Source organism: Pinus tabuliformis, chromosome 8 (genome assembly GCF_031772625.1).
Source record: "Pinus tabuliformis cultivar Carrire ecotype Pingquan chromosome 8, CPIR1, whole genome shotgun sequence".
Lineage (NCBI taxonomy): Eukaryota > Viridiplantae > Streptophyta > Pinopsida > Pinales > Pinaceae > Pinus > Pinus tabuliformis.
The window spans coordinates 431631443-431775621 of record NC_142294.1 but is presented as its reverse complement, the minus strand read 5'-3'; the positions used below and the strand labels follow the sequence as shown (position 1 = coordinate 431775621).

Genomic DNA, 144179 nt, shown 5'->3' with positions numbered 1-144179 from the left:
GGCAGAGGAATAGACTATACACTTGCAAGTTGTGCTCAAACTTGAGCAAGCATATGTATTCATCTCTATTCTTTGATTAATGCAATATAGATAGGAAGGGGTTTTGAGCAGTTGCTTTCCCCTAGATAAATCTTTGTGTATGTGTGTTATTTCTTGATGCATGTTTATGATATGTGTTATAGATTGTGAATTGAATTCCGCATAGTAGTAGAGTAGATTTGAGTCTTGTGATTTAGTAAATTTCATGAGCAGTTTCAGATCTACACATAATTTCTACATGGTATTAGAGAAGGATTCACAATAGAGCTAAAATTTCCAAGTTGGTTCTCATAAGTTTCGAACTTGAAGGATCAGTGTAGCAGGATCTCTTCAGAGCTAAGAAGATGACCTTCAACGGGCCGAGGCTAGAGTATGCCTTGGAAGGCAGCTCTAATTTCATTACATGGAAGGATCGTCTGGAGGCATTATTGGATGACAATAGCTTACTAGAATACATCAAGACAGATGTTTCAAAACCACAAGCATATGATACCCAGAACCTAGCTCCGTGGAAGAAAGATGTAGCCAAGGTGAGGAGAATAATCTTGGAGGGAGTATGGGATCACGTTGTCTCAAATCTCCATGGAAAAGAAACTTCGCTTGCAATGTGGAAAGCACTAATAGAATTGTTCGAGAATAGTAGTGACCATAGGAAGCTGGCACTCAAGGACAAACTTCGAAATATCAAGATGCAGAAGAATAACTCCGCACGTCAGTATCTAATCAGGTTCACACAATGTCGTGATGAACTTGGAGGGGTTGGTGTTAATGTAGCAAAGGATGGTTTGGTAATCCTAAACCTTCTAGGCCTTCCCAAGCACTGGCAAAACTACTAAGATTCAGTGAACGGGAGGGAGAAACTTCCAAACTGTGAACGCTTATGCTCTGATTTGGTACAAGAGGAAATAAGGTGGAATACCAAAGATGGGACTTCATCCAAGTGTGAGGATGTAGAAAATTGTGCATTGGTTGGAAAGGCAAAGAAGGGAAAATGGAAGAAATCCCAATCCAAACCAGAATCCATTCAAGGGGGCAAGAAGAAAGACTTGTCCAAAATTAAATGCTTCAATTGTCATGAATTTGGGCACTATGCCACAAAGTGTCCACACAAAAATTCAAGCAATAAGACCTCAGGAAGAGTGGCAGGTGAAGCTTTGGCTTCACAATTCGAGCTTGAATTCACCCTTATCGCATGCATGGCAAGCATAATGATGGGGAGCATGTACTTAGACAGTGGTGCCTCGTTCCACATGTTGGGGAATACAAATTTTTTTCAATGACCTAGAGGAGAAAGATCTCCATATACACATTGAGATGGGAGATGATGGAAGGTACAACACGGCCAGGATTGGTACAGTCACCTTTCAGAGGGAGTCAGGCCTAAATAAAAATCTCATCTCAGTTGTAATGTTGGAATACATGGTTACGATTGATCTTCAGCAAAGGGAAAGCATTCATGAAACACATAGCCACGGGACAGGTGAAGTGGATTGGGGTTCATGTGAAGAACCTATATAAGCTAGATGTGGAATATTGTGTTGCATTAAGCACGAAGGCAGAGAAGGTGCAGAACCGCGATGTCGATGAACTTTGGCATAAAAGACTTGGCCATTTGCATCATGGCACTCTGAAGATTATGCAACAAATAACCACAAGCCACTGAAGGAGCACTTGAACAACAAGATACATGCATAGGGTGTACCTTGGGGACGTACACAAAAGACACATTCCATGATCAAGACAACAAAGCACATGCAGTCCTTGAAAGGATCCACTTTGATGTCTTTGGACCTTTCTCGACAACCTCCACTGCCAGACACAAATATTATGTTATCTTTGTAGATGACTTCTCATGAAGTGTTGGATATTCTTCATGCAGAAGAAGGATGAGACATTCTCCAAGTTCGTAGAATTCAAGGCACTGGTTGAGAAAGAAATCAGCAAGAAGGTGAAGGCTCTCAAGAGCAATAATGGAGGTGAGTACGTGTCGAATGAGTTTAAATTTTTTGTGCAAAAGAAGGCATTTGACGGAAGTTAACAACACCCCACAACCCATAGCAGAATGGGGTGGCTGAGAGATAGAATTGTAGTATTGTGTTAGCAACGAGGGAAATGTTTCTTAACCAAGGCCTACCACTGCATTTGTGGGCAAAGGCATGCAACACAACAATATACTTGCAAAACCAGAGTCCTCATCGGATTCTAGGAATGATTACACCAAAGGAGGCTTTCTCGGGGAGAAAGTTGGATGTGTCTCACTTTAGGATTTTTGGAGCATATGTTTACTTCCATGTCTCCAAAGATTCTAGGAAGAAGCTTGAGCCAACAATTGAGTTGGGGGTATTTTTGGGTTAAAACTCTGCACAACTATTGTGTGTACTTATCATCCTTAAGAATGATATTTGTGAAAATGGATGTAAAGTTTGATGAGGAGAAAGTGATGCAGTGCACTCTTGAGAGGGAGCTTCAGATTCCACCGAGGGAGGAGATTTTAACTCCAAAGGAGGAACCTCAAGAAGTTGTGGAGCAACCACAAGTTGAGGAACAGAGAGTGGAGGCAACCACTCAAGCAGAAACATCCAAAGAGGGAAGAAAAAAAACCAGAGAAACTGACAGGCTACTACATGATGTTAAAGAGAATGTGGGAGCACCCACTTCACAATGAAGGCAGAGAAGGTCACCAGAACAATACACTGGCTACATGAATCTAATGACCAAGCTAATATAGACCGAGCCATCCTCTTTCTAGGAATTAGTAGAGAAAACAATATGGGTTGATGCAACGGTGGAGGAATATGATTCCATTGTAAAGAACAATGTTTGGGAAGTGGTCCCAAGACCAACAGATAAATCATTTGTGGGTTTGAGATGGCTCTTCAAGGTAAAGCATGTGGTAGATGGAAGCATAGAGAAGTATAAGGCCAAATTTTTGGCCAAGGGATTCTCTCAAGTTGAGGGAATTGACTATGAGGAAACCTTTGCTCTTGTCGCAAGGTATTCATCCATTAGATCAATTCTTGCACTATCTGCACAGATGGGGTGGAAGATCCACCAGATGGGGTGGAAGATCCACCAGATGGATGTAAAAACAACATTCCTCAATGGAGTTATTGAGGAGGAGATGTACATTGAGCAACTAGAAGGTTTTGAGACCTTGGATCGTGAGTCTCATGTGTGTAGACTCAAGCAAGCATTGTATGGTTTCAAGGAGGCACCCTGTGCTTGGTACCCCAGGATCGACAACTATCTCACCGATTTGGGCTTCACCAAAAGTGAAGCGGATGCAAACCTTTATAATATCTTGGTAGAAGGTAAATTGCTAATTATTGTCTTATATGTTTATGATTTTATTTTAATGGGTGATGATAAGTTTATTAGATCTTGCAAGGAGGACCTTGCAAGAGAATTTGAAATGAAGGACATGGGACTCATGCACTACTTCCTCGGATTGGAAGTATGGAAAGGAGATGGGGAACTGTTTGTCTCTCAAGGCAAGTATGCAAATGAGATACTAAAGAAGTTCCACATGGAGAGTAGCAAACCCATGGAGACACCTCTAGCAACCAATTGGAGGAAAGAGGATGTTACTTCAGGTGAATTAGTGGAGGCTATTGTTTGTCGGAAACTAGTGGGTTCACTAATGTATCTTGTGAACACCCGACCATATATGTGCTATGCAATCAACCAACTTAGTCAAGCTATGGTTAGGCCAACCAAATTATTTTGGAGGGCAACTAAGCATGTTCTAAGATACCTCAGAGGCACCACCCAGTTTGGACTATGGTACAGACAAACAGAGGGAGTGAAGTTGTGTGGCTTAGATGCAGATTGGGCAGGGAGTCCATCAGATCGGAAGAGTACATCAAGAGGAATTTTCAGTGTTCAGTCCACAACGGTTTCCTGGTACATCATGAAGTAAAGATCAGTGACACTCAACTCAACAGAAGCAGAATACATGGTTGCAAGTCAAGCATCATGTGATTTGATTTGGATTAGAAAGATTCTTATGGGACTATTTGGTCAGATGATGGATCCTACTGTGATCTATTGTGATAATCATAGTTGCATCACGATCTCTAAAAATCCAGTCTTTCACGATTGATCCAATCATATAGATACAGGTATCACCATCTACAATATTATGTGCAGAGGCAGATAATGTTGTTGGATTGTATTCCAACAGAGGAATATCATGCAAACATTTTGACAAAGGCTTTGTCAAAGGGAAAATTTGAGTTCCATAGAGGCATGATCGAGGTAGTTGATAATCCCTTTCTTGCTGAGAGGGAGTGTTGAAAATGTAGCAAGAAAAATATTAGTTTCAGTTGCCTTGGTCAAACTAGAAGAAAGTTGAATTTCCATTTCAGCGGGAAACTTGGATGAGTTAAATTGAGTGACATGGCTTGTGTCACCCTGTTAGCTTAGTTAATTCAAGTTGGAAGAATTGAGTTTAGTTAAGCATGAGTGATTACTAAATGTGTAGTAATCTAATTCAATTAAATTGATTTATTGCTAGTTAAACTAGTTCTAACTGTTAGAGGAACTAGTGGAAGGTCAAGTTGTGTAGTGTGACTTCAGTCACACTCAATGATCATCCAATTAACTGATCAATTAGCCCATGAAGTCATGCTCAATGATCATCCAATTAACTGATCAATCATCCCAAACTAATTATTTCATGCAGAGAATTCAAGTTACCCAATTGAGGTGGAGATTCCAAGGTAGTGTACTATCAGTTGTAGATTATTCTAGTGTGTACATGTGGTGCATGCAATCAAAGTCAACCTAAAGGAATTACACAATCCAATTGAGGGAATTTCTTAATTAATAGGGGCCTGATTCCTCAAGGAACAAGGCAAGGAAATGAGAGCTTGGAGGGCTTAAAAATTGGCTAAGTGTTGGCCAGAGTCAGTTAGTCAAGCAGAGGGATATACTATACACTTGCAGGTTGTGCTCAAGCTTGAGCAAACATATGTATTCATCTCTATTCTTTGATTAATGCAATACATATAGGAACTGGTTTTGAGCAGTTACTTTCTCCTAGTTAAATCTTTGTGTATGTGCGTTATTTCTTGATGCATGTTTATGATATGTGTTCTAGACTATGAAATGAATTTCGCAGAGTAGTAGGGTAGATTCGAGTCTTGTGATTTAGTAAATTTCATGAGCAGTTTCACTTCTACACATAATTTCTACAGTCGTTACCTACATATACTTATTATCTTGTATTATTTAACTAGGCATGTGTAATCACTTATCTAACAAACACAAAAGCGAGAAGCATCACTATTGTCAATTATTGATACACACTTAAACATACAATAAAGTTAAACAACCTTTTGAGAGTATACTTTCTATTACCAACGAGTGTAACATGCAATGTTGTTGCTTAGTACCTACTCTTATACAAAAAGTAATAAAATAAAATTTAACTTATAATTAAAATAAAATATTTATAAATGGAAAAGTTATCTATAATTATTTATTAAGTATAATACTAAAATATTATTATTGTTAAAAATAAAAATAGTGTAAAATAGTTTTAGTAGGGGTAGTCTAACTCATAGATGAAATGATTTTTTCACGGGGAGATACAATTTCAAGTAAAATTGTGATTTTTTGTCATTAAAGAACTTAAACTAAAGTTTTTAAAAATCTATGCTGGATTTTGATTAATATTAGGGAAAAATACCTTTAAACATGTTATTTTATCTATAAATTTAACTACTTAATTTTAGTACATTTATTTTAATAATAATAATAATAATAAATAAATAAAATTTATTTACTTCATATAATAATTTAATTGTTATGGTAATAGTTTAATGATGTTATTGAGATAAAATCATTTCTATGTAACCTCAATAAGTTATTTTATTCACAAAATTAAATGATATGTTAATTAAAATTTTAAATTTATATATATTTTTGGTTGGTTTTTATTAATAATTAAGAAGGAGGTATGACAAATTCTCCATTAGTCCATTTTAAAATTTTCGATATAATTTTATCTCCTCATAACTTCATAATAAGATAAATAAAAAATAAACACTCCAACCCATAATTATAAAATAAAATATTGATAAAATGTTTAAATTCTTAAATGAGTTATGGTATTTTAAGATGTGTTGATAATTCATTGTATTAGCTCATAATATTATAACAAGGCTTATTAACAAGTTAAGAGTCTCCATGGTAAAGTTGCGCTAAATCTCCATGGTTAAGAATCTTGTTACATGTTTTTGAACATGTGTATATGTTCGATTCGTATGTTAATTTTTTTACAATTCATAACAATATCCAATATTTAAAATAAAATTAAAATTTAATTGATTTTTATGATTTTTTTTTAAGAAACGGGTAGCTTGTATTAATCAATTTGGTAAAAGGGCGAGTACCCTTATATTCATGTATGTAACAACCCTCGTTAAAAACTCATGGAAAAATATATAAGACCACGGATGATGTGACACGTATTCCAAGCTAAATGGTGGGGGAAACATCCTTGTGGGTGTTGATTCAATTTATTATGGCTAAGAAAATTGGCAAAGGCAATGGCTAAGGCTTTGGAAAGGCATGAGGCATTAATTGGCATTTTATTTATGAAAATAATGGAAATAAGGAGAAAGGGAAGTTGAAAGGTCATAGGTTGCATGTGAGGAGGAAATTGAAGGAAAATAATGGAAAATGAAGAAAATAGAGGCCTCATTAATAAAAAGGCTTCTGAGGATCAGTTGGCAAGCTCTTAGTCAGTGTAAGCTCCTGGCTCAGACTTGGTCAGTTCAGTGTTGGAACTCTCTCTCATACTCTTGGAGACTTAGATTTTTCTTGGAGCACTCTTGGTGGGTGTGGCATACTTGGATTCTTGGAGCAAGAATGCAAAGGAAGAGTAAGAAATCACAAGAGGGCATCAGGATCAACAACTACAAAAGTTTTGCTTGCAGGTACCAGGTCGCATGTTTGTTTTCCTCACTAGTTTTGGCATGCATAGCACATGCATGTGGTTTCTTGGTTATGATTTGTCATTAGCATGGAGTATTTCCTGGATTGACAATGGATTTGCGTAGCCTTGTCATTTCCTGGATAGCCATGGTGATTGTGGGTTTGCTTTCATTATTTGTTTTTGGTTGTTCTCATGTTTGCTTAACTTGGGTTGAGTTACTAGTCCTGGAAGCCCTGGTTGGACAAACGCTCTGGAAGCCCTATAACGGCTTGGGTTGAGTTACTAGTCCTGGAAGCCCTGGTTGGACAAACGCTCTGGAAGCCCTGTAACGGCTTGGGTTGAGTTACTAGTCCTGGAAGCCTTGGTTGGAAAAACGCTCTAGAAGCTCTTGGTGGGTTGAGTTACTAGTCCTCGAAGCCCTAGTTGGACAAATGCTCTTGAAGCCCTGTATAAGTTGTGGGTTGAGTTACTAGTCCTGGAAGCCTTGATTGGACAAATGCTCTGGAAGCCCTGCAAGGCTTGGATGAAGACCAATCTGATGATGGTTATGTGATGTCCGACCGTGAGGTGGAATCACTATTTGATGGGTTAAGGTGGATGGCCTCTGGAAGCCCTGGCTGATTTTTGATGATGTGTTCATGCTTGAATATGGCACGGGGTGGACTAATTGAAGAGATATTTGGCTTAACCATTCTACGATTGGGTGGAACGTGGTTGTCCCATCCTCAGTTGGATTTTGCATCATCAATTAGATGTTATTTCTCCTTGTATTTCTATGAGTATTATACTGGATTATATGTGGTTTATAAGGTTGTGATTTCATTGGTATTTTTGTCCCTATTACGCTGGTTATGTATATGTTTTATGACAACAACTATGTATGGCTCTCATTGTGTTTTTACTTGTAGATGAATGATCAATGTATCTATGACCTAATGGATGGAATGGCAATTAATGTGTTGAGGCGTGAATGCTTCATGGCGAATCTCAGATAAGTATGGGAACCCTATGCTCAGATTTGTTAATTACACCTCTAGTTTACATATTCATGATATGTTTAACAAAATGCGTGCCATGGCTAGCGAGGGTCCAGTTAAGGTCTTACACAAGTACTTTCTTTAGTACTGTCATTTCCATGTTATTTTACTATTCCGAAGAGATGGTTCAATTCTAGGCATTGACCTAGGCTTTGGACCTAAAAAAGTGGCTAAAATCCTAGGGACACTGGCACAACACTAACAAAAGGATTCTTTGGACGCTGGCAGGCAAGCATGTGAGAGTGACTCTGGGTTTCTAGACGTTGTCGTGCCTATAGCATGAGAGCGACTGAAGCTTAAGTTATCTAAAAGCTCGGTGGGACCCAAGGGCAAGATTTTTGAAGTGTTATATTGGTTCATAAGGGTCCTGAAGTTGATGTTGAATGTTTGTATGGTGTGTTTCCATTGGATCCACTTCCTTAACGTGACTTAGGAGGTCGAATCATATCGTAGTGGCCTCTCGTCGCATGTTTACCCTGGTTGGTCAGTTGCTTAGGTAGATGTGGGAGGAGGGTGTTACAGACTAATATTAAAGCATGGTTCACCCCTCGGACTGGATGGGTTGTGTGTTGGTCATGCATTCATGTTGGTTTCATATGTGTTGCTTATGCTTGTAGTTCATGTGCTTGTTGCATTTGCATGGTGTTGATCATGGTTATAGTGATGTCACCATGTGAAGGTTGATGGTTTCATCGTCATGAGTGTATGGTTGTATATGCATTTGTTATACACATCAATGTTCACATGTTTTCAAGTGCACGTGATGTGGTTAGTGTTGTCATGCATGAGGTCATGGTTTGTGTAGTTGATATGGTCATGCATTGATGACTGGATTCTAGCTAGAATGATGTGTATATGGTTTCGTACTCATGTCTTATATGTCTATATGTAGTTGTTATGCATGTATGGTCTTGGTTATAGTTATGCATGAATAGTAGGTCAAACATGTCTTGTGAAGTCATTGTATGCAATTTAGGTCATCATGATGCTATTGGTTGTTATGATGCTAATGTGTTGGCTAAGATAGAGCAGGAGATGCAAATCATCATAATGAGGTTGCAACATTAGACTTTGGGGTAAGAACAGATTGTCATATAGGTTTGCATGTTGGGCATGCAAGTAAGTAAGTTAAGGATTGTTATATGCATTAGGTTTATATACATTAGGTTTATGTACATGTCTTTTGATGTTATGGTTACGTACATGATAGATGATAGTTGATTAGTGTAGTCATATGCACATGTGTCGGATAGTCATGAATGATAGTAACCTATGTGCGTTTGCATTGTTATTATTGCTTTATTTAGATAACTTGATGATCATATTATATGTTGTTGATGAGCATGATATATAGCTTATTGTTGTAATATGCTAGTAACTTGGTGATTAGGGTTATTACATTGAGATCTTGATGTTATATGTATCATACTAAGTTGGATTGACCTATGCAGATGGTTATGGTTACGATATTCAGGTATGAACTAACACAATTGTAATATGGTGTTGTACTGATCTAGATTGACTTGCATATGTGTGAATGATAATTGTGTATGAGTTAAGATGTAAACATGTTAGTTAGTTACTATTATGGATATCATGATCTCATTTGTGCTTGAGCTACTGTGTTGTGAAGTTATATCGTGCTAACTAGATTGATTGTGTAGACAAGATAGCCTCCACTGAGATACATTAAGGTATGAGTTCGCTTATGTCATATATATGGTGCTTGATTGTTTGATTGTGTCATTTATTTGATGTTTGAGTGTTTGGTGTCTATTACGTCGTCTAGTTGATTTATTTAACATGGCATGTTTGCAAGTTGGTTGAATTTTTTATGAATTGCATAATATGAGTATGTGTTCAAATGATCTCGTTTCAAGATGATTGTACTAACACATATGTGTTGACACAGTTGATATGTACTTGAATGTAGTTGACAGTTGTAGCATTATGTCTAATGACTATGAGTTGACTATGGATTATGACATGATTGTTATTAAAATTTTATTTCAAATTGATAGATATGATTGTCTTAATATTTGGGACATGTGGTTGACATGTGTAGCAGTTGCAGGAAACATGCTTGGTATTAGCGTGACAAGGTAACACTTGATGTGTTTTAAAACTAACAGTTAGGTGATGTGACAATACATAGTAAGCCTCAATTGCAACGAGGTAACAAGTAGAAAGAAAGGAATTGGACAAGAATTCCTTTGGCTATGTTTGGAAACCCTAATTCCAAACGAATGAATGCTTTGCATATAGGAAGCCTTCATAACCTTGATTTTGTCTGAAATTATGTGGATATGTTCTAGATTCATGAACATGTACTTGACATGTATATTAGCCAATCTCTAGTTATAGGTGGATTTGCCAAGGGAATTGGAGTCCCTTAAGAGATGGTGTGGATGTGTTCAGTTGCAAGAAAAGTGCGTGGCATAGCAAGGTAAGGTAACTGATGTATTGTTATATTTATTTATGCACTGACACTTATGCGTTTTTGGCAATATGATGCAGAAGATTGCATGGCAAAGAGACTGCCATGAAATCTTGAAGAAGGTTCGGGTTGAGCATTCCTTAGAAGCAATGGGAACCATGGGGATTGAGTCATGGTGTCTGTTAAGAGTCTTGTGCTTTTGGTCTTTTGTGATTTTCTTGTGCTTGATTTGTAGTTTGTTATGTCTAGTGCATGATCATGCCCTTTGTTTTTGGTGTCATATTGTTGTTGGTTTTCATGGTTTTCTTCTTGTTTGTTTCTTGTCTTTCCTTTTATGTTTTGAGTCTTGGGAATTGGTTGAGAAAGAGGAAAGTTAATGGAGCTCGGGGAGAGTTGTGTGGTACCCGAAAGGTAATGTAAGATTCAGATGAAGCTCTGTGCATAAGTAAGCACAGCGGAAGGTAAGACTATGACAGTTGGTTGGACTGGTTTGGTCCATTGGTGTAAATGGACAGTGGCAGGATAGTCATGAGAAAGATAACATGAAAGGTGAAGTAAATGGATCTGAGGCATCAGATGCCTTGACTATGTTGGGAATGATTTCTCTCAAAGTTGTGCATGGTGTGCACAGATAAAGGGCGTTCTCTTAACCTTAACCTTATGATATTTGGTAATTATGTTGTAATCATGATTGTGTTGATGTTTATATATGTATACATGTATGTATGTATGTATGTCTTTGTCTGATAGGACCATGATTGTTTTATGCTAATGTTTATGTATATGTATGTATGTGTCCATGTATCTATGCCACTATCTGACAGGGTCATCAGGAATCGTTCTTGTGGAGGAATGATTGCTTACGTAGGCGAATGGCATAAAGAGATTCCTGGTTCATGAGGAGTCAAATGGGAAGATTATCCTGACACATCTACAAGGTCAGTATCAAGTGGTTATGAGTTGATATTATGTGATTATATTATGTCTATGTTATGGACAAGTTATACCAAGGGATGCATCAGCAGAATGAAAGCCGTGTGGTCCGTGGAATGCTAGGATAAGCATGGATGGCAGAGAGACACTAGAAGCAAGGTTACTTGGTAGAGATAGTGTGGTTTGGATGTGTGGTACTATTGTTGTGCATATGTTGTATATGTTGTACATGTTGCATATGTGTTGTTGTGTGCATGCGGTGTTATGCATATATAATGTGTGTATATGTTGTTTATGCAATGTTATGTACAGGGTTGTATAGATAGTGTTGTGTGAATGTTGCACATGTAATGTTGGGTATAGATGGTGCTATGTACAGGTTGTATATGCAGTGTTGTGTACATATTGTACAATGTGCATGATGTATATGCGGTGTTGTGTGCATATGGTGCTTTGTGCATGTTGGATATACAATGTTGTGTACAAATGATGTTACGTACATGTTGGATATGCAGTGTTATGTACAGGTGGTGTTGCGTGCATGTGTGTACATGTGGTGATGTGTACACGTTATACAAGTGGCGTTATGTGCAGGTGGTGTTGTGTACATGTCGTGCATGTGGCGCTGTGTACAGGTGGTGTCATGTACATGTCGTGTAGGTGGTACTATGTACATGTGGTATTGTGTACACATTGTATAGGTGGTGTAGTATACATGTGGAATTATGTACACATTGTGCAAGTGGTGCGGCGTACATGTGGTATTGTGTACGTGTTGTACATATGGTACTGGTGTACATGTGGTATTGTGTGTGTGTCGTACATGTTGTGTTGTGTGCATGCGGTACTATGTATGTGTATTGTGTAGTCATGGTATCGTGACATGCGTATTCCTTGTGTTGTACTTTGTGTAGTACATGTATTTTGTTGTGTTGTATGCTAGGTGTAGGTACATGTATTGTGTGGCATTGTACATTGGGTATAGATGTATGAGTTGTGTTGTATATCGGGTGTATGTGTATGCATTTGTGGTGTCGCACGTTGTGTGCGGATGCATGTCTTGTGATGTACATTGTGTACGTATACGTGTTGTGTTGTGTCATACACCAAGTGCAGGCGTATGTATTGTGTTGTGTTGTACACTAGGTGTAGGTGTATGTGTTGTATGTCAAGTGTAGATGCATGTATTGCATGGTGTGGTATGTCGTGTGTGGTTGTATCTGTGGGATGTACACTATGTGTATGTGCACATGGTTTAGGAGAAGGCACTGGATGTTTGTCTGGTGTGGAAACTGATCCAGAGTGTGTACAGAATAAAGACAAAGGTAGAAGCTAAGGGTTGATGAAAGGATAAATATCAACATTTTATTTTAGTTTTATCATGCATGTGATTTATGATTATGGTATATGATGATTATATGTGATCTATGATTCTGGTTTATAATGGTTACATGTGATTTATGATGTTGATATACGATGGTTAACCTGATGTGATATGTTTATACATGATGATTTGATCAAAGATGCTAGTTTGACTTTTTGTGACACAAAGTAAATAGAATTTCAAGTGTACCTTGTTGACGAGCCACCAATGAGGTATGATTTGAAGTTATTCCAATTATTTTGAATTTAATGGAAATTATGCTCTTGGAATAGGAATGGAAAAACATGCTCAGTTGAGTGGTCAAAATCGACTGTAATAAATTAGCAACAACAAAAGGAATTGGAACAGGCAGCAATATACTGGTAAAGAACTTCAGGAGCAAGCCCATTGTGGGACATTGGCACCCAATAGTGTCCATCGATTTCCATGAGCATGCTATGACCGATATGATGGTTTGAGGCAGGCATATGCCTTGGTTTTGTATCTTCCGATGCGAGGAAGCCTTGTCAAGGGATGGACTGCCCAAGAAGGGGGTGCTAGTGGAACTTGGAAGGTGAGTGACTACATGGAAGGGGATGACTGGATTTCCCGAGGGACATTATAACAGAGAAGGGAAGATCATATATGGATATGTTTGGGTCATTAGCATTACTAGATGGAATTAGATGCACATTATGAATGCGCCTTGGAACAATGAGCCGGTAGTTGTTCACTGAGAGGAAAAGTGGCGCGGGATTGTAGCGCTGGACATTGGATGCAGATTTGACTTTGTAGTGGATTTTGAACTTCCTAGGAAGGAGGTGAATCCTGGTATTACTTTGAGGGTGGAGGTGTGAGCCTTTGGATTCCCTTGTTGTGGATGCAGGCATCATATCATTTTATTTGTTGGTTGAGAAAATGTGCATATGTGTATATGTGTGTATTAGTGTAAATATTGTATCAAGCTGGTTTATAAAGCTCCACATACAATATGGTTATTTACTAGTTGAACCAAATGCATATGTGTATATGTGGTTATTGTAAACATTGTAATGAGTTGTGCTATAAAGCTCTAGTAAACAGTATGTTTGTTATGCAACCAACTCACAAAATAGAAGAATGAGATACATCAACGACTTCAAAAGTAGCCTCTTCGAGGGGGCAACCTCCTTTAAATTACACAAATGAATAATTCTTGGATGATACAAATGACAAGACCTCCTTTCTATATATAGGAGTCTAAGGGGTCACAATATAATCAGAGCCGACATAACAATAATAATGTAAGGGCACAACCATAACAATAATGGGCTTCTATAGGGCACAATAATAATAATAATATCAGGACAACATGGGCACAACAATAACAATACAATGACAATACCCCACAGAGAAATTGTGTGAAGAAGAATTAACCAAATTTACCTGATGTAGAGGCAATTAAAAAAGCCAGAAGGGGTAAGGTTCAGTAGTCACTAAGGGGTCTGTAAGCCTGAAACCTTGCTGCGGCATTGTAAGGGTATGACAATCCAAAGGATGACCAGCAGAAGTTTGTCATCGGCGGGAAGAGAGGGTACAAAATTCTCATCCTCCCATGTGGAATATTCAACGGTTAAGTTCTTCCACTTGATGAGATACTTTGAAATTAATCGATTTCGTAGCTGTCGAGTTCTTTTTTCAGTAACTGCTTCAGGTTCCAATATGATTTTTCATTCATCGTCAAGTTCTAACAATATTGTTTGAACTGGGAGCTTGTCACCTATAACCTTTTTTAAGCATGAAACATGGAAAACTGGGTGCACTCAGGAAGATGCAAGAAGTTCCAATTTGTATGCCATCGTAGTAATCTTTTGCAACACCTTGTACGAACCATAATACTTTGGTGATAATTTATTATCCTTCTTAGCTTTCTTGAGGGACATTTATTTGTATGGTTGTAGTCATAGAAATACTCAATCATCTACATCAAAACTTCTTTCGTTGCAATGTTGATTTGCCTATTGTTTCATTCTATTATGCGCCAAAGTGAAGTTATCCTTTAAGAGTTGGAGAACTTTTTGTTGATGCTCGATGTGATCTTTCACTGCTTAGACCTTAGAATTTTCTCTTAAATATGATGTGATGGATGGTTGATGATATCCATAAAGTGCCATAAATGGGGTCATTTTTGCTACAGTATGGAAGGAAGTGTTATACCACCATTCAGCTAGAGGCAACCATTTGACTCATTGTGTATGTTTATCAGATACAAAGCAACGAAGATATCCTTCCAAACATTTGTTCACTATCTCAGTTTTCCCATCAGATTGAGGATGATAAGATGAGCTATGAAGTAATTGAGTATCAAGACACAAAAATAATTATGTCCAAAAATTTCTAGTGAAAATAGGATCTTTGTCGCCTACAATAATCTTTGGGTTTCCATGTAGCTTTTAAATTGTTTCCATAAATGCGGTAGCAATTGTACTGGCTTTAAATGGATGAGATAATGCACAAAAGTGTGCATACTTGGTAAGTCTATCAACTAACACCATGATGACACTCCTTCCTTTGGACTTGGGTAAACCTGTGATAAAATCCATTGAAACCTTCTCCCAACGTTGACATGGAATGGATAAAGGTTGTAATAGACCTAGGGTCTTAATTGTCTCAACTTTATTTTTTTGGCAAACCAAACATTCTGCCACAAACTTTTGAATATCATATTTAAGGCCATCCCAAAAAAATTCCTTCTTAACCTCATGGTAAGTTTTTAAAAATCCTGAATGCCCTCCTAAGGGACATATGTGAAATTCCATAAGAATCTTTTGTTTGAGTTCGGAATTCTTATAGAGGTATAAGCGATATTTGTACCATAACGAATCATTTTTCCAGCTAAATATATCAGATGTACCAATTGTTATGCAACCAGCTCACAAAATAGAAGAATGAGATAGATCAACGACTTCAAAAGTAGCCTCTTCGAGGGGGCAACCTCCTTTAAATTACACAAATGAACAATTCTTGGATGATATAAATGACAAGGCCTCCTTTCTATATATAAGGGTCTAAGGGGTCACAATATAATCGGAGCTGACATAACAATAATAATGTAAGGGCACAACCATGGCAATAGTGGGCTTCTATGGGGCACAATAATAATAATATGGGGACAACATGGGCACAACAATAATAATAAGGGGCTACAATGACAATAATAACAAGGGAATACACTAGTATTATAGGGACCTAACAATATTTGTCATGTTTCATCAGTGATCATTGTAAATACTGCACGAGCTATGCTATAAAGCTCCATAAGCAATATGTTTTGTTTTTAATAGTCTTGTTGGTTATAAGTGTCATTGAAAACCGAGGACGGTGTTCCCAAAGGGGGAGGGTTTTGTAACAAGCCTAGTTAAAAACTCATGTAAAAATATATAAGACCACGAATAGTGAGACATGTATTCCAAGATGAATGGTGGGGGAAACATCCTATTGGGTGTTAATTCAATTTATTATGGCTAAGGAAATTGGCAAAGGTAATGGCTAAGGCTTTGGAAAGGCATGAGACATTAATTGCCATTTTATTTATGAAAATAATGGAAATTAGGATAAAAGGAAGGTGAAAGGTAACAGGTTGCATGTGAGGAGGAAATTGAAGGAAAATAATAGAAAATGAAGAAAATAGAGGCCTCATTAATAAAAACGCCTATGAGGATCAGTTGGCAAGATCTTAGTCAGTGTAAGCTCTTGGCTAATACTTGGTCAGTTTAGTGTTGGAGCTCTCTCTCATTATTTTCTCTCTCATACTCTTGGAGACTTAGATTTTTCTTGGAGCACTCTTGGTGGGTGTGGTATACTTGGATTCTTGGAGCAAGAAGGAAAAGGAAGAGCAGGAAAGCGCAAGAGGGCATCGGGATCAACAACTACAACAATTTTGCTTGCAGGTACCGAGTTGCATGTATGTTTTCCTCACTAGTTTTGGCATGCATGGCACATGCATGTGGTTTCTTGGTTATGATCTGTCACTGGCATGGAGGATTGCCTGGATTGACAATGGATTTGCCTAGCCTTGCCATTTCCTGGATAGCCATGGTGATTTTAGGTTTACTTTCATTGTTTGTTTTTGGTTGGTTCTCATGTTTCCTTAGCTTGGGTTGAGTTACTAGTCTTGGAAGCCCTGGTTGGACAAACGCTCTGGAAGCCCTGTAACAACTTGGGTTGAGTTACTAGTCCTAAAAGCCTTGGTTGGACAAACGCTTTGGAAGCCCTTGGTGGGTTGATTTACTAGTCCTTGAAGCCCTAGTTGGACAAACGCACTAGAAGCCCCGTATAAGTTGTGGGTTGAGTTACTAGTCCTGGAAGCCTTGGTTGGACAAACGCTATGGAAGCCCAGGAAGGCTTGGATGGAGACCAATCTGATGATGGTTATGTGATGTCTGATTGTGAGGTGGAATCACTGTTTGATGGGTTGAGGTGGATGGCCTTTGGAAGCCCTGGATGAGTTTTGATTAATGTGTTCTATGAGATTCCACATTCATGCTTGGAATATGGCACGGGGGTGAATGGCTAAAGAGCGATTTGACTTAGCCATTTTAAGGTTGGGTGGAACGTAGAATGTTGGCATTATGATACATATGTTGTACTTGATGGCAACCCACTCATCTCAGATAATAAATTATAATGTAGAGAAAAGTTCACGCACTTATATGCAGAGAAAAGTTCATGCACTTATATGCAGAGAAAAGTTTATTTTATGTAGAGAAAAGTTCACGCACTTATATGCAGAGAAAAGTTTATTTCATGTAGAGAAAAGTTCACGCACTTTTATGCAGAGAAAAGTTTATTTCATGTAGAGAAAAGTTCACGCACTTTTATGCAGAGAAAAGTTTATTTCATGTAGAGAAAAGTTCACGCACTTTTATGCAGAGAAAAGTTTATTTCATGTAGAGAAAAAGTTCACGCACTTTCATGCAAGGAAAAGCGCGTATATGTTGGAGAACTTACCTTTGGTCCATGGTAGTTAGTCCTTGGTATTTGAACCTATGGTTTTGGACCATGATACCTCGTCAGAAGTGTTGATCCCAAGTATTGGGTTCGTGGTATTGGTTTATTATGGTTTTGGTCTGTGGTATTGCATGTAGAGAAAAAGTTCACGCACTTTCATGCACGGAAAAGCGCGTATATGTTGGAGAACTTACCTTTGGTCCATGGTAGTTAGTCCTTGGTATTTGAACCTATGGTTTTGGATCATGGTACCTCGTCAGAAGTGTTGATCCCAAGTATTGGGTTCGTGGTATTGGTTTATTATGGTTTTGGTCCGTGGTATTGCATCCAAAAGTGATGATCTCACGCACTTTCATGGTTGGTTCATGGTATTAGTCCAGCAGTTTTTTGATCCTATGGTTTTGGACCGTGGTATTGTGGAAGGCCTAAGACTATAAAATAGGAAGGAGATCATTTGGCAAAGGATCATCGAATGAATTGAATATCTAATAAGTGCTAGATCTGAAACATTTGTGATTGGGTTATGGTGCAGATATGGATCTGAATGAAGGAGGAACCTTAGCGCATAAAGAAGGATAATTTCTATTGATGGGTCATAATCTTTATGCTTGAGTAATAGTATCTTTGTATGATTTTGATCTGTTATATGAGGCGCATGCTTGATCTATAAATCTGACAATCTGGGTAAATTAGTGTCTGAATATTTGAAAGAAGGAATTATCCTTTATAGATTTGCACGCAGGTTTCAGGTTGTTGAAGTAGCGTATATCTTTAAATTATGATCTAGCTGCCTCTGTCTATTGCTGCAGTATTCTGGGTTCAGAATTTGGTGTGTGGTTACTGTTACTGTGTTCTGGGTACAGCTGTCAGAGAAGTGTTTACTTGATTCAATGCTAATTGGGAAAAGGAGATTGTTTGATGCAGATATACTTGATGATTGATTGATGTTCATGGATCCAGTTTGAAAATTTATGAAAAGTGGTCCTTGAAAGAAAAGAAGTAGGGGGTTGTAACTCCCTTCCAGGAGAGAGAGTTGTGGCTCTCTGCAGGTTGCAGCCTGCGTACTGGTAAAGGACTGCACCAGTACAAAATCATTGTAAAAGGAATTTCTAATTGAAAGAAGATAGAGACATATTGCAGCAGGTGGTTTTCACCCACATTGGGTTTCCACCTTATATCTGGTGTTCTTTGATGTGACTATCTGTTTTTCTTGTTCATGCTCATTATTTTATGGTACTGACATATAATAATTCAAAGTATAAATATATTGAAAAAGAATTAGATAATACTGATTCACCCCCCCTCTCAGTATTATTTCCAACAATTGGCATCACAGCAGGTCCTTCTGAAGAAGCTTGATCGCTTGAAGGAAGATCTAACATCATGAGCAACTACGAGAGGGAAGCATCAATCAGGCCACCGATTTTTGATGGAACAAACTTCGTATATTGGAAGGTAAGAGTTACTGCCTATCTTCAATCTTTGGGCACAGAAGTATGGGACATTATAGAAACAGGGTATACTTTTCCATCAGCTACTCCTACAGATTCAGCTGAGAAGAAGAAATATGAAACAAATGCAAAGGCGGTTAATACTCTTCTAGGATGTCTATCTCAATCTCAATTCGTGAAGGTTATGCAATATAAATCCGCAAAAGAAATATGGGACAAGATTGTTTTGAGCTACAAAGGAGATGAACAGGTAAAACGTGCAAAACTTCAAACCCTCAGGATTTAGTATGAGAATCTAAGAATGTATAATGATGAAAGTGTGGCTAACTATTTCCTTCGGGTAGATGAGATTGTTAATTGTATGAAAAACTTGGGTGAAGAAATAAAAGAGGCTGTTGTGGTTGAAAAAGTCCTAAGATCATTGTCCCCCAAGTTTGAATCTAAAGTGTCTGCAATAGAAGAAAAGGAAAATCTACGAATTCTTACTATGTCTCAGCTACACGGAATTCTAACTGCTTACGAAATGAGAAAAGGAGGTCCATCAGATAGGAGAGAAGTTGCTTTTAAGGCTTCAGGCAAAGGAGACTACTATGAATCAAGTCACGTGCCAGAAGAAGAAGAAGAATCAAATTTTGTCAGAAATCTTCAACGGGGTACTGGAAGGTTCAGAGGTAAGCTACCGTTTAAATGTTTTGCTTGTGGAAGAGTAGGTCATTATGCTGCCAAATGTCCTCATAAGGATAAGATTGACAAAGGAAAGGAACCTGCCAGATGGAACAAGAAACAGAATGCAAATAAGAAAAGCTACTACACTCATGAAGACAGTGATGGTCTATCAAGTAGTGATGAAGATGAATGAAGTAATGACTATAAACTTTTAATGGCATTTGAAGTTGATGATTACATGGATGCTATAGATGTGGATAGTTTTTATGAAGAGATTTCTAGACTTAAGACATGTATAGAAGAAAAGAATATGATCATTGATACTCTACAATTTCAAATTGATGAAAAAGAAAAATATCTTGAAAAGTTAGAAGGTGAAATTGTTGGCCTTAGAAAAGAAATTGAGAAAACAAAGGCTATTAATCTTAAGTTTGTCAAAGGATCTGAAACTCTGGATGAGATCATCAATGTACAGCGTTCTCCGTTAAACAAGACAGGTCTGGGGTATAATGGAGAAACATCTCAAGCATCCACCTCAAAGAGTTATCTTGATGCAGCAAGAAGGAATGAGCAAAAGCACAATGGAGATCACCAGGTAAAGCAGGGACGAATTACATCAAGAACTAACAAAGACTACCAAGTAAACCAGGGGCAATCTGTCTTAAGGGTGAACAAAAGCTACAACCAGCCACAGGTAAAATCTTCTCAATTTGCTTCAAGAATGGATGACAATAAGAATTACAATCATTTGGGTGGTAGATTTGATAACCGCAGAAGTTTCTTCAATGGCCAATGTTTCTCTTGCCATAACTTTGGTCACAAAGCAGTTCAATGTGTTGCATATAAAACAATCATGACTAGAGAAGCTCAAAAACAAAGAAGTATGACTGGGATTACAAAAAGGACCTATAACAACTTTTCAGCTCTTGAAAATGAAATTGAATGTTCTATTTGTAATAACTTCGGTCATGAAGATTCTGAATGCAAGAGCAAATTTCAACAGACAAAGGAACAAGCCTCAAGCACCAGAACATGGAGAATAAAGGAACCACAATCAGAAAGATCTGGGATAGCCTTTTATGCAGAGGGACAGGAAAATCTATGGTACATCGACAGTGGATGTTCGAAGCATATGACAGGTGATAAAGAAAAAATTGAATCATATTCTGCTTTAGAAAAGGGAAAGAAAGTTTCTTTTGGAAATGATACTCTAGCAGCTATAAAAGGAAAAGGCACAGCTCAGTTAAAAGAAAAGGTCAAAGCTGGAAATGTTTTGTATGTTGATGGCTTGAAGCATAACCTTCTGAGTGTCAGTCAGATGTGCGATCAAGGAACCGAGGTAATATTTCGATCAAATGGATGTAGCGTTCGTGATCTTGATATAGGGAAAACAGTGATCAAAGGTAGAAGAACTCCAAATAATCTATACATATTTGAAGAAGGACAACAACAATGCTATTTGAGCAAGGATGATGAACATTGGTTATGGCACCGGAGGTTGGGGAATCTAAGCTTTTCACAAATAAGGAAGGCATGCAAATATCAGGCAGTTCGTGGTCTTCCAGATATCAAAATTCCAGAAAACACTATATGCAAATCATGTCAGTTTGGTAAGCAAACCAGAACCAACTTCCCGGAGAAGGAAGGATCAGCCAGCAAGCCTCTTGAACTAGTCCATACAGATGTATGTGGTCCTTTCAGGATGAGGTCACCTCGAGGAGAAGAATACTTGATATTATTCATTGACGATTTCTCCAGGTTTGTTTGGTTAGGACTTTTGAAGCACAAAGACGAAGCATTCGAAAAATTCAAATCCTTCAAAGCCTTGGTTGAAAATGAATCAGGTCCGACAGAGGTGGGGAGTTTACCTCAAATGAATTTTTCGATTTCTGTGAAGAACATGGGATAAGAAGGGAATTCTCTACAGCTAGAACTCCTCAACAAAATGGAGTGGTGGAAAGGATGAACAGAACAGTCCAACAAATGGCCCGTGCTATGCTTGATGAGTCCGGAACTCCCGCAACTTTATGGGGTGAAGCTGCATATGCTGCGGTTGTTATTCTCAATAAAACAAATGTCCGAGTGAACAACACTCAAACTCCTCATGAACTCTGGTATGGTGAGACTCCTTCGGTAAAACACTTCAAAATCTTTGGGAGCAAATGCTATATTAAGAATACTGATGAGCAACTTGGCAAACTTGAACCTAGAGCAGATGAAGGCATTCTTCTTGGTTATTCTCCACACAGCAAAGCATATAAGTGCTACAATAAAAGATTTGGAAGAATTGTTGATAGCATTGATGTAGTGGTTGATGAAAAAGGATACATTCCTAGGCAAGTAAATCATGAAAATATCGAAGAAGATGAAGACTACCCTCAAAGATAGAATGATGAAGAAGAAGAACCTCAAGAAGCACCAGAGGAATAGATAATGGTAGAAGAGAAGACTCCATCCAGGTACGTTCAGAAGAATCATCCAGAATCTCAGATTTTGGGGCAAAAAGAAGCAGGTGTACAAACAAGAAGAACAATTGCAGAAGCTTCAAGCTATTTGGCATTACTCTCATCCACTGAACCACAAAATGTAAAAGAGGCATGCAAAGATGAATGTTGGGTCAAAGCAATGGATGAAGAACTTGAGCAGATCGAAAAGAACAACACTTGGGAGTTGGTTCCTAGACAAAAGGATAAGAATGTTATAGGGACAAAATGGGTCTTCAAAAATAAGTTGAATGAAAATGGGGAAGTAATTAGAAACAAGGCCAGACTTGTTTGTAAAGGGTATGCGCAACAAGAAGGAATAGATTTTGAAGAAACTTTTGCTCCTGTTGCAAGACTTGAGGCCATCCGAATGTTCCTTGCTCTCTCAAGCTTTCAAAAGTTCAAAGTATTTCAAATGGACGTGAAATCAGCCTTTCTGAATGGAGACTTAGAAGAAGAAGTATACATTGAGCAGCCAGATGGTTTCATTCTTGGAAATGATCCAAATCTTGTATGCAGATTGAAAAAGTCTCTCTATGGTCTTAAACAAGCTCCAAGGGCTTGCTACTATCGTTTGGACAAATATCTTCATCAACAAGGTTTTTCAAAAGGATCAACAGATAGCAATCTTTATATAAAAATTGAAAATGTCAAATTGCTAATACTTCTTGTGTATGTAGATGACATTATATTTGGCAGCAATGAAGAATCTATGAGTCAAAGCTTTGCCTTGGTGATGCAGAAAGAATTCGAAATGTCCTTGCTTGGAGAATTGACATATTTTCTTGGTTTGCAAATCCAACAAAATGAAGGAGGGATCTTCTTGTCTCAAACCAAGTATCTCAAGCAGATTTTGAAGAAATATGGTATGGAAGAAGCAAAACCAGTATGTACACCCATGGTCACAGGATGTAACCTCAGTGCAAATGATGAATCAGCAGCAATGCATCAACCAACTTACAGATCTATGATTGGAAGTCTACTTTATTTGACAGGTACCTGACCAGACATCATGCATGCAGTGGGAATAGTTGGAAGATTTCAGGCAAATCCAAAGGAAACTCATCTTCAGGCAGTGAAGAGAATCTTCAAATATCTTCAAGGGACTCAAAACTATGGCTTATGGTATCCTAGAGATACAGATCTCACACTTCATGCTTATACAGATGCAGATTGGGCCGGAAGCGTGGATGACAGGAAGAGCACAAGTGGTGGTGCATTCTTTATGGGTTCCAGATTAGTATCTTGGTTCAACAAGAAACAAAGTTCGATTGCCTTGTCTACAGCTGAAGCAGAATATGTTGCTGCTGCATCTTGCTGCACTCAACTCCTTTGGATGATGCAGACCTTGCAGGATTTTCAAATCACTTGTACACCACCCATCTCCATCTTATGTGATAATACAAGTGCAATCAGCATTTCAAAGAACCCAGTCATGCATTCAAAAACCAAGCACATACCAATCAAGTATCACTTTCTCCGGGAACAAGTGCTTGAACAAAAGGTAAAGTTGGAGTATGTTCCTTCTAAGGAACAGGTTGCTGATATACTCACCAAACCATTGCCTAGGGAGACCTTTGAATACCTTAGGCAAAAGCTGGGGGTTGTTGATGCATCATCTTGTTGTTGAATCTCTTCTGATTGTTGGTTGTACGCAAGGTTCATCTGAAGTATATGCGTACATGTGCTGGGTTGCGGATTGGTCAAAGATCGAATGGCACAGGTTCAGGGGGAGCATATCATGCATTGTTGGCATTATGTAGGAAGTACAGAAGGAGATCATGGATGCTGGTCTGAATATTGTTGCAATACGTCTCTATCTCTTTCATGGTCATGGATTATGGTTCTTCTTTGCAGATCTGGTTTATAGTCAGGGGGAGCATGTTCTTAGGGGGAGCATAACCCTTTGCCCTTGATGTCAAAGGGGGAGAGTGATTGGTTGTTGTTGCCATCAAGTCCAAAGGGGGAGATTGTTGGCATTATGATACATATGTTGTACTTGATGGCAACCCACTCATCTCAGATAATAAATTATAATGTAGAGAAAAGTTCACGCACTTATATGCAGAGAAAAGTTTATTTCATGTAGAGAAAAGTTCACGCACTTTTATGCAGAGAAAAGTTTATTTCATGTAGAGAAAATTTCACACACTTTTATGCAGAGAAAAGTTTATTTCATGTAGAGAAAAAGTTCACGCACTTTCATGCAAGGAAAAGCGCGTATATGTTGGAGAAATTACCTTTGGTCCATGGTAGTTAGTCCTTGGTATTTGAACCTATGGTTTTGGACCATGGTACCTCGTCAGAAGTGTTGATCCCAAGTATTGGGTTCGTGGTATTGGTTTATTATGGTTTTGGTCCATGGTATTGCATGTAGAGAAAAAGTTCACGCACTTTCATGCAAGGAAAAGCGTGTATATGTTGGAGAACTTACCTTTGGTCCATGGTATTTGAACCTATGGTTTTGGACCATGGTACCTCGCCAGAAGCATTGATCCCAAGTATTGGGTTCGTGGTATTGGTTTATTATGGTTTTGGTCCGTGGTATTGCATCCAAAAGTGTTGATCTCACGCACTTTCATGGTTGGTTCATGGTATTAGTCCAACAGTTTTTTGATCCTATGGTTTTGGACCGTGGTATTGTGGAAGGCCTAAGACTATAAAAGAGGAAGGAGATCATTTGGCAAATGATCATCGAATGAATTGAATATCTAATAAGTGCTAGATCTGAAATATTTGTGATTGGGTTATGGTGCAGATCTGGATCTGAATGAAGGAGGAACCTTAGCGCATAAAGAAGGATAAGTTCTATTGATGGGTCATAATCTTTATGCTTGAATAATAGTATCTTTGTATGATTTTGATCTGTTATATGAGGCACATGCTTGATCTATAAATCTGACAATCTGGGTAAATTAGTGTCTGAATATTTGAAAGAAGGAATTATCCTTTATAGATTTGCACGCAGGTTTCAGGTTGTTGAAGTAGCGTATATCTTTAAATTATGATCTAGCTGCCTCTGTCTATTGCTGCAGTATTCTGGGTTCAGAATTTGGTGTGTGGTTACTGTTACTGTGTTCTGGGTACAACTGTCAGAGAAGTGTTTACTTGATTCAGTGCTAATTGGGAAAAGGAGATTGTTTGATGCAGATATACTTGATGATTGATTGATGTTCATGGATCCAGTTTGAAAATTTATGAAAAGTGGTCCTTGAAAGAAAAGAAGTAGGGGGTTGTAGCTCCCTTCCAGGAGAGAGAGTTGTAGCTCTCTGCAGGTTGCAGCCTGCGTACTGGTAAAGGATTGCACCAGCACAAAATCATTGTAAAAGGAATTTCTAATTGAAAGAAGATAGAGACATATTGCAGCAGGTGGTTTTCACCCACATTGGGTTTCCACCTTATATATGGTGTTCTTTGATGTGACTATCTGTTTTTCTTGTTCATGCTCATTATTTTATGGTACTGACATACAATAATTCAAAGTATAAATATATTGAAAAAGAATTAGATAATACTGATTCACCCCCCCTCTCAGTATTATTTCCAACATAGAAGTCCCATCCGGGGTTGGATTTTGCATCATCAATAAGAGGTTATTTCTCCTTGTATTTCTATGAGTATTATACTTGATTATATGTGGTTTATATGGCTATGATTTCATTGGTATTTCTGTCCCTATTATGCTAGTTATGTATATGTTTTATGACAACAGCTATGTATGGATCTCATCATGTTTTTACTTGTATATGAATGATCAATGTATATATGACCTAATGGATGGAATGACAATTAATGTGTTGAGGCATCAATGCCTCATGGCGAATCTCAGATAAGTATGAGACCCCCATGCTCAGATTTGTTAATTACACATGTAATTACATATTCGTGATATGTTTGAAGAAATGCCTGTCATGGCTACTGGGGGTCTAGTCGAGGTCTTAAATACGTATTTTCTTTAGTATTTTCATTTCCATGTTATTTTACTATTTCGAAGAGATGGTTCAATTTTGGGTAGTGCCCTGGGCTCTGGGCCTAAAAAAGTGGCTCAAATTCTGGGAACACTTGCATAACACTGACAAAATGAGTCTCTGAATGCTGGAAGGAAAGCCTGTGAGGGTGACTCTGGGTTTATGGATGTTGTCATGCCTATAGCATGAGAGTGACTAAGGCTTAATTTGTCCAAAAGCTCAGTAGGACCCGAGGGCAAGTTGTATGAAGTGTTGGATTGGTTCCTAAGGGTCCTGAAGCTGATGTTGAATGTCTGTATGGTGTGTTTATGTCAGTTCCACTTCCTTAACGTGACTTAGGAGGTTGAATCATATCATAGTGGCCTCTTGTCGCATGTTTACTCCAGCTGGGCGATTGCTTGTGTAGATGTGGGAAGAGGGTGTTACAATGTACTGATCATCATCTCTAATATTCCATAACTATTCAAAATGATATCTATTGCTACCCTGCCTATACCCAAGTATGCCTCTAACAAGATTTATCCCATACAATCTCCAAAATAGGCCATTATATAATATTGTTTTACATATCATTTATAAAAAAATTCACAAAAAAGACTACATTCCTGGATTCCCGTTGATCGTCAGCGCACTGCCATTCTCTTCCACTGCTTGCATTATGAGCTATGGATTTCACTACTCCTCAGGCTCACTTAATAGTTCTTCTACACTAGAGAGAGGGTCTTCAAGTCCAAAGACCTCCTTAAGAATTCCTACTGCCGCAGTCTCAACTGTCACCTCTATCCCTTCTATATGTGAACTGAGATTCCAGATTGAACACTGTTAATCTGAGTCTCTCCACATCCTCTTTGAGAGCTTCTATCTCTTGCATTAACAAGGAGAAGTGTGAACATGCCTCCACCACTATTTGCTCCCCAACTTTGTCTATTTTAGCTAGGTTATCCTCTAGCAAGTCGACAACTTGAACCGACCGAGAACTATCACCACCTACTTCGAATAGATAGGCCATACTTAACAAAGGACGAAAATTCACTGAGATTCTAAATGGCTTCAACTTCATCAGTCACCATTTATAGCCTTGGATGCTCCCAATTCCTTAACGAATTCCTACTGCCACAGTCTCAACTGTCACCTCTATCCCTTCTATCTTTGAACTGAGATTCCAGATTGAACACTGTTAATTTGAGTCTCTCCACATCCTCTCTCAGAGCTTCTATCTCTTGCATTAAGAAGGAGAAGTGCAAACATGCCTCCACCACAATTTGCTCCCCAACTCTGTCTATTTTAGCCAATTTATCCTCTAGCAAGTCCACAACTTGAACCGACCGAGAACTATCACCACCTACTTCGAATCGATAGGCCATATTTAACAAAGGACAAAATTTCACTGAGATTTTGAGTAGCTCCAACTTCATCAGTCACCATTTAATCTATGCTTAGCAAAATAGTCCAAGAAAGTATTTTCCAATTGGTGCTTGGAGCATTAGAGCACATAGTAGATTAGTTTTCCTTTACATGTTTTGTATTTAATTTTGTTACAAATTTCATTTTCAGTTTTAGAACAATGAAGCATTGAATCCCTCCAAATGCTATCACAAGGAGGTATTTCTCCCAAAATTGTATAGCAGAGTGATAAAACACTTCATTTAGCTGTTATAGTAAATTAGTTGCAATTTCACTTTCAGTCTTAGTCTTTCATTTAAATTTCATTTTCAGTTTTAGAACAATGAAGTGCAAAGTCCCCAAAATGCTATCACAAGGAGGTAGTTCTCCCAAAATTGTATAGCAAAGTGATAAAACATTTTATTTAGCTGTTATCATTTTTGCTTTCATTTCATAGACATTTTGCCGGCTTAGATTAATCTAACTATTCAAAGTTTTGATTTGTTTTGATCTAATGTTCATTTCCTTTTCTCCCTTCTTTAGAAATTAGATTTTAACATTAAAAGTCTAGTTGTCCATTAACATTTAGAGATTTTCATCTAGAAGCATAACTTTTCTTTCTTAGATTAATTTCCTTAAGCATAAGAAACAAAACCCCCAAAAACAACATAAACTATAAAACAATGAAGTAAGAAAAAGGTTAAGTAAGCACATATAGTGCACCACACTTCATCAATCTACGATACCTGGATTGATAATTCATGTAGAGCAATTTAGGACACTAAATTGACTAGACATTTTGGCACGGTTACCGGGGAAATGTAATTAGGAGACCTTATTTCTTACATCTAAAAAAATTAATAATTTCTCAAGTATGCTCTCCTCCTGTACTTTGTGTGATCTGGAGTATCAGAAAAAAGAATTTTTATGTTTAAAAAAAATAAAAAATAAAATAAAATATTTTCATCATTTCATTTAATTCAATGAAAAAACAATAAAAAAATCCAACTGCTTTGATAGGTTCAGCTGTCCAAATTGACTGGTTATGGTTTGTAGTGACCCTCAAAACGTTGTGTCCTATTTTATAAGATTTTGCAAATTAGCTACGGAACACAGCCCTGTTCCGCAACTAACTGTGTGTTCCATAGCTACTTCCAAGGTTTAGCAGGTTACAGGCGTCAAATGAAGAAATCAACCACATGGGCATCTCTGGAATCGTCTCGACATGGATTCTATCCTAGTCACCTAGCCCATATCGATAAAAAAACCAGCTTAAGGCCATAGTCAAAGTCCTGTTTTTAGGGTCTAGAACATTCACTTTGAAGCCTTACTTGCTTGAAATTGAGAACCATTAACCATTTCTATAAAAATTCAAAATTTCAAAAAAAGAAAGAAAAAAACAACCAATGGCTATCTCTAATCCCAGAAAACCTGCATTCCTGTTTACGCTTTGGCCTTGAAACAAACCTGCAAATAAAACATATATTGATGAGATTTCAGGCTTGGCTGACTGATATTTTCGATTTTCTGGTAAATATTGTGCCGAGGGATGAGTTGAAGGAGGATCGGGTTATCAATCTTGGAACCCCTACAGCTCCTCTCTCAGTTGGAAGTAGCAAATCTAATGCTGGTGGTGTTAATTCTTTCCCTTTTTATTATCTACCCAACCAACATTCTGCGCCCAATGGATTCATTGTGGGGAAACCTATGGATCCCACTATTTATATGCAATGACCACTGTCTCTTGTGGCCTATATGCACAATATGTTGCAGTGGGGATACATGCACACAGACGAATCAAAATCACCCAACTCTGGATAGCTAAGGCATGATGACCTGATCATGATTTGGTTGAGGGCTACATCTTCATTTTTATCTTCCTTTTGGGCTTTCTCTTCTCTGTCTGTTTTCAAGATTACCATGGATTTTAGAACACACCACTGGCTAGTTCATTTGCTATTTGTCTGTGCTGTAATTGCATCTGAAGAAAATTCTAAATTGATTTTACAGAAGACGCATTTTCCAGAAAATGCAGAACTGAAAAAATGTCAAACTTTAAACGCAAATTCCGGCCAAATGAAAACGAATTAGGAAAAACAAAAACATGGGTTTTTTCGGGGATGGGGTCAATTAGATAACCCAAAAATGGTTTGGATGATTTTACAACAGTTTGGGAGAATTTTTCGATTCTATGAAGCCCCATTTGGCATGTCGCGTGAGAAAAAACGAATTTTATTAAATGTACAGAACACTGTTTGAACACGACACGCTTGAGGAAGGGAAATTTGATTTGAAAACAAATTCATGATGTGGCATTCAATCCATATGGCGAATCTAAGAGTCCAATTCACCACGCCTTCCATCCTCAATGCCAAACGGTCTGACGCAATCTCCGTTTTCGACTCGTACTTCACTGTACTTCTCCAAGCACACCTGTTAAATGACTAGATACATGGCATAACCCAATTGAATACGGCTCTTCAAAACCCTATTGCTCATTTATCACACCGAGTTTCTCTCTTATGCTTTTGCAGCCTTCTCTGTGTATAGCAGTCACTCTGTTTTTTACACCATTTACGTGTGCAACCACTCCATTTCATATATCTTCTGCACACTCTATTTCTACATATTTCACGCATACAACTTCTTTGTTTCATATACCCTGTATGTTTTATCTCCTACTCATAGTCGTTTTCCTTCCACATACTCTGTCATTTCATCCCCATATCCATAACTATTTTTGCTTCCATATACCAGTTGTTCCACTATCGTATACACAGTCTTCTTCACGCAGTCACTTCATTTCTTAAACAGTGAAGGGAAATTTGAAGAATAGCAGAGAACAGAGGCTCATGAATGATTGGTCCTGTGCACCATTTGCGGTCTTGGACTTTCTTCTTGGTACTTGGCTTACATAAAATTTATTTTCCAATAACTTAAATCAGAAAACTGATGTCTTGGCTATCTTTTAGCTACGGAATGCAGCCACATTCCATAGTTACATCCACGCTTTTGCAGGTTCCGCGTGTCAAGAGAAGAAAAGGATTACATGGGTAGCTTGGAAAACATTAGGGCATGGATCGTATCCTATTCATCTGGCCTAGATTGACAAAGAAGACCCTGGTCAAAGGAAAGTCAAACAAAGAAACTTATGGCAAACAGGACTTTGTTCTGCACATGTTTCTCAGAGATAGGGATTCGAAGCGGTTTCGTGAGGCCACGGACTTCATCTGCCACCTGCACAAACAAAATCCAACAACCACTTGAAGAAGATTATGATCAGAATTTTATAGCCACCACACATACAACTCATCCATTTCCAAAGGGTAAGTTAAGGTACGTATTTTCTAACTTTTTACTATAGAATTCCATAAAAAACTAGAATGATAATTGTTGGAAAAACATTTATCTTCCTCATTTCATAAAATTGCCAATACCATCAGTTGGAGGGGAATACATTCATATTCATATCTTCCCATGTTCATATCATATTAAGAAGCCCACATACTTCCAAAATATATTAACTATTATATTATTATTATGAGCATACAATGGCTTTTCAAAAGTGTTTAAAGGATAATTGGATACAAACACAATCATGGTTGTCACATAAGAACCAACCATGATGCAATCCAATAAAGTATTTTGCAACAATAATCAAATTATCATTATGCAAAGTTCAAAGATCAAAATAGAATGCAACAACAAAATATGGTTGTAACACAAGAACCGACCATGTTGCAATTCAATGAAAACACTTTGCAGAAGTATGAAGTTATCAAATGATATCATGCAAAGTTAAGCCAAAGCTCAAGGATCAAAAAAATTAATGTAATATATATTGCATGAGGACATGCAATAGCTTCAGTTGGGGGGTATGTTTGGCCTTGAAATTGTCATTCACTTCCATTACACTTTTACTATCATGTCTATTATATCACCTCCATTTCACCTTCATTTCACTACCATGTCACTACATTCATCTCACTTTCATCATTATTGGGTCACATTTATGTTTTTCCAAACTTTATTAATTCTTAGCATTTTTAAGTGAATTTGTGGTTAAAAATTAGAAAATAATGTGAATATGCTTATACCTAACAAGTGGGATGAGATTGTTGACACGTGTAGGTCAAAAGGAAACTTCTAGAAGACCTTTATGTGGCATCCTAAGGCCAAATTCGAATTTGAGTGGAGAGGATCATGGGATCATGAGAATATGTGTCACATTTTCTATTTGTATTGAGACTTTAAGAATACGTGTCTTATCATTTTCTATTTTGATTAGAACTTTAGAGGTATAGGGAGAGATTCATGGACTCTCATTAATGAGATGACTTCTCATCTTTTTGTATAAATAGGAGATCTCTCTCCTTCATTGAAAAGCTTTGTAAACTTTGTTAGCTCAACTTGTTGTACTTTGTAATTTTGAAGAATTTGAATAAAGCTTTGAAGTTCCCAACATGGAAGGAGATGTGAAGTAGGAGATGTCATGGAACATATTAGAATGTGAGATAGAATAGATTTTGTTTTGTAGTTTTGCTTTGATTTCATTCAAGTATGTCATTTTAATGTTTTTAAGTTTAATAGCTTAGATTTTCCATTCAAGCAAGTTTAATTCATACAAGTGTGTTCAACCGGTTGATTGTAGATTTATCCAACTGTGTAATCTATGCTTAGCAAAATAGTCAAAGAAAGTATTTTCAAATTGGTGCTTGGAGCATTAGAGCACACAGTAGATTAGTTTTCCTTTACATGTTTTGTATCTAATTTTGTTGCAATTTCATTTTCAGTTTTAGAACAATGAAGTATTGAATCCCTCCAAATGTTATCACAAGGAGGTAGTTCTCTCAAAATTGTATAACAGAGTGATAAAACACTTAATTTAGTTGTTATAGTAGATTAGTTGCAATTTCACTTTCAGTCTTAATCTTTCATTTAAATTTCATTTTCAGTTTTAGAACAATGAAGTATGGAGTCCCTCAAAATGTTATCACAAGGAGGTAGTTATCCCAAAATTGTATAACAAAGTGATAAAATACTTCATTTAGCTGTTATCATTTTTGCTTTCATTTCATAGACATTTTGCCGGCTTAGATTAATCTAACTATTCAGAGTTTTGATTTATTTTGATCTAATGTTCATTTCCTTTTCTCCCTTCTTTAGAAATTAGATTTTAACATTAAAAGTCATTAGATTTAGTTGTCCATTAACATTTAGAGATTTTCATCTAGAAGCATAACTTTTATTTCTTAGATTAATTTCCTTAAGCATAAGAAACAAAACCCCCAAAAATAACATAAACTATAAAACAACGAAGTAAGAAAAAGGTTAACTAAGCACATATAGTGCACCACACTTCATCAGTTTACGATACCCGGATTGATAATTTATGTAGAGCAATTTAGGACACTAAGTTGACTAGACAACCGTCATTTCAGATTTGTCATTGAAGGCTTAACTATATTGATATTTATCATCATGACATGTCTCGGGGTCTGTTTGCTCCATCTTTTCTTGTTAATTAAATTATTCCCTACCTCTAGATTATTCTTCCATTCAGGCTTCATGGTATATAATGAAATGAGGGATCTCCTTGATCTAGGAGCAACACACCTTGTTCAAGATGGGCACCTTTATTGGCTTGCTCATCTGCAATTTTATTATTCTCTCTTTTTATATGGAAGAAGGATATAGAATCAAATTTTTGAATTTGACTTCTAATTCGTGCATCCATGGGCAACAAATTTTCATCTCTGAAGTTTTTATCTTTGTGGAATTTTTGAATAATTAGAATTGAATCACCCAATACATATATTTGACGAATACTTCTTATTAGAGCTAGTTTTACTCCTTACCATAGTGCTAGTGATCCAGGTGGATATTGGTGGCCACCCGCCAATTCCACTTGGACCCCCACCATTGCTTCTTTCAGTTTTTCAGTTTCCTTAATTGTATCACAGTTTACTATTTTTAGCAGTTTTTTCGGGTCCTAAACTTCCGGAGCCATTTTGAGGCCCTAAATGATGTTTTTTTGGAAATCTACTGCTAGCGTTTTCTTTTCTAAAATCGTCTTTTTCGTCGAAGTCCTCGGAGAGATATTTCCAATGGGTTATCATGCGCATCAAACGGAGATAATATGACCAAGTCGCGACCCCGGGAAGTTGGTTGTCCAACTCACCCCAACGAGGCCCATAAACTCTTGGTGTTACATCTCCTCGAGTTAGGGTTTGCTTTTATTGTTCAATAATAAAAAGGCCCTTGAGCCTCATTGTAAGGCAGTTCAGAAGCATGTAGCCACCACATCTCTTCTCAGAGATAAGCTACCATCGCCCTAGCTGGTTTATTTCCATTTCTGTTTGTAAGCATATTTTAGTATTTTACATTAATGAAATGAAGTATTATTTCTGCTGCATCTCTATGTTTATGGTTATCTATGTAATTTGTTGCATTCCTGTTTAAATCCGGATCAACTAGTGCCTCTGCTTGGTTATTGGAGGATTTCCCCAACCCCTATGCAAATTTGAGCTCTATTTTTTCTTCGGGGCAGAAAATTACCCCTCTAGGCCTCCCCCGATTTTTATGATTTTTTAATCTTATCAATGTGAGAGGTATTATGAAGTAAGTGTTTCAATGTTTATCAATATTTACAAACTATTTAATTTATATAATCGTATTACTTAATAAAATGTTAACTATACTTGATAAAAAAATATCAACTACACTCTTTCACTAACTCAATTTATTTATTTATTTTTAATATTGTGAAAAACCTATCCTAACTCAAAATATCATCAATAACATTTTTCTTTAAATATTTATAAAATAATTATACATAAAATAAATTTAAACAATTATACATAAAAGAAGTTTAAAGCTCCAATGTTGCAGTACTCCTTCATGTGTTTCATTAGTTGCTTTCAATATACTCTTAAGGTAATGCGTGAGTTGAAAAGTTGCAATGCCTTTTTGAATTTGCATTACTTTTGAAATGATTGGGAAGGTCTTTGTTGGGTTATGCCCTCCATTACTTTATGTGGAAAAAAACATTTAATCTTATAATCACTGAAAAGTTGTATGGTCACATGGATCACTTGAAATCATTATACATAACCACAGATGTTTTGGAAAAAATCAAACAAAAAATTGACCAAGTACTTGATAATTTCCACAAGAGCACATTTAGTGTAAGAAAAAGATTTAATGCACAATCTAATCACTGTGCATAAAGACACACAACACCGATTTAATGCACAGATCTATTCTCCCACTTAAAACACAAAGATACAAGAAAAGCTCACTCATAATCTTCTTTGTGCTAAATTTATAAAAAACATAAATAATAAATTCTTAGATATCAATAAATACTTAAACATACTTATGGCAGAGTTACTTTGTTCACTATGATTATAAATTCTATGAACATAAATTCTATGAAAAAAAAAATAAAAATTCAAATTGTACTACTTGCATGAGATTGTTATTCTATCGTTTGATAAGGGATAGAGATTCTCGATTTATTTTATTTCACTGATCATCTCACATTGAACTAGCCATAATATTTCATTAATAAAATGCAAATATTAAATTTAAATTTTAACCACAATTTAAATCATTATACAACTTTAATAACATATGAAGCACACGAATTATGTAATATAATGATTTAAACAACTTTAATAAAATAGGAAGCACACGAATTATGTAATATAATTGTGATTTTTTTAGATTAATCAATCCAATTAAGCTCCAGCATAATATATTTGAAAACAACGTCATATTCTCGCTCTAAACCACACCAGATTCGTTAAGAATCCAATCTAAATGGCTGTAATACACCATGGAACACAACCCCACTTACCACGATAAAACAGTTTAGCAAGAAAACATTCTTGAAAAATGAAAATATACACTAACGAAGATACTGGAAGCCTTGTTAGATTTCGTGCTCCTATCGGCATATTAGCAAGCAAATGTTAGTGCAGTAAGGGCCTTCTACGGCAGCACCTGGATTTGGATATTGTTTATTAGCATTGCCTCCTGGTCCAGAAAGCATGCAACCGATGGAGGTGGACACAGATTCTGATCATCTAGAGAGGAAACAAGCTGATTATAAAGGCCAGGTTTGTTTCCCTTTCCGAATACTTTCCCCTTCCTTTGTCTTCAGCTTCATCTATATATATGTATGCATGAACAGTTATACTTGATTTGGCAGGATGAGAAATACCTGCTAAGGATGCAGAGGTACAAGGGGCAACAATACAGTCATCTCTACTATTTCCGTCTTCACAAGTTCCGAGAGATTCTAAACCCTCTTATTAAAAAAAAGTGGCCAAACTTGCCATGTAAGAGTGTGCTTTGAGTGTTTACTAAGTCTCTGAGTTGTGTTTGATAAGAGGAGTTTATTTCATGAAATAACATTTGAACCATGATTTGAGTGTTTACTAAGTCTCTGAGTTGTGTTTGATAAGAGGAGTTTATTTCATGAAATAACATTTGAACCATGATAAGAAAATATGACTGCAAGGGGAGTCAAGTAGCTATTTTTTTAACTGGCATTGCCCTTATTTGTTTGTGACCATAAATCTGCCTAGGAACCTTCTTGATGATCTCACTTCGAGAAAAATCTCTAGCTATGTTGGGTGTTTTGTGGAATCTTGGGTGAACACTGAGGGCGTATTATATGGGTTATATCCAAAACGGCCGGGAAAATCTAATTGTTATTGTAATCTGGCGAAGCAAAAAATGTAGAGGGTATAGTTCAGTCTGTTGCAGTATTTTCAAGGTCCCGGGTCGCTTCAGATACCCTTTAAACCTGTGGAGGAACTATGCCCTTGAAACTCTGACCCGTGGAATTATGCCTAGAATTTCTATTTCTGCCGAAATTTCTTCCTGGAACTTGGCGGGAAAATGGGTAGTTTTGGTAATTTTTATCCTAAGCCAGAATTGAGCGTCCTTTGATGAAGGTGTGTCTTTTCTGGCATTAATGGTCAATGCGCTATCAAAAAAGGTGCAAAAAGGCAAGTGATGTGGTTTCATGTAGGATATCTAATTTGCCTCTTAGTAGTAGTACCAGTAAGTGTTTTCAGTATTTTCAAGGTCCTGGGTCGCGTCAGATACTCTTAGAACCTGTGGAGGAACTATGCCCTTGAAACTCTGAGCCGTGGAACTATGCCTAGCATCTCAATTTCTGCCTGGAACATGGCGGGAAAATGGGTGGCTTTGGTAATTTTTATCCCACGCCAGAATTGAGCGTCCTTTAATGAAGAGGTGTCTTTTCTGGCATTGAGGGTCAATGTGCTATCGAAAAAGGTGCTAAAAGGCAAGTGACGTGGTCTCATGTAGGATATCTAATTTGCCTATCAGTAGTACCAGAAGCTAGGTGAGGAGCTCAATTGGTTTGTATATGTTATTCGTTGATTTCTATTAGATGGAGTGTCCTGTAGCCTCTTGAGTATCTAGCGAATCTCAGTAGCTGTTTTCACCAATGGTAGAATGAGAGAATTTGAACTGGGAAGGCGTTGGTAAGCAACTACTAAAAAATAAGATAATAGATTAGTAAGATAAGATCATTTGCTAAGAGAAGATATCATAAGTAAGATAAAATAATTTTATAAATGGTTTAAGGTGAGCAAAAGACTAGGTCAATGAGACTAGAAAATATAACTAATTAGAAAGATAATGTGAGAGTGCATGAATTAGAATGTTAATGTGAGAGTTCATTAGAAAAAGAAGTAAAAATAGCAGAAGAGTGTAAGAAAGAGTAACCCAAGAGGATTAACCCTAGAAAAGAGAGAGACCCACTACACTGCATTGTATATGGACGTAGATGAAGGGGAAGGAGAGGAAACTGCATCATTCAGTGTGAGGGTACCAGTGCAACACTAGTATGGACCTCTGTGGGTGCGCAGGGCTGAAAGGACGGTGGCTGGGTTATATCAAGAGGAGGCATTCAAGGGTGAGTATCTCCATGATACTAGGTTTACGTATATGCGATCTAAAGATATTGAGCAACTTACTTAGAGTCTTCGAATAAACAGTAGCATCTATCTTATGTCTTGTAGTAGATTGAATATTAGAGGATGAACTGTTCTCAATTTTAGTGATCAATGAGCAAAGTTTAGTTGTGCTGACCTTGGGTATGTAATGTTTTGTCTATATTGGTCAATGCTGATAACAAACTGTAATCGAGTTGTCAAAATCTTTTACTTTTTGGACCCATATACATCAGAAAACAGTCAAATCACAACCAAAAAATGCTAATATATGACCAAAATCAGTCCAAGTCCTAGAACAATGAGACAATTGCAACTCTAATTTGTCGTTAGACTAAAACAATGTCCCATGAGGTCATCTCACTCTAATTTGTCTTTAGACAAACAGTATCCCATGGGTTCATCTCATTGAATATAGCCAAGAATTATGATGGCATTTTACAGTTTCACCTGAACCGTTTATAACATGTTGTATACTTTTACACCAAATGTTTGCCTCATGTTTATGCATCTCATAATGTAACATAGCGTACTGGCTTGCTGCTTGTTCTTCTAGCTTGTGGCCTAAAGTGTTGCTGTTTTTTTGAAGGTCACCTTTTGCACTGGTTGTGCTCCATTAAACCATTCATTAGAGGACACTGTTGTCACCCCAAATTGTAATTTGTATCCATCTATGTTTTGTCATGTCTTGTTGATTGAAGAGCATTTTGTGCCAATATCATGTTGTCTGTCAAGATTCAAAAGCTTAACTTTGTTACAGATGTTTATATTTTCCTAAAAAAACTAGTTGTATATTTGAATATTTCCATTAACAAGCCACCAGACTCTATCTAACAAACAATGTTGTTGGTGTATGGTGTATTCAATTTGTGCAAGTAGTTTTAGCTATGTCGTGCAAGATGGTTAGTAACCTCTTTATATTGGATATCTATTGCCTGTTGAACTTGATAGTGGTCTTTGCTTGTAATTGTACAGGGTTATGTAATAAAAAGGGAAAATTAGTATGTGATGATTCATTGGTTAAGAATTTATGTGCAAATAAGAAGTTAGGTCTCTTGAGATCATTGAAAATCTTTAATTTTTCTTTAGTCATTGACTCATCACTGTAGGCTTTCTTGTAATTCTTTGTGAAGGCTTTTATAGTGTCACATTGGTTTTTGACCATGCAACATGCTTTGTTCTTCTTTTTGTTAGACTTGGATGCATTTTCTGTTGTCACATATAAGCTAAATTATTGCCCTATTTTATTTGCTTGCGTGGTGTTGACTTTCATTGTTTTCCTATGATTATATGCAATGTATTTTGTGGGTGCGTATAAATCATGAACAACTATGAAATGGTTTTGCAATTCACTTCTTCCTGGGACTTTAGATAGCCTTGTTGATGTGGGCTTTTGACCTCCGTCAACAAAAATGTATTCACTGGGATAAAAATCCTCAATGCATGGTTCCCATCTTTATTGTTGGATCCTATGTTTGTGGCACTGGCTGCTGGATTCATTTATTGATTTTTACAATTTTTATTAGTTTTCTGTTTAAGTTACAAAAATAAAATGCAGAAAGTAAGTGCAAAAGTAAATCCTCTTACTAGGAGCAGGCTAAAATGAAGTTGGAACTGAGATGTGATACAATGCAAACTAATAGTGTGGATAGCCAATGATAATTAATTCATACGATATCAAAAGAGTGACCAGGTCTGCAAGATAGCTGCGAACATGATAAACCAATCTGTCTTAAAATTAGTTTAACAACTATATGATAATAAGCATATGAGAAAAGAAGTAGTTCAATGACATAGACTTACTGTAAATGAAAGCAGTCATAGATGGAAGTGAAGATAGCTCGCACTCACAAATGACTGCCACAACTTTATTCCTTTAAAATGTCAACAATGTGTCATTGACTCATTGTTTATTTAAATATGGTTTGCTTACAAAAGAAGAGATCATTTAGCTCTTCATACAAAGTTCTATTTAACTAAAAAAAAATTGCCATTGGCCTTCCATCTACGTTCTAAGATTCTTGAACGTATATGAACTTCTAGAGTTCTATGATAATCAAGTTCAAGCACATTATTTCCGTTCTGATTTAACATTTATCAATTAATAATTCACCTTTTATTAATTACAATCTTATAATAATTCCATTGAATTCCTTGATAAACTTATCATAGCACTAATGGTCTTTAGTGGCCTTGCAACATTGGATTCTTATGTTGGATGATTTGTTGGAATCTTCCCGATCTCTCAATGCTACTTCAAGAACGAATCCAATATCCCAATCCACCACTTTGTCAAAAGTCTTTTTTAACATGGAAACCGCTATGGATGAAACTTTCAACCTTCCATACCAATTAATTCAACCCATTCCTTTCTTAGTAAGTAAAACCGACTTAGCTTTGTCTTTGTAAGAGTGTGTTTTGAGTGCCTACCAAATCTCTGAGTTGTGCTTGATAAGAGGAGTTTATTTCCTTAAATAACATTCAAACCATGATAAAAGTATATGGTTGCAAGGTTCGCGAGGCAACTATTTTTCATGGGAATTTCCTTGTTTGTTAGTGACTATAAATCTGCTTTGGGGCCTTGTTTATGATCCCTTTGATCTGACTTGGAGAAAAACCTCTAGTTGTGTTGGGTATCTTGTGGAATCTTGGGTGAAAACATCAAGGGCTTATTATATGAATTATATCCTAAGTCACTAGGTTCGTGTTCGTGTTCGAGTTTGGCGACCTTGAAATTCGAATAAAGTTTGGCACTTGAAATTTTGCCGATAAAGTTCGACATATAGAAATTTGAAAAAAAAAAGTATATAAAAAAATCAATTTAAAGTCAAATTCAAAGTCCATAATGCACACTAACGAATTTCAAAACGAATTTTACCGAATTTCAAATGAATTTTAATGAATTTCAAAATGAATTTGAACGATTTTCAACGATTAAATTCGCCTTAAAACTCGAATTCGTTTCAAGTTCAAGTTCGCCATTTTGTTCGGCGAACTTGAACGAATAAATTCGAATTCGTTTGAAGTTCGGCAAATTTCGAATTTTTTCATTCAAATTCGCCGAACCCGATGACTAAGGTTATATCTAAAACAACCAGGAAAATTTGATTGTTACTGGAATTTGAAGAAACAAAAGATCCACAGAGTGCTAGTCGTGATGGGTATCTTGTGGAATCTTGGGTGAAAACATCAAGGGTGTATTATATGAGTTATATCCTAAGTCACCAGGTTCGTGTTCGTGTTCGAGTTTGGCGACCTTGAAATTAGAATAAAGTTCGGCACCTGAAATTTTGCCGATAAAGTTCGACATAAAATTCGACATATAGAAATTTGAAAAAAAAATGTATATATATATATATATATATATAAAATCAATTTAAAGTCAAATTCAAAGTCCATAATGCACACTAACGAATTTCAAAACGATTTTTACCGAATTTCAAACGAATTTTAACGAATGTCAAAACGAATTTGAACGATTTTCAATGATTAAATTCGCCTTGAAATTCGAATTCGTTTCAAGTTCGAGTTCGCCATTTTGTTTGGCAAACTTGAACGAATAAATTCGAATTCGTTTGAAGTTCGACGAATTTCGAATTTTTTCGTTTAAATTTGCTGAACCCGGTGACTAAGGTTATATCTAAAACAACCAGGGAAATTTGATTGTCACTGGAATTTGAAGAAACAAAAGATTCACAAAGTGCATAGTTCTAGGCCGTTTCAGGATTTTTCAAGGTTCTTGGTCATTCTAGATAGCCTCAAAACCCCTAGGGCTTGGAGGAAGTACGCCCTTGGAAATATGACCCATCAAACTATGCTTGGCATCTCAAATTCTGCCTGGAACTTAGATGGAAAATGGGTGGTTTTTGATAGTTTTTATCCCACACCAACATTCACTGTCCTTTGATTAAGATGTGTTTGTTTTGGCATTGATGGTTAATGTCCTATAAAAAATGGTGCAAAGAGGCAAGTGATGTAGTCTCATGTAGGATATCTAATTTGGCTAACAGTAGTCCTAGAAGCTAGGTGAGGAGCTCAATTGGTTTATATGTGTTATTTGTTGGTTTCTATTAGATGGACTGTCTTGTAGCCTCTTGAGTATCTAGTGATTCTCAATGGCTATTTTTTTTAAACTGAAACGATTATGAATTTTATTTATTTGGAAAAGATAAGAGGGGACTTTGCCATGGCAGGCCCGGTTACAAAGAGAGCATCCTTCAGCTTCAGATTTTGGATTACATCAATTTCATGGTATTTGGAAGGAGTTGTTGTCATTTACAGTCAACTGCCCTTTTGGGAGAGAGCATCCTTTATTCGCCATTTGATCAGCTTCACCGTTCAAGTTTCTAAGAATATGGTAGAACTTATAGGTGTTGAATTCTTGAAGCACTCTTTTCAATCTACCCAAGATTTTGTTTAAAGCAGCATTGCTGAATAGATCTTCCGTATTTAATTTTTTTATTAGGATCTCGGAGTCTCCAAAAACTTGCAGGTCTTTGACACCCTGATCTCTTGCTATTTGGCAAGATGCCAAGATTTGAGAAGGCCAAAAATTTCTGCTTGGTTGTTGGATTTCTGGCCTAAACCCCAGCAAAAACAGTCTCTTGACGTCCCATCAGTAGAATAAATGACCCCTCCTGCACCAGTAGTCCCGGGATTTCCTTTAGAGGCCCCATCAAAGAAGATTGTGGTTAGCTTTTTGGATCTCCACCAGTTTGAGAAAGAATCCTTGGAGTCTCTTCTACGCCATTCCGGATTTACTGTTTGAGGAGTGAAGAGTGACTTTCGGGGAGAAGGCTCCAGGGGGCATAGCCAGATCCTTTCTTCAGGGAGGAGAGGATCATCTTTATAAAATTGCTGTTGGGTTGCTTCCAAGAGGAAGGTTTTGGCTTTTGCTGCAACCTGGAGAGGGGAGAGTCGATGTCCATTGAAGATCTGATCATTGCGGGCCAACCAAAGCTGCCAGCAAACAAATTTGGGAATAGCTGTCCAAACCTTGTTCCAGAAGGATTTGACGGGAATGCTTTGCGGATAGAGCTTGCTCCAAGAGGTAAAAAGGTCGGCCACAGTACTCTGAGTGAAGGGGGGAATCTGTAGACCCAAAAGAGTGAGGCCCCACACTTCCTTAGTGTAGTGGCAGTCCAAGAATAAATGTTGGGCTGTTTCTTGGTTACTTCTACATAGCGCGCACCTGTGAGGCCCAGCTATATTCCTCTTCTCCAGATTATCGCCAGTTAAAATTTTGTTATGGATCAATGTCCAGAAGAAAAAATTCACTTTTGGGAGGGCAAGATTGTCCCATACTCGCTTCCAAAAGGCTGGATTGTGATTGTTGTTCCTTGATTCCTGAAGGGCTTTGTAACCAGCTGCAGTGGAGTAAACACCTGTCTGACCCCAGGCCCAACTGTCTTTTATATGTCGATTTTCAGGCGTCGATTCTTCCAACAGTTCGATTAGCTGGTTTTTTTGAGCGGATAACCAACCAGGAGCGTCGTGGAGATCCCACCCGGCCCAATCTCCCCGATGATCCCAAACAGAGAGATCACGTAACCTATTGATGCCTGCGCTTATTAACCATTCTCTGAGCTCTGCTATTTCCTCGATCTCCTCCAAAGGATCGCGCCCCATAATTCGATCCTTCCACAGATTGATTCGCTTGCCGTTGCCCGGGACTTTATATAGAGATTTTTTGAAGAATGAACTGCTTTTGCAGTAGAGAGCCCATACCTGCGAACTGTTGACAGGAGGTTCGAATTGCAAATTACTGAAGGACGAGTTCTGAGTGTATTTAGACAGCAGAATAGCGCTGGTCGGGTGCTTGGGCTCATGAACCAATTTCCACAGGAGTTTACCTCCCAGCGCAAGGTTGACAAGGGATGGATCGCAGATCTGAAGGGCACCCTCTGCTATTGGCCTTTTAACCAACTCCCAGTTGACTAAATGCATTTTCCTTTCATTGCCTTTCCCTCCTTGCCATAGGAAGTCTCTTAAGAGTTTGGAGATCTGATCCATAACGTTTCTGGGGGCTGGTAAGAATGCTGCCTGATAAACTGGGAGCGTGGATAACAGAGACTTGATTAAAATGACTCTGCCTCCTTTAGATAGCTAGAAGCCGCCCCATGCTGCTATTTTTGTTTTGATTTTGCAATGATGTCTGACCAGAGAGACCTCTTGTTAGGCCCATTTGTGATGGGGAGACCAAGATATTTAAACCAATCCCAGTGGGTATGACCTCTGAACCCCAGCGCATTCGAGATGTCTATTAGCTCTTGGTGATCAATGTTCCAGGTGTAAATTTCACTCTTACTTTTGTTGACCTGCGCACCGGAGACTCTACAGTAGCTTTTGAGAACTGAGTCAAAAACTTTGGCGATTCTGGAAGAAGCGCCTCCGAGTAGAAGTGAATCATCTGCGAAAAGCGCATGGTTCAGGGGATCGACACCAGGGGAGGGTTTGAGTCCAGGAAGGGAGCCAACAGTTCTTTTAGCTGAGAGCTTTCTGCTAAGGGAGTCAGCCATTAAGGGGGAGAGAGGGCATCCCTGCCTGATGCCTCTCTGGGCTTGAAAAAATTTGGATGGGCGACCATTGACAAGAGGGGCAATCCACGGGTTGTTGATACAGGCTTTTATGAGATGGACAAAGTGGGGAGAGAAGCCAAAGGTGAGGAGAACTTTAATGAGGAAGGAGCGGTTTACTCTGTCAAACGCATTCGCCATATCTAATTTTATCAACATGCCTTTCTCATTTCGCTGTTTGCTGGAGTGGATTGTCTCCTGGACCTGGATAACATTATCAAGGATATGCCTGCCTTCCACAAATCCGCCCTGGGGACTGGAGATCAGCCTTTTTAGCAGAGGCTTGATCCTATTTGCAAGAAGTTTAGCCAGAATTTTATAAGATGCATTGCAAAGCGATATAGGTCTGAATCTTGTGAAAGTTTCCGGATTGGAGTCTTTAGGAATTAAGGCTAGATAAGCGGAGTTGGTGCCTCCGCCAATCTTAGCTTTTCTCATGAATCCTTTTATCATTTTTTGGAGGTCCGCTTTGATGATGTTCTAGCATACTTTATAGAAATGTATTGTGAATCCGTCTGGGCCAGGAGCCTTATCAGATTCCATGGACCAGATGACTTTGATTATTTCCTCCTTAGTAACTTTGTCGGTGAGAGCGGCATTGTCTTCAGGTCTGATCAGTTGGGGAATGTTAGAGAGGAAGTCTGTTGTCTCCTCCTCACAGTCCTGAGGTTCCTCGCTATATAATCTCCTGAAATGGCTGTCAGCAGCTTCTTTAACTTGGGTGAAGCCCTTTCTGACTTGGCCATCTGCTGTTTTTATTTCTGAGATGTGGTTCCTGGACAGCCGAGCTCTATATTGTCTGTGGAAGAAGGAGGTGTTCCGATCCCCTGCTTTTAACCACAAACTTCTGGATTTGATTCTCCAGTATTCTTCTTCTTTTCTTAAGGATCGATAGGTTGAGCATTGTGCCTTTGTTTCTTGCTCCAGCAGCTCTGCTGTGATCTCGTTACTTTCCATATCAGCTTGCAGGTTCTCCAATGTGTGCACTGCTTCTTTTCTTGTGCTGGTTGGATTGGGGGCTGGTTTCCTTATCCAATCCTTCAACGCATACTTTGTGGCCTTGAGTTTTTGCTCCCAGACAAAACTTGAAGACCCAGAGATAGGTTTGGCCCAGGCTTCTTTCACAGTATCAATGAAGCCTTCTCTCTCAATCCATAGAGGATTAAAGCAAAAAGGAAGAGGGCCAAGATTTTCTTCATCTTCTAGGAGAAGCTGGATCGACTTGTGATCAGAGGTGAGCTTGGGCAGAATTTTGGTCTTGATAATTTTTTTGTTCATCATGAGAGAGCTTTGGACCAGGAATCGATCCAGGCGGGCAGCAATGTGGTCCGGCCCAGATCTATTGTTGGACCAAGTGAATAGGTCGCGCATTGGAATGAAGTCTATTAAATCCCATTGCTGTGATAGCTCTTCGACAAAGGACAACATAGGGTCTCTGCTGCTGGAGCCACCCCTTTTCTCTTTGGTTTTCAGGACTATATTGAGGTCACCTGCTATGATAATATTGTTTGGATTATGCTATTCTAGGAAGGCTGAGAGGGAGTTCCAGCAGTCTTGTTTTTCAGAGTATATGACAGGGACATAAAGATTAAACAGAGAGATGGACAACTTACTTGTACTGTGAGTCAGCTCCGTGAAAATCCAGTGCTGGGTTTCATATGATTTTTTTAGCTGAAATAAGTCTTCAGTCCAGAGAGTTGCCAGCCCTCCAGAGGATCCCCTTGAACTTACTGCTTTGCCTGCGCTTTTCTTCCATTTTGTTTTGCTGATATCTAGAAGAGCACGCCCTTCTATCTTCGTCTCTTGGAGCATGAGGATATCTGAAGGTTCTATTTTCAGAAGGTCCATGACTGCTTCGGCTTTAGATGCGTTCCCCAGTCCTCTGCAATTCCAAGAGGCGAGCTTCATATTTTACTTGAGGGAAGGGGTGTGGCCTCCCTTAGAAGGCCTAGGTCTGGTGTTTCTTCCCATGGTCATTTCTATGGTGGCCTGGCTTCCTTGAACTTTGAGTCGCTCGGCCTCCTCTTCCCTTAGCTCTTTGCGAGATTTCTTGCCTGCTCTTTTGGAAGGTCGCTCAAAGGTTTCGTCCTCTGAAGAACCTGAGCTTTCTTCTGGCTTTTTCCTTATTACATCAGCATATGAGGGGTTGGAGGGGCTTCCTTGCGTGGGCTCGACCTGGGTAGCTTCTTCTCCCTCTTTGATGGGGGGTGGGACTGCTATCTGTTCCAGATTTTCCTGTGTCGAGCTTGCAGGGATAGTATAGGTTTTTTCTGCGCCTTTCGGGGTTACTTCTTTTTCTTGATTGGGCTTGAAGCTGCTTGGAGCTCCGGACAAGCTACCTTTGCCATTTCCTTTTTTTTGTCGGGCAGTTTTTTGGACTACAGTCCAGTGATCCTCATTTGTTTTGTCTGCCTGCTCCTCGGTCTTTTTCTTGCAGTTCTTTGCGATGTGACCATGTTCATGACAATATCTGCATTCGAAAGGGAGTTGTTCGTAATCCAGTTCCTGAACGTGGGTCCACTCGGCCACCGAGAGCTTTATTGCTTCAGGCAAACCCTCTTCAAGATCGACTTCTACGCAGATTCGGGCGCATGAGTACTGATCTTTCCTTACAGCTTGGTCTATGTACTTTCCTAATGCATTGCCTATGATCTGAAGAGTTTTTTGGTTCCAGCAGTGTAGAGGCAGATGGGGAAGTCGCACCCAAACAGGAACTGCAGAGGGGATGTCCTGGGAGGGGTCAAAATCCGGGGACCATTTATTTAGATACAACCCCTGTTGTCCCATAAAATAGGGGCCATTTCTGAAGATTAGGCTTCTGTCATCCGAGTTCTCGAAGACGAAAACAAAGAATCCTTTGCCCACGAAGTAGCTTTTAACCCCTTCTTTGATCAAGGGAGACCAGTTTCTTTGTGTCCAGTCCTCCACCGACTTGGGGGAAGGCCAGAGTCCCGTGAACTGGCCTATCAACCCTTTCTCAGCTAGATTCATGGCAGCTTTGCATATTTCTTCTTCAGGAAGGGCAACCGTGGGGATAGAGTCAAGCTTCTTGACGAATTTCTGCTGGCTAGCTGAGGGAGGGCGTTTCGAGCTGGCAGCTATCATGGCTTTGAACGCAGAGACCTCCGGAGGAAGGGTGTGGGGGGGGGGGCAGAGCCCCCGCTGGACTCCATGAGGAAGGCACTGCAAGGCTGTGCGATGGGGCGCAGCAGCCGCAGGGCCACGCAGGTAGGCACCCAAGATAAAAAAGCTGTTCGTTAGACGCACATATTGGGCCCTCCGAAAGAGAACCAGAGAGCTGAAGCTGGCCGGCGTCCAGGACCAACAGCAGGGGGCGGCTAGGTCTCAGGAGCGCGAAAAAACCCTATGCATGTGCTATATTATTGGCAACGATTCTCAGTGGCTATTTTGACCAATGCTAGGAGGAGACAATTTGAAATGGGAAGGCACTAAGAAGCAACTAGTAAGGATTGATTTTTTTTTGCTTATCCAATAGATAAGGTAAGATAAGATCATTTAGTTAAAGAGAGGTCAATGGACTAGAAAATACAACTCTTTAGAAAGATAATGGGGAGTGCATATCGATGTTATTAGGATTGGATCAGATTGGTTTGAATCAGCTGATTAGATTGTTTTCAGGGAAAATCCGGTTCGGATCGCTGAAGTAGACCGGAAATGGTTCGTTCGATATTGGACCGATCATTTTTCATTGAACCAGCTAGTTCTGTACAATTACATACAAAGTGACTCGTGGAGCCAAAAAATCACTCTTTTTAAAATTTCTTTTATTTTCTTAGATGGCCCACCTAAAAGGAAACCCTAGCCCCCTCTCAAACTTATTTAAAGACCCTCTCCCCCTCTATTTCACTCACAATATTCTTTTGAGCTTCTTGTATTTCTTGAATTGAGATTGCTGAGCGGGTTTTGGAGAGATATTTGCAATTTTGTAGGGTTGTTTTAAAGAGGTTCTTGTGCAGTTTTGGAGAGTTGGTTGAAGGGGTAAGCTGGAGAGAGTTTTTTAGAGAGATTTGGAGTTGCTTCAAGAGATTATTTCTCAAAGACTGTGGGCCGATTTTTAGTTGTTTTTGGAGGTGACTAAAGGGGTTTTTGAGCTGTTTTTGTGGTTGTTTGGAGCTGCTATTGTTGTCAACTTTTGGAAGGCTTTTCCAGGTATGTCAAAGCACTTAATATTCTTTTGTTTTTCTCTTACAAATTGCTATTTTTCCCTGGAATTTAAAAAAAGCTAGGGCTTCTATGCATATATCTATTTTCTTGTATTTATCTCTTAAAAATTATTGATTTTTCCCTAGAAAGTAAGAATTGTTAGGGCTTTATATGCAAATTTTTATTTGTTGTTGTATAGGTTGCCATGGCCCCTAAAAGCATGAATGATCCAACATGGTTATATTGCCATTTGAATGAAGATGGGAACAAAGTTTGCAACTACTCTCGGAAGATAATTAAAGGTGCGGGGATCCACAAAATTAAAGAACACTTAGCTCATTTGAGAGACCAAGTAAAACTGTGTGATAAAGTCTCTGATGACCTAATAAGTCATATGATGGTTTTGGTTGAAGCCTTTTGATTAGAAAAGAGCAAGTCAAGAAAGTTAAAAAGGACATAGGAAAAAGTAAAACAGACAATGCTCCTTTCATGGACCTTGATCTTGAAGCACATATTCCAAGTTTTGAAGAATCCTCTAGTTTCCCTTTAGAATTGGAGATGAGCACGTGTCTTCTGCTGGCCATAGTTCATCCAATTTGAAAGCGACACGTGCAAGGAATCTTGACTCTTTCTTTGTACCTCACATTAACCCTGGTGCTAAACCCACCATTGATGCCAAATGGAAGAGGATAAAGAAGGAGGCTGCTTGGGAATGCATTGCTAGATAGTGGTATGATGCAAACATGCCTTTTAATGTTGTTTATTTTCCATATTATCAACCTATGATTGATGCTATAGTTGCATGTGGTTCAGGCTTCAAAGGCCTTAGTTTTCATGATATTAGGGGGTCACTTTTATAAAACGAGGTCCAAAGAATAGAAGAGTACCTCACAGAGTTCAGGCACTCATTGACCAAAACAAGGTGCACAATTATGTTTTGATGGATAGATTGATGGAAGATCTTGCACCGTTTTAAATTTATTAATTATTTGCCCAAAAGGTACCATGTTTTTGAAATTTGTGATTGCATCTGATCAGCTGAAGGATGCACAATTACTATTTCGTCTTTTGGATGAAGTTGTTATGGAAGTAGTGATTGACAATGTTGTACAAGTGATCACAAATAATGCCTCCAACTATGTTGTAACTGAAAGGATGTTGGAGGAAAAACACCTCACCATTTGGTCGGCTTCATATGTAGACCATTGTTTGGACCTCATGCTTGAGGATATTGGCAAAAGTGAGTGGGTGAAGAAGTGTGTGGAAGAAGCAAAATCTATCACTAGATACATCGACAACCACTCATGGGTTTTGAACCTTATGAGGAAACACACTAAGGGTAGCGAGTTTGTTTGGTTAGCCATCACACGATTTGCAACAAACTTTTTCGTTCCAATCCTTTGTTCAGCAAAATGGCAACTTGGGAAGGATGTTTGCTTGTGATGAATGGAATGCATCTCAGTGGAGCAAAAGGTTGAAGGGAAAAAGGTGGCTAACAAAGTGTTTGAAAAAACTTTTTGGAGAAAGGTAGAAGAGATATTGTGATTTAGTGAGCCTCTTGTGAGTGTGTTGCGGATAGTGGATGGTGATAAACCCGCCACGGGTTTTGTTTATGAGGCCATATATCAAGCCAAAGAGGTAATAAAGTGATCATACGAGGATAAAATACAAAAGTATCTTCCTCTATGGAGAATCATCGATGAAAGATGGAACAAACAACTCCATAGACCTTTACATGCAACTAACTACTACCTAAACCCAAGGTATGGAATTTTAGTTTTTCGAAGTTTATAAGTTCTATTATTCATTGATGCATGAATAATCGTGGATGCACGAGTTACTAACTCAACCTTAATTTCCAACCCCTCTTGTGCGCCTTTAACTTTTTCTCGATTTTTTCCTTGTATTACTGCTTATAGCTCAACGGTTAGAGTTTTCTTTGAATGATATAACAATTGTATTACTCCTTAATGATGAGTCAATTTATCGCTCATTGAGGTTGGGACATGCAAGGGTTCCTTTTTATGAAGTAATGGAGCAACATGTGCTCAGGAACCGGGTGATGACCATAATGAGTGAGGTGGAGCTCATGCTAGGCTTTTGCCCACATGCTAATTTGTATGTCCAGACCATCTTTTGCATTTTGATATTCTTTCTTTTGGTTTTGTTTTGTCGTCTTGATATGATTTTTTTGTTTCTTTTACTTGCATCAACCTCCTAGGGCAAAGTTTTGGGCCCTACCCAAGTATGTGGACGTATGGGTGTCAAATCCCATAAAACCAATGGTTAGTTGAACCCAAATAATAGAGGTGAGATATGGGCTTGTAATGTATGAAGGAAAGTGTTAAGCATGACACAGGGATAGATGGAACTATGCTATCTCAATCAGGGCTTCTCAAATAGTGCTTCTCGTATATCCATTGGGCCATTAGGGGAGGTCCCATTGGACTAGGATCGAAGATTAATGCCCCATTTAAGGTGAGAGAACAAGATCACGGTCAAAACCCCTCCTTCTAGGTCACCCCATAATCCATATCAAATGCCCAAATACAAACTAGCATAAGCACTCGATTGCAAAATGATTAAAGTACCTTTTGATCAGAGGCCCACTTTCATCCATGTGTTCATGCCTGGTGGGTGAGAAGCATATGGCTGATGCAAGTGGTAGAGGTATAATGGCATGTCATCAGCTAGTGGTCGCTGTCGGCTACATGGCTGGCTGTCATGGATAGGAGAAAAGTTTTCTCCTATAGGGTTACCAATTTTGGTGGAGTAACAGGTCCCAATGTCCCATGGTCAACAGCTATCATGCCACCTCATTCCCTTTTTTGCCAACCCTCTTATCACCTCATGTTTTGTTGCCATCTGTGTTGTCGCCCAAAGTCTTAAGCCTTTCCTTTGTAAAGTCATAATGTGAGGATTATGGAATGTGAGGCAAAGACAACATATGGAAAGAGATGTTAGCTTTTTTGGTTACTCAGAAAGGGTTTACACCATGTTTGGGGGTGGTTCATGTAATGTGGGGTGCATGGTTTGTTGATTACCCTTGGTTGTATAGTGATGGACATACAAATTGGAGATAGCTTACTTGTGGATAGTTATGCCTTTTGTGTTGCTTATGTGACTAACCTCCTAGGAGCATTGTAGATCTATCTGGCTTAGTGACTTTCGTCATTGAGAGCACAAATGGAGAACTTGGTAGGTTGCTTGGAGGATGACTCAATTTGGAGGAGCAATATTGGGCATCCTGGAGTTTAGATGACAAGGGGACTCTTGTTTGCTTGCATGGAGGCTTGTACTTGACTTGAGGATGCTTGCATTGAGGAGTAATCATATAGGTTTGGTGGGTTTGGTTGTGCACATTGTTTATGAGGGAGTATTGGCTCATTGGAGGTCTCTAGTGGAGGAGCATTGGACCTTTCTTGAAGAGGATTCAACCTTGGACCCTTGCTTGTTGGACATGCATGCCTTGGAGCTTGACATGTGTCACCTAGCGTCGGAGATCTCCACATGTGGGCCTATTTAGTGTGTAGATAGGCTGTTCATTGTGGATGAGGTCCACTTGTTATTGTCGGCCTTCCCCACCTTTCATATAAAGAAATGCAAAGAGTCCTTTATTACATACATTGTTCACTCATGTAATCACATACTTGTTTCAAAGATGTGAAAGCCAAAGTGAACTAGTCTCTTTGTACTCTTTATCCTTATATTTGCTCTCTTTTGTCTTGAGTGCTAGGGTCCTTGAGAAATTCAAGGGAAGACCAAGTTAGGGTTTTTCCCTAAGGAGACAAGGGAAGCTAGGTTTTTGAATAAACCTTGCAGGAACAAAGGAAGCACTTGATCTTGTAGCTTTTGTGATGAAAAATACTAGGATTTTGTGGCTTTTGAAAACCCTAGTGCTACTTAGAGTGATTGATGTGGAGAATATAGGGTGAGACTACTTTGTACATTTTGTGTTATGCAAGTGAAGGTGCTAAGGAGGACTTGTAGTTGTGTTATATCTGCTTGTAGATCTTTGGTGGAGTGACCAAGGTTAGATGGGAGACATTCCTAGCTAGGAGGAGTAGGTGTCTCAGGTTCACTATTTTGGTGGATGATCTAGCTAGGTTTGGAGAGCTTTACCTATACCAATGTGTGACACGTTGTGGTATGTACTTCATCTTATCTTTATTACGAAGTGTTACAACGATCCAAACTATGTACTTGCAGATTTGAATTTTAGCTTATTTTATCTTCATTATTGAGTTGTTTCTAGTGTTGGTTATGCATGCTGATTTGACACAACATACAATATAATTTTTTAAGTGATTTAATAAACATCTATAAGCTAAGGGGGTAGATTTATTGCTGTAATAAGTCATTTTCAGATCTGTAATTTGTTGGGGAAGTGTGCCCTAAGTGCTGAATTGTTGTGGCATTGAAGTACACTTGGTTGGTATTTATTTTCTTAATTTGCCTTGTGAATTAGGTTAAAAGAAGAAAAATGTTTGCTACTGTAAACTAATATTCAAGATTCAGTGCTAAGGATGAAATTTCATAGGAAATGGATCCACAAAACCTCAAGGTCGAGGTAAATTTTTTAAATTTATAATAAAAAGTGTTTCCAAAAATATCTACATGGTATTAGAGCATTTCAAATATTTGTACAAGAGAATAGTGAATACCTACATCGTTTGCACTAGTCAAGTAGGCATGATAGAGCTAAGGATGAATGCAGAGTGGGGTGGAGGCAAGTGAATGGAAGGAAGATGGATTAACTCTCTGCTCTCCACCATAGTCTAAGGAATGAAAGTAATGCTGAGGGATGGGGAGAGGTGAACACAGGGAGATGGAATGATCTACATTGGATCATTATATTATTTGTCATCCATCTTGATGCTTTCAGAGTCGAAAAAGTGGAGGAATCAACTCACAAGACTATTTTTATCGGCATGTCTTTGTTTGGAAAATTGGGGTTTGGAACCTTTTGGAAGTAGTTTGAGGCATCAAACAATGTTTTTTTGGGGATAAAAGTTTGCCTCTTAATCATTGCATCCTTTTGCACTATTCAACACACAAACACCCTCTGAGGGTGCAAAAATCGCCTCAATCAAAGTCTGTATGCAAAAGTTATGCCACTCGGAAGTTGACCTTCCTGTTTTGGCCACCATGATTCGAGAGGATGCCACATTAGCCCCCATTATTCATGGAAAAGGGGCTAGCCACGTGATTGTGATGAAGAAGACTCTAGAAGAGTCAATATTGTAATTCTAGTTAAGAGTTGAAAGAGTCAAGCTTAACCACTAGTAGGTTATTGGGCTATGTTATAACTAGGCCACTAGGAGGAACAAGGGTTCCATTCTATTTGGGTGCATTTTGTTCCATAGATGAGCAAAGAAGCCAAGAGTGGATAGGGAGAGAGCAAATAGAGAGGATTTGTGCACTATAGCAACCCACGGACCATAGACATCGCTTCTTTGTACTTGTATCCATTTTGTCATTCAAAGAAAGAGAGTAGAGCAACCTCACCTTCTAGCTGGGTTTTCTTTATAAAGGGTTTCCTAGCCTATATCTTGTGTTAATTTGTGGTTTGTGAGCTTTATTTCGTTGTTCTCTACTTTCCTACATAATTATAATTTGCATGCATATGCAATAAACAATAATCTACAGATATGGAAGCCCAAGGAGAAATAAATCCTCACAGTGTAGATTTCAGATGTTTGAATATATTTTAGTAGATGTGTTGTGACAAATTGTCCAATGGAATATCCATGGCAGTTTACAAATCATGGAATGTAAGAATGGAAGTGTGGGGTAGAGGATGGAGTGAGGGGAGACAAATTCCTTTACCTCTCCCCTCTACCCTAGTTGGATGGAATGATGGGAAAAGCAAGGTGTGGAGAATTAGAAAGACTTTGGGGGTAGAGGAGGGGCTCTCTACACCCCAATACAATCCCACACAAAGGATTTTGAGGGTGGAGGTTGGTCTTTTCAGTACCTCAGATATGTGTCTAAACAAAGAATTCTGAGGCTAGAGGTTGGGCTCTTTTCTATATCTTATATGTGTTCGCACAAAGAATTTCGATAGTGGAGGATGGGCTTTTTGTTACCTCCAATCTTTCAAGCTTAATGCGAAAGCCAAAGGATGTGGTCTCCATTACCTCGTAACATTTGGCCACCTCCACATTTATATTGAAGATGTAAGGCGGGGAAACTTAGAAAAAGAAGAGGAAAGGAAAAAGAGAAGAAAGGGGGAAGCCCCATAGCTTGCGACATTGCTAGACTTTAACTCCTCTTAGAGCAAGAGTTCTATAAAAAAGGGTGGCAGCTCGAAATCCGTAAGCTTTGAAAATCAATGGCCCTCTTCATGTTACTACTCATGAGGGAAAAACATGGTGTCCATTTCTATGCTATTTGTAGTTGGAGACCAAATGCAACAACAATCTCACAATGAAGTTGAAAGAAATAGTTTTGGTTTGGGGAAGCACTTATGTGGCTCACAAGGAATTCACAATAGTGACAAGGGTTTGTTAGAAATTAAAGAGAGATTTTAAGACTATCTTGTTGGAAAATGTAACTAGTTTCGGTCTTCATAAGTGTCAAACTTCTCATGTCATTATGTATATATTATGTTACAAGAAGAAGAAGAAAGAAAAATATTATTTCAAGCATGGGTTTCATGCTCCATTTTGTTGGTCAATCTAGGTCAAGCATGTTCTTCATGCTTCTAGGATTTGTCATGTCAAAAGAATATTTTTCTTAAACTCAATAGGGTCCTTGTCAATTGTATAAAACCCTATTGGGCAAGTTGTAACATGTAAAAGATATTGATTTTGAATCTAGAAAATCCTATGAGCCTCTAAGCACAAGTCGCCCCTGACAGTGACAAGCCGGCCTAGAGAGGGGTATTCGACCTCATGGAAAGGCTATATATAGTATATACAAGCAACTTCGACCTCCTTCATCACCAATTCGATCTGCAATAGCAAGAGTTTGATATCAAGCAAGAAGAAGGGCGAAAAAGGCTAGAAGGAGACCTAATGTTAGATCTTTTTTGTACACACGTGCGAGGGTTAGGGTTTTTGCAGGTTGAGAATTGTAGGTCTAAGTTGCAGAAGGCTGAAAATTTCATATCCAAGTTGCAGAAGGGCTGAAACACTGTCTTGAACTAGCTTTGACTATCGTTGACGTTGGAGACATTGTCTTGACTCTTGCTTGAGGAAGGAGTTCTTGTAAGATTGTCACGTGCTAGAAAGAAGTACTTCTATTGTTCAAAGCGGCTGAAGCTACAAACTTGAAGCCGGAAGCCGAAGTTGAAGCTTGAAGCTGGTTGAGGAAGGATTGACTCTTGTTGACTTAGTTCATCTTTGACCTATTTGGAAGAGATTTTTGGAGGGTTGACTTGGTGCCTGGAGGAGGACTTGACCTAGGGTTTTGGGTCTTGGTTTTCTCATTTGAAGCAAGTTCTATAAGAAGAGAAGAGATTCTTTCTGGGTTTTCCCCTTGGAGGGGTTTTTCCCTGGCTTGGAGCCTATATCTTGTGCCCATTGTCTTTATTGTTTTGCCCTTGATAACTGTTTGATGAAAAGATCTAATAAAGAAACATAATACTAAAGTTCACAAGCAATTATTAAGGTTAAGGAGAAATTGAATTAGTAATTGCCCCACTGCATTCTCCAACATGGTATCAGAGCTAAGGTGAAGAAAGAGAAGGTAGCTGGAAGATCATCTTGTTGACATAAGAAGGAAGTGTTTTTTAAGGGGATTCATTTGCAAAAGGACACAGAGAAAGAAGAAAAAGACCTATTGAAAGGAAGATCACTATATCAAGCTATCATTAAAGACATCATCATCTCAAGAAGGATCAAGCCCTCGTTGAAGGAAGGAAGGATAAGCTTTCGTTGAAGATTCTCCAAGTACATCATCTTGGAGAAAAGGAAGCGTCAAGGAATATTGGGATCATCATCCTCTCATTGAAGCTATTTGATGACACTATTGTTGAAGGGATCCTAGAAGTCTGATAGTTTTTGTAGCATCGAACCAGTGTTCTAGTCTCGATTTGTGTCAAAGGGGCTAAGAATATGAGATCTTCAAAACCCAAAAAAGGTTTTGCAAGATAAGCTTGCGAAACACCTTAATTAAATTAAATTAGCCATCATTTAAATATTTTTGAAGTTTAACTTAGGAAAACTAGTTAATTAATAGTAATTAATTAAGGAAATGTGAGAATACTCTAGAAACTCACACAGATTGAGTTTGAGATGATCTTAGCCGTTGATGGAGGTCTAATCATGGTCGTTAGTTCACTAGTGAGAGATTATAAGAGCAGGTCGACGGGGATGGGGATTGACACATCAAAGGAGAGTGAGTTCCATGGCAGGTCGAGCTATCTAGTTGTAGAGGTTGAGCAGGGAAGAAGAGTTTGAGCCAGAAGGAAAGCAAAAGTGAGAGGGAGAAACAACAATGATTTCTGGTGGATTTTTAATGCCAGAGATTCAACGACAAGAGGACCACATTATTCCTTAGTGAGGCTGTGCAGGACCTACACAGAAGGCTTCAAAGGGCAGTTCGATTTAGCTGGTGAGGACGTCGATTTAGGTGCTAGTGGCCGTGAGAGGTTCTAGAAAGCCAAGCGAGTCATCTCTAGTGTTTGAGTTAGGCAAAATGACATGATCTAAGCAGCTCCACAGGTAGCGTTAGTAGAGCTTGCGCAGAGACAGGGCAGAGGTTGATGCAGGGGTTTCGAGTAGCCTAGGCAGAGCCAGTTTCAGAGCTGAGATCAGTTGTCGGGTAAGAGAAATTGTCTCACTAATATTTTGGCCAGATTGTTTTGCTGGAGGACTACCAAATTGGCATCCATATATTGTGCTCGAATTTTGTTGCTGCATATAATAAAATAAACCCTCATCTGTTGCACCGGTTTTCCCGGTTGGGTTTTTTCCGGGACTTTTGTCTGAAAATATTGGTGTCATTTTTATTGTGTGTGTGTGTGCGCTCTATTTTCTCAGTTCCAGTTTATTTTTCGTAGCATAATTTTATTGTGAAGAATTGTTGTGTGATTTATTCATTATTTTCCGTAATAAATATACTGCATAATTAATCAGCTAGAAGAATAAATCCCAGTTGCTGCATTTCAAGGAATCTTCACATGGTATTAGAGCTTGTTGAAGACAAATTAGAAGCTCAGTAGCGAAGGAGAAATTTTGCAGTTCAGAGGGAGTTTCTAGGCAGATTTTCTCTGATCTGCGCAAAGGCCAGCGAGGAGTGCGAATTGCAGAGGTAGGGGGTTCAATTTTTAGTTGCAACCAACAAAAATTTTTATCAGTCTCAGAAGCAGAGATTTGCAGGCAGTGGATTTGCTGGGAAGTAGTTCTGGTGAGTAGATTAGTTAGTTCGTTGAGCAGATCTAGGAGCAGTGCTTTTGCAACGGATTTCGCAGCAACAAATCAATGCTAGGTGGAAGAGGAAAGCACACTAAAAAGGAATTTCCAGAATTTCTCAAAGGGTTTCCAGATCCAGTTTTTAGGAGGAGATCGTGATTTCCAGTTGCAGTGGGCCGTAGCAGTTGTGCCAGATAGGCAGTGCAAGCTTCAGGAGTAACATATCGTGTACCAAATTCCGAAGGACTTCAGAAAGGTTGAGCGAGTTGCCCAGTAGAGGTAACAGGTAGAGAGAATACCAGAGAAGGGACATCCAGAGGCAATCAGTAGCAGTCTGTGCATTTTCGGAGGAAGTGCGAGTAGTAGAGAAACGCCAAGCAGGAAAGGGAGGAGATTCTTGTTTATTTTCCCAATTTTGAGTTTTCATAGAGATGGCCATAACAACTCTCAGAGATCAGGATAGGCTTCAAGGAGCCTCTAATTATTGTGTCTGGAAAACCAAAATGACTTTCCTTCTAGATGAGCATGGTCTAAAGATGTATGCAGAAAATGTTGTAGGCATACTTACAGATTTTGCAGCAGCTAGAGAATTACAATAAGGAGATGGCCAAGGCGAAGAGGATGATCCTTGATGGAGTTTGAGATCATATAGTTTCGCATATATTTGACAAGAATACTGCCAAAGAGATGTGGGATGTTGTCGCAAAGCTTTTCCAGGATCCTTTCGAGAACCAGAAGATGTTTTTGAAAGAGAAGCCGAGGACTACCAGGATGTAGAAGGGTGAGGGAGTGACTCCTTATCTCACTAGAATTCAGAATGTCCGAGATGAGCTTGCAGTAGTTGGAGAGACACCTCTCGACAGTGAGCTAGTGCGTACAACTCTCAATAGTTTCACCAAGGAATGGGCAACATTCGTTTAGGGTATCACTGGATGAGATCAACTACCTGGTTGGGATCGGTTGTGGAGTGATTTCACTCAGGAAGAGATGAGGCTTGCTCTTGTCTAGAGTAATATCTGCAGCAACAGTAGCAAAGGACCAAAGAGTGTGAAAGTCGAGGAGAATGTAGGCTTGCATCTAAAGGGAAAGCGAAGAAAGGTCCTAGTTAAGGACAAGCCCCAAAGGGATGAGAAAAGAAGAAGAAAGATTTGTCGAAGATCAAATGCTTTAGGGGTGGTGAGTTTGGTCACTACAATACAAAGTGTCCAAAGAAGAAGAAAGACAAGAAGGGGAGTAGCAGACAACAACTTCGCCAGACATAAATGATTTGTCCACTATATTGGAGGACAAATTCACCTTGTATGCAACAATACCTCTAGGAGAGAGGTGGGGATACCTTGAACTTTAGTCCCCAGAATTGCAGAGATTTGGGCAGGGTCCTAGGAGGATAACATCAGATAGATGTTTCCTCATGGATCAGTACCCTTGCTACAACGAACCACAACATTTCGGTAGCAGATAGATTGTATTATTTAGCAGACCCAGTCAAATTCTGAAAGGCAGTTGCAGAGCTAGTAGCAGTCAGTTACTAAGGAGTGTAGTGACAGTTGGGCCTGGGAAGTTTTTTAGTAGACAGAGCAAAGCTAGTTGCAGAGCCAATTGCTGGGATTTAGTTCTTAATTGCAGTAGTTGCAGCAACAACAACAAGATGAGATTAGTTGCAGCGCACAGTCGTGTTGGCAACAATGTAGGGAGGCACAGTGCAAATGTCAGCAACAGCGCAGATGCAGGATGGTTCAGCGACAGAGTTAGCAGATGAATCAAAGTTTGCGCAGTAGCTTGGTTGATAGTGATAGGTTGTTACAGATGTCAGACATCAGCAACGTGAGGGAAGATGTTACGGGAGAAGATAGAACACCTTCCTCGCTAAGAGGGAGTGTTAGTTTTTGTAGCATGGGATAGGTGTTCTAGTCTCGATTTGTGTCAGAAAGGCTTGTTACCGCTTAAACTAGTAGGGGTCCTAGGAGGGGATCTTATAAAGCAACCACTAGGTCAAGGGGCAACAATGGAGCGATAACCCACTGTCACCTCAGCTAAGGGAGGAGACCTGGTATATGGGAATCACTAGGAAGGATGGATCTATAAATGGATAGAGAGCAATTCCCAAGGTCTATTCACAAGAGAGGCTCAATTAGATAGCTTGCTTGCTTCAAAAGCGAGGTGGTAGGCTCTCGAGGAAGGGCTAAGAGGATTCTTGGTGCCTTATCAAGGGGCTCCCTAGACCTAAGGATCCTTATGGATAAAAGGCTTCTATGTAATCCTTGTGGGATTGGAGTTGCAAAATTGTATGACCACAGAGCCAAGTGGACCCAAAACTAGGTCAAAGATATGGAGTTGATCAATCAATGAGGGGCTTGACCTAATTAGGGTAGGGAATAGGATCAAAGGATTAAATTTCTTTTGAGATTTGAATGTAATGATCCTAATGAGGACACTAACCCAAGTCAATCTAGGGCAAGAATTGGTCTTGTGGCTAGGGCTTGCTATATCTCGGGATCCCATTGTCAGATTTGCTTCAAACTTGGAGGACCTATAGACAAAATCCCAATGCAGTAGTGGACTAAAAATCGAGATTATTGGATGGCTAGAATGGAATTCGATTGATGCCCTAGGAGACCTATTAGGGCTAGGCCTAGAAAGAGAAGAGGAAGGCGAGAAAAATAATATTTAAAAGTGATCAGTGGTTGGACCAGTGCCTTGCCTTTGGGATAGATGGAGTCAGGGTGAATTTGTGATTTGGAGAGACTATACCCAATCAAGGAGTCCTTTTGACAACTTCGCATGGAAAATTAGGGCATGCAACAACTACCAAAGGAATTTACACTTCGATGTTCAATAATTGATGACTTATCAAGGTATATTTAATGAAAATAACCTCTAGGAACATTCACCCATTGATACATGACACATGTAATGCATGCATCGCTTTAAAAGATAAAAAATTCCACAATTTCGCATAAATTAGAGGCAACTTCAGACCTAGATAGCGAAAATCCTAGCAACATTCATGTGGCAAGATAAAAATATGAATAAGCATGAAGAAGAGATCACTTACATGTATAATGAGTATATCCAATCATCAAATTATGACATGAATGAAGCTCCAAGATCAAGAGAATAGTATCCAAACATCATTATTCATCCATGAAACCAAACTCGTCCTCCAAAGGGAATGCAAATTTCTCCAAATAACTACTAATTCCAAATCCGAGTGATGATAAGAGAAATGAATCACCTCTCATCAATTTATATGATCTCAAAAGAGTTCGATTTGCCTAATTAGGCCTAATTAAGCCTAATCAAGCCCCAAATAATAAAGTAATGTGCAATAATAACATCCCTTGGTGACAAGCCCACCAAGATAGCTCAATAGCATAAAAATAAGCCTCTCAAGAGGGCAGAATGATCAACGTAATGAGTCATTGGGCCATGGAGAAGGCCTATTGAAGTCCAAAGTGTGGCATGATGAGAGATTGGACTCCAAACATTATGGACAAGGGGTTGGCTGCTTGTTTCCCAAGCAAGACGCATGTGGTGCTCCCAAGTGGGTGTGGAGGCACAAGGACATTCTCATGGGTCTCCAAGTGGTTGATAATGCTTGTAAACCATCTGTAAGGGCTAGGATGATGACATAAGCCCTCCCTTCGTCTCCTACAATGAGACACATCCTCATCTGGACCTTGGAACATTTGCCAAGTGTATGGTGCAAGTGTGGAGCCGACTGGGCATGGTGAACCAAGTGCATCATTCTCATCCAAAAGGTGGAACATGAGCAATCATTGAATGGTGCTAGGGATCCATGAAGTACTCTCTATTATGGTGGAGGCCCATGGCTCTCAATGCTTACGTTACAAGTGCCAATGTGGCCCTCTGGAGGGCTTGGACCTTGTATAGGGAAACCAAACCCCAAATGGAGACCCACTTGCAATCCTACATAAGATCTAATGCATCCCCTTGCCCTCCAATACAACAAATCATTAGAATAATCAAGTAGAAGAGCTTACAAATCATGGAATCAATGGGGCACTTCATGGTGGCACACCCTTCCATAGTGGGCTTTGACATGTACAAGTGTCGCAAAGCTCAATAAGAGGGTTAACCAAGGTCCCTATTAGGTGGTTTCGGCCTTACATGTTCGTGGTAGTCCATCAAATGGTAGGTGGCATGTGGTATAATGATGAGATGGAGTGGGGATCAAGGGAAAACTCCAAGCCACATGTTAGGGTACAAGGGTAGTTATAATAGGGGAAGCCCACACCTGGGTATATGAGTGTAGGAGGGAGCAATTATGGTACATAAGTTACCCCAACCTTTGTTTTTCCACCCTTCTTTAGATGCCTTTTGCCTTTGCTAGATTTCTCTTCATAACTGCTCGGGGCTCTACGGAATGAGAGCATGATGTGTAGTATATAGTAGTAGGTACCCCTTTTTAAGGTGGGGCATTTCACTGCCCACCAGGGGTTGGGACAATCATGGGTTCCTTAATGTGGAGGGGGCTCATCTAGGGCCCATAGGAACCAGGGTGATGGCCATAGATAAGGGGTAGAGCTTATGATTGGCTTTTGCTCACGTGCTAAATTTGTATGTCCCGACCATTTTTTGCATTTTATGGTTCAATTTCTTGTTGAGAGTGGCCAAAAATTCTTTTTCTTTTCTTTTTAGCTACATCAACCTATGAGGCGTCGTTCCAGGCTCGACCCAAAGTGTGGACATGGGGAGGGGGAGGCTAAACCTTTGTGGACCCAACGAACACATGTGGACCCGAATGGGAAATATGATGAATCGGATTGTAATGAGTGGAAGGGGGTGATGTATATGGTGTTGGGGAACGAGACCACACAACCAAAATCGAGAGTTCCCATGTAGTGCCAGCTCTAAAGCTAATACCCAGTAAAGGAGATCTCTCGGGACTAGGATACAAGGCTAAACACCAAATCTTACAGAGGAGACAAGAGTACAATCCTAGCGCACTCTTTTCGCCGAATCCCCCCACCAATCCATGCCCAAAAGTGTCCATGAAATGTAAACAAAAATACTCAATTACACCAATGAAAAGCCATACCTTTGGGGTTGGGAGGCCCACCTTCAAACATGCGGTCATAACAAATGGGCGAGGGACCACATGGATGGCTCAGGTGCCGGAGACAATGACACATCAAGCTATCTGGTCGCTGCAAGGGGCTGCTGGTCGCCGACTGAGGACCATTTAGGAGAAACATTTTCTCTTATGATACCACCCACAAATGGTGGGTAACGAGGCTAAGAACAAGAGATCTTCAAAACCCATAAAAAGTTTCGCGAGATAAGTTTGCAAAACACCTTAATTAAATTAATTAGCCATCATTTAAATTTTACCTACGTCTAAATTAGGAAAACTGGTTAATTAATACTAATTAATTAAGGAAAGGTGAGAATGCTCTAGAAACTCACATGAATTGAGTTTGAGATGATGTTAGCCATTGATGGAGATCTAATCATGGTCGTTGGTTCACCAACGAGAGATTATAAGAGCAGGTCGATGGGGATGAAGATAGACACATCAAAGGAGAGCGAGTTCCTTGGCAGATCGAGCTATCCAGCTACAGAGGTCCAGCAGGGAAGAAGAGTTCTAGCCAGAAGGAAAACATAAGTGAGAGGAAGCAACAACAGTGATTTCTGGTGGATTTTCAATGTCGAAGAGTCAACAGCAAGAGGGCCGCATTATTCCTCAGTGAGGCCGCGCAGGGCCTGCACAAAAGGCTTTAGAGGGCAATTCGATTTAGCTGGGAGGAGGTCGATTCAGGTGCTAGTGGCCAAGAGAGGCTCCAGAAAGCCAAGCGAGTCATCTCTAGTGGTTGAGTTTGGTAGAACGACAAGATCATAGCAGCTCCACAGGCAGTGTAAGTAGAGCCTGCACAGAGGCAGCACAAAGGCTGATATAGGGGTTTCAAGTAGTCTAGACAAACCCAGTTTTAGAGCTGAGATCAGTGGTCGGGTGAGGCAAATTGTCTCACTGATATTTTGGCCAGATTATTTTGCTGGAGGATTACCAAATTGGCATATAGATATTGTACTCAGATTTTGGTGTTGCATATAATAAAATAAACTCTCATCTGTTGCATCAGTTTTCCCAGTTGGGTTTTTTCGGGGACTTTTGTCCAAAAATATTGGTGTCATTTTTATTTTGTGTGTGTGCTTTATTTTCTCAGTTCCAGTTTATTTTCCGCAGCATAATTTTATTGTGAAGAATTGCTATGTGATTTATTCATTATTTGTCGTAACAAATAAACTGAATAATTAATTAGTTAGAAGAATAAATTCCAGTTGTTGCATTTCAAGGAATTTTCACAAAGCCATCATTCTAGGGCATCTTTGAAGTCTCTTTAAAGGTCTTGAAGGCATCAAGATGGAGGCCATCAAGAAGGAAGACTCTTGGTTGACAAGTAAGTCTCGTATTGTCTTCTATGTCTCAATCTACAAATCATATGGCTACATTTTGCAAGGAAAACAACAAGCTCGTTGGATCATCAAACTTCCTAGCATGGAAGAAGAGGATTGACTTGGCACTCACAAAAAATGAAGTCATGGAATATGTCCTTGGTGAAGTAGCTGTACCAAACAAAGAGAAGACTCAAGAGTTAGCAAATTACAAGAAAGGAGAATTAAGAGCACAAAGAATCTTTGTTGAATCCATAAAGGATCATCTAGTTCCCTTTGTTGCTGATTTGAAGACATCCAAAGCTATGTATGATAAGTTGGTAAAGTTGTACTCTATAATTACATTCAAGCCAAAAGGTTTACTTGAGGAATCAACTATAGAATAAGGAATTCAAAGGACGAATACATGACCACTTATCTCATGACAATCTCACAAATAACTTAATAAGAGACCAATTTCAAGGGCTTGGTGAAACTATTTTCAGCTTTGAAATAACTATTTGCGTATTAAATGATTTTCCACCTAATTGGAGTAGTTTTGCAACTAGTATCTACTCTAAAAAGGATACTATACCTTTTGATGAGTTGGGGGCTCAATGTATCTTGGAAGAATCTAGAATAAAGGCAAAGGATGACATTGAGTCAAATAAAAGGTCCCAAGCTTTTATTGCAAAGTCCAAGAAGAAGAAGAAAGGGAAGTTTGGAAAGTCCAAAGGAAAACTAGGTATGTCCAAAATTCAATGCTTTGGATGCAATGAGTATGGACACTTCAAGAGGGATTGTCCAAACAACAAGAACAACAAAAGAAAGGAAAGAAGTGAAGCCCACATAGTTGAAGAAAGGGGAGAACCTAAGAAGATCCCAAGGATCTTCACAATTAAAGGAAGCTCCATCTATACCAGGTTCTTTATGCAATTTTGTATTTCTTTTATTAAGTAGAAAGTAGAGTAGCATGCATTGTTGTATACTCTAGAAGTGTCCTGGTTTTTGCAAAAGCATGGCATCATAGAAAGAAGCATGTGATGGTAGAAGAACTATAGTCTACTTGATTAAGTTGCTTCGGTGGGAATCATCTACCTTACAAGAATGAGAAGAATGGGATCGTATTGCATATTGTAGTACATCCAATTATTTTCTAACATAATGTTAGAGGTAGCCATTTTGCAAAGAAGGATCATCAAGATCCCACAAGTACCATCATTTTGGAAGGTTCTTGGAAAGAGCATTGTGACATGACTGAAAGCAATACTCTTGAAGGATGAAGGAATCCAGATGGTCAAGTTGCAGTATGAAAAGCATAATGAAAGTCTTTCTTTCCTTGGAAAAGGAAACCTATCTTCAAGAGGTATAAGAAGCAAGCTCATTCAAGAAAGGATGGCTAGATGGTTGTATGGAAGCAAAGGTATGCATATTATTAACTCTTCTCTAAGGTAGGATTCATATCTATAAGAATCTTACAAGAAAGAGTTAGTTGGTAAGTCTTCCATATGGTTACATGATGCTTGAAAGAAGAATTTTGACACGCTTTGGAATGGTTAGAGATCAAAACTCTCACACAATATTGCATGGCATAAATATAACAATATTTATCAACATCAAGTATAGTCTTCAGAAGAAAGTAAGGGAGTTAACAATGACAACTCCAAGGAAAATATTGTAGCAAGGTAATCAAGTTCGATCCATGGGCACACTATTTAAGATGAATGCATGGAGGAAGGTTCTTATGGAGATGATTCATGCGAAAGGATGTTGATCTCAAAGGATTCAAATGTTTTGATGAAAGGGCCATCATGATAAGGTAAGTCTAATATTAATATTTTGATATTGGTTATTTGATTGACATATTGTTTTGCTACTTGGAAGGATGTTGCAGAAACACGTAATGACAGTTGAGGAAAGTTCAATTGTTGCTATTGTACTCGATTCAAAGAACATATGGATTGAGTAAATGGTCTTGACAATCCTTGAAAGGTTATGTAGTCAAGGTGTTCACAACATCACCTTGGAACTGAAAGGTAGCAGTATAAGAGGATAACCTAATGTTCATGAAGATCACTTTCATGTTTAGACGGAGATATGATAAGGCTTGACATAATGCCTTCATTAATGACGATAACTAAAGGAAATTGATATGAAAGGTTGACGACTTAAACCCTGTCACAAAATTGAAGGAAGAAAATGGCTCAGTAACATCCAGGAAGAAAGAAGCTCATTATGATGAGATATAAAATAAAGAGAGAGCCATGCAACTACTATCTCCATGAAAAACTGGTAGTTGGTACACTTATGAAGACAAGCTAGAGAGCTTGTGGTTATGACTTCCCAATTGAAAGGAACTGAAAGAAATTTCCTCTATGCTTGAGAGGGAGTAAATTAGTCTCCTTAAATAATTGAATAGGAGCAAGGATCAATTCCCTAATCAAGAAGGAATGAGGATCTCCTCTTTGGTTGAAAGGGAGTGACGATGGACATCACATTTGTATTATCTTCTTCGTGTGTCATGCACTAGGCTAGGACTAACAACCATATGTCTAAGTGAAGGCCATGGAGAGACAATGGTAAATGAAGGATTGGATAAGCATTTGAGATTTCCTTGAGGATAGAAAATACAAGATAGGAAATGGACTGACACTCTTTGAGGATTGGGAATCGAAGACAAGAATAGTCCTAAAAGGACATACCTAGTGAACATTTTGACAGGGTATGTACTTTGAAGAGGTAGTGTGGTATCTCAGATAAAGCCTCCTAGCATTATGCTCTGATATAAGAAAAGCTTGTCAAGTTAAGGCCTTACTATGTTGACAATGCTGGTCATGATGTTGATGCTTAAAGATGGCTTACCGATCCGACTCTTCTTATGAGAAGCCTTCAGTCTGAGAATATCCTTGTATCAGTAGTACAATTATGAATACCTCCCTAGTTAAGAGGGAATGTTGGGAAAATGTAACTAGTTTCGCTCTTCATAATTGTCAATGTTCTCATGTCATTATGTATATCTTATGTTACAAAAGCAAGAAGAAAGAAAAATATTATTTCAAGCATGGGTTTCATGCTCCATTTTGTTGTTCAATCTTGGTCAAGCATGTTCTTCAGGCTTCTAGGGTTTGTCACGTCAAAAGAATATTTTTCTTAAGTCAATAGGGTCCTTGTAAATTTTATAAAACCCTATTGGGCAAGTTGTAACGTGTAAAAGGTATTGATTTTGAATCTAGAAAGTCCTATGAGCTTCGAAGCACAAGTCGACTAGAGAGGGGTATTCGACCTTATGGAAAGGCTATATATACAAGCAACTTCGACCTCCTTCATCACCAATTCAATCTGCGATAGCAAGAGTTCGATATCAAGCAGGAAAAAGAGCAAAAAAGGCTAGAAATCAAGGAAGAAGACCAAGCAAAAGGATACCTAATTCCCATTCTTTTTTGTCCACATGTGCAAGGGTTAGGGTTTTTGCAGGCTGAGAATTGCAGGTTCGAGTTGCAAAAGGTAAAAAAATTTCAGATCCAAGTTGCAGAAGGGTTGAAACACTGCCTTGACGTAGCTTTGACTATTGTTATCTTTGGAGACATTGTCTTGCTTGAGGAAGGAGTTCTTGTAAGATTTCCACGTGCCAGAAAGAAGTAATTCTATTGTTCAAAGTGGCCAAAGCTACAGACTTGACGCTGGAAGCTGAAGCTAGAAGCTGGTTGAAGAAGGATTGACTCTTGTTGACTTGGTTGATCTTTGACCTCATTGGAAGAGATTCTTGGAGGGTTGACTTGGTGCTTGGAGGAGGACTTGGTCTAGGGTTTTGGGTCTTGGTTTTCTCATTTGAAGCAGATTCTATAAGAAGAGAAGAGATTCTTTCTGGGTTTTCCCCTTGGAGGGGTTTTGCCCTGGCTTGGAACCTATATCTTGTGTCAGGTCAGGCAGTAACTCCATAAGGCAAAAATGATTCGTGTGTTATATTCCATCAGGTAGGTCTTTGTTATATACATGAGGGAGAGACTGTTCAGTTCATCTCCTGATGACTATTCATATTTCTAATTTATTTATTTACATAAATTCACCAATCACAAGGATTAGGTGTCAAGATTCCCCCCCTCAATCTGGAGGGATGTTGGTGAGTCCAAGCATCATTCTGAATCGTTCAAGCTTTTCTCTTCCAAGCGCTTTGGTGAAGATGTCTACAATTTGCTCATTTGTGGAACAATGACGGAGATGGATTGTTTTGGCCTCAACATGATGTCGAATCAGATGATATTTAGTATTGATGTGCTTCGTTCGATCGTGGAATTTTGGGTTCTTGGCCAACTTTATTGCAGAGGTATTGTCAATCATGAGTGGAGTTGATTGTACTTGTTTTACTTGCAAATCTTCAAGAATTTTCCTGAGCCACACAATTTCTTTTGTTGCTTCAGCAGCTGCCATGTATTCTGCTTCTGTTGTGGAATCTGCTGGAACTGATTGTTTGCGTGATCTCCAGGAGACAGCTCCTAATCCAAGACTCATAGCATATATTGAAGTTGATACCCCAGTTTCTTTGTCTCCATCGAACTCTGAATTAGAGTATCCAATCAAGCTGAAGTCGTCCACCTGTGTATACTTGATTCAAAGTCTTGAGTTCCCTTCAAGTACCTTAGAACTCTTTTTGCAATAGACCAATTTCCCTCACAAGGCTTTTGCATAAACCTGGAGAGGATTCCAACAGCAAATGAAATGTCTGGTCTGGTAGTAGTTAGGTAGTTGAGACTTCCTACAAGCTGTCTATACTTTGTTGCATCCTTAAATTCTTTTCCTTCAATAGATGTGAGCTTTAAGTTTCGTTCCATTGGAGTAGTAAGAAGATTGCACTCTGTCATGCCAAACCTGTTCAACAGATCTCCAATGTATTTCTTTTGAGAAAGAAATATGGACTTTGGATGTTGGGTTACTTCAATGCCAAGATAGTAATGAACATAGCCCAAATAAGTCATTTCAAAACTTTTCCCCAATTCCTTCTTTATGGGTGCAATGTAGCTTTCATTATTCCCTGTCATCAAAAGATCATCTACATATACCACAAGATATACAACTGTTTTGCCAACTTTCTTGACAAATAAAGTTGCATCATCAAGATCAAAATGTTTGAAATTGAGTTTCAGAAGATGCTTAGTTAGTTTTTCATACCAGGCTCGCGGTGCTTGTTTGAGGCCATACAAGGACTTCACAAGTTTGCATACTTTATGTTCATGTCCTTTCACAGCAAATCCTTCAGGTTGGGACATAAAAACATTCTCTTTTAGATCTCCATTCAAGAAAGCAGTTTTTACATCCATTTGATGGACTTTCCAACTGTTCTGAGCTGCTAGTGCAAAGAGTGTCCGGATGGTAGCCCATTTTGCTGTGGGGGCAAAAGTCTCCTCATAATCGACCCCTTCCTTCTGTGCAAAACCTTTTGCCACAAGCCTAGCTTTGTGCTTGTCAAGTGAGCCATCAACTTTATACTTGTTCTTGTAGACCCACTTGCAGCCAATTGGTTTGATTCCTAATGGAGGATCAACCAGCTTCCAAGTGCCGTTCTTTATGAGGGCATCATACTCCTTTTGCATCGCTTCTTTCCATTCATCATGAGAAGCAACTTCTTTGAAGGAAGTTGGTTCAAAATCTGTAGACAAGTTCAATTCACAATCATAAGAAACATCCATATCAACAGGTAAATTAGAGTCATCTACATCACCTCCATTTTGCCGGTTTGAATTTCTGGTTCCTGTCTTTCCAGCTTCATCAGGATGAACACTTTCAAGTGTCTTTGTCAGCCACTTTGGGGGACCTTTCTCAGATGGTCCAGGCTGCTCCGTTGATTGAGTTGGGACTGAATCAAGATTGAGTCTCCTAATTCTATCAATTACATCACTTAAAGCATCATCCGTTGTTGGAGTTTCATGTGGGGGAGAGTGTTCTTCAGAAGAAGATTCCACATGTTGATCTAGTACAGGAATCCCCCCTTCAAGATGTGGAATATGATTATCAAATTCTTGAAATGATTTTGCTTTTGCGGATCTATCTAAGCGATCAAGTTGTCGCTCAACAACATTGTCAATTTTGGATGATTCAAGAAAATTACATCTCTAGATACAACAAAATTTTATTTACTTCATCATAGAGATGGTATGCTTTGGAGGTGTTTGAATACCCCAGGAAGATACACTTGTGACTTATAGCACCAAGTTTGTTTCTATGTACCTTTGGTATCAAGGCATAACAGGTGGAACCAAAGACCCTGAGATGCTTTACCGAAGGAACTTGTCCATACCACATTTCATAAGGAGTCTTGTTTCTAATAGCATTAGATGGACATCTATTCTTTATATATGCAGCACATAGAACAACATCAGCCCAAAACATTATCTTTACATTCTTGAAGAAGAGCATGGATTGTACCATATTTAAGATTGTCCTATTCATTCTTTCAGCTACACCATTCTGTTGGGGATTATAAGGCACAATTGTTTGATGTTTGATCCCATGTTGGCGAAGATAGTTTTCAAATTCATTTGATGTGTATTCTTTTCCATTATCAGTGCGAATAAACCCAATATGAGATTGTGTAGCGAGTAGGCATTAGACCCGCAGATCCAGATAAGCCAAACGGACGGAGATCCGGATGAGGACACATATAGACACATATGGATGGATGATAATATGACACGACACGAGATGATATGATAGCGCATTCATACACTTTGACAGAGCCCCAGTAATACCCTCGGGGCGGGGGATTCCAAAGCGGAGATTCCAAAGGCACATCATTTTCAATCCATTTATGAAAATTCTTGAATGTTTGAAAAGCATCAGATTTGTTCTTCAATAAATAAACCCAACACATTCTGGTGTAGTCATCAATAAATGTCATGATATATTTATTTCCATTTGCAGTAGGAATAGGCATTGGACCACATAAATCTGAATGAATGAATTCAAGTTTTCTATGTGCTCTTGAATGTGAATCATGAAAAGACTGTTTCCTATGCTTTCCTAGAATGCAAGCATCATATTGCTTAAGTTTTCTAGGAATTGTAGGCAAACCAGCAACACCATTTTTCTTCAACAAGCGGAGACTTTCATAGTTCAAATGTCCAAATCTAGCATGCCATAATAAACTTGATGGAAGTGTACCTTCTTCATGATGAGAATTGTATGAGAAATGTTGTGCATGAGCAGAGGTTCCTTGCAGCTTGAGAAGCCTTTCTTCTTCTATTCCCCTCATGACAAGTGAGTGATCAGATGCTTTTCTTACCTCAAGCTTGCCATCAAACATATGAATGGAGTGACCTTTTTGGCGGATGTGGACCAAGGACAACAAGTTTCTCTTGAGCTGTGGGAGATATAGAACATGATGCAGAAGAAATTCTGGAAGACCAGGCAATTTAAGCTTGATTGTGCCAAGCCCTGATGGCTTGATTTTTGATTGATCTGCAAAGTATACTGCTCCATCAACATTGTCAGTGAAATCTTCAAAAAAATCTTTTCTATGAGTCATGTGGCAGGTTGCTCCTGAATCAAGCAACCAATCATTTTTCCAAGAAGCAAGTGAAGCATTAAATAAATCTTCATTTACTCCAATGTTACATTGTGCCACAACATAGTGAGCGGATTCAGGTGCTTTACCTTTGTCTGTATCATCAATTTTACCTTTCTGTTGGTTTCTTTTCTGCTCAATTTTGTCCCATGGTAGCTTGCATGTATAGGCATCACGTGATCCATTTCTTTTTGAGCGTATGCAGTGCAAATTTGCCTTTTCTCCTTGAGAATGTCTGCCCCCCCTGCCTCTGAAATATCTTCCTCTTCCTCTTGTAGAATCTTGAGCAGGATGCTTTTCTTTATGAGCAAGGCACACAACCTCTTCAGAAGATTCAGGGGCTGTCTTCTTTCCAAAAGCTTTCTCTCTTTCAGCAAACTTTTTCACAAGAGAGTCAAAGGTTATATCTTTGAGATTTCCATTTGCTTGCAATGAAGATAATTGGAGTAAGTAGGATAAAGTGCCTTCAGAAAAGCAATAAGAGGAATATCCAATTCAACCTTAGTGGATTTGATATCATGCATTATAGACTTTACTTCAGATGCAAGAGCAAGAGGATCATTATTTTGCAGTTCAAGAGTGAAGAGTTTAATCATGAGTTGAACAACTTCAAGTGCAGAATGTGAGTCATAGAGTTCTTTCAGCTTTTGTAAGGCTTCAAAGGCAGTTGAATATGACGAAATATGGCGACTCACCTCTTCATTTACAGATGCTGTGATTAATGCATAAGCTTTGCTGTTCTTGTTTTCCCAAATGACGAGCTCTTTGTCTGAGGTAGGCTGTACTGGTTCATTGTCTCCTTCTCCGACACACACTCCTTTCCACAACTCATTGAAAATGAGGGTGTGTTTTATCATCCGGGACCATTCAGGATAGTTCTCCTTGCCAGTGAGAACTATTCCCACCATGGATATGATTGAATGCATTCTGTAAAAAAAATTACTTCTGCTGATAGAAAAATACTTCTGCCAATATACAACAAAATTGTACTCAAAGAGCATTCTCAAAAGATTTCAAATCTCTTCCTTATATACCAATATGGACGCTAGTACCATGTGACCCATATAAGTGTTTTGCTTTAAACCTCATATAAATCCACCATTATATATGTATATGCCATACGTCCCCTTTATATAAAAAACTCAATTACCATGTGACCCATATAAGTGTTTTGCTTTAAACCTCATATAAATCCACCATTTAAAAACGCCATTCGGTCTTCATAAAAGGGATTTTTTTTTCACAATTTAAAACACTATTTGGTCCTCATAAAATTGGATAGTGCATAGTCAATTTGCATGGTACTCACAACGTTCAAAACAACGTATATATGTGACAGCGTTTCTGGAGTAACTCCCTAAGGCAAAAATGATTCGTGTGTTATATTCCATTAGGTAGGTCTTTGTTATATACATGAGGGAGAGACTGTTCAGTTCATCTCCCGATGACTATTCATATTTCTAATTTATTTATTTACATAAATTCACCCAATCACAAGGATTAGGTGTCAACATCTTGTGTCCATTGTTTTTATTGTTTTGCTCTTGATAATTGTTTGATGAAAAGATCTAATAAAGAAACATAAGAAGATAACTAAAGTTCACAGGCAATTATTAAGGTTAAGGAGAAATTGAATTAATAACTGCCTTACTGCATTCTACAACGTATCTTACCTTATTAAACTTAAGTTGATTCTGAACAAGTTCCTAAATAGATCAAGTAACAAATATATTTGTAAGTTGAAGGAGAAATTGGTGTTCCCAAAAGCTTCATTTTGAGCCCCAAAATAAGGTGTAGTGATTCCCATTAACAAATTGCAATACTTATTGAATTGTTTGATGCAAATTCTGATAATCTATCATGACTTTATTTTCTTATTAAAAGAAATGACCTTTAAATTTTTGTTGATTCCCTAAAATACTATTTTTAGGGTGCATATTTTTTCTAATTGTGAAATTCCATGCAAAAAATGATAAAAATCAAACTAACAATGCATCTTAATGTCTTAATAAGGTTCGGAAATAATCTAGATATCCTATAGAGCCTTGGAATTAATAAATTGACATAATTTATGAAAAGTTGCACCCCCCCCCCCCCCCCCAACCCCCAACCAAAAAAAAAAAAAATAGATGCTCATTACTTCATTCTTTCAACTTATCTAAGTTGTTAGAGGCACGTTATCGCAAAATCTAGCAGGCCTAGTGCAGAGCCACACTTAGCGACCTAGGTCTTCTGGCAACAAAGAGATTAGTCACCACTGTCACCTCAATGGCCTTACTCTAGCTATTTAGTGGTGGATGCTATTCTCACAAGGGAGGCTTTTGTAATGATATCACCCTACAAGGTCTTCAATAAATAAGGATTGATCATTGAAGGGTGCTAAAGGTTTAATGGTTATGGAGGAAGGTATTGGTAAGACCTTAATGGCTAGGATAAGAGGTATAAGCAATCAAGCACACTTTCCATCAACCCCAGTGGACTAGAAGAGGGTTGTTACAAACTAGGGCTTTTATGACATGCAAGTTTACAACATGGAAAAGCATATAACAACCAAGAAATATCCTCTAAGGGATATATTCGATAAATTATCAATGACTATCAAGGGGTAAGCTAAAGAAAATGTTTTTTTTTTTGTAGTTTTCAATGGTTTAATATGCATAAAACAACAATAGAAGCCTAAACACTAATCTTGATTTGGGGACATAAATGCAATTAATGCTAGAGTTTTTCTTTTCAATTTATTACATGCAATTTTTGTCAATAGAATATTGACATATAGATGCAAAATTACACCAAACCCTAACCCTAGCTACCAAGAAATTAGGAAACCACAACTAGACTAGTGCCTTCTCTCAATTGGGCAATGAAGTCAATTAGGGCAAGGTCTATGATAGAGGGCCTTGGATGAAGAAGGTGGAAGACTAAATTTCTTCTCTTAGAAATGCTAACGACTTCTCTATATGATGGATTTAAGGTTAAAGGATGCATGACCCAAGTTCCTTTGATGGATTCTTGCAACACAAGTTTTACGTATCACAAAGAATCAAGATTTGAAGAAAGATATTGCATTTTTTAATATGGCACAAAAAACCCTAATTTAAGAAATTTAGCATGCAAAATGGAAGAAAATGGCAATAAACTTACACAATTCCAACAAGAATCACTTCATTAATCCCAAACAAGTCTCTCCATGCAAAAATATCCCTCCCAAGACAATTTGTTCCATTAAATGTCTATTGTGTCCAAGATAAATGTAGAAGAGAACTAGTGTGCACTGATTTAGAAAGAGGAGTGAGTGAAATGTGATGATGAGAAAATGAAAGTGACTTGCCTCTATATATATGAGGGCAACCAAGTCACTTTTCATAATTTTACAACAAAATTCCTAAAGGTTTGCTTGGAGCATTCAACTAGGCCATCAGGGCTCCCACAAGTGTGGGAATAAATGCTCTCTAACATGACATCATCCTTCTAGATTAGACAATCTCAATCAAGCAAGTGACAAAGTGGGTCCATGAGTGCTCCTCACTCCAAGGTACATCATCAAAGTGCATGGGTACATCTCCAAGTAACATCTCCTCCACCATGACATCATCATCAAGGAGGCTCACGTCACCCTTGTAGGGCATGTAGGATGACATGGAAACCTTTGAAACAAGCATTGACATCTAAGCATGATTTGTTAGCCCTCTCAAATCATCTTAGTGATCTCCATTATCAGTTGGGCTTTGGAACAAGGCAACATCCATCAAACAAGGTCAATGCTAGCCTAGGGGCGTCTTGGGTCCATCAAGTTGTTGGAAAATGCAATGATGCAACTATTAATTTTGATTTTCTTTATCCTTAATAATTACTTGTGAAATTTATCTTATGTTTTATTTATTAGTTCTTCTTCATCAAACAATTATCAAGAGCAAGATAATAAAGATAGAAGACACAAGAATTAGGCTCCAAGCCAGGGCAAAACTCCTCCAAGGGGAAAACCCGGAAAAACTCTCTTCTTATAGAATTTGCTTCAAATGAGACAACAAAGACCCAAACCCTAGACCAAGTCCTGCTCCAAGTACCAAGTCAACCCTTCCAATAGAATTAGATCACCATAGCGCAATCCTACATCAACCAACTTCTAGTTGCAACTTTGACCCTACAACTTTGGCCTTGTAGCTGCAATTTCAGCCTTCTTAGAAGCTGCAAAAACCCTAATTCTTCGCACATGTGAGAGAGATAGAGCCCAAAAAACAAATTTTCTTCCTTGTTTTAGAACTTTGCTCTTCTTTTCTTCTTGCTTCCTAGCTATAGATTAAACTTCTTCTCTTGAGATCGAACTTGTGAGTGAAAGTGCCAAATGAGGTCGAATTTTCTCCTTTATATAAAATTTCCAAGGGGTCGAATTCCCTCCTTTAGGTCGGCTTGAAGCTGCCACGGCCGACTTGTACTTTGGAGGTTTCCAGGACTTTTTAGACTCAAAATAAATTCTTTTACAAGATATATTTTGCCCGGAAGGGTCTTATAAACATGACGTTGACTTTCTCGACCTATGACAATAAATCCTATGACCCAACAAACCCTAGAAGCATGAAGAACATGCTTTTACCTAGAAGCATGAAGAACATGCTTTTACCTAGAAGACCATCAATAAAGAGCATGAAATCCATGCTTTAAAATAATAACTTTTCTTTTCTTCTTTTGTTTGTTACATAAGATACATATTGAAATGAGTACAACAACAATTATGAAGACTGAAACTAGTTATATTTCCAACACTCCCTCTTAACTAGGGAGGTATTCATAATTGTACAACCAGTACAACATCATTCTCAAACTAAAGAGTTCTCATAAGAAGAGTCAGATTGATAAGCCAACTGTAAGCATCAACATTATGACCAACATTGTTTTTGAGGCCTAACAAGACAAGCTCATCTTCATTCAAGAGCATTATGTTGGGAGGCTTTACGTGTGATACCGCACTACCTCTACAAGGCACATACCCCATCCGAATGTTCACAAGGTATGTCCTTTTAGGACTATTCTTATCTTGGATTTCTAATCTTGAATCCTCAAAGAATATCGGTCCTCTTCGACCACTCTTATCTTGGACACTTGTCCTATCCTCAAAGAGTGTTGGTCCCTTTCCTTTCTTGGATGCTTTATCCTCAAGGAAACCAAAAATGCTTATCCAATCCTCCACCATTCTCTCTTCAAGGCCTTCACTTAGAATTATGGTTGTTAGTCCTAGTCAAGTGCATGACATATGAAGAAGAGAATGCACACCTGATGTCCAACATCATTCCCTCTCAACTAGAGAGGATATCCCTATTCCCCTTTTGATCAGAGAATAGATCCTTGCTCATATTCAAGGAGACTCCTTTACTCCCTCTCAAGTCCAAAGGAGATTCCAAACTTCTTTTCAATTTGGGAAGTCAACACCACAAGCCTTATAGCTTGTCTTCATAAGAGTATCAACTATTTGTTCTTCATAGCTACATGGCTTCCTCTTTCCTTCACATCTCATTGTATCGAGCTTGCTTCCTTGGTATCATGGAGTCATCTTCATTCTTCAATCTTGTGACAAGATCCAGGTCTTCAATCTTGCATATCACTTCCATCTCATCATCATCAATGAAGGCATTATGTCTAGCCTTACCAAATTTCACGTTGATCATAGCTTTCTCATGAAAGTGATATGTACTTGACCTTTAGGTTATCTTCTTGCCTTGCTACCCTTTAATCCTAAGATGAGCACATGGTGACTTCATAATTGCCAAATATCATATGTTGAACTTGCCTCAACATTCTTCATATATTTTTGCAATATCCTTTTAGGTAACAAAACAATATGTTAACCAGATAACCAATAACAAAAATATCAAACTTACCTCATCATGATGACCTTCTCATCAAAAGCATCAACATCTTTATGGTCCATCTCCACTCGAATCTTGCTTCATGCATTAGAGTGCCCAATGATCGAACTTGATTACCAAGTTACAACTTTCTTCTGGAGATTACACTAGATGTTAATCATTATTCTACATAATCTAGAGAAAGTCTTAATTCTTTATTCATTCTTGAGTAAGTCAAATTCTTCTCTTTAAACATCACAAAATCATAATAAATATATTCCAAGATCCTCTACATATGAATCTTATCCAAGAGTTACTTTCAATATGCATTCCTATGCTCTTATTCCATCATCTAGCTATATGTCCTACAATGAGCCTACAACTTGACCAATTGCATTCCTCCATCCCTTAAGAGCATTGTTTCCATACTATATGGAATGTATACTAACCTTGTAATAATGCTTTTTCTAAGAACCTTTCGTGATCTAACAGGATCATGATGATCCACTTCAGCAAAATGACTACCTCTAACATTATGTTAGATAATGCTTGGATGAATATTATGCAAAAATGGCCCCAATCTTCTCAATTATCGAAAGATTAGATGATTCCTACAAAGCAACTCAAAACCACTTATCATATGCTTCTCTCTATGATGCCATATAAAACAAAATACTCTTCTAGGGTAAACAATAATGCATTCTATCCTAAAGGAAAGACCAACTTCACAAATAACTTGACAGAGAGGATGCCTTCTTCAATAGTAAAGATCTTTGACATCTTCTTTCGACTTCTTCTCAGATTCTCCCATTTTTTCGACTGTGTGCTTCGCTTCTTTCCTTTCTTTTGTTGTTCTTCTTGTTTGGATAGTCCCTTTTATAGTGTCCATATTCATTGCATCCAAAGCATTGAACTTTGGACATATCATGCTTCTTCTTGGACTTTCCAAACTTTCCCTTCTTCAACTTCTTGATTCTAGCAATGAAGGCTTGAGATTGTTCATCTGATTCAATGTCATCCTTTTCCTTGATCCTGGTTTCTTCCAAAATGCATTGAGCCCACAACTCATCAAACAAAGCTGAATCTTTCTTAGAGTAAATGCTCGTTGCAAAATTGCTCCATTCTGGTGGCAAAGCATTTAGTACACATATGGTCATTTCAGAGTCAGAAATTGTCTCCCCAAGCCCCTACAACTGATCTCTTATTTGAGAGATCTTCATTAGAAAGGATGCCATGTCCTCATCCTTTGATTTCTTCATCTTATATAGTTTATTCCTCAAAGACATCTTTTGCCCTGATGTACTTATAGAGTACAAATTCACTAGCTTATCATACATAGCCTTAAAAGTCTTCAAATTAGCAACAAATGGAACAAGCTGATCCTTAATAGACTCAACAATGATCCTTTGTGCCCTTACTTCCCCCTTCTTGTATTTTGCTAGTTCTTGAGTCTTGTCTTTGTTAGGTTCAGTAATTTCATTGAGAACATATTCCATTACTTCATGCTCTGTAAGTGCTAGATCAATCCTTTTCTTCCATGCTAGGAAATTTGTTGAGCCAATGAGCTTATTGCTTTCCTTGCAGAAAGAACCCATATGATCTGTAGATTTAGACATAGAGATACTTACTTGTTGATTAAAAGTCTTCCCTTCTTTGATGATGTCTCCAACTATCTCAAGGCTTTCAAGATCTTCAAGGAGAATTCAATAAAAGTGATGATACCAAAATCCTTTGATGCTTCCTTCAAGGATGTCTTCCAATGAGCCTTCAAATAGATCTTTTCCCAAGAGAGAACAACAACCTTCTTGTAGTCTTCCTCTTCAGGCTTTCCTTTGATGAGAGTTTGATGTTTTCCTTTTCAATGAAGGCTGGATATAGTAACCCTTCTTCTAGATCAATAGGCCTTCTTTTTCCTTCCCCTTGACAAGCAAACCCTTCTTTGTGTCCACAAGATGATCCTTCCAACTGCCTTTTCTTGTTCACCTTAGCTATGATACCATGTTGGAAAATGCAATAGTTCTTCATTATCAAACAATTATCAAGAGCAAGATAATAAAGACACAAGACATAGAAATTAGGCTTCAAGCTAGGGAAAAACCTGGAAAAAATCTTCTCTTCTTATAAAATTTGCTTCAAATGAGACAACAAAGACCTAAACCCTAGACCAAGTCCTCCTCCAAGTACCAAGTCAACCCTTTCAATATAATCAGATCACCACAACTCAATCCTACATCAACTAGCTTCTAGCTGCAACTTGGACCACAACTTGGACCACAACTTGGACCCGACAACTTTGGCCCTGTAGCTGCAATTTTGGCCTTACTAGAAGCTGCAAAACCCTAATTCTTTGCATGTGTGAGAGAGATAGAACCCAAAAACAAGTTTTCTTCTATCTTTTCTTCTTCTAGACCTTCACTCTTCTTTTCTTCTTGCTTCCCAACTATAGATCGAACTTCTTCTCTTGAGATCGAACTTGTGAGTGAGTGAGTGCCAAATGAGGTCAAATATTCTCCTTTATATAGTCTTTCCAAGGGGTCAAATTCCCTCCTTTAGGCTGACATGACGCTGCCAGGGCCGACTTGTACTTTGGGGGTTTTTAGGACTTTATAGACTCAAAATAAAGATATATTTTTCCCGGAAGGGTCTTATAAACATGATGTTGACTTTCTTGACTCGTGACAATAAATCATATGACTCAACAAACCCTAGAAGCATGAAGAACATGCTTGTACCTAGAAGACCATCAATAAAAAACATGAAACCCATGCTTTAAAATAATAAGTTTTTCTTTTCTTCTTTTGTTTGTTACATAAGATACACATTGAAATGAGTACAATAGCAATTATGAAGACCAAAACTAGTTACATTTCCAACATAGGGCACATCATTAAAGAAGCCAACGCCTTGGCCTCTTGGCTCAACTTTTTAGCATTTGGAGGTGTAGCAAGGGGCATACAACCATGTAGAGGCTCCTTAAAGCTCAACGTTTATTTCAGGGGGGCAATGCTGGGTTTGTAAAGTAATATCTGCTTTCAAAACTAGGCAAAACTTCCTTTGAATGCTGCTGGATATGTGTCAAGCCATCCCTTAAGGGATCTTTGTTGCATGTGTAATGAACCACTTGAAACATACGCTCAAGATCAAGTGAGATCAACATCACTAGGGACAAAAACCATTAAAGTATGATAGCGGACCCTATCCAATGTTAGGGGTACACGAATAGTTCACACAAACCCTACCTTCCAATGTCTTTCTAGCTTAGGAATTGTAAGCAAGTTACCACATTTGTGTTTGGGATGATTATGCCTTTAGCCCTATTCGGGGCTTCTAGTGCACAAGGGGAAGGTACTTGACCCATCAATCCATAGGTGCATGTGATAAAGGGGGTAATGGATTGGGTAAGACTTCAAGTAAGTTTGCCATAGCCATTATACCTGCTGAAGGAGGTCCAACATCTCTATATGCTATTACGAGAAGAGGGTGCAATCATGGAGGCATGAGTTGCCCTTTTCCTCAACCTATTTTTTCCACCCCTCTGGTGCGCCTTTTACTTCAATGATTTATCTTTCTTCCTTGCATAACTTAGGAGACCTAGATTGCTTTATGATTTTCCAATACCCGTTAAAGATGTAGTAATTTATCACTCATGGGGGTTGGTACATTCAGGAGTTCTTTTATTTAGATAAAGCATGAAATGATGAGGAGCTAGATGATGGCTATTAGGGGGGTAGAGCCCATGTTAGGCTTTTGTCCATATGCTTACTATGTCCCAAATATCTTTTGCATTTTTCTTTTCTTTATTTGTGGCTTCATATGTGTTTATCCTTCTTTGCATCAACCTCTTAGGGCAAACTTTTGAGCTTTGACTGAGAGATGAGGATATAGGGTGCTGATACCAATGACAAATGACAATCAACCCAAATAATGAACGTGGATAATAAGGGAAACTTGGAAGGTGTTAAGTATGGATTTCCTCGGACATGCTATTTCAATTAATGCCTCCTACCAGTGCCCCTCTTGAAGGAAGGACTTCAGGGGAGGTCAACTGTCACACTGGACTAGGGGTTAAGGATAATCTCCTAGGTGGAGCATGGGAACAAGGGTACTCTCAAGGGCAGTCAATCATCCAAATTGGCTTGTGATCCATATTAGTATGCTCCAAAACATTGAAGGAAAGCACATGATTATGGAATTGGTTATGTACATTCAGATAGATGACCCACCTTCCTTCAAGAAGTATGCCAGATGGGAGAGAGCACTGATCAAAGCATAGGTGGAGATCTCTGGTGTAAAGCTACTGTGGACCATCATAGGGTTATTGACTGGCTAGCTGACTATGTTGCAGGAAATGCCAAAAATGGTGGCATACCAGTATCGGGGACGACCTGAAACGTCGAAACAGGCTTCAAACGGGGCTGAAATGCCTCTAGTTGTACTGTATGATGTTTCATGATTTCGAAATGTCGAACGGTACGGTCGGTGGAGTTTCAACCTCGTTTTGGTCGCAACAAGTCGAGTTTCGATGACTGAAAAGGAAAAACTAGATTTTTTTTGGCCTTTTTCGGCCATCTCAAGGAGTGGAAAAAGGGCATGGGCCCCATCTAACACCAAAACACACTAATAAACCATTTTTTATGTGGATGTTAGCTAAATTTAATAATTTTTTTTTACAAATGGAATTCTCTAGAAGACGAGAAGAATAGAATTATCTAGAAATCTTAGGAGCCTCTTCTTTTCTTTAAAAAGGCACTTCATTCACTCATTTCTCACACATTGTTTTGCAGGAAGAGCTTCCTATAGCAACAACAAGGAGTTTATTTGTGTTTTGGAGCGTGGGCAGCAAGAGGAAGAGCATGGGCAGTAGCTAGTTGGGTGAGTTTTTCATTTCCTAATTTTTCATCATTCATGGCTTCTTAGAGTTGTGTTTCAAGTGCCCCTAAATCCACTCAAGCAAGTAGCAGTGAGAATATGATCCTCTATGGAAGTATGTTACCTAAGTGAAGCAGATGGGTTCTGGTGGTACATGGGAATGGAAGTGCAATTTATGCAAAAATGAAAAGACCTTCAAGGGCTCTTACACAAGAGTGAAGGCTCACATTTTGCATGAAGAGATAAAGGGTATTGATGTGTGTGCACATACCAAAAATGTAGAGGTGAGAGCTAAATTCAAGAAAGAGAGTGATGATGCTCAAAGGTTGAAGGATCAAAGAAGCAAAATTGGCATGGGCACTACCAATCCTTGCATGTCTGATAGCATTGAGCCAAGGATTGTTTAGGAAGCAAGAAAGAGGAGGGCACTAGAAGTTGAAGTAGAGTTCTCCAATTCAAGACAACAGATTGTTGAAAATGCTTGATAGTCAAGGGAGAGAAGAAGCTGACTCAAGAGTGGCAAGGGCCATCTTTGCTTGTGGCATCCCTTTTAATGTGGTTCGATCACCATATTGGCAAGATTTGGTGAGAGTGATTAACAAAGCTCCTCAATGTTACAAGGGCTCAAACTATGAAAAGTTAGAACAATTTTACTGAAACCAATTCGTAACTCATTGGGTAGTACAGGGCTTTCCATTATCTCAGATGGCTGGACCGATACAAGATGCAGGCCTTTGATTAATGTCATTGCATCATCACCAAAAGGAGCCATGCCATGTTCATCGAAGCAGAAGATTGTTCGAGTGAGATAAAGGATAGTTAGTTCATTGCTGAAATTTTAATTTCTGCTATTGAACAAGTAGGGCCAGAAAATGTGGTGCAAGTTATCACAGATAATGCATTTGTTTGCAAAGCCACAAGATTGATTGTTGAGAGTAGATACAATCACATATTTTGGACTCCTTGCATTGTGCACAATTTGAATATGATTTTAGAAGAGATGCAAAAACAAAATGGATTAAGGAGGTCACAGAGCAGGCTAGGGAGACTATAAAATTCATCGCCAACCACCACCAATCTTAAGCAATATATCGAGAATACTCCAAATTGGAGTTGTTGAAAGTTGTTGAGACAAGGTATACCTCAAACTTCATCATGTTGTGTCGCCTTTTTGAAGTTAAAAATGCATTAATGAGTATGGTGGTGGGGCCAACTTGGGTTGAGTGGAGACAGGCAGATTCAGAGAAGGGAAGTATGGTGAGGAGGGCGTTGGTTGATGAAGATTGGTGGAGCAAGATTGATTTCTTGCTCAAGTTCACATCACCTGCATTTGATCTTCTGTGAGATGCAAACAAGAGAAACCTTTCCTAGGAGAGGCTTATGATGGCATGGATACCATGGTTGAAAAAATTGTGGAAATTATTACACAGGAGGCTCCCACACTTCTTTTTGTGGATTTTGATTTTGCTGAAAAAGTGAGGTTCATTATTGTTACCAGGTGGAATAACTTCAACACTCCATTGCACACTTTGGCACATGCTCTGAGTCCAAAATTTTATGATGAAGAATTCATTGCTGAAAGAAATGGGAAGAGGAAGGCTCCACATAAGGACAAGGAGGTGGCCAATGGAGTGAAGAAAGCCTTTCAAAGGATATTTCCAGCTTCTTTACAAACTGATGTAAGGCAAGAATTTGCCTGTTTTGCTACTGGATTAGAGGATTTTGCAGACATATCAGCTTTGGATGAGAGGAGGACCATGGACCCAGTTAAGTGGTGGACTTGTCATGGGGTAAGTGGTGTTCACTTGCAAAGTCTTTCCACTCCTATTCTATCACAAGTGGTAAGCTCTTCATCATCAAAATGAAATTGGAGCACCTACAGTTTCATTCATAGTGTGAAGTGCAATAGGTTGTGATCGCAAAAGGAAAAGGACCTTGTATATGTGCATTCAAACCTACGCCTTGTGTCTCGTAGGGGTGAAGAATATACAAGTGGACCTCATAAAGATTGGGGTGTGGATGTAGAATGTCCAGATTTAGAGCTCTCTCTTTCTGCTCTTGATATTTGTGCCAGTGGTGATGCAAGTGCAACTGGAAGTACTAGTAGAGTTGCCTCTTCTGTTGAATAAGCATCTTGTTCTATCTTTGTTGATGAGGATTTAGTAATGATATGTTAATGTAGCCATGGTTGTCTTTAGTTCATGTTTTATTTCAGTTTTAGCACATATAGCCTCACGTATAAAGGCTGATTTTGGAGTCTTGGATGTAAAGCCTCATCTGTAAAGGCTAATTTTGGATATTTTCATCATGTAATCATTTGTTGGAGTTAATATACTTTTGGATTTCCTTCTAAAATGTCATTTATATGTCTCGTTCTTTATTTTCTTGTAAAATAATGTGTTATAATTTATTTAATATTGAATCTCTCTCTCTCTCTCTCTCTCTCTATATCTATCTATATATATATATATATATATAGATGACATTTCAGCTGCGCTTCCATTTTCCGGGGGTCGAGTTTCGGGTCGTCCCCGTTTCAGAATTTCTAGACGTTTCGACATTTCGTGCAACTTAGCTAGCTGACAAATCGGGAGAAAAAATTTCTCTTATTGGTTATCCACTTTTGCTGGGTAACAAGGTCATAAGTGCCAAACAATCTTATTTTTTCAGAGGCAAATCAGTGAGACAATGAACTTGGCTTTGCCTTATTGATAGATCTCATAATTGGATTGCTCCTCATAGAGTCTTGCTCACCAAGTCCAACAAAGTAGCTAAACTTCCATATGAGTTTCTTCCCCTTGAACTTTGATGTTTAGTAGGGACATGCCACTTCGCTCTAGAGCTCCTCATAAGATTATATAACCAGGCCACCTTGGCCTCGTGTACTCATTGGATAATGTCTTCATGTTGTGCATCAATTCCCTCACAATGGCAAATGAAGATATGGATGCCTCCTTTCCCCCCTCTACATCTACTTTTATTTCCTCTTTTGATGTTAATGTTGAGCTCATGCCTTGCACCACTTAAGGGTATTTTCAGTTATATTTTTCAACTTCTTGCTCATATCTCTTTTATTGTCATGTTTATCTCTCCTTTTTTTGTTAACACATTTTATTTGCATGTTCATTTATCACTTTCCTCATGCATACCATCTCTTTTTATTTGTTATTCTTATTTTCTCTTACATGATCTTATACATCCCCCTCTATTAAAATTGACCACCATTCTTGGGTCTCACTTGTTACTTCCTTCCATGATCTACCACTCAACACCTATTCCCTGGCCCCACCGACATTTTTCCAATTGTTTTTCTTAGGGGGCATTGAGAGAGGTATTCATTTTTTGAGTTTGAGTGGAGCCATTGATATTGAGGGTTTTTAAGCCAAAATCCTCAAGCATGGTATGGATTTTCTTGCATTCTACATTGCTAATACCTTTAATCGGGTTGTTTGCTTTAATATCCTACCATTGGTTTTACAACACCATCCATTAAATTGCAGAGTAGTTCAGATCCAGACAACTATAGGGTTGGACACACCTTTGCCAAACTCTCTGCCATGGTTTTGAATTTGTGGATCTTTGTTACCCACCAAAAGTGGGTAACAGATAGGAAAAATTTTTTCTCCTCATTTGAAAACCAACTAACTAGCAACCCTCTGATGGCCCACAAATAAGTTTACATTAGAGCTCTCCACTTATGCTCTGGTCGATGCTCTCTCCCATCTGACATACTTCTTGAAGGTGGGTCATTTTTCAGAAGGTACACAGGCCAAGTTGGATGATGACCACTCTTTATTGCACCCTTGTTCCCATGCTTCACTTAGGAGGTTATCCTTTGCCTCTAGTCTAGTGTGACCTCCCTTGAGGTCCTTCCTTTGGGAGGGGCACTAATAGGAGTTATTTTTTGCAGCACTGTGCCTAAGGTAATCCATACTTACCACATTCCATTTTCCCTTTGTTATCCACATCCCTTCTTTGGGTTGATTGTCATTTGTTATTAGGACTGGCACCTTATATCCTTGTCTCTGATTCGGGGCCTGAAAATTTGTTCTAATAAGTTGATGTAGTTGAAAGAATGATAAAAGCATATAAAGCCACAACTAAAGAAAATAAAAATGAAAAGGATGGTTGGGACTCGGTAAGCGCATGGGCAAAAGTCTAACATGAGCTAGCCATCACCAAGTTCCTTAGCTTTCCATGTTATATCTAAAAGGAACTCTTGAATGCCCTAACTCGATGAGCGAGAAATTGCTACATCTTCAAGGGGTATTGGAACAACATAAAGTAAGCTTGGTCTCCTAAGTTATGCACGAAAGAATAAATCATTAAAGTAAAAGTCCCACCATAGTGGTGGAAAAAGCAAGATGAGGAAAGGGGTAACTCATGCCTTCATTATTGCTTCCTCTTCTCATTATAGTACTTAGATATGTTGGACCCCCTTTAGTTGGTAGCATGGCTATGGCCATCTTCCTCGAAGTCATGCCCACTCCATCACCATCATTATCATATACATCTATGGATTGATGGATCTACTTGTGTCATGTCCTTCTCGTTCGGGCTGGAAGCAACTAGTAGGGCTGAAGGCATAATCATCCCTAACACAGGTGTGGTCTTGAGTTAGAAAGACATTGGAAGGCAAGGCTTGTGTGAACTATTCTTGTGCCCCTAAGATTAAATATGGCTTACAATGATACTTTAATGGTTTTTGTCTCTGCTGATGTTGAGCTCACTAGATCTTGAGGGCATGTTTCAAGTGGTTCACCACTTAAGCCACAAAAATCATTTGAAGGAAGACTTGACACATATCCAACACATTTGAGAGGATGTTTGTCCATTAATGAGAGTAGACATAACCTTGCAGCCCCAACATTCCCCTCATGAGATGAACGTTGGGCCTTGGTGAGACTCCACGTGGTTGTATGCCCTTGCTACACTTCTTGATTCGGATTGGATCATTATATTGTTTGTCATCCATCTTGATGCTCTTAGAGTGGAAAAAGTGGAGGAATTAGCTCTCAAGACCATTTTTATCGGCGGGACCCAGTTCGGCAAATTAGGATTTGAAACCTTCTTTGAGCGTTTTGAGGCATCAAACACCATTTTTTGGGGGGTAAAAGTTTGCCTCTTTAGCACAACACCTTTTTTCATATTCTACACATAGATCTTTTCAACGATGCAAGAATCTCGTCAATCAGAGTTTGTATGCAAAAGTTATGCCACTCAGAGGTTGACCTTCTTGTTTTCACCACCATAATTCGAGAGGATGGCACGTTAGCCCTGCATTATTCATGGAAAGGGGCTAGCCATGTGATTATAATGAAGAAGACTCTAGAAGAGTCTATATTGTAACTATGGTTAAGTGTTGAGGCAGTCAAACCTAACCACTAGTAGGCTATCGATATATGTTATAACCGGGCCACTAGGAGGAAAAGGGGTTCCATTATTTCGAGTGCATTTGTTCCATAACTGAGCAAAAATAGTCGAGAGGGATAGGAGATAGAGCACACAAAGAGGAATTGTGCATTGTAGTAGCGCACATACCACAGGCATACTTCGTTGTACTCGCATGCATTTTCTATTCAAAGAAAAAGAGCAGAGCGACCTCACCTTCTAGCTAGGTTTTTCTCCTGAAAGGATTTCATAAGTCATATCTTGTGTCAAATGGTGTGTGTGAGCTTTTATTTAGCTGTTCTCTATTTTCTGCATAATTTTTAATTCGCTTGCATGCACTATTAACAATATCCTACAGATCTAGAAATCTAAAAAGAAATAGAACTGCAATAGTGTAGAATTTCATATTTTAAATATAATTTTATCATATATGTTGTGACGAACTGTCTAGTGTAATATCCACGACATCATACGGATCACCTCTAGATATTGAAATGCTGTACCAGGAAGCCAAGACGTTGGCTTAATTGATGATGTGCCTAGATGGACCCAAGACGCCCTCGACTGGCCTTGCCCTTCTGATGAACTTTGCCTTGTTCTAGAGCCTAGATGAGGATGGTTATCACTGAGGTGTTTTGGGAGGGCTAGTACATCATGCCCATGTGCCAATGCTTGGCTCAGAGCTTGCCATGTCACCCCCATGTGCCCTAAAAGGGTGATGTAGACCTTGGAGATGATTGCATGGTGGAAGAGGAGTTATTTGGAGATATACCCATGCACTTTGATGATTTCTTTAAGTGAGGAGCACTCACAAGCCTCTTTCTTGCTTGATGGAGATTGTCCATTTTGAGAGGATGATGTCATCATGGAGAGCATTTATTCCCACACGTGTGCACGATTTTGATGTATTTAACATGTTTTGAAGCTATCTTAAGGTTGGGTTTTGACCTCTAGGCCTATTTGAATGCTCAAGTAAATTTTATAGGGCTTTTACTTGTAAATTAATGAAAAGCCACTTGGTTACCCTCATATAAATAGAGGGGAGTCCCTTCATTTTGAATCATCACGCAACACTTCTTGCTCTCTTAAGAAGTGCGCATTGGCTTTCTTGTTCTTTTCTCGTGGACACAATGTGATCTTGGTGGAGCAAATTGTCTTGGGAGGGATATTTTTGCATGAGGAGACTTGTCTTGGATTGATGAAGTGATTCTTGATTGAATGGTGTAAGTTTATTGCTGATTTTCTTCCATTTTGCATGCAAATTTCCAAAATTAGGGTTTCTTTGTGCCATATTAAAAAGTGCAATATCTTTCATGAAAACTTGTTTCTTTATGCTTTGCAAAATTAGTCTTTCAAGGATCCATCAAAGGAAAGTTTCTAGGGTTTCTAAGAGAGGCATTTTTGCCCTCCACCCACCTCATCTAAGTTGCTCTATCATTGACCTCATCATCATTGTCTCCATTGCCCAATTGAGAGAAGGCACTAGACTGAATTGTGGTTGTCATTTAAATTTCTTCTTTTTCTCTTAAATTCATGGTAAATGTGGTTAGGATTAGCTTAAATCTGCATTTAATAGCAATCCATTTTCCATTTGTTATTGCCCTATTGAAAGGGATTGCATTGAGTAAATATAAAAACACAAAGTCTAGCATTAATTGCATGTTTGTACCCCAAAATTATGGTTGACGTCTTGATTTCAATTATCTTCATGCATTTTCAGCCATTGTTTCATTAACCATAGCTTGCCTTCTTCATAGCCTTTGCTCCTTTGTTGATATTTTCACTTATAGGCTATTTCCTAAAGCTGCTATATGCCATTATGTGCCCTAAATCTAAATAAACATGTTGTTGTTGTGACAACGACCCCCCAAAATTTTTGCCCAAGTCAATTTTGGAGCCTACATGAACCGTCGTTTCAAGCCCCTTAGTGTCATCATGTTGTTTGATTTGTTATTTGTGTGTTTGCTCCTAGTGTTGCATCCTCCTAAGTCGATGTTTGTCAAGTGTCATCAACTAACCCTTAAAAGTGCTTGAGTTATCTAGTCTATGGTTAAGTGAACTCGTGACTTTTCTTGACTTAGAAACTACCCTTTTCACCATGCACACACTAGAAAAGCACAAAAAAGCAAACAAAAGCAGGAAAGTGCCCTTTAAGGCAAAAAAAGAACCACACTTCAAGTTGATGAAGACATGCACTTGAGTTGAGCACACTCCTTCGGGCTGAAGAAGTGCGCCTACCTTGAGCGCACTCCTTTGTGATGAAGACACGTGCTCTTCTTGGTTGCATGCATGAGCCTCTTGGTTGCATGTGGGCGCACTCCTAGAAAATAGGAGCCCACTTAACTTCCCTTCAATAATCCTTTCACTCGTCAATAAGTGGCGATCATGCATGAAACAATTTTGCATGTAAATTTTTTAAAATTAACCCAATTAATCATTCATTTGCATAATCATTCTCATCTGGGTTGGGCGCACAACTGTGCATCAAAAAACTCTTCATCAACATGCATTACAAGTAAGTGCTGCATGTCAAATCTATTCATTGCCTTTCATGATTTCATTGTCGTTCTTTCTTTTCTTGCTGTCATTTCTTTGTTTTTCAGTTTTTTTGTTGGTTTTTCTGTTCAATCTTCATTCTGCAAGTGTTAATTTGCTGTCGCATGTTGAAACTCTGCACATTCCTCAACCTTCCATATTACACCGTGATTGCAACAACATTTATATAAGTTTGCAGATCTTTCTTCTTCTCATTCTTATCATCAAATCTTGTTGCTAAACTTGTTCCTGAGCTTTCAATAGGCATAGCGCACTTCTGGATCTCGAAGCTCGATCAGCCTTGAAAACTGTGCCCTAAATAGTCAAGTTTTCCTCTTGAGCGCACTTCTTCGACACGAAGAACTGTGCCCTGCCTTGAGCACATGAATGCACTTCGAAGGGTCGAAGCACTTTCTTTCGTCCCTTCGGCATGCGCTAGTGCGCCTTCCATGCCTTTAAGCGCATGAGTGCGCCTTGAAGGCCTGAAGGCTTATCAACATGATCCTTCATCCCTTCGGAGTATGCAGTGTGCCCTCTCTGTCTCCTTGAGCACATGAGTGCACTATGAAGGCCCAACAACCCACCTCTTCGACCCTTCGGAGTGTGCCCTTGATGGTTTCCTTCACTTGCTTGAGCACATGAGCGCACTACAATGTAACAACCCTGGTGAAAACTCCATGTAATAAAAGTAAATAAAGGAAAAATAATAACCACAGATGATGGGACACGTATTCCAAGTTGAATGTTGGGCAAAATCCTAGTGATGGGGATCACTTCTGATTGGTTATGGCTAAGGAAATTGGCAAAGGCAATGGCTAAGACTTTGGAAAGGCAAAAAGGCATTTTTGGAACATTTATTTATGAAAATAATGGAAATTAGGAGAAAAGGGAGGTGAAGGTCACAAGTTGCATGTGAGGAGGAAAATGAAGGAAAACAATGGAAAATGAAGAAAATAGAGGCCTCATTCATAAAAAGGCTCTGAGGATCAGTTGGTAACCTTTTGTCAGTGCCGTGTTGGAGCTCTCTCTCATTATTCTCTCTCTCATACTCTTGGAGACTTAGAGTCTTCTTGGAGCACTCTTGGAGGGTGTGGCATACTTGGATTCTTGGAGCAAGAAGGCAAAAGAAGAGTAGGAAAGCGCAGGAGGGCATCGAGATCATCAACTACATCAGATTTTCTTGCAAGTGCCGAGTTGCATGTATGTTTCCTTCATTAATTTTGGCATGCATGTGGTTTGTTGGTTGTGATCTGTCATTGCCATGGAGGATGGTTGGGATTGACAGTGGATTGCCTCGCCTTGCCATTTTCTGGATAGCCATGGTGATTGTGGGTTCATTTTTTCATTGTTGTATTTTGGTTGGTTCTCATGTTTCCTTAGCTTGGGTTGAGTTACTAGTCCCATAGCCTTGGTTGGACAAATGCTCTGGAGCCCTGAAACAACTTGGGTTGAGTTACTAGTCCCATAGCCTTGGTTGGACAAACGCTCTAGAGTCTGGTAAAAGATGTGGGTTGAGTTACTAGTCCCAGAGCCTTCGTTGGACAAATGCTCTGGAGCCTTGGATCGCTAAGATAGAGACCGATCTAATGATGGTTTTGGTGATGTCTGACCGTGAGGTGGAATCACTGTTTGATTGGTTGAGGTGGATGACCCCTGGAATCCCTGGATGGTTTTGATTGATGTGTTCTATGAAATCCCACATTCATGCTTGGAATATGGCACGGGGGTGAATGGCTGAAGAGAGATTTGGTTCAACCATTCTACGGTCGGGTGGAACGTGGAAGTCCCATCCCAGGTTTGGATTTTGCATCATTACTGAAAGGTTATTTCTCCTTGTATGTCTATGAGCATTTTGATGGATTATATGAGGTCTATATCGCTGTACTTTCATGAGTATTTCTACTGCTATTATGCTGATTATTTATGTGTTTTATGACAACAACTATGTATGGCTTTCATCATGTTTTTACTTGTAATTGAATGATCAATGTATCTATGTCCTAATGGATGGAATGGCAGTTGATGTGTTGAGGAGTCAATGGTTCTTAGCGATTCTCAGCTAAGTATGAGACCCCTATGCTCAGAACTGTTATTTGCACGTGTAGATTACATATTTGTGATATGTTTGACGAAATCCGTGTCATGGCTAATAGGGGTCCAGTCAAGGTCTTGAACAAGTATTTTCTCCACTATTGTCATTTCCATGTTATTTTACTGATTTTAAGAGATGGCTCAATTCTGGGCTTTGAGCCTGAAAAAGTGGCTCAAACCCTGGAGTCGTTGGCATAAAACTGACAAATTTAGTCTCTAGTCGCTGGTAGGCAAGCCTGTGAGAGCGACTTTGGGTTTTTGGTCGCTGTCATGCCTATAACATGAGAGCCACTGAGGCCTAAGTTGTCCAAAAGATCAGTGGGGCCCAAGGGCAAGCTGTCTAAAGTATTGGATTTTGGTTCCTGAGGGTTCTGTAGCTGATGTTGAATGTCTGTATGGTCTGTTCCGTTGGTTCCACTTCCTTAACGTGAATTATGAGGTCGAATCATATCATAGTGGCCTCTTGTCGCATGTTTACCCACGACTGGCTGGTCGCTTGGGTAGATGTGGGATGAGGGTGTTACATACAAAGCCCTGAATGACCCATGACCTTCCTTTGTGCTTTGAAAGTGCACCCTCCTAGTTTGCATGCCTATTTTCTTATGCATGCAAGTGATTTTGTATTATCGTTGATAAATTTTCATGTTCAGTTTCATTTGATGGTTCTCTGTACATGATTTATGAGATATTGCTGCAAAGGTAGTATTGTCACCCTTTCACCATTTGTCGGAGCCATGCCTCCCTCTACATGTAAAGTGACCTCCAAAGAAACTTCAGAGGCAAGCACTTAGGAACCTGTTGAAGTTACGAAGCCAACCATTCCCATATATGCAGACACATAGTGCTTCATTGATAAATCTACTGAGGTCACATGGGGCAAGATAAAGGACACATTCATGCAAGAGAAGTTTGTTGAGAACTTAGAAGATGTGCATGCATACATCAACATCAAGAAGTCCAGAATGCATAGGATCGCATGCAGATTCTCGGTCATCCCATGTGCAAAGGTGATTGAGTGGATTATCACAATATGGATGGCTCTCATTTGGTGCTTCATAGTGAGAGTGGCGGTCAACTTGCCACTTATCATGGAGAAGATGTGCAAACATACTACAAGATGCTTAGGCCCACAAAATATGCAAATGATAGCTTTTACATGAGGTACGCTGATCTCGACACAAGTGACATTATCAAATCATGGTGTCGAGAGCCTGTTAAGTTTCACCATCGCCCATCCGTAGTCTATCCGACTAAGATTCTTAGAGATGTATATCAGTATTTGATAACCATGTGTTGTCAGTTGCATGGGTGTAAGAACGCTGAGGTGTTTGAGGAAAACTGGATATATTTGCTCAATATGGTGTTAACCCGTGGAATAGCTTTCAATAGGGTAGATATATTGTCATTTGAGTTGCAACGTCATGTGGGGTAGGCAAAAGCATCTTTGAGGGCAAACTGGGCACCAAAATTTTGCATGTCTGCGTTTCTTTTAGATGGAATCTATGCATAGTATGCGTTCCCAGGAATGTATTGGAACTAGACCCTTAGGAGAAGTTTTCAGTGTACTTCCATTGCAGAGTGTTATCAGAATCAAGCTTCAGAGGCGTATATGACAGATTGGTTGAGCACTTCTTTGCAATTATCTTTCATTTGATTATTCGGAATCGATCCTCCTTGCATGACTAATCAGGTGAAGGAGTCACTACGGGATATCGCGAATTGGTTTGCAACTCTCGAGGGTACATATTACATACATCAGATGTTTTTGTTGTCAGATATCCCCTCACCTCATGTTGCAATATGTGACCAATAAGGTGGTCATGCAAGAAGTAGCAAATCAGTTGGACAAAGGATTGTCAGGAGTTCTTCACGGGAGGAAGAACGCCCCTTGGCCCACCTTCCCATTGAGGGTCGAATTGTATGAGTTAAAGAGCCACAAAGCAGCAACGACATAAATACAAGAGATGGATCGTCTGCACTTTGCAACCAAATACTTTCACGGATATGATCCCAGGAGAGTGTGCATGCAACATTGTGAAAGGATCGATCGCAGTGCAGGGTATTCATCGATATCTACAGTAAAAGATGAGAAGATAAAGAACTAGTACAATGCAAAACATGAAGGCACATCCAGGGATGGAGACCCCAAGATCCACCGGCTCAAGACATGCAGGTCTAGGAGGAAGAACAGATAACCCCTCAAGCAAGGAAAGTAGCTCCTAAGAAGAGGATCATATATGATTCGATATGCGAGAGTAATAGGAAGTGGAAAGCTGATCCTCTGAACATAGGAGCTATTCAAGCAGAACAAGGGAGGGGAGAAGCATAAGAAGAAGAGAAGAGGAGGCAGGATGAGTTGCTCTAGTAGCAAAAGAAGAAGAAGAAGAGAGGAAAAGGATAAAAGAAGAACAACAAAGGCAATCCTAGGAGGAAGAAGCAACATAAAGACTGGAACAAGAACAATTAACTCAAGAGATAGAAGAGGAAGAGTTGGAGGAAGAAGATACCATCCAACCCATGGATGATGAACCAGGTTCTCTAGCAGAACCTCCCCTTGCAGGTGGTCATCTTCCATTTAGAGAAATGGGAATCACACCTCCACCGGCAAATAGAATCATGGATGTATGTAGCGTAACAATTGATCAACTTAAGAAGATGATCGTACAATAGAGGCATAGATATTTCCCAAAGGATCCTCATAATCCGGTCTCAATTTCTACAGAGAAGGTGATAACTCCCAACACCAAAAGGGATCCCAGAGCAGTTATGGCGGCAAATGTTGCTTTTGCTACAACGACACAAGACAAATTTGAATATTTGCTGAATGAGAATGCTAGATTGAGAAGAGAATGTGTTGTGGTGAAGCAATAGGCGGAACATCTTGTAGTGGAGAATCAACAGTTATCATCACAAAGCTTTAGCACCGCTAAATTGCAGTCAGCCATGCAGGAGGAATTGAGGCCAATGGAGGACACCATGGCACGGTTATATGATGAGATGATACTTTTACAACAAGTGGTAGCTCCTGTTGTTGGCATTAAGAAGAAAGCACAAGAAGTGGTAAAACTCCTGAGAACAACAAACAAAGCAATTGACCATCTTCATGAGTGGATTATAGATGGTCCACGACATCTGGAAAAAAAAGATAGGATTGCCGCCGAGATGGATAGAGTTCAGCTGAGACTCCACCATCAAAACTACATGCGTCTTGGAGAACAGTCGATTAGTACTATTGCTGCCTATAATCGATCACATAATGGTTTTGAGTCTCTGGACAAAAGCATGTGATGCCTTCAATAGGGACACTTGAAGCAATCAGAGGCAGAGAAATCATCTTCCAGGAGACTAGGCAATACATTGGACATATCAAACAAACAACACAACAAGAAAGCTTGAAAGTAACCAAAGACATTATTCTACAGTATGCCATCGCACCAGTCAAATCTCATATGAAACTTTCATGGCTATGGAATAATGTACAATCAAACTCCAAGACTATATTGACAGAGGCATTGGAGGTGAAGATGCATTACATAGGGGACTTGCCAGTTCGGGTCAAAGCCATCTCAACAGAATTCAAAGCATGGCACACATACATTACAAATGAGCTCCATGAGGAAGCAAATGATTTATCAATTTGATGAGCATTTGTCCCATTATCAGTTTTGTCTTATATAACCACTGTCTCATATGTAATTTGTCTTATGTAATAAATGGTATGTAATGACATCTAAGGGACACATATGGAATGTAGTAAGTCATGTATAGAATATGAACAGTCATAGAAGTTGAAGAGTCACGAGGAAGCTCAAAGGTCATTGTTATTTGTTATAAACAGCTCCTCATAATTCAAGCTAAGGGATTGGATTCTTGGAGTCTTGCCTTGGCTTCTCTTGTAACACATAGGAGATATATTTTTCGTTGGAGAAGAAAGTTGTGGCTTCATGTTCCACTATTGGATATAGTGTCGCATCTGTGTAACAATGTACCTGGGATCTCTCACTCTTAATTAGAAGCTCTGTGAGCCAACACTTCTTCATAGATGCATCGTAGATATAGTAGGACTATTCTTGTTATGTTTATGGTATATGTAGCTTTAATTACATACTAAGTTGATGAACTAATTCGTTGCTTAGCTATGGCTATTATTGAATGAGTTCTGCTATGCTTTAATGATTGTTGTTTATTATGTGGACTAATTTGCGGGTAATCAACAAGTCTTTCTCTTCTTTCCTGGGTCCCCCTTTAGGATAGTACTATTACTTTTCTAATTGGTGGCTTGTTTTCCTTACCAGCCGTGGAAGTCTCCCTCGTGCACCTTACATTGGGTGTCTAACAAAGCTTACATACTTGCAGCCCCAAAGAGGTGTTGTGTTCTCTTGTGTGTAATCGTAACCAAGGCATATCTTTGAAACCTTTCCAACGGTGGCCAGAACGTATGACCGGATGGGACTCCTACACCAAACGGTGTGAGGTCTAATTGAGACTTCACATCGGGGAGATCCCCTTACAATGTAGGCGGCATCCAACGCTGTCAACAAAACCCTAACTTATAGTAGCCTTATTCTAAATTATAAAGGTCTTAAAAGAATGTACTTGAACTCTAGGAAACTCTTATCTCAACCTTTCAAGGGTTGGCCAATACATTTTCCTTCAATTTCTAGGCCTTGCATCACCATTGAGCCCTCCTGAGTTGAATATCTTGTTGGTGGATTTGTAGGGAAACCTCCCTTGTGGGGGTAACATCCACCACTAAATAGCTGGAGAGAAGCCACTTAGGTGACTGTGATTGTTGATCTCTTGTTGCCATAAAACCTAGGTTGCCTAGTGAGGTTTGCACTAGGCCTGCTAGATTTTGTGTAACAAATATCAATTTTTTGAGAGAAACAAATTTAGGATTATGGGACATGTAGGGTTTTGAAACAACCACCAAACAATGGATCACAATTTTACACTTAGTACAATTATGGAGGATGCTAGGTAGCACTCTTTGAAAGTCTTATGCTATTTTGTAGACTTGCAAAAGGATTTTGACTTAGTCTCAAAGGCATCCTTGTTCTATAGATTTTGAGACACTAATTTGTTGGAGTTTCTCATTCTGGTAGACTTGAGGTTTAGAGTATGGTAGGATGACTTTGCACATGATAGGGTTTTTCTTACTTCATCGTGAGCACCATGGGGGTTAAGCAAGGTTTCTCACTATCTGCCACATTGTTTAGGATGTACATTGATGTGTTGAAGTATTTTAGGGGGGACACTCATGCAAATTATGGTCGCATCCTAGACATCTTAATTGCCATACTATTGTTTATAGATGATGTGGCCCTTTCTGTTTCCTCCCCCAAGAGTCTTTAGAGGTAGCCAAAGTCTAGAGACTTTTGCCAATGTTTATGATCTTAAGCAAATGGCAACCAATTCTAACAAAACTAAAGTCACGATTTTTAAAACCTCCAAGAATCTCTATAGAATTTTCCTTTTTTTTTTGGAGGGTAAGGTTCAATTGGAGCTTACTTTGACCCACACATACTTTGGGGGTCTAGTTCACAAACTCTAGGTTCACCATGAGGCATGCTTTCCAATCCTGAATCTATAAGGAATATGCTTCCTTGCCCTTGTTCAAGTGCCAATGTTGCATTTTTAGAGCATCTCTATGAAGATGTACCTTTTTGTCACCATCATTAGCCCCATAGTTCTTTATGGGGCCAAGGTTGGGGATTATATTGGGCCTCCATAGATTGCATGTGTTGAGAGGGTGCAATCTACCATGCTTCAGTGTATGATTTATTGCAAATGGATAGTCCCACAAGCAATCATCCAAATTGAGTTTTGGTCACATCCTTAACCTTAGAGAACACTTTCGAATGTCTTATCTTCCATAGGGGCTACACTTGGTGGGACTCTCCTTTTGGACATTATAGGTTTCCATACCTTGCTTTTTGTTCTTTAGATGATATTGCCTCCCTTGCATTGTTTGGGTGCATATAGGGTTGGTTCTCAAAGGCCACTTCATTGCTCTAGTACATTAGCATTTTCATAGAGCTTCTCCCCTTTCAATGATTATTTGGATGCCCTCGATCATATCATCCCTACTAAAGGAGACATCAACATGGTTGTTAGGGATGATGTCTTTTAGATGCACATTCAAAGCACTAGAGTCTTGGCACCCACTATCATATGCATATTTAAACAGCTTGAATCTTAGAACCCAGGCTCTTGGCCCTAAGATGTACTTTTATTATGAGCACTTCATATAGCTGTAATATGTATGATGGTCTCATTGTCCATCCTAAGTACATTTGGTGCCATTGGGTGCACAATCTTAGGATCCCACATGGCTAGTTGCAGGTTTGTTCCCACCATGTATAGATCATGATGGACACTAGATCTTGTAGTTCGAGAGGATATGCTAGTTGTGACATCTCTAGGAGATTGAGTTTGTGGAGTACTTTTTTTTGGATGTCCTCTACATTATCATTCTTTGGGAGACTCCATTGCTTGTTTTGGGACTTGAGGGGTTGTCTTATGATATTCTTTCACTTCCCTAATTAGAGAGGCCTAGCCATATATATTTGAGAGTTGATGATCAACATATGGGAGACTTTGTGCAAGCTCTTCAGAATCAATGGTGTCAAGTTCATTACTTCTTTCTTTCAACATGTCTCCACTATTAGGGGTGGTAAGCACTAGGTAGGATCTCCATTTTTAGAGCATGTTCATGAAATACCAGTGTGTGCGCCCTGTTAGAGAATCTAGGGCAAAGTAGTGTTGTGATGATTCTCTGTGACTTGATAACAATTTGTGAAGTCTTTTTACTTTTCTTATTAGCTTATACTTCTTCTTCTTATTAGTGCATATGTGTGTGCTTCATCAAACTGCTACCAAAACAAAATAACAAGAACACAAAATTTGGCTCTCTGCTAGGGACAAACCCTCTCCACTCTTGAGAGGAAAACCCTTTGTAATATTTCTCTTATTGAAGCTTCTTATTTGAACAACTGCCAAACCCTAGACCCTTGACTAGGATATCTTCCAAGCATCAGTCAAATCCTTCCTCTTTCTGCACTGTCACTTTCGGCACATCTTCCAGCGCTTCTTCCAACACTTGCTCCTTAGTACTTCGTCCTTCTGCTGCTTGTCGAAGTTAGGAAACCCTAGAATATTAGGGCTTCTTTACTTCATTATAGAGAGGACCTTCTTCTCTTTACTTGGGATACCTTGTAGACGTAGATGCATATCCAACTGAGGCTTCTCATGTTACTGCCCTTAACTGTTGTCAAATCTGTAAAGTTTACTTGATGCACGTGTGAACAAAAACCCTAAAAAACCTCCTTTTACTTGCTATCTTTTCCCTCTTCTTCGTTGGTTGGGGAGGCCTTATAGTGCTTTTTCCTTAGCCCAAAAACCAAGATGCTGCTGCTGTAATGGCCGCAGGGAGCCTCCTTTACCTTCGCATGTGTGTTTGCAGAAACCCTCGAAAACTTCTGTTTTCCTTCGCTGTTCTTTCTCTTTGTTTGCTGCCCTTGTAAACCCTTTGAACTTGGCTTCCTTCGTCCTTCTTGTCTCCTCCCTTGCTTGCGGATTTCAGAGCTTGTGTTGTATGTCAAATGAGGAGTGGACAACCTCTATAAATAGAGGTCTGTCCCTCCTCTTTTAGGCCGTCTTGACTGTCTTCTAGGCCGACTTGACAGTTACATTATATTTCATCTTTTATTCATCATTCTGCTGCTTGGAGACCACGTTGATGCTAGGAGAGGATTTGACCATGATTGGAGGCGTTCCCTTGACCTTGTATGATGTCATACATGATGTAACATGCCCTCAAAGGGTCTTATCATAGTTACATTTTGACTTTGACTCTCTAGAAGCACTTCAAAATGTGTTTGACCTATTTTCAATGAGCAAGAAACTCATTGACAAATAATATCAAAATAAATTTTCTTTTCTTGAATAAGTACAAATATCAAAATTACATTTATGAAGACCAATCCTAGTTACATTTTCTCCAACACACCCTGCCTCTTAGGGTCGTGCCTTGCTTTTGCTTGAGGGGTGCTTGCTATGGGTGAGGGAGGATAGGTCACTGACTAGGTATATTATTAATTGCCGAGGATATCTATTTAGACATTGATATAGATATGAGTAGACTTCCTCTTGCTTGACCATCAAACATCCCCCCTTTAGGAGGCCTTGGAGCCATACTTGCACTTTGTAGAGTTTTGTTGTTAATTTTAGTTAACAATGGTATGTTCAATGCTTTAGGACAATTTACTTCAATGTTCCTTGGCAACCCAATAACAATTCCCAATTTCAATAGCAATCACAATAGTTACATTGACAATAAAAGCAGATAGAACATGAAACGAAATGCAAAAGACAAGCCAAGACAAGAGGACACCAGATTTGGTGGATGCCAGGGAAAAACCCCAATGTGAGGAAAACCCTTTGATCAATTATTCTTATTATTATATCAAAAGTTCAGCAGAGAGAGAGTACAAAAGTCAAATTGACTTGCCCAATTCAAAGTCAAAACAACCTTGTATATTTCTGTAGTCAACTGTAGTCAAACTTCAGCCCTAACTAGAAAGTCAACGCTAGTCAAAATAGCAACAAATCATCCTCAAAGCAACTCGGTCTTCCTCAGTCAAATTCAACTTGATCAAGATGTCAAAGTCAACCCAAAACAACTTGATCAAAGGAGAGAGGAAACTGTTGTAATTTTTTTGCGGTCAAACAACAGTCAACTTTGGTCAAACTGTCTAGAATTCCTCGATTTATGTGCCTACAAAAGCGGCCTAAAAAGATCAAACTTTTGACCCCAAAATTGCAGTCAAACTTGTTCAATAAGCCCTCGGTCAACATTGGTCAAACATGTCACAGAACTCTGAAATTTTGGTTTGGAATTCAGCCCAGAAAACTCGTCCTTCTTGCCACGTGTGAGAGAGAGAAGCTGCCCAATGTTGTATGAACCAATTAGATGAAGAGAGAGAAGAATGAGTGAGTGATGATGATGTCAAATGAGGTGTGAGGTCTCTTGTATTTATACAATTTGTTGTGGGTGAAGAGACACATCCATTTGGCTTCTTGAGCCTACATGATGATGTGGCCAACTTGAACAATTTGCACGTGTGGGCATAAATTCAAAATCACACTTTTTCTTGTCCGAAGGGGATGATATTTATATCAATCTTGGTCCTCTCAAAAAGAGGAATCTAATGAAATCATCATCTCCATCAAATGAGTTGTCCCAAGGTGGAATTTGGCCTTAGTTGCCAATTTTAACACTCCATCTCAACGAGGGAGAATTCCACTTGCCACAAGACCTTACCACTCTCCACTGACAAAAGTCAGTCCAGAGGTAGAATCTCAAATGATCCTAGATCTAGTTGTTGAACACCATGCATTCTAGACATAGGGAGTGCTACAGTACACGATGCGTCCATCGATAGTGCTATGGTCCCTAGCCATGTTTCCCAACTCATTGGCCAGATGAGAGGTACTTCTCTTGAGTCTCGGACTACATGGGTAGGATGTATGTTGGGGCATCAACAGGAGAAGGTGAACCACTCATCCTATGCATATGTCAATTGTAGGGGAAGGTGAACCACTCACCCTACACACGTGTCTCGTAGGGGAAGGTGAACCACTCACCCTACACACATGTCACCATGGGGTGTCACAGGGGAAGGTGAATGACTCACCCTATACACAACGCACCACATAGGGGAAGGTGAGCCACTCACCCTATGGTTGCTCATCGCTCCAAGAAGTACCCCAAGCCCCCAGGAGCTTAGTGTCCAACTCAAGAGGTACTCTCATAGGAGGGTCTTTCCACGACTCCAAGTCTCTCTCGAAAGGCTAAGAATTTTACCTTCCCCAAAGGCTTCATGAGGATATCTTCGACCTGCTCATCGGTCTTGATGTGTTGGAGCCTTATTGCTCCCCATTGTACCATATCCCGATAAAGTGGTACCTGATATCAATGTGCTTGAAGCGGTTGCGGAACACGGGATTCTCTAAAGGGCGAACCCCACTTTGGTTGTTGCAGAAGATCACGGCGGTATCCAACACGTGCTTAAATAGCTCACTGAAGAGCTCCCTCAACCAAACAACTTCACAACAAGCCATACTAGCTACAATGTATTCGGCCTCGGCGGTGCTTAGTGCAACCGATTTCTGCTTCTTGCTTATCCAAGAAATTGATGCAGATCCTAATGAGAAGCAACATACAGACGTGATAATACGATCCACCACACTGCCTGCCCAATCAACATCTGTATATCCATGCAGCCTCAAATCCCTGGCAGTGTATCTCAGTCCATAATAGATTGTGCCCCGGAGATATCTCAAGAGATTCTGAGCAGCGATCCATTGTATGTGATGAGGCTCGACCATAAATTGACTCAATGTGTTCACAACGAAGCATATGTCAGGATGAGAGCATACCAAGAACATCAGGGCCCCCACAAGTTGTCTATATTCGGAAGGATTTTCCAATTCGGGCGCAACAACAATTCCACATAGCTTCTTGAAGTTGAGTTACATCAGAGTAGAAACAGACTTGCAATCCACCATCCCACATCTCTCGAGCAACTTTGCAATGTATTTTCCTTGAGAAGGGAAAATATCACCTGGCTTTTGCTAGATCTCTAGGCCTAGGAAGTAGTGCATCAATCCTAGGTACTTCATCTCGAATTCAGAAGCCAACTCCCTATTGCAATGATAAATGAGAGGGTCTGCACTTGTCAGAAAGAGATCATCCACATAAAGGACCAGAATGAGAGGCATGTCATTTTCAACCTTGAAATATAGGTTGGGGTCAACTTCGCTCCTTGTAAATCCCGGCTTGTTAAAATTGGCAACTAGGGCCAAATTCCACTTTGGACTACTCCTTTGAAGGAGATAATTATGGCATTAGATTCCTCTCTTCAAAAGGACCAAAATCGATCTAAAGATCGTCAAATTTGGATAAGTAGAAGTGGGTTTTTGAATTTATTCTCTCACACGAAAATTACCAAGGTTGACCTTATCTCTATGTCGGCTCAACAGGTAAAATGGACACGTCTCTTGACCCTTACCGAATTGTATAAATAGGGGTGCCTCCACCCTCATTTTGGCACATACATTTTCTCTGAAATGGTCACAAAAGAGGAAGTTCTCCAGCATGGATATCAAGGGCCAGATTAGGGTCTGTTTGGTCTTCTTCATGCGCCAAGTTTCTCAGGCAGGAGGCCGAGATTAGTATGATGGAAGTCTGGGCTTGTTTTATATGGTAAACCCGCCCCTTCTTCACAGTGTTGCGGGGGAGCACCCCCCCCCCCCTTCGAACCCGCTCCCGAAGCGCGCTCCGGGCGGGAGCGGCTCGGGAGCGCGCTCCCGTAAAAAAATTTACGCTCCCTGGTCTGTTAGGGAGCGACTCAGGGAGCGATCGCTCCTGCGCTCCCGGAGCGATTTTTAATGCCCGGGAGCGATCGGGGAGCGATCGCTCCCTGATCGCTCCCGGGCATTAAAAAACGCTCCGGGAGCGAATCGAGTCGGGCCGGGAGCGGTTCGGCGGAAAAAAATCCGCCGGACCCGAAAAAATTAAAAAATTTAGAATTTTTTTTTTTGTTTTATAAGGCCAATGGGCCAAAAAACATTCATTATCACTTCATTGAGCAAGTTTGGAGCTGGAGCAAGAGCATTGGAGCGAAGAGCAAGTGCTGAGGAGCGAGGAGCAACTGCCAAGGAGCGAGGAGCAAGCCTGCAGAGGTAAGTAACTTAGTAATCTAGTTAGTTTAGCTGGTTAGGTAGTTAATTTAGTTGATTTAATTTAGTTGTTTGAGTTTAACTGTTTAAAAATCATGTATTTAAATTAAATTAATAAATTAAATTAATTAATCCCAATAAATTAAATTAATTTGCAGATTCAAGACTCAAAACCCTACAAACATCAAACACCATGGACCTGGGGATATTTATTGGCATTTTCCTCTTCCTGGTCCCTTTTATGGTTATTATGGTGGTGGAGAGTAGGAAACGGAGGGGGCCCCAAACTGAAGAGGTGGATGAAGAAGCCGGAGAAAGTCAAATGGGTGAAAACCCCAGTGAGGAGGAGGTGGAGGAGGGTGAACATGACCCTCAAAAAACTAAACAAGACCAAACTCCATTGTGGAAATATGTTCACAGGGCTGAAACAGGGAGAGGGGGTGGAACCACTAAATTTCATTGCCCCCATTGCAACACTGATTACACAGGTTCATACACCCGTGCTAGAAGACACCTCTGCGGGAAAAGGCCATGGGATGGAGAGAAACAAATAGGAATCAAAACTTGTGCAGCGGTGTCAACAACAAATAGAGCCAAATACATAAAGGAAGAGGAGGACGCCCAATACAGAACAAAAAGATCAAGGGGTTTCTTTGAACCAAGCTCACAATCACAAAGAACTCCTTCAGCATCCTCCCAAGGCAGTGGATATGGACATGGAGGCACAGGGTCATCATCTTTAAGGCGTAGAACCATATCAGATTTCCTTGATGAGGGGTGTAGGAATGATGTGGATTCAAAAGTTTACAGGTTCCTCTATGCATGTGGGATACCATTCAATGTTCTACGCTCACCTTATTGGCACGAAATGGTTTCTGCCATAAATGATGCCCCTAAAGGATACAAGAGCCCTGGGTATGACAAGGCAAGAACTGTTGGCCTTGATCATGAAAAAGCAAAAATATCACATTCTTTGAATAAAATGACAAGTTCTTGGACTGACAATGGGGTGTCCATTGTATCTGATGGATGGACAAATGTAAAAGGCAAGCCATTGATAAGTGTTCTTGCTGTGTCTGTTAGTGGTCCCATCTTTCTAGCTGCACATGATTACTCAGACAAGTTCAAGACCGCTATCAACATTGCAGAAGCATTACTTGAAACAATTGAGCGTATTGGCCCATACAATGTCATCCAAGTCATCACTGATAATGCTCCTAATTGTAAGGCAGGGGGAGCAATTATTGAGGATAAATACCCGAACATATTTTGGTCTGGATGTTTGGTTCACACATTGAACCTTCTGTTGCATGATATTGTCAAAAACAAAAATGAACAATACCAATGGATTGGTGATTTGTACAAGAAAGGAAAACAAATGATAAAATTTATTACAAATCATAGCAATACCCATGGCCTTTTCCGCAGTCACTCGAGATTGGAGTTGCTGAAGATTGCGAGGACTAGATTTGGTAGCTATTACCTCACCTTCAGGCGCCTTTTGAAGGTAAGAGAGGCATTAGCTAGCATGGTATCAAGTCCACATTGGCAGGTGTTAAAGGAAAGGGCTACAAATGTAGCTGACATGGTAGGTTTTGAAACGGTGGAGGAGGCCGCTCTTGATGGGCAGTTTTGGACAACTGTGAGGTAGGTATTGGATTTCACCAAGCCAATTTATCACATGATTCGGTTTGCAGATACAGACAAACCAGTGATTGGCGAGGTGTATGAGCAAATGGATACCATGTTGGGGGAAATAAAAGACATTGTTCATAATAGAGATCCCAACTTGTACAAACTGATTCATGATTGTGTGTGTGAACGGTGGAATAGGCTTAACCTTCCACTACATTGCTTGGCGTATATCCTTACGCCAAAATACTACTCTACATCTTGGTTGGGCCAACCTGCAGCAGGGGGTGGGGTTAGGACCAAACCCCATTTAGATCAAGAGGTAACTAAAGGATAACTGGAAGCATTAGAAAAGTTGGTGCCTGACAGGGAGGAATGTGCAGCTGTGCGCCTTGAAATAGGCAGATACTTCAGTGGCACTGGTTTGTATGGTAACTTCCATGCAATGGACGACAAAGATAAATTTGATTCTCTCACATGGTGGGAAACATATGGCGGCCACGGACTTTTGCCAAAATTGGCAAAAAAAGTTCTTTCACAGGTTGTAAATTCTTCTTCTGCAGAGAGGTGTTGGAGCACCTACAGTTATATACATAATGTGAAAAGAAACAGACTCAACGAAAACTGAGCAGAAAGCTTGGTTTATGTGCAATACAACTTGAGGTTGTTGAGTCATTACTGTGATCGGGCTAATGAAGATCCCACATATAAAATTTGGGACAATCACCCTGAGGACGACAATTTGGAGGATGGCATTGTACATATTGAAGAACTAGAAGAGGAGCTTGTAAGGGATGAAAATGAAGCAGCTGCAGCAGCCATGCCACCTCCACCTCCACCATCCAGTAGCAGTGCTCGAGGCCCGAGTCTTGTTCCATTGCTGTCGCCACCTCCATCGACACCCTCGCGTGGAGGTTCTAGTTCTGGTCGTCGGTCTGTGCGGGAGACTCCTAGAAGACCACCACGACCTGCTTATACTCCTGGAGACTCTCGTGGCAAGGGCCACATGTAGATTTACAGTTTACTTGTCTTTTTTAGTTTCTATTAGACTTTAGTTTTCATAACTGTTGAGTTTTGAGTCCTTGATGACTCTTTCATATCATTATGATATTTTTTGTAAACATTTTATCACTGTGACAATGAAAATTTGAAGTTTGAAGTTGGGCCTTGGCAATTATAACTCATTGGTAATGATTGTGAATTATGAATATGATGCTTTGTGAAAGACTAAAGTTGTTTCATTTCATCTCATTATTCATGTTTCATTTTATAAATTTTTAACATTTCATATCATGTTAACAGTTAGAAGTTAGGACTTAGAAATATCTTCGATATTACTTCTTGTAATGGTTAAACTTGGCTTACAAGTACAACTTTGGTGATCAATGATGATAAATGTTATTGAATTTTTCAATTCTGAAAGCTTGAAGTTGAAACTTTAATATTGAATTTGATGAATCATGATTTATAAGACTCAATATGTTGCAGTTGTAATATGTATTTTACTAACTTGTGGACATGGTTGATGACGATTATAATTTCTAGATGATTGATGTGATGTGGTTCAATGATCAATTTATGTTTTTTTATGTTTTTTATGTCTATTTCATCATTCTACATGTTTTTATTGACATATATGTATCAAAAATCAAAAAATATAAAATATATATATTTTTAAAAAATCGCTCCCGGATTCGCTCCCAAACCGGGAGCTTCTGAAAATGGTCGCTCCCGCTCCCCGCTCCCGCTCCCGCTCCCAAGTAACATTGCTTCTTCAGACTGAGTATCTCAGGCAGAAGACCGAAGCTGGTTGTGGCATGTCTGAACTAGATCGATGGATGTTTATGACAGTTCTGGACCGTATTCATCTCACCTTTTTGGTCACAGACCTTCTGTGGAGTATCCCAGGTTCAGACCTCAGAAAAAGGCTAATTATTAGCCTGGCCTAAGCCGTTTTCACTGCTAAGAAGATTGAATGGTTTTGAGGTCAATATCATGAATTTGCTGCCTTAGGTTAGGGCAAATGTATGCCCTAGCCAGATCTTCATTCAGTCCAAGATCTATCTACTTTGGGTTCCTCATCTTCAGTAGAGAAGGCCACATATATGTATCCAGGATCTTTGGAAGTCTGTTATATGGCTGCATTATCTATTATGAATCACTGATGAGATCATGAAACAGAAAGTGCAGACTTGACTGGGTTAATTCCTTGACTTCTGGACAGTGGTATTGCTCAACATATTGGCAAGTCAATTTGACTTTAAGTGTACTCTCTCTCTCTTTCTCTGTTGAACATGTGATAATAATAATAAGATGAATTGATCAAGGGTTTTCCCTGTCTTGGGGTTTTTCCCTGGCTTGTGCCATATCCATGTGTACTCTTGTCTTCTGCTCCTTTTGTCTATGTTCTTTCCTCAATTACTATTATGATAATAATGTCTTATGTGATTGCTAATGAAAATTGGGCTAATATGGATCCCTGAAGTAACTGTACTATTAAAAGAACATGTTAACTCAAAAATTAACATGGTATCAGAGGTAGGAGAAGTCAAGCCCAAGCAAGAGTTTTGGATGACAGATTCTCTGAGGTTCGTATGGTACTGTTCTGGGGCAATGCATTTGGGAATTTTGCTTGGTTCTCAGCGTTAATCGACTTTGCTTCATACAGTGTTGTCAATCTGACTTTCAAACTACACTGGTTTTGGCATGGCAACGGTAGACAGCGGGCAAGACATACTTGGTTTGAGTTTCTGCAAGGTACACTCAGTGAAAAGGATGCCTCGAGTTTAAAAGCAAGTGTTGAACCCCTTGTATACAAACTTGTTTGGAGTGAAGGAGATGAAATGTATAAGGTTGAACACTTATTTGATGATGAGAGAGACCAGAAATCTCCAAAAGCTCGTAGGAAACACCTCAATTCACAAAACATGGCAAAAGCATCTGCTACTAAAGATTTCCCTAACAGTGACAATTTCATGGAGGATGGTGATGTTACGCTCTATGGCATCTTCGCTTGGTTAGAGTCTATGTTTGCATGGCTTAGGGGCTTATCTTCGCATGACAGTGTCACAAGATCTTACCTTCGCTTATGGCAATATGGCGCAGGTCTCATATCCCTGCGTTTTGTCTCGTATCTCTGCATTTAGTGAGTCAAATGATCACTATAATAGATATGTATGGGAGAGTATTACTATATGGTCTCGATTCACTAGTCAGAGTCTCAACATCACTGTAATCACATGTGATCCCACCTATCTCAGTCTCATGCTTGTCTTTCTGCATTACTATAATATTTGATGACTTCTGCATTTGCACAATAAATTGTACAGAGACGTTGATCTGTATGATCTAACTGCGGCATTTTACACTCTGTTCTGAAATCTCGTTGTATGGATGGCCTTCATTGGCATTGTCGTTATGACTTCACTATGATCACAATTGAGACTTGTTTGGCAACATAATTATATGACAAACTGTGTTATCACGTGGGTCTGTGGCTCGATGTTTAATATTCTGGCTCGCACAGTGAACAATATCTTGCTCACTCTAAGTATTTTGATGACTTGTTTCAGTTCTCATGGTGTCATCGCTGCCTATTATGGTGTTATATACTCTAGGGAATTGCTTTTCTAGAAGACCTGTCAACCTATAGTAGCTCATTCTCTATGACTTGTATTAAGATGAATGGACAGTAACATGAGACCGTGATCTTTGCTATGGTAATAAAATGTTAAGGATGATCTCGTTGCATTGATGATTGTTTCAATGGAGTAAGGATTTTTGTTAATGATGTATGATCCAGTGATCTCTACTCCTTGATGTCAGTTACATGATTCTCATTATGATGACAACGCTCCTGTGACAGATTTGACAACATAAACATGACAAAGGTGACAACGATGATATCACAATGGTAACAGTATGAAGTCATATTTTATAGCCTCAGATCAAGCAAAAATTTGTGAATAGATAACTGCGGGACAAAACTGTATCATAGCCCTGTTATGATCTCAGTTGAAAGAAAATCTCCAGTTTGTCGCCTCAAGGCAAGGCATTTCCTAAATAACAGTAATAGTTGAATGCACCTTCGACTTTGACATCTTGAACTAGGGGTCAAGTACCTTGGGAATCTCGGCATCTTGTTTCAGAAAGTACAGAAGCAGATAGCAAGAAATGGGGATGTGCACTTTACTCAATCTCTGATAGACCCTCACCATCTAGTGGGTATATCTATATCCGGATCTCTGGAGGAATACTTTTCTGTCGATATGGCTTCTGTAGGTACTGTCCAAGCCTTCATTTACAGATTTCACCAAGGAAAGGAGATGGCTGCAGTGATCTTGTCCTTTCTACTTGATGATGCTATTAAACCTGAGCAGTTGTTGATGATAGTCTTCCTCCACCCTTTTCGACCATATCTTCAGGAAGTTCACAGGGAGTAGAAGTATCTCAAAAACTGGGAAACGCTGTGTCAGCTCCTCATGCAAAAATGGTCGAATGGATTATAGAGCTCCTCTTACCCAATGATTATGCAGATGACTCGTTGGTCAAGGTCTCATTTCAAATATTCAGAGGGAGCTAGTTACTCATAGGGAGTTGATTTCTTCCTTAGCTTTAAGATCTGACATCATGGAGAAATTGTTGATTCAGACATCTTGTAAAATTGCTGAAGCACAGTATGGTGAATAATAAGATGCTATAATTCACCTTATTTCATGAAAGACTGAAGTCCGGGAGCTTCGTTGTGGCTGAATGCATAAAGCAGTAAGCTGGGCTTACTAATAAGACATTTGAGTTAGCACTTCAGTGAGCTATTTGAGCACACCTTTGTTGTATATTGCAAAAGAAGATGTACTTCACACACCACTTTATATGGTACAGGAAAGGACATTCCTCTGGCATGCTTGAGTGGACAGATCTCATGATGAGCAGGTTGTCTGATGGACACTGTGCACTTTGGAAAAACAAGTTTAAGCTGTGGTCTCCCTGAGTAAGAGGGAGCAGTTAAATATTATCTTCATCAAGATATGCAAGAAGCAGAGGATTGCTAAGTGCTATCGAGATCTCTGCTGTAAATCAATATGTTTACTATATATACATCTATATGCTGCTAAATGAAGCTATGAGGCTCCCTTTGATCTAGTCTTGACTTTCAGAAAGCAGCTTGGCACTATTCCCTATATGAAGGGATCTTTGGTTAAAATTGAACATTGAGCTTTGGGAGCTCTTGGGGTCTTGGGGTAATTATTTGAGCTATGAACGACCATAGGGTGAGTGGTTCACCTTCCCCTATTGGTGCGCTATGTATAGGGTGAGTGGTTCACCTTCCCCTGTGATACCCTATGGTGGTTGACATGTGTGTAGGGTGAGTGGTTCACCTTCCCCTACGATTGCAGACACATGTATGTAGGGTGAGTGGTTCACCTTCCCCTATTGTTGATAACATATGCATAGGATGAGTGGTTCACCTTCTCCTATGGCATATGAGTAGGATGAGTGGTTCACCTTCTCTTGTGGATACCCCAGCGAGAGATGCATATAGGCATCTATTGTCATGTTGATTGGACGTGGTTCATCCTTTCCCCACATGTAGGATGCTTATTCCCTACGATCTGTGATTGACATGTTAGTGGGATGTGGTTCATCCTTTCCCCACGTGTAGGATCCTTCCTATTATTGTTGGTTTGCATGCGTATAGGACGTGGTTCATCCTTTCCCTACTCTTGGTGTTTGGCATGCGTGTATGATGTGGTTTATCCTTTCCCTACGATGATTGTGATATGTGAATGTAGGAGGTGGTTCATCATTTCCCTACGTGTGATTATGACATGTGTTTGTAGGATGTGGTTTCCCCTTTCCCTACGAGTGGTTGTGAGCAGGATGTGATATATTCTTTCCCTGTTGATGTTCTTGCATCATCCTACCCATGTAGTCCGGCACACCTGGGAAGTACCTCTCATATGGCCAATGAGTTGGGAAAAGTGGATAGGGACCATAGCACTACCGATGGACGCATCTTGTACTATCGTACTCCCTATGTCTAGGATGAATGATGTTTCTTCAACTTGATCACTTGGGATCAAGTCCGATTGGAGTTCTCTCTTTGGTTTTGTGGACTGACTTTTTTCAGTGGAGAGTGGCAGTGACTCACTCTCGATCGAGTCTTTTTAATTATTCATATCAGTGTTCAGTAGAGCAGAGATGAGATGAAATTCAGAGATGTTTGCTGGTTCATCATGTGGAATTCTCCCTAGTTTAGAGGGAGTGTTAAATTTGGCAACTAGGGCCAAATTCCACTTTGGACTGCTCCTTTGAAGGAGATAATTATGGCATTAGATTCCTCTCTTTGAGAGGACCAAAATCAATCTAAAGATCGTCAAATTTGGATAAGTAAAAGTGGGTTTTTGAATTTATTCTCTCACACGAAAATTACCAAGGTCGGCCTTATCTCTATGTCGGCTCAACAGGTCCAATAGACACGTCCCTTGACCCCTACAAAATTGTATAAATAAGGGTGCCTCCACCCTCATTTTGGCACATCCATTTTCTTTGAAATGGCCGCAGAAGAGGAAGTTCTCCAGTAGGGATATCAAGGGCAAGATTAGGGTTTGTTTGGTCTTCTTCATGGGCCAAGTTCCTCAGGCAGGAGGCCGAGGTCAGTATGATGGAATTCTGGGCTTGTTTTATATGGTAAACCCTTCCCTTCATCAGGCCGAGTATCTTAGGCAGAAGACCAAGGCTGGTTGTGGCATGTTTGAACTAGATCGATGGATGTTTATGACCGTTCTGGACTGTATTCATCTTACCTTGTTGGCCGTAGGCCTTCTGTGGAGTATACCAGGTTCAGACCTCAAAAAGAGGCTAAGTTATTAGCTTGGCCTAAGTTGTTTTCACTACTAAGAAGATCAAATGGTTTTGAGGTCAATATCATGAGTTTGCTGCTGTTGGTTAGGGCAGATGTATGCCCTAGCCAGATCTTCATTCAGTCCAAGATCTATCTACTTTGGGTTCCTCATCTTCAGTAAAGAAGGCCGCATATATGTATCCATGATCGAGCTGCTTTGGAAGTCTGTTATATGGCTGCATTATCTATTATGAACCATTGATGAGATCATGAAACAGAAAGTGCAGACTTGACTAGGTTAATTCCTTGACATCTGGACAGTGGTATTGCTCAACATGTTGGCAAGTCAATTTGTCTTATGCTCCTTTTGTCTATGTTCTTTCTTCAATTACTATTATGATAATAATGCCTTATGTGATTGCTAATGAAAATTGGGCTAATATGGATCCTTGAAGTAACTGTACTATGCAAAGAACATGTTAACTCAAAAATTAACACAACTTCATAATATAGCTATCAATCCTCTCATACCAAGCCCTGGGGGCTTGCTTCAACCCATAGAGGGCTTTCTTCAATCTGCATACATGTGTCCTTCGATCCTGTACTTCGAACCCCTCAAGTTGTTCCAAGTAGACTTCCTCCTTAAGCGAGCCATGCAAGAAAGCAGTCTTAACATCCATTTGGTGTAGGCTCCATCCTTGAGAGGCAACAAGAGCAATAATTGAACAGATAGTGGTATATCAGGCAACTGGTGCAATATCTCATCATAGTCCACTCCTTCCTTTTGAGATAAGCCTCGAGCAACGAACCTGGCCTTGTATTTTTCAACACTCCCATCAACTCCATGTTTGATTTTGTAAAGCCATTTAGAAGTGACCACAAACTTGTCCTTGGGTCTAGGAACCACATCCCAGACATCATTCTTCATGATGGATTCGTACTCTTCATTCATCGCATCCTTCCATACTTGGTGTTTCACGACTTCTTCGAACTTAGAAGGCTTAGATTGAACAATAGTACTCATAGCAGCAAGGTACCATTCATACCTGTTTGATTTCTTACTTTCACGAAATGTCCCTCTTGGAGCAATATGTTTTTCAACATCTTCGAGTGTCTTTGAGCCACAAAGGTCTTTTTCTTGAGGAAGAGGGATCACCAGGAGGTGGATCAATGGTATCCATCGGACCTTCAACATCGGGCATAGGCTCATCAGATGGAGGTTCATCTTCCTTTCCTGTAGCATCATCATTCTCTTTTTCTTGGAATGGGGAGATCTCTGGCTTTCCCAAGAGCAGTGTTTTCATCAAATGTAACATCATGGCTTACTTCCACATTGCGTTGACCAGGCACATAGATTCTATATGCCTTTGAATTTTCACTGTAGCCCACAAATGTTCTTTTCTTTCCGCATGCTCCCAACTTGTTTCTCTTCTCTTTAGGCACATGAAAGTACACGGGACAACCAAATATTCTAAAATGAGAAACATCAAGTTTCTTACAAATGAAAACTTCTTTGGGTGTCTTGAAATTCAATGCTTGATGTGGACACCTATTTTGAATATATACGACAGTGTTTGTAGCTTCTCCCAATAAGAACTTTGGTAGACCTATATCATGAAGCATGGCACAAGTGGCTTCCATGATCATTGTTGGCCCTCATTTTTGATCAAATTTTGCTTATTAAAATACACCTAATTTCCATCATTTTCAACCATATACCATCCATATAGACTTTATTTTGACCAATTTATGCATATTCAGGTATATAAATTATGTTTTTCAATTTTTAGATATTTTTACAGAAATTGGGTTTTAAGTGCATTTTTGGACATGATTAAAAATTACCGTAATTTTTAGTCATACTTGCAGGACACCTGGGCACGAGCTGAGCACATTTTTGGAAAGCTTGGGAACTAAGAATAGACGTGTACCTATTGGTTCAGTCAAACCGAGCTAAAACATGCCCGGTCAACTCTGGTCAAACATGACTTGCTGTCTAGAAAATCCCTAGGAAATAGGCCAAAATTAATGATTTTTGGGATTTTTCCAAATTTTGTGTAACTGAATGGGTGGATTCGACTAGGATAAATGGGATTAGGATAGATAATGTTGTTGGAGACTTTTTAGTCAAGTTTGTTTATTATTTCTCTATTTATGCCAAGACTATTGAAGGCTTAAGAAGTAGAATTTATGTAATCTGATTTTGAGACTCTTTGAAGATTGAAAGTTAATTGATGAACCTGTTTCATTTCAATTTGCTGTTCATGCTTGGTTGATTTATTGAAGTTGCTGTAGCTGAGATTTCTTCAAGTGTGCAAGGCAAGGGTGGAGGCCCCCCACACCAAGCTAAGTGCACTTCTTGGTTAAATTTTCATAGTTTTCATAAATTAGTTCTTGTTTCAAATGTATTTAGATGTTGTAATGATTGCTAAATGAATATTAGTTTAATTCTAATCTACATATGAAGGGACTCACAGGAATTTAAGTTAAATTCCCCTTCTATTTGATCTTGAACTAAAATTGAATTTCATTCTCATTTTCTCATTTGAAGTTATTTCTGCATTTCTAGTTTGAAGCAATGGTGATTATGATAGAGTAGAATTGTGAAGAAGGACAACCCGGTCCTCCTTAGTTAGGAGTCTCTTCTTTTACATCTTCTGCATCATAAACCATTGTTAATTAGTTCTTTTAGATTTCTCTTCATGGAAATAGTATTGTAGGGAAGGACAACTAGGTTCTCCTAAGTTAGGAGCCTCATCCCACATATTATTTAAGTAAATTAGAAATTACTTAATTAGAGTTTATATTTGTAATATGCGTTTCTTTTAATTGTTCTATTTCATATTCTAAATTTTACTACCATTGGAATCCATAGACTTTGGACATGCTTCTAAGCTTACAAGCTCGGATTGATAACTAAATACTTGTGTTAATTTACCTAGTAAATTGACCCAACAATCATTCAATTCTTTCTTTTTAACAACTCCATTTTTCTTAGGAGTGTATGTAACGGCGGTTTCCCTCTTAATGCCAACTTCTCTACAAAAGTCGTTGAATTCATTTGATTCGTATTCGGTTCCATTGTCGGTCCTCAATATTTTGCTCTTCTTCCCCGTTTGATTCTCCACCAAGGTTTTGAAAGCACGAAACCATTTGAATACTTCATCCTTCTTCTTCAAGAAATAGATCCATGTTTTGCCAGTGAAGTCATCCGCAAAGATAGCATAATATAAGTATCCTCCTAATGATGTTACGGGAAACGTACTAGATAGGTCAGAATGGACCAGTTGAAGAATATTGAAAGTTTGACTTTCGCTTGAAGGGGATGGTCCCCTTGTAAGTTTCCCAATTGCACAACCTTGACAAACACCTTCATGATTCATGTTGAAATCTGGTATATGCGTGACCATCTTCCTTACCCAAGGTAAGAATTTGTAGTGAAGGTGGGCAAATCTTCGGTGCCATAATTCAAATTGAAGAGAAGTGTCACAAGACATGGCTCCCAAAGGACTTCCTCCAACTTGATAAAGATCATCAACCCTAAATCCAAGTGTAAATGCATCTTTAGGGTTTCTTTGCCAAAGACGTACCTTTCCATCAATGAATGCTACCTTGAAGCCTTTATCTTCCATCACAGAAATAGATACTAGGTTCTTCAAATCAGGCACATACAATACTTCTTGTAGATGAATGGTTTGACCTTGATTCAAGTGAAGAGTGACAATACCAATTCCTTTCACGAGATAGGTGGCATTATCTCCAAGTATGATTTGCAAGTTAGTCTTCTTTTCAACCAAATTCTAAAGGGTCTCTTTGTACCTAGTGAAGTGCCTTGATGCTCCATTATCAATCAACCAATGATCCAATGTATCCAGATGAGAGGCAGTAGGTAAAGCGGAAATAAGATAGAATTCATTTTGTTTTTCTACAACATTAGTTTCCTCATACCTGTAATTTCTTGATCTTTTGGGAGGACGACCATTTCAATATCGAGCAACAGGAGCATTCCTCTTTCCTTTATTGTTGAACTTCTTGTTCCTTTGATTGCCATTGCCTTTGTAGTTGTTGTTGTCATCATCCCTTGGAGTATCCTTCTTGTGAGGACACTCTCTAGCATAGTGGCCAAACCTGTTGCAATTGTAACATCTTCCTTTTCTTCCATCTTTGAATCCCGACTTAAATCCTTGACCTTGTTTGTTTCCTTGGATTAGTATTGTTCTGCCTCTTAGCATGAGTGAAGAAAGCAGTAGGATCATTTCCATTTGAGGGCTCATCTCTCTCCATCATGCTTGTTTCTTCTTGAGTGCATCTAGCTAATAATTCATCAAAACCCGGAATCCTGTCATTATTGAGGATGGTGGTGTTAAACACATCCCATGCTCTTGTAAGACCTCCAAGTGCAATGAGAGCGAGTTCCCTGTCAACAAAAACTTCTCCAATAGATAGAAGATCATTCTTGATTTCGGTAATCCTCATGAAGTAGGATTGATGGACTCTCCTCTATCCATCTTGATGTCTTTCAACTTGTTTTTGAGAAAGAGATTTGATTTGCATTGTTTACTTTGAACATCCCAACCAGCTTATCATACATCTCCTTAGATATTTCCAAATCAGAAATATAGGCAACCAAATGCTTTTGAATGGAGTCTACAATAATTTTCTTAGCTTTGACCTCACCTTTCTTGTACTCTGTTTTTGCAGCAGTAGGTGCATTTGAAGGAGGCTCCACCACTTTTCCCTTTACCATAGCATCATTCTCTTCCAAAGTCAAATCCAAGGTCATCTTCCATGCATGATAGTCGGATTTTTCCTTGAGCTTGTCCTCGGATTTGAAGTATGATGTAGTCGTCATTGAAGCTAGACCAATATTCTTGTCCAACAACTTTCCTTAGTGATTGCTTTTCTCACTCTTGCTTGGGCTTTGTCTTCACCTAGGCTCTGATACCATGTTAATTTTAGTTAACAATGGTATGTTCTATGCTTAACACAATTTACTTAAAATGTTCCTTAGCAACCCAATAACAATTTCCAATTTCAATAACAATCACAATAATCTCATTGACAGTAAAAGCAGATAGAAAATAAAACAAAATGCAGAAGACAAGCCAAGACAAGAGGACATCAAATTTGGCGGACACCAGGGAAAAACCTCAAAGTGGGTAAAACCCTATGATCAATTCTTCCTATTATTATATCAAAAGTTCAACAGAGAGAGAGTACAAAAGTCAAATTGACTTGCCCAATTCAAAGTCAAAACAACCCTGTATATTTTTGCAATCAACTGTAGTCAAACTTCAACCCTAACCAGGAAGTCAATGTGGGTCAAAACAACATCAAATCATCCTCAAAGGAACTCAGCCTTCCTTAGTCAAACTCAGCTTGATCATGAGGTCAAAGTCAGCCCAAAATAGCTTGGTCAAACTCGGTCAAAGGAGAGAGAAAACTACTGTAATTTTTCTGCGGTCAAACAAAAGTCAACCCTGAAGTCAATGTTGGTCAAATTATCCAGAATTCCTCGATTTTTATGCCTAGAAATGTGGCCTAAAAAGATCAAACTTTAGACCCAAAAAATGCAGTCAAACTTGGTCAACAAGCCCTCGGTCAATGTTGGTCAAACCTATCACAGAACTCTAAAATTTTGTTCTGCAATTCAGCCCAGAAAACTCATCCTCCTTGCCACACGTGTGAGAGAGAGAAGTTGCCCAATGTTGTACGAACCAATCAGATGAAGAGAGAGAAGAATGAGTGAGTGATGATGATGCTAAACTTAGTCACCGGGTTCGGCGAACTTGAATGAATAAATTTGAAATTCGCCGAACTTCAACCAAATTCGAATTTATTCGTTCAAGTTCGTCGAACAAAATGGCGAACTCGAATAAAATGCAGAACACGAACAAAATGTTGAACTTTAATAAAAAATGCCATTAAATTCATTTGTATTCGTTTAGGTTCGTCTTTTTCTCTGTTTAAAAAAAATGAATTTTATGCAGGCCTTTTTGTTGTTTAAAAATTAAAAAAAATTTAGGTTTCGTTGTTTTCGGGCCCATGGGTTTGGTTTTGTTCCAACTTGCGGCCTGCGGGTTCTGTGTTTTGTTTTATAAACAAAATCGTGACCGTAAAACACAGTGACCATAAACGTGAAAATAGAACCGCGACCAGTCCACAACATATACAGCTCTTCGTGGGTTTTCAAAGGGTTTTCGACGAGTTTTTGAGTCTTGATGCCGACATACACAACGTATAGGTGACTAGTGCAACACGCTGACATACATAGCTCGGCCTCCTCCATAGTGGCACACTACACGCATACACAGTGCAGATACACAATGCAGACTATAGCTCGACACTGCACGCATACAATTTATCAGTGTTTGTTTTTTGTTGTTTATAAACAGCTCTAGCCTCTGCCTTCTCCTGCACCGTGCACGCATACAAGCTGAGACTCTATTGGACAGGCACAACAAATGGCATTCCTGAGGCAGCGTAAGGGTTTTGAAGGATTAATCTTTGTGGCCAAGTTCCAACCTCAGAAGGCAGCAACTCACACTTGGAGATAATTTAGAGTTCTGTTGAGGGTTGCAGTTCTGACAGAGCAGTGAGCCACCTTCAAGCAGCCTCAGCAAGCCTTCAAGCAGCCTCCAACAAGCCGCACTGTCTAGACTCCAGCCTCTAGGTAAGTCAAAAATTAAAATACACATTTTTTTATTATCAGTTCAATACAATTTACTAGTTTTTATCAGTTAAATACAATTTATCAGTGAAATACAATTTATCAGTAAGTCACAAATTACAATTTACTAGTTTTTTTAATATAGTGTCTAGACTCTCATGCTTCAGCCTGAGAGATCCAGACTCTTTAAATTTATTTTATAAATTATAGTTTCAAACTTTCATAATTTTATTCTGCAAAAAAAAATATAAAACTAATTAAAATGTAAATTAAAAAAAATTGTAGACATTTCAGGGTTCAAGCCTTCACCTCAGTCTTCAACAATCAGAAGTTCAAAACCTTCAAATTTCAATGGCACCCCCAAAATCAACTGCTGTAGCATGGAATTTTGTCAAAAAAGAGGGGAAAAATCTTTTGTGTCAGCTGTGTGGACATCAATTCACTGGCTCTTTAACTAGAGCAGTGGATCACCTTCTCAGTATTAGCAATGGAAGTGGAGGTGGTGTTGAAGGCTGCACTAAGATCTCTGATGAACAAAAAACCACAGTGGAGAAAGACTATTTCACTTCAAAGATGGAAAAGGAGAAAAGGGAAAATAAGAGGCTGCGAATTGAGAGGGAGATTGCCATGTCTTCCTCCAACACCATTAATTCAATCTCAACCATTGGTGGATCAAGTTCTACTCAAGTAAAAACAGGTGGAACCAAAACATTAAATCAATTATGGAAACCTGTTGAGAAACAAGAAGTTGATGATGCTGTTGCATAATTCTTTTATGCACGTGCAATTCCCTTTAACGTGGCAAGGAGTCCATATTTTAAAAATGTAATTAAAAAGGCCATTGATTTTGGGAAGGGCTATGTTCCTCCCGGATCTAAAGCTTTAAGGACAACTTTGCTAAAGAAAACAAAAAGATAGTGTGACAAGAAAGTTGGTTCGGATTAAAGAGTCTTGGAAGCTTACAGGATGCACAATTTTGAGTGATGGTTGGTTAGATTTGTGTCAATGCCCATTGATCAATGTGCTTGTTTATAGTCCTCAAGGGGTACTTTTCTTGAAGGCAGTAAATGCAATGGATCGAGTGAAGACATCATAATTTATTTTTGGAATTTTGGATGAAGCGATTCAAGAGGTCGAGGAGGAAAATATGGTCCATGTTATTACAAATAATGCATCAAATTGTGTTGGTGCAGGGAAGCTGATTATGGAAAAGTATAATCACATTTATTGGGCCCCTTGTGCAGCGCACTGCTTGGATTTAATGTTGCATGACTTAGCCAAATTTTCTTGAATCAATGAGACAATCCGAAGAGCCAAAACAATTGCAAACTGCATCATCAACCATTGTCTCACTTTGAGCATATATAGGAAGAATGCATCAAAAGAGTTGTTGAGGCCTTGTGATACAAGGTTTGCCACTTTTTATATTACTCTGAAAATAGTTGTTGAGGAAAAGCGAGCCTAAGAGTTGTTTTTTGCAACACTGAGTGGGAGAGATCTACCCTTTCAAAAGAAACTAAGGGGAAAAATGTTGAACAAATAGTGCTCAATAATGGCTTTTGGGAAAATGCAAACAAGGTTTTAAAAATATGTGGCCCAATTGTTAATGTTGTTAGGTCCCTATACTACTAGTGTAACCCCTTATTGTTATTAGTACAACCCTCTTATTATATTGTTGTGCCCATGTAGTCCCCATATTGTTATTATTGTGCCCCATAGAAGCCCACTATTGTTATTATTATGCCCTTACATTATTATTGTTATGTCGGCTCTGATTATATTATGACCCCTTAAACTCCTATATATAGAAAGGAGGTCTTGTCATTTGTATCATCTAAGAATTGTCCATTTGTGTAATGGAAAGGAGGTTGCCCCTCGAAGAGGCAATTTCTAAGGCGTTGATCTATCTTTTCTATCTTTTTGTGAGCTGGTTTCATAACATTTGGTATCAGAGCTTTGGATTCTAGGGTTTCGCTGCTCAAAACAGGACATCGTGGCATTTTTGCTATAACAGAAACATCAAAAGAAGAGGATATACACCAGGAACCCACCCTAGAGAAAGAAGAAATGAATCCGACCATATCTTGTAATGCATCAGAAAAAATTACCACTCCTCAAACTATCAAGATAGAAGGACATATCAAGAAGAAAAAGGTAATAGTGTTGATTGATTTGGGCAGTACCCATAATTTTATTCATTGTAAGATAGCCAAGGAATTGAATTGCTTCCTATATCCAACACCAGAGTGTCAAGTGATGGTTGCAAGTGGAGGAACCATAAATTGCTCTGGAAAGTGTCATAATATCAAGCTATCCATGGGAGAATATGTATTGAATAGCCCAATGATTTTCATTCCAATGGGTAGTGCTGATGTTTTAGTAGGAGTCCAATGGCTACAATCTTTGGGTATAGCTTTTAATTTTCAAGAACTTTTCTTGAAATTTTTTTGGGAAGGAAAGGAAGTTGAATTGAGGGGTATCGAAGGGAAACTATGAAAGATAATCAACTCTAACTGCATGACAAAGCTTCTAAATAAAGAACATCGGGGCGAAATTGCACAATTATGTCCACTAGAGGATCCCACATCGAAATCATGTATTTCTCCAGATCTCCAAAACGTTTTGGACGATCATTCCAAGGTATTTGAGACTCCCAAAGGCCTCCCACCTATTCGTGATTATGATCATGCTATTCATTTGATTCCAGGAAGTGTTCCTCCAAACATCAAGCCTTACAGATATCCATATGTCCAAAGGAGTGGGAACTCATTCAGAAATCGCAGAAGATCCCAATTCAAACAGTATCGCGAGAACTTGACAAGGAAGGAAAAATCATATTGGAACCTGAAGCAGTCACAGAACCGAGAAATCGACAACTACGAAATAGATCAATTTCAGAGTATCTCATCAAGTGGAAGAACTTACCCGCTGAAGATTTCACATGGGAGGACAAGAAGTTATACAGAAGCATCAAAAACTACTCAAGCGTTGAGGACAACACTTTTTGAAGGAGAGGGGCATGTTAGGTCCCTATACTATTAGTGTAACCCCCTATTGTTATTAGTACAACCCCCTTATTATATTGTTGTGCCCATGTAGTCCCCATATTGTTATTATTGTGCCCCATAGAAGCCCACTATTGTTATTATTATGCCCTTACATTATTATTGTTATGTCGGCTCTAATTATATTATGACCCCTTAGACTCCTATATATAGAAATGAGGTCTTGTCATTTGTATCATCTAAGAATTGTTCATTTGTGTAATGTAAAGGAGGTTGCTCCCTCGAAGAGGCTTATTTCTAAGGCGTTGATCTATCTTTTCTATCTTTTTGTGAGCTGGTTTCATAACAAATGTGCTCCTCATGGTTGATAGTGACAAACCTTGTATGGGTTTTGTTTATGAAAGCATTGATCGTTGCAAAGAGACCATTGCAAGTGCTTTTAATAATGTTGAAGCTGATTACCAGGAGATATGGGATTTAATTGATCAAAGATGGAAGATGATGCATAGTCCATTACATGCAGCAACATGCTATTTGGACCCTAGATTGTTTGGGTTACCAAGACACAGGAATGAAGAAGTCATGAATGGACTTATCCAAGCTATTGATAAGCTAAATCTAGATCCGGAAATTGCAGGTTTGGTCAGAATTCAGTTGAGGGCATACAGGTTAGAAGAAGGGTTATTTGGAACACAATCAACAAAGTATGATAGGAGCAGAAGTGATCTAGCAGTATGGTGGGAATTTTATGGTTCAGGGGCACTAGAATTGCAAAATTTTGCAATTTGTATCTTAAGCGAGGGATCAAGTGCATCAACATGTGAAAGGAATTGGAGTTCCTTTGACCACATTCATTCCAAGAAAAGAAATAGCTTGTTATCTGGAATATTAGAAGATATTGTTTATGTTTGTAGTAACTTGCAGTTGGCTTTGAAAAATGTGGCTAAAGAGTCATCCAATTCCTCTACTCCGTGGATCGATCCTGTTCCAAATGCATCAATGGATGAAGCTGATTTGTACATTGATAGTGACATTGACAGGGAATTGAGTGATGAATCTGATGCTGAAGCATCTAGCGGATTCATAGCTCCTACTGCTCTTGATGATATAGAACTTTTTGATATAACAAGTGGGCCACAGGAACATCAAGAATAAAACTTGTGTTCCTGTTTTAGATTTCTAGTTTACTTTTTGCATGAACAATTTTCTAAAACTGCCAAGCTACTTTAAACTTTCGAGTTTATATATTTTGAATATTTTTTTATCAGATTGTTTTTCAATATATGAAATTTGATATGGCCCATGGTTTTGTTGAATTTGATATGGGTGCGAATGTCTATGACGAATTTCTCACCTTGTTTACTATGTTACATGTATGGAAGTTGGTTCTTTATTGGCACTCACTGTCTTGGTTTATAAAATTATGTGGAAATGATTTAAATGTTTGAGCAATAATCTTATGTGTTTGCAATGTGCATTATGGACTTTGAATTTGACTTTAAATTGTTTTTTTTATATATATATACATCTTTTTTTTTCAAATTTCTATATGTCGAATTTTATGTTGAACTTTATCAGCAAAATTTTAGGTGCCGAACTTTATTCAAATTTCAAGGTCGCCGAACTTGAACTCGAACACGAACACAAACTTGGTGACTTAGATGCCAAATGAGGTGTGAGTTCTGTTGTATTTATACAATTGGTTGTGGGTGAAGAGACACATCCATTGGGTTTCTTGAGCCTACATGATGACGTGGCTGACCTGAACAATTTGCATATCTGTGGGCATAAATTCAAAATCACACTTTTGCTTGTCTGAATGAGATGATCTTTATATCAATCTTGGTCCTCTCAAAAAGAGGAATCTAATGCAATCATCATCTCCATCAAATGAGCTGTCCCAAGGTGGAATTTGGCCCTAGTTGCCAATTTTAACATCTGTCCACTGGGTTTGCTCAAGCAACCATATCCGTCATGAGTTTCTTCCCCTTAGCTTCTGATGTTAGGAGAGATAGGTCACTTTGCACTAGAGTTCCTTCCCTGATTGTACAACTAGGGTGTTACATCCCTAAGTACTCTTAAGATGATATCATCAGGTTTTGCGTCGTTTCCTTTACAGTAAATAGAGATAGAGACGCCTCTTCTAACCCATTGACATCTTTTTATTTCCTCTTTTATTTCTGATATTGAGCTAGGCCCTAGTACTTCCTAGTGCTTTTTTAAAATTCTGTTTTGCCTAGCTCCTGCATTTCTCTCTTTTATGTGTATCTCCTTTTTTTCCACAAACACATTTCAGTATCTAGGAGTGTTTTAGACACTCCCATAGTCTTCCAGCCATTGATTGCACTCTATAACCTCCCTTTGACCTTTTCCTTGGTCATGTGTGGACATTAATAAAATTATCTTATTGTGATTTAAGTTCTTCCAAAGAGGTTGAATTCAAGATATATGTATCCAAAATATATCATGTTTTCTTGAACTTTATAGTAAAAAATAACAAAATAAAAAGTAGTTTTTTCTCTTTCACAAATGGTTGCTGCCAGCTGTTGAGTTGTGACTTTTTTTCCCCTCTTCTTTCTATTTTCATTTGAAGTTTAGTCCAGAATCATAGTTATTTATGTTTCTAAAACATTGATGCTTCTAGTAAAGACAAGCAAATGGCTACTTTTCTGTACAAGAATTCATTACAATGAAGCGAGTACGTCTAACAAGCTCACAACAACTATCCTTCAGCTAAGCAGCCATTGTTGGCGGTATCTATTCTGCCAAAGTTGCTGAGGACTTGCACCTTTCCCTAACTGCAATAAATGGCCCTCTTACACAAGCAAGGTGGTCCATGAGGAGCAAAGATTTCTCTGGGGGAATTTGAACCTTGATGGTGGGAAAAAGTAACAGCCCACTTTGTCAACAAAGCAAGCTCCCTTTAACAGAATTGTAATTTTGGCTCCACGATGATGCGATCTTGGGTTGCAAATCTTGTTGATGTCTTTGGCTTGGGTCGGAATGGTCTCGGAACAAGAGACATGGAGAAAATACATGAAGTAGAAAAATGGAGGAATTAGCACTGCAGGGAACCTATTTAACTTGTATTGACTATGCGAATTGATTTAATAAAACATATAGAATTAAATAACTATCCAACTAATTATCCAGGCATGAGTTACCTCCCATTAAGGTATTTGAGTAAATATTTAAGAGTTATTATGACCATAGCCTCTTTGGATTTTATTAATATTGTAGCTCATCAATTTCAGAACTTATGAAATTTGATATTTCAGATTTCTAAACTTCAAGAATAAAGTGATGCAAATCTGTTGCTGGCATGGCTGAATTTGCTGAAAAATGGCTTCGGTAGTTTATTGTGCGGTGGGCAGTTAAGACTCGAGTGGTAGTAGGTCAAGATGATAATTGATGTTTATAGTTGTCAATTGGGTTACATGTTCCACACATGTTATGTCAAGAATGGGATGAAATGAAATGGCCTTTCGGTGCATTTAGATTCCGTTTATAATATTGTACTTAGACTGGTGAGTTTAGGTCTGTTAATATTTTGTTTTCGTGTGATGTTTAGGGAGGAGAAATGAAATTCAATAGGCCTTTATCAGTAAATGTCATTTCAGCAGTGTTCTCAAGCATTTAGTCTGAATTTATATGGGTGTTAGGCATTAGGAAGGGCCTTATTAAGCTTGGCTTCCTGCATGATATATATAAATGAATCAAGTCTGTCTATAATTCTCTTCTTGTTGGATGGACAACTCTGATAGAGTGTTCTTTTGCTGGATGTAATATATGCATACATAATTGGGCCGATTTGACTTTGTAGGGATGTTCAATGGTTTAGGACATATATTACAACTGGAAAAACCATAATCTGTCAATTTTAATGTTTAGAGAAGAATAATGAAACACAATCAATGTTCCTTCCAGCAGGATGTTTACCTAAAGTACTTGTATTTATCTGTAATGTTAGCATCCTGTTTCTGACAAATTTGACAATGTGGCGTTTGATGGAAGTATTTACCAATATCTTTATAAACAAAATCTAGGCCTATTCATTCTTACAAAACATATCATACTAAATGGTGAGCATTTGAAAGAGAAAGTGACAGTGATTGTGATTTTCTTCATCCAAAAATTGGACTCCTGAAATTATGATTTCAATCTTCCTATTATTTCGGTATATTGATAAAAGCATTGTAATTGAAAATGACCATATTTGAGATTCTGGCCATTCTTCTTGTTTTGGCTCACTGTGCAAAAGCATGAAGGGTTTTCCACTCAAGCAAAAGGCATTGACCATAGTGCATACTCACAAATTTTGGAAACTTGATGCTTTTCTAGGGGAAAGGTAGAGGTCAAGTTACATATAATTGGAATATTTTGTCAAATCTGACATTTGCATTTGTATGTCTTTCTGCTATTATGCAGTGTGTACTATTTTAGGACTTGAAGATGGTAAAGAATGTATTATAGTCGGAACTGTGTACAAACAAATGCAACTCAAGCCTTCAATTCTGGATGAATACTCAAAGGAGGTCAGGCATTAAAAATGATATGAGAGTATTATCTTCTTTGACTAGCATCTAATCACGCCTTTTCTTTTAAGGGTCTTCTAATTATAATGTTTAAAGATTTTGTGCTTTTACTCCAACATTGCCAACTTTTTTATTGCAGAGAACTGTTACCCCCATAGCACAGCCACAAAATTTCATCCACCCAGATGATTATCTGATTTTGGAAGATGATAGTGGAAGAGTTAAATTGGCAGGAAATGTGCTTTCTCCATCTATGTATGTCACAGGTAGGTCACTTTAATCTAGATCCATTTTTAATTTTTATTTTATTAAACACGCATTATCATATTAAATTAGAAAACAATATGATTACATAAGAATGATCATGATCAGATTTGTAGGTCTAAGATTTTCTAGTGGACCCACTTTCCAAAAGCAAAACAATATTGTTATTTGTTGTATCGTTGCTGATATTCATCCCAAATTAACATTAAGTGTGGTACAGGTGTTGTTGCTGCTCTCCATGGTAAAGAAGGCAGTGATGGTGACTTCTATGTACAAAGCGTTCTGGAAGCTGACTTACCACCACAGCGCCCTCTTCATTCTGGTTACAATTTGAGTATTAACTTGAACTATTCTGAAAGCATTGTCCTTTATCAATGAATTATTCTTCCAAATGATTTTAGTTGCTGAAATATGGGATCTTGATGAATTTTTTTAAATATTGGAAAGGAAAGGAGCCTTATATCATTCTATGGCAATGTATGGCTATCTGTAGAGTCCTGTCTGAACCAATATCAATCAGAGCTACAGCCCCTTCATGTACAACTTTTATGATCAATGTCTCTTAACTCTAAATGGATTTCAGCTATAAAACTCTTGTGGACTTGAACAGTAAACATCTCTAGCACATTTAAGACCACCAATTTTATTAATGGTCACCCATATGATGGCAGCACAACCAGTATCACAATAAAACAAAGAAAGCAAGTAAATTTATTAATGTCTAACTGATGACCACAAAAGTAGGTCAATGGGATTGAAGAAGAGTACAGTCAGTGTGACTACAATGTGGGAATGCAAGTGCATCTCCTAAAAAAAGGCTAAAAATAACATATAGAGAGAGAAATCAGTGGTAGTGTTGCTGCGACACATATATGAGACTGGTATAATACAAATACCCAAGTCACAATAGTCTGTGGCACGATACAAAATAATAATGGCCTGCTAAAAAGGAATGAGTGAGTGAGATGGTGAGGTTTGGCAATGGACCTAGAGATGTCAGGGGTAACTGAGTGTAATGACTGATGGCTAGGGAGGTGATCTGGGTACAGGTTTGCTGTCGAGTCCCATGTGTGAGAAGAAAACCATCCAAACTGAAGCACTTGTTCAGATTCCCAATTATCCGGGTCTTGTTCCTTTTTGTTAAAGCTCACGCTTTGATACTGTGAAAATTCCTCAATTGCAATTACTGGATATTATTCTCCTAACTGTTAGCAGTTTAATTGTTTACGACAATTAACGAATAATTCACAATTGCAATCTTCATCATAAAATGCACTGAAGAAAATAAAAACTAGGAACTGAGAAATAGATGGACATACGCATAAACAACACCAATATTTTTTGACTAACGTCTCCGGAAAACCCCCGAAGGGAAAACCGGTGCAGCAGATGAGGGTTTATTTCAATGTTGCACTAATCGTTATCGGGATAATTTTGGCGTGGGGAAATATCGGAAAAAATCGTAAAATCGGGAAAAAATCGGTAATAATCGGGAAAAAATCGTAACATACAAAAATATTCATTTTTTTTCAATTTTTTTAATATCTAAACCATCTACAACATAAAATAAATACATTGACACATAAATATGATAAAAGAACTAATATATAAGATGTTTAATATCATTTTTAGTGCTACATCACACATCACAGTGAATCATGTCTTGAATAGTAAGTTCTGACTCCTGAGTCCCAACTCAGCCTCAAAATATCAACGAAAAATATAATAATGTATCTCATGAGTCATAATGTCATATACAATGAAATGAACAAAATAACTAAAGTCTAATACTATTGATTTCTTTTGCTCCTCTTGCGAGAAAATGCAATAGCTTTCCCTTTCCCTCTAGGTGTAGATGCTGGTGCTGGTGGAGTTGGCAGTGGACTCTGCTGTGCTCTAGAAGCTGAAGAACTAGGAGTAGGAGCTATAGGAGGTAGACCATGTCCTCTACTGGTGGCAGGGGTAGCCCAGGCAGGTGGTGTCACCTCCTCCTCCTGTTGCTCCTCCTCCTCCTCCTCCTTCTCCTCCCTCTCCACTACATCCTGCACTAATCAATCATCAACAGACTCCATGAGAGGCCTCTCGGCCTCAACCCTCCATGCAGCAGTGGTGTCAATCCCATCCAATGAGATGGCCTCCATATCAGGTGTCCTCTCAAGTTGCCTCACCCACAATCAAAGATTGTAGTGGACATAGACCATGTCATTAAGTCGCTAGGACTCCAACCTGTACAAAGATTATGAAATAATAATTATAAAAAAAATATTGTTTAATGAATTCAAAAAATTATTTGGAAATTTGCAATATTTTAAATTTTTAAGTGTTAACCTGTTGCGCTTCTTGTTGTGTATTTTTTCAAATACACTCCAGTTGCGCTCACATCCTGAGGAGCTACATGTTTCGCTGAGGATTCGAATGGCAAGCTTTTGCAGAAGGGGTACCCTGGCACCATACATTCTCCACCATGCATCTACAACAAAATTACAAATAAAATTTTAAATAAACATAAGAAAAAAATGGAATTGGAAGAGACAATTAAATTTGAAACAAACTAAAAAATTCTTAGCATTTTAATCGTCCTATCAGTCATAGCCATGTCAAAGCCAAATGTGCCACCTGCCATCCTATATGTCTCAATTTCTTTAGAGATTTCTGTACATTCTGCTGGAGATCACACCATCCTCTGGACACAGGTTAAGAATCCATCCATGATCTCAGCATCAAATACGAACCCACATGCGTAAGAAAATGCGGGGTTCAGGTAGATCCCTGCAATATGAATGGGACAATGGGGTGTGTTGTTCCATCGTTCATCAATCACTCCCCATAGGAGGAGTTGTTTCTGAAACCCCTCATCTCCCTTATCATCATAGTAGGCCCGAATGGATTCTTTTGCCCTACCCATGGCCTCATACAAATAGCCCATTGCGGGCTTCTCACCATCAACTAATCGAAGAACCTTTACCAAAGGTTCAGTAACGATGCACATCTCCTGCACTCCCGCCCAGAAGTTTTCTTGGTATGAAACTAGTCTGCATATGGCCTCTCCCTCTGGTTTGCGGCTCATTGTCAAAGCACGCCATTCCTCTGAAAGAAACATTCTCTTCACATCCCACATAGAATTCAAAAGGGATTGAAGAGATATGACACTGGTGGCAAACTGTGTAATGGCGGGGCGCACCAACTCTTTGTTGTTGGTGAATTTTCTCATCAAGCTAAGCAAAAATATATGATTATATATAAATTTTGCAATGCTTTTGGATGACTCAACAATATCTTTGACAAAGGAAATTTTCCCTATGTTCTCCAACATCAATTCAATACAATGTGCAGCACAAGGTGTCCAAAATAAAGTAGGATGCGTGTCCATAAGCATCCTGCCAGCAGCAACATAATTTGCAACATTGTTCGTTATGACTTGGACAACATTTTCTGCTCCCACCTCCAAAATAAACGCATCCAACAAATCACATAAAGTTCTTGCATCTTTGATTTGTGTAGATGCATCAACAGATTTGATAAGCATAGTCTCCTTGGGTCAACTAACCAAGAAGTTTATAAGGATTCTCCCCTTTTGGTCAGTCCAACCATCTGACATCACAGTGCATCCTATTTGTTCCCATGATTCCCTAAAATCCTTCAATGTTTTGGTGCAGTCAGGCTTTTCATTTTGAAGAATCTGGCCTCTAATGTCATGATAAGAAGGGATTTTGTACCCTGGGCCAACAGTTGCAATAGCATCAACAACAGGTTGGAAAAATGGATTATTCCTTACAATGCTGAAAGGAATATCACTCCAAAGGAGAAATTTGGCCAGCAACTTGTCAGCTTGTTCTTTCTCAGTTTTTTTAAGCATTGAAGTGATAGATGGCTGTGAACTAGGTGTGGTTCGAGGAACAAAAAATGATGAGGCACCTACCGGGTTGGTTGATGCTGTAGTAGAACCACTGCCACTTCCTTGTTAAGCTTGAGCTGACTTTTTTAGTTGCCTCTTCATTTCTGCTTTGGCCTCTCTAGTGTGGTCTAAATTTTCCAATGATCTCATGTCTCTTCGGATGATTTCAGGATTTGGGAACATCAAATTTAGGGATTTGTGCAAGGTGATACTTCAATCTGTACACCCCCCCGGACATATGGTGCCCACACAACTTGCAAGACAAGTTTATTCTATCATTCCCTCCATCAGGTTCACCAAATTCCCACAGAGGGTCCAATTTCCTTGGCATGTTTGACTTTGAACTTTGAAGTTGAAAACTTGAATGGTGTTTCGGTGAACCTATGGCAAAATAAGGATTACAATTTACAAGTTACAAACTTACAATTTACATTGTACAAAAACTAAAAAAAAATTACATACAATTTAAGAAACCCCATTCCAAACCCAACCAAAAAAACTAAAAAAAAATTACATTGGACAAATGTCAAAAACCCCATTCCAAACCCAACCAAAAACATAGAAAAAAAAATGGGTTATCCAGATTCCAAACCCAACCAAAAACATAGAAAAAAACCAAAACAAAGTTACAAAATAGTGAAAACACAAAACGTTGGTGCCCATACCGGTTTTATGGAGAAAATTCGTCTCCTCCTTAGCTCACACTTCGTTTTTCTCCTCCAGTTAGTGGATTTAGCTCCAAAATTACCAAGAGCTCACTCCAAGACTCCAAACCCCCGTCGCGCGCCTGTCTGCTGTCCAAATGAAAAATAAAATCGTGTTTTTCTAGTTATAATTCACGCTGCCGACATAGCCAAGATTTTTATGAAAAAATCGCGATTTTTTGAAAAAATTGCGATTTTTTCATAAAAATCGGCAAAAAAAAAATCATCTTTATCGTGCGATAATATCGTTTTAAAAAAAAAATCGCGATAAAATGATTTTATCGCGATATTTTCACGATTAGTGCAACACTGGTTTATTTTATTATTTTGTAGCAAAAATGGAGAGTACAATAATCTAGATGCCTCACTGATAATCCTCTGGCAAATATCTGGCAAAATATTTGGGAGAGAATTTTCTCCCTTTGCAAATCAACTGGCCTCCCTTTGGCTTGCTCACACTGCCTTATGGAAACGCGTACTGCTGGCTGGAAACTAATTCACATTGCCTGCTAGCTGGCTCCTGGTGAGCCGTCTTGCATTCCATTGCCTTTGGAAAAATTTGCTCTGCCTTCTGGATGACTTTCTCGGCCTCCGGCAATTGAAACGATCTCTCTCCGACAACTCGCATTGGGATTTTGGCTGCTTGTACTGGCTGCTCGGCCTCTCTGCAGAATGATTTCGGCCTCCCTTTTCTTGCCTCTCCGACACTGGAAAACTGCTAGGAAACTCTCCAGAATTCTCCTCTGCTGCTCCCTCAATCACTGATGCTCTCCTTCTCTGGCTCGAACTACTCGAACTCACTTCCTTGCTGAATCACGGCAACTAGATAGCTCAATCTGCCAAGGAAATACACTCCCCTCTTATGTCTCTCTCCATCTCATCGACTTGCTCTTATAATATCTCTCTGGAGCACCAATGGCCATGATTAGATCCTCATCAACGGCTAAGATCATTTTAGACTTGATCGGTGTCATTTTCTGGAAGTCCCTAGAGCATAATTTTATCTCCTTAATTAATTCACTTTAATTAACCACTTTTCCTAAGTTAGACTTAGGAAATATTTAAATGATGACTAATTAATTTAATTAAGGTGTTTCGCAAGCTTATCTCGTGAAACCTTTTTGTGTTTTGGAGATCTCGTGTTCTTTAGCCTCTTAGACACAAATTGAGACTAGAACACATGTCCAATGCTACCAAATCAATAAAAAACTAACAGATACCATAACTTGCCCTTCAAATTTTGTACTAAGGGTTTGTTGATGCCTAGCACACATGTGCTCTTACAGCCATTTTTAATATAAGAGTTAAACATTTAGATGACATATATTCCTCTAGTGAATGTGATCAACTCCTATGTATGTCATGCAAAATTGCCGTTCCAGCATAAAGTCCAGAAGCCAAAGTTTCAAGGAATATCTCTGGCTGCATCAAATCCAACATCATTTCAACCAGCATCATTCTATTCATTCCAACTCTCGTCTTCATTATGGTTTCCATCCGGCTGGATGTTAATATTTGAGAGAGCATCTGTCATCAATAACTGCAACACTTTTATCATCGTTGAGACATGATAGCCCAAATTATATTTTTTGATTTCTCTTTTTGTTCTGCATGAGTAGAAAATGATCTCTTATTATTGAATCTTGATATTCAATTCATAAAAATTGTTTGTTTCTTCTGCAGAAGAAAATAAATATGTTGTCCTTGTATCTGGGCTCTTGGTTGGTAGTATGAAGTCTAATCCTCTCCAATTTCAACTTCTTGTTGATTATGTGACAGGCCACTCAGGGGATGAGCAGGTTTGTGGTTTTTTCTCTTCAGACATCATGAAGCAGTTTTTCTTACTTGGCACAACTTGCATTGTTTGTATGAATAAAGTTATAATGTTTCTCTTGTGGCAGGAGCAAAGTATGGCTGCTCAAATTGTCCGTGTCATTATTGCTGGAGATTCAGTTGATATGCAGCAGAGCCTTCTGGCAGCTCAGGTAATAAACTTATAATTAATGAGTTGAATGTTTGATATGTTTTCTGAATTATATTTATATCATGTCCTTGTTGACTCTTTATATAATTGATGAGTTTGGCGTTTGTCCTTTCTTCTTTTCTTTTCTAAATAGTATGTATTGTTTTCAGTCCCTTGGATTAAAGGATCAAGGTAGACTTGCAGAGCCCATCAAGGAACTGGACCTTGCTTTGACACAGGTGCTTACCTACATTCTTTTGCTTGCTAGTTTATATATTTTTTTAATGACAACTTGAACTATGAATTTTCCTTTCTCAATATGCACTTACCTGATACAATACGGTGGAAAATGAGTAAATACTGTTTTGGGCTAACTTATCTTCTTTAACATCTCAAATTTCCCACTTTCCAGTTTAAAATTTGTTTTCCATGTATGGCTTTTTGTGGTATTGTAAATGGACCTTTGACTCTTCTATGTAGCTTGCAGCAGCTATGCCTGTTGATATAATGCCAGGGCCAAATGATCCAGCAAATTTCTCTTTGCCACAGCAGGTGCTTATGCTCCCTTTTTACCAAAGTGAAAGATTGGTTCTAATGTAGATTACCATTCTTAAAAACCTTGTAAAGTTGGCATGTAATTGTTCTCGAAATTCAGTTTATTGCTTAGATGGAGAATTGATATATATATTTTGTTTACTGATGTGATTCATTGACCAGCCTTTGCATAAATGTCTGTTCTCTGGAGCATCAGCATACAATACATTTGTTTGTGCCACAAATCCTCATCAGTTTGATATTGATGGAGTTTGGTAAGAGGATGAATAAAAGCTACTTGCTAGGCATTGATTTGGTTATTGAATTTTATTCAAAATCTCTTTCCTAGCTTGAGTCATTGAGTTGGCGATATCATTTGCAGCTTTCTTGGCACTTCTGGCCAGAATATAGATGACCTGGCAAAATATTCTGATGCTAAGGAAAATCTGGATTACATGGAAAGGACACTAAAATGGAGACATTTGGCACCTACTGCTCCAGACACTCTTGGTAAAGATTAACCTACATCAGAGATGAACTTAGCTGTAATACAAATTTTACTTTTAAGGTTTTCAGTTAAGAGGGAGGTAATAGAGGTTTTATTAATGGCAATAAATATTAGCTGTGGAACCTACTGTATGGTGGGGACCTGTACTTGTTCTGTAAAATACCTGTTTATATTCTGATTGAACTGCATAAAGATCCATGGTGTAACTTTGCAGGATGTTATCCATTTACAGACAGAGACCCTTTTGTCATCGAGGATTGTCCACATGTTTATTTCTGTGGGAATCAGAAAAAGTATGCATCCCGTTTAATTCAAGGTGGTATTCTTTTCCCAAGGGTTATTCCTTATTCTCTTCCCCATTCTAGCTAATCAGCTCTATAATGCTTGATTTATTCTACTGATCGTGCACAGGCTACGAGGGTCAGGTGGTAAGGCTTGTCTGTATTCCCAGTTTTCGTGAGACAGGATCTGCTGTTGTGGTAAGTGGCACCTTAGAATGCAAATGTGTGTTTTGTCATGTTGGTCCTTTTATTGTTTTTCTACATCAGTTCATGAATGATCCTAATTTTGAAATATAGGGGTTCTGATTTAGTTGCCTTGCACAAACAAGCATATCATGTAGTTCTGTTTTTGTTTTTGCTGCATAAGTTCAGAGTTATAGAGAGCATTATGCATGCTTTACTGAACTAAAATTTGGTAGGTTACTATAATGTTCCTCTAATCAAATTCCCGCAGAAAATTCTTAGAGATTAAAATATTTGAATTCCCAAACAAATATGTTTTTCTATGCAGGTGAATATCAGGAATCTTGAATGCCATCTTTTGACACTTTCCACGTCATCTTTGGTTTGATGAGTAGTTATGAGCAAACAAAGCTAGGAAAAGATTTATATGAGACGGCTAAGGAACCTCAAAAATTTTGCAGTAACATTTTTGAGCTATTCACGATAAATGTTAATGCTGATATTTAATTGGGTTAACACCAATACTGATGTTAGTTTTCATTCTCTTGCAATGCTTTAGCTTTCTGGGTTGCAAGTTTATTGGGTTCAAACCATTTACATCGTTTCAGAGTGGAGTTTTCTGCTCCAATTAGGGTCTCTCCACGATAGCTCCGGTTTTGTTTTCGTGTCTTACTGTTATTTCAGACACTTGACTTTATTGCATTGACAGAAGTGAGTTGCAGTAAACGATGTAGCATGATTGGATGTACAATGTAAGGGAATGCTAATAAAATTAAAATGAAAGAAAAGTTGAGAGCTGTAATGTGAAAGTGAAAAAAAATACCGCAATAATAAAAAAATAATATAAAAAAGTCCACCAACTTAAAAGATAATAATAAAGTAAATCAATTTAGATCTATTTTAACCTAATTTTGACTAGAAATTTACACATTTCTTTTTGATTCTTCCTGAGTTTTTTGATTCTTTCTGATCTTTGATCTTTAATAGATCCAGAGTTAAGATGCAACCATGTTGATAAACTTAAATAACTAAATTTTAGAAAACTAAAGTAATAGTAATGCATCAACGTGTGACCATTATACTCAGCTGCCTCACTTAGAGTTCTGGGTGTGCATAGTAGAAAAATCTAATTAGTTATGTCACTTATCTGGTAACAATTTTGTTCCCATTAATTCATATTCCAATTTGATGTTTCAGCGAGTTTGAATTATATTTGGTGGATAAAGAAATATGTTTAGCTCTGCTACACAGAAATTCTCAAACTGATGTTTGAATTTTATTGCTTACTTCAAACATCATATAAAACCAGAAATACATTCACATTGAACAAGTTTATAACTGATAAAATTTTCATTATTGCAACTATCTGGTCCCAATTTGATGAAGGCAGCATGGAGGATCACTTCAATTCACTGCCGTGTTTCAGGAGAAAGGAGGAATCACAGAAACAAACAAAAAAACATTGGAACACAAGTTTAAAATTTTCATTATTGCAACTATCTGAATTATATTTGGTGGATAAAGAAATATGTTTAGTTCTGCTACACAGAAATTCTCAAACTGATGTTTGAATTTTATTGCTTACTTCAAACATCCTATAAAACCAGAAATACATCGACAAAGAACAAGTTTATAACTGATAAAATTTTCATTATTGCAACTATCTGGTCCCAATTTGATGAAAGCAGCATGGAGGATCACTTCAATTCACTGCCGTGTTTCAGGAGAAAGGATGAATCACAGAAACAAACAAAAAAACATTGGAACACAATGTTCAATAGCAAATTTGGTTAGGCCTCTTTGGGGTGCCACACTCTGCCTACAGTTGATGATGCTGGATGCCAGGTATCATCCACGTGGACTTTCATCAACCAGTGAAATCGTCTTTCGAATTTCCATTAACAAGGGAAATCACCTTTCGAACAAAATTTTTCATTGCAATTTGTTAAAATTGGCAACTAGGGCCAAACTCCATGTGGGTCATCTTATTAATGGCAGATGATATTTTTCTTGGATCCCTCTCATCGAGAGGTGTATGATTGATCTAAAGATCATCCGATTCCGATAATTATTCATGCAGATATGAATTTATTAGTGTTATGAGACAATTCGTCAAGGTCAGCCAACAATCAAATAAACCCCACTTGTGCTCAATGTTTTAGTACAAATAGAGGTGGCCTTCAAGTCATTTCAACACACACTTGGGATCTCTTCCTCTCTACTTGTCTTTGGGTTTCAGTAGGAGAGATCCTAAGGGATAACGCTGCCCTAATCTAGAGGGAGCGCCCTAGGCTCTACGCTGCCCTAATGAAGAAGCCCTAGACGCAGAAGGAAAGGGAGATCTAGCACTGTGAAGGAAGCCATAACGCTGCCCTATGGAGAAGCCCTAAACACTGCTCTATGAAGAAGCAGTAATACACATCCATGAAAATGAAGGTAGAAACCCTAACCGCAGGTCTGAGAAGAAGAGATGCCCTAAACCTAGTTGCTACGTTGCCTAATGGAGATGGCACCTAAACATTGTCCTAGAAGAAGTGCTCTACACATGGAATGCCCGTGCTATCATAAAAGGAAAAGCCCTTATCCTATACGCAGTCATGAAAGGAATACCATTGTTGTCATCGAAGGAATGCTCTCACACGTAAACCCTGAGATAAAGAAGCCACATCTTCAGCGATCCTTAACGCTGTTCTAAGTAAGGATGCTCTATCTGCTGTTTGGATTGAATCACAGTCATGAATGATAGATCCAAGTCTTATGATGAACGCTGTAACATTATAAACAACATAGTATATGACAACAAGATGTATGATGCAACAGCATGGACAACAAGATGTATGGACAATAATATGTATGGTGCAACAATGGTGCAGATGTATGGACAACAAGATGTATGGTGCAGCAGTATGGAAAACAAGACATATGGTACAACAATGGTCAATGGCATACAGTGCACAATGGGACAACAATGGTACAATGGTACAACATGACAACTAGTATTTAGTGCAGCAAATTCATGGTGCTGTTATGGTATGGCAAAGCACAACGGGACAACCATGACATTGTGTAGCACTGGCACAATGGGACAGTCATGACATAGTGCAACAGTGGCACAACGAGACAACCATGACATTGTGCAATAGTGACACAATGGGACAACAAGCATGTGCAACATGGTGCAGCACGATAAGGTGCAACATGATGACGGTATGCAGCGCAATGATAGGTGAAGAAGTCACCTTGGAGAATCAGTTGAAGCAGCATGTTTTTTGATCTCATGTATCATCTTGTTAGAGATGATCTATGCTCTTATCTAGATAAGTCAAAGTGTTGACCTCTGTTGTAAATGTATTATCTCTTTCTCTTTGCTGAACTATTGAAGAACATATAAGAAGAATTGATTAAGGGTTTCCCCACATTGGGGTTTGTCCTTGGCTAGCGCCACATCTTGTGTCCTCTTGTTTTGGCTTGTCTTCTGCGATTTATGTTTATGTTCTATCTGCAGTTTACTTTAATGCTGATGTGATTGCTAATTTGAAAAAAACATTGAGCTAACTATGAAATTGAAATAAATTTCTCTAAGCATAGAACATACCTAAACATAACATGGTATCAGAGCTGAGGTGAAGACAAAGCCCAAGCAAGAGTGAAAGAGAAATCATTGAAGACAGCTGGGAAAGGACAAAAGGATCAATGGATTCCCGAAGCAGAGTATATCATTAGAATGGTGCAGCGGAAGCTTTTGATGGCCTACCTACAAATCACTTAAATGAGAAGTCTGGATCTCAGGGTGAAAGGAAAGGCAAATGCCTTGCTTACAATAAGTTCGACCATTATGCGAAGGAGTGTCCAAATGGTAGGGACACATCTATTGATGAAGATAATAATCATTCCAAGGACATCTTCAATGATCGAAGGAATGACAAGATAATGAAGGTCATCAAGGAAATGGCCGATTCTTCAAGGAAAGCAAGGAACCTCAGGTATGAAGATTCAAATGTTGTTTATGATAAAATAAAAAAGCGTTATCTTGTATTGGCCCTCTCCTTCAGATTCTGTGGGAATCTGGCTTATTGATTATAGTGCTTCAAGGCACTTCATCAGATAGAAGGGTGCTCTCTCGAATTTGGTAAGAAACAATCGTGGGATTATACTTGGAGCTGATGCCACCTATCCCGGAAAGGGTGTAGGAAATGTTACCCCTCAATTGAATGAGGGTAATTCGATTCATTTACAGAATCTCTTTTATGTACCTGATCGCAAGAAGAACCTAGTGTCCATTTTGACAATGGAAGTCAAAGGTTTCAGGGTGGCATTCATCGATGTAAAGGTATGTGTTTGAATTTTTTTTTTTCAAAGATGCTTTTACTCATGGGTTTAGGGTTGGCAATTTGTACCAAGTTGCAGGATGGTCCATTGGGGACCATGTCAGTTGACACATCTCATCTATGGCACCAGAGTTCTACTTATTGTGGGGCCCTACTCGATGTGAGTCAGATGGTGATTGGGATACCTGAATTCAAAAGGAGAATGAAGGTACATTTTTGAGATGTACCAAAGGAAAATCTTACAAAGGGACCATTCCCCTCATGTAGTAGGTTCACAGGCTTGGAACAACCCAAGGGGTTTGAGATTCATCAGAAATCTCATGTATGCAGGTGGAAGAAAGCCCTCTATGGCTTGAAGAAAATCACCCCGGGTTTGATATGAGAGGATTGATAGCTGTTAGATGAAGCTGAGATTCACTAAGAGTGAAGCCGATCCAAACCATTGTTTGAAGATTGTGGATGATAGACCTCTCATACCGACACCTTCTAAGAACGACCTATTTCTGATAGGTGCAGACCCTCTCACTTGTAGAAGTAAGGGGGAGTTGGATTTCGGATGTGGAATGGTAAATTGCAATCTCGTGACTACCTCGAGGATCTTAACTTTCAGAAGTTATATGGTGATGATTTCAGACCAGTTTTGGGAAATGCCTCTGAGTTTCATAAACTCATTTGCATTGATGTTCTTAGCGAATTCCGTCCGTATATATGTTTTGCAGTTAGCATGGTGAGCTCATATTTGGTTGAGCCTCATTGGATTGGTGCCAAGAATCTTTGGAGATATCTTTGGGGCACAATCTCTCATGGATTGAGATACATTGTTGGAAATATGAAGCTGTATGATTATTCGAATGCTGACTGGGTAGGCATTGTGGAGGATCACTAGAGCACTTCTCAGTGCTAGTTCTCTTTGGATTCTGCTTCAATATCATGGATGAGCAGGAAGCAACAGTCGGTTGCTATAAGCAACGTCGAGATCGAATACATAGCTATGAGTATGATCTCGTGTGAAGCTGTTTGGTTGTGGAAGCTCTTCAGTGAGCTGTTTGTACACACGATGAATACCACTGTGATCCTCTGTGACAACCAAGGGTGGATTCGATTGTTGAGGAATCTCGTATTCGATGATTGCTCTAGTAGATAGACATCATATACTATCTTATCTGGGATATGGTAGGTCGATGAGTGAGGAGGCTCCATCACATTGAGACTGATTTATAGGTTGTAGACATTTTCTCAAAGCCCTGGGGAAAGGTCAAATCTGTGACTTTCCCGGACAACTTGGAGTCGTTGAGAGACCTTCGTATAAGGGTCATGCATGTTGCATGCATTGAGCTCTGGGGGGTGTGGGGTACTTACTGGAGTAACACACGACCATAGGGCGACTCACCCTTCCCTAATGGTGCGTTGTGTACAGGGTGAATAGCTTAGCCTTCCCATGTGATACCCCGAGGCGACCCCCGAGGCGACTTTGGGACAGGATGATTCATTCTCCTGTGAGCTAGGATGATTAGTTCTCCTGTAGGACATGATGATTAGTTCTTCTGTCGAGGCATCCTACCCATGCAGTCTAGGACTCATGGGAAGTACCTCTCATCTGATCAATGAGCAGGGAATTGGGGTTAGGGACCATAATATTTCTATCGATGTATGCATCGTTGTATCTACCGTACTCTCTATGCTAGGATGACCTCCAATTGATCTGGGATCAATATGAGTGGTTTGAGACACTCTCTTGTGATATTGATATGGGATCAATAAAACTGACTTCGGGTCATTGAGAGTGATATGACACACTCTCTTCAGATGAAACTGACTTTGGGCCTGTAGAGAATGGTATGAGACATTCTCGATCAATTTTTCTTTTTCATGGTTCAGCAGAGCAGAACAGAGTAGATCTTAGCAGAGCAGAGCTCAACAGAGCAGAACAGAACTCAGCAGAGCAGAACAGAGCTCAACAGAGCAGAGTAGTGCAGGGCACTGATGGCAGAGATAGTACAGTCAGACATATGGATCAGCGGATGGAGTTCTCCCTAGTTGAGAGGGGGTGTTAAAATTGGCAACTAGGGCCAAACTCCATATGGGTCATCTTATTAATGGCAGCTGATATTTTTCTTGGATCCATCTCATCGAGAGGTGTAGGATTGATCTAAAGATCATCCGATTTCGATAAGTATTCACGGAGATATGAATTTATTAGTGTTATGGGACAATTCGTCAAGGTCGGCCAACAACCAAATAAACCCCACTTGTGCTCAATGTTTTAGTGTAAATAGAGGTGGCCTTCAAGTCATTTCAACACACACTTGGGATCTCTTCCTCTCTACTTGTCTTTGGGTTTTAGCAGGAGAGATCCTAAGGGATAACGCTGCCCTAATCTAGAGGGAGTGCCTTAGGCTCTATGTTGCCCATATCTAGAGGGAGTGCCCGAGGCTCTACGCTGCCCTAATGAAGAAGCCCTAGATGCAGGAGGAAAGAGAGATCTAGCACGGTGAAGGAAGCCCTAACGCTGCCCTATGGAGAAGCCCTAAACGCTGACCTATGAAGAAACAGTAATTCACAACCATGGAAATGAAGGCAGAAACCCTAGCCGCAGATCTAAGGAGAAGAGATACCCTAAACCTAGTTGCTACGCTGCCTAATGGAGATGACACCTAAATTCTGTCCTAGAAGAAGTGCTCTACATATGGAATGCCCTTGCTGTCTGTTAAAATTGGCAACCAGGGCAAAACTTCATGTGGGTCATCTTATTCATGGCTAATAATATTTTTATTAGATTCCTCTCGTCGAGAGGTGTAGGATTGATATAAAGATCATCCAATTCCGATAAGTATTCATTGAGATATGAATTTATTTTGATTATGGAATTATTATCAAGCCGACCTGTTAGTGTCAGTCTTTGCAGCCTTCCTCCAGTGATCAAACGTGCTCTTACAAAGTGATTTTGAAGTGTCAAGGTCAAATTTGTCATTTCAGTGAGTCTTCAAAGCAAAATTTGGTCACTAGGAATTAGGTCTAGGGTTTGTTTTCACTCTTTTCAAAGTTGCCCAAATACCAATCTATGTCACTATTCAGCTGAGTCTATCATCATTCATAGGGTTGTCATTATCATGTCAGTGTCTAATGAGTCATTTTAAACCTTGTTCATGCTTCAATTGCGCCTAGGTAAGGTCATTTCCCTCTCCTAGGGTTTTGAAGGCAATTTCTCTTGGACGGTCAAATCATCGGCAAAACTTGTATCCTGATGTTCATACACCTTCCCCTATCTTTAAAGTACCTTATCAAATGCTTCCCATCACTGAGATCCCCCAAATTCCTCATTTTTTCACAAACCCTAGTTTCTTGCTACAACCTGGCAATTTTCTAGGTTGGGCCTGTGTTTTTCCCTTTTGGACCCCTTCCCCTCACTCGATCTCCGCGATTCCACTTTCCCCTGCTTCCTAACATCCCTCCCTACTTCCAAAAATTTCCCTAAGAATTTAGAAGCCTCTTATCCCCTTCATTTCACTTCATTTCGACAAAATTCCTTGTTTCACACATCGGGATAGGTTTTACTCACATGATGTTTATGAGCAATCAAAGATGAATTTGGGAAAACTGAGAGAGGTTTTTTTCCACAACATGCCAAGGAAGAAAAACCTCCTTCACTTTTTACACAGGTGTCATGGTTTTAGAGAAATGTCAAAAATAAAATCCCCAGATCCAAGGAGGTTGAGCAAAGCACTAAAACGGAGAAAAAGGCCCGATCCACTCCAAATTTTGGCCGAAGCCTCTTTGAAGGAGCATGGTACTTGATGAGACACCCCCAGCTCAAATTTCAAAAAATTTGGAGAAGTTTTTGTCAATTTTGAAATTTTTGTATTAAAAACAGGTTTTTGCCCTCAACGCGTAGCGCGCCGCGCGCTACCCTGAAGATGGGCAAGTCCATTTCTCAAAAACTCAGCATTTTTGGATTTGTCATGACAAATTACACTTGCTCAGCAATTGCCAAGACATTTCATCAGGTTTTGAGCCCTCAGAAGGTCAAAAAACATGCAAAAAATGACTTTCTGCCACTTTTTGGACACACAGGAAGCAATCTTGGGAGATTGCAATTTTGGAGGGGAAAATGGACACCAAATTGAGAAATTCCACTTGGGTTGGAAAGTAGACATCTAGACCTTTCCAACAAGCCCACTTGTGCCTCATTTGGATGCCGGGAAGTGCCCCAAAAGTGGGCTCAAAGGCGCGCTACGCGTTGAGAAATGGCGCGCTACGCATCAGGACATTTTCTCAATTTTTCACCTTCAGCTCAGGAATTCGCCCAACTTTGACCAATTTTGACTTGTGATGGGATTTTTCACCCTCTTTGATGTAATTGATGTAATTTTATGATGTCATGGCACTTATTTATCTCTTCTAGAAGATTCATTCATAAAAAGTCAAAAATTTAATGAATGAATTGGTTTCCTAGCTTATAGAGGCAAGTTGTTTTGACTGCCTAGATTTTAGTGCTCAGTTTAGAATTGGTTGAAACAGCTCCTAGAAGGATGAGCTCGACCCCTAGAGGCAAGGGAATGGGTTGACTTGCCTATATTATGTATTTTCTTAGTCATTTTCAGAGGTTGGAGAGGTGGGACT

The 144179-nt window shown here is 39.0% G+C and overlaps 1 protein-coding gene across 1 annotated transcript; it reads left to right on the top strand.

Annotated features, from left to right (window-relative positions):
* Positions 1 to 35539: 35539 nt before the first annotated feature.
* LOC149235898 (DNA polymerase delta small subunit-like) lies at positions 35540 to 136018 on the top strand. Its single transcript, XM_089372276.1, has 14 exons — positions 35540 to 35815; positions 35908 to 36037; positions 126793 to 126899; positions 127039 to 127165; positions 127384 to 127497; positions 133446 to 133561; positions 133664 to 133747; positions 133896 to 133964; positions 134206 to 134277; positions 134443 to 134534; positions 134642 to 134769; positions 134982 to 135083; positions 135179 to 135246; positions 135560 to 136018. The coding sequence occupies exons 1-14, from the start codon at positions 35747 to 35749 to the stop codon at positions 135617 to 135619; spliced, it is 1338 nt and encodes a 445-aa protein (XP_089228402.1). The 5' UTR covers positions 35540 to 35746; the 3' UTR covers positions 135620 to 136018.
* Positions 136019 to 144179: the final 8161 nt, after the last annotated feature.

Bases quoted from the DNA above. Each gene is read 5' to 3' on its own strand.
- LOC149235898 (XM_089372276.1), top strand. From the start codon at position 35,747: ATGCAACCGATGGAGGTGGACACAGATTCTGATCATCTAGAGAGGAAA. The intron at 35,816-35,907 runs GTTTGTTTCCCT...TTGATTTGGCAG, and splicing joins AAGCTGATTATAAAGGCCAG to GATGAGAAATACCTGCTAAG. The intron at 135,247-135,559 runs GTAAGTGGCACC...TTTTCTATGCAG, and splicing joins AGACAGGATCTGCTGTTGTG to GTGAATATCAGGAATCTTGA.